This window comes from Rhinoderma darwinii, chromosome 8 (assembly GCF_050947455.1).
Source record: "Rhinoderma darwinii isolate aRhiDar2 chromosome 8, aRhiDar2.hap1, whole genome shotgun sequence".
Taxonomy (NCBI): Eukaryota; Metazoa; Chordata; class Amphibia; order Anura; family Rhinodermatidae; genus Rhinoderma; species Rhinoderma darwinii.
The window spans coordinates 66,842,343-66,986,521 of record NC_134694.1 but is presented as its reverse complement, the minus strand read 5'-3'; the positions used below and the strand labels follow the sequence as shown (position 1 = coordinate 66,986,521).

General features: G+C 43.1%; 2 protein-coding genes across 4 annotated transcripts in view; both read right to left on the bottom strand.

Moving 5' to 3' along the window:
- The window catches only part of RHOG (ras homolog family member G), a 9,169-nt gene extending 3,044 nt beyond the window's left edge, over window positions 1–6,125 (bottom strand). The window contains exons 1-2 of one of the 3 annotated variants that reach the window (XM_075835702.1): window positions 5,965–6,125; window positions 1–1,076 (exon numbers count right to left, since the gene is read on the bottom strand). The exon at window positions 1–1,076 is cut by the window's left edge and continues 3,044 nt beyond it. In XM_075835702.1, the coding sequence (XP_075691817.1) occupies window positions 481–1,056 (576 nt within the window). In that variant the 5' untranslated portion in view covers window positions 1,057–1,076; window positions 5,965–6,125 and the 3' untranslated portion in view covers window positions 1–480. Of the gene's footprint in view, window positions 1,077–5,939 lie in introns of all 3 variants that reach the window. The other 2 variants (XM_075835703.1, XM_075835701.1) reach the window with 2 other exon arrangements.
- A 28,990-nt stretch (window positions 6,126–35,115) lies between these two features.
- Window positions 35,116–121,752, bottom strand: LOC142658699 (uncharacterized). The gene is made up of 12 exons (XM_075834302.1): window positions 121,455–121,752; window positions 115,358–115,814; window positions 110,777–110,838; window positions 96,681–96,783; window positions 96,504–96,589; window positions 93,962–94,062; window positions 71,208–71,278; window positions 70,412–70,519; window positions 58,643–58,713; window positions 47,177–47,300; window positions 45,153–45,317; window positions 35,116–38,529 (listed from the first exon to the last, which is right to left on the bottom strand). Exons 2-12 carry the CDS (start codon window positions 115,754–115,756, stop codon window positions 36,076–36,078), a joined length of 3,744 nt encoding a protein of 1,247 aa, XP_075690417.1. The 5' UTR covers window positions 115,757–115,814; window positions 121,455–121,752; the 3' UTR covers window positions 35,116–36,075.
- Window positions 121,753–144,179: the final 22,427 nt, after the last annotated feature.

Here is a 144,179-nt window from a genome sequence, read left to right as displayed (position 1 = left end):
GTCACTCAGATCAAAGCAAAAAGGCCTAAGTACATGTCCATAAGCATAGCATTTCTTCAGAATAATTGCACAGTGAAGCTTAAGTAGTGGCGAAGTAAGAAGGAGTATAAAATAGGTTTCTTGTCAAAAAAAAAAAAGCTCAATTTTAATCTGTGTTGGCAATATAACGTGTAAGAAAAAAACCCAACAAGATTCCCCCATGATAGTCCAAAGTGCAATGCTGGCATGCGTAAGCGCTCAGAGAGATTTCTTGTTCCAAGTACATCATGACATATTGCGTTGCTCTGCACAAACCGCTGCCTCATCTGTGGTATATTCATTCATTCTTGGGAAAGCAATAAAGCGCGATCAATCTACTCCACACAACCCACATGATGAGCTGTTAGTGCAAGCTGAGGATAAAAGGAAAATCGCCCAAGTTACTGTGCTAAAAACCCAGATTTAACATTGAAACAGCATCTATATGGTCAGCATCCACCCCTATAGTAGGACACACTTCTTGGGATTCTTCTTTACCACAGGATTTAAAAAAGAACGAACAGCTTCTGCAAACACCTCTCGGACCCCCTCCTGGTGCAGGGCAGAGCATTCCAGATACTTCACAGCACCGATCTGTCTAGCAAGCGACGAGCCCTGCTGGGTTGTGGTGGGTGCAAGACTCTGCTCCTTTAATTTTTTAATAGTCTCTGCATCATTTCGAAGATCTCTTTTCGTACCCACGAGTAAAATTGGCACACTAGGACAGTGATGGGAAACCTCCGGGTGCCACTTGTGCCTTACGTTGGCATAAGAAGACGGACTGCCAATAGAGAAGCATATAATGAACACATTGGTCTGAGGATAAGACAGGGTGCGCAGGCGGTCATATTCTTCTTGACCAGCAGTGTCCCACAGGTTAAGGCTAACCGTTCTGCCATCCACCGTCATCTGGGCACTGTAATTGTCAAATACTGTGGGGATATACTCTTCTGGAAAGGCATTGGTGGTGTAACTGATAAGAAGGCATGTTTTTCCAACTGCTCCATCACCAACGACTACACACTTTATTGTCTGCATTCTTCATGAAGTCACACTACCTAATGAAAGAACAAAAAAAAAAAAAAGTATAGTCACATAACATGTACAGAACTAGACCACATGCAAATATGAACATTGGCTATAAGAGAAACAAATAAACATATGAGAGGAAATACCCCCGAACTAGTGATCAGTGGGGCCCCCCAGCGATCAAACACTTATCACCTGTCCTGTGGATAGCTGAGAAATAGTGATTGTGAGGGAAAAAAAACCCTTCAAAGCAAGCTATGTGTCAGCTGTTTCTGCCATAATCCGTTCCCGACTATTTCTACACGCTCTTAGGCCTAGTGCCCACTTCAGTCTTTTTCTTCAGGGTGCTAGCCGTTTTTCTGACAGCTAGCACACTTACCCATTCATTTCAATGGGACCATGCACACTTCAGTTTTTTTGACGGTCCGTTGCTCCGTTCCGACAAAAGTAGAGTATGTCCTACTTTGGTCCGAGATTCTGTGACCGTGAGGCCCATGCAAGTCAATGGGGCCGTCAAAACTGAAGGCATACGGAAGGCATCCGTGTGCGATGGAGCCGTTGCCTAGCAACAGCCGAGGCAGGCAGAAGTACATTACAGATATATTACACTAATCGGCAGCCACTTGTCTCTATCAATCACTGATAGAGAGAAGAGGCTGCTGATTAAAAATAAAATAAAAAGCAGTTCATACGTACCCGGTCGTTGTCTTGGTGACGAGTCCCTCTTCTTCCTCCAGTCCGACCTTCCTGTATGACGCGGCAGCCTGTGATTGGCTGCAGAGGCGGTCACGTGGGATGAAGCGTCATCCCTGGAGGCCGGCCTTCTGATGTCATCCATAATTGCGTGACCGCCACTGCAGCCTATGATTGGCCGCAGCGGTGACATGGGATAAAACGTCATCGCAGGAGGCCGGACAGGAGGACAATGCAGGGAGTTCTGGGTAAGTATGAACTGATTTTTTTATTTCATAAGTTGTATTTTGCGAGCGCCGAGCATTGTCATTCTTCAGCGCTAGTCACTGTCCAGGGTGCTGAAAGTTACCGCCGATCAGTGTAGCCCATTAACTCTTTCAGCACCCTGTACAGTGACTAGCGCTGAACAACCCTGCTCTTTCAGCACCCTGGACAGTACCATGCTCGGTGCTCGGAAACACGGAGTGCACACGGAAATCACATGGCCGCTAAAACGGGCTCACGGACCCGTCAAAAACGGCTGTGATAGAAGTGTGCACGAGGCCTTAACGGGGTTGTCTAGGCAGGAGGCGTTTTTTCATACATGCCAATCATACCTGCCCCCTTAGAAATCTTTATAATGCAGGTTATCAATATATTGCGTTTGCACTTTTCTTACGCGCAACCTTTTTGTGAACTGAACAGCACGTACTAGATGAGGCCGCACTAATACTTTATCTAAGTGAGACTAGGCGCTTCTTTACAGGTAGGACAGATTGGCTGGTACTAGGTTACAGAATGTAAACAACACATCCTCCTTTAGATTCCAGCAGACAGCAATGTTTGTTCCTGCTCACGGAATATAGAAATATCAACAAGGCCCCTGACAACCGTAGCCGATTTGTTGCAGATTTTCAGGCAGAAAATCCTCAGCGGAAGACTTTTGCTCATCCACGTGCTGCTGAACATTTTCCGCAATAAAATCAAATCGCAGAATGCTCGTTCTCTGCTGGATAAATAGGGGGGGGGGGGGGATCCGCACGTAACAAAAGTGGATTTTGGTGCGGAAACTCTGCTACATGTGTGGGTCCCCTTGTTCTAACGTCTGTACAATACTACCAGGTGTAGCTTCACTCATAGTCACATTCGTTAATTTACGCTACTATCCCACCACATTTCCGGTAAGAAGATTGGTGGTAAACAACGCCAGGTCAGACCATTCACCATGTTGAGTAATATAGGACACACTACACTAGTGTACTGGATGGGACCACTGCTAGGACAGACCGCCAGTATTAGAAAATCTTCTCCATTGATTTAGATTTATTAGTTACGAAAAAAAAAAAAAATTTTCTTCAAGGACCCATGGACTTTAATGGGCTTGTCTAGCACGATATTAAAATCAAACCAAACTAGTGCATGCTGCGATTTTCTCTGCACAGACCAAATTATGTAAATTGGTCCATTGACTTTAATGGGTCAGTGTTCAGTCCACGTGCTGTTCGTTCTATACTCGGGGATGTGACCAATGCCGGTCTGAATAGGGCCTTAGGAGAAGCAATTTAAATCTTGTGTGTAAACCATTGGACTGGGTTTTTTTGCGTTTTTGTATGTGCTTCTAAATTGCTTTGAAGAACACATTTTCATAAACGCATGCGTTTTACCACTATTTTGCGATAGTCAATAGTGTATGAAGAGAACCTGCGCCCTCCGAGAACACGTGGAACTATAACCCCCAGACTGTTCACAACTTTATAGTAATATCATATTCGTATATGTTAGTATAGGTGTACATATGGGCAATGTATAGGATTATGTATGTTAGTATAGGTGTAAATATAGTTAGGATTGTGTGTATGTATATATATATACACACATACATACACACACACACACACATGTACGTATAGAATATAAATAGGATTGTGAATATATGTGTGTCAGTATAGGTGTATATAGATACATATAGGTAATGTATAGGATTGCGTGTGTATGTTAGTATAAGTGTGTATATATACACAAATAGGTAATGTATAGGATTGTGTATGTATATGTATGTTAGTATAGGTGTTTATAGATACATATAGGTAACGTACAGGATTGTGTATGTTAGTATAAGTGTGTATACATATAGGTAATGTAAAGGATCGTGTAGTTTAGTATAGGTTATTTATACATACAGGTAATGTACAGGATTGTGTGTATATGTGTAAGTTAGCATAGGTGTATATATACATATAGGTAATGTTAGGATTGTGTTTATATGTGTATGTTAGTATAAGTGTGTGTATATACATATAGGTAATGTATAGGATCGTGTATGTTAGTATAGGTGTTTATATACAAATAGGTAATGTATAGGATTGTATAGATACATATAGGTAATGTATAGGATTGTGAATATACGTGTATGTTAGTATAGGTAATGTACAGGATTGTGTATATACGTGTATGTTAGTATATGTTTGTGTATACACATAGGTAATGTATAGGATTGTGTGTATGTTAGTATAAGTGTGTGTATATACAAATAGATAATGTATAGGATTATGTATGTTAGTATAGGTGTGTATACATACAGAATTGTATAATATATATGTGTGCGTGTTAGTATAGGTGTATATAGGTAATGTATAGGATTGTGTATATAGGTAATGTATAGGATTGTGTATATGTGTATGTTAGTATAGGTGTATATAGGTAATGTATATGTGTGCGTTAGTATAGGTGTATATAGGTAATGTATATGTGTGCGCTAGTATAGGCGTATATAGGTAATGTATATGTGTGCGCTAGTATAGGTGTATATAGGTAATGTATATGTGTGCGTTAGTATTGGTGTATATAGGTAATGTATATGTGTGCGCTAGTATAGGTGTATATAGGTAATGTATATGTGTTAGTATAGGTGTATATAGGTAATGTATATATGTATGTGTTAGTATAGGTGTATATAGGTAATGTATATGTGTTAGTATAGGTGTATATAGGTAATGTATATGTGTGTGTGTGTTAGTATAGGTGTATATAGGTAATGTATATGTGTGTGTGTTAGTATAGGTGTATATAGGTAATGTATGTGTGTGTGTTAGTATAGGTGTATATAGGTAATGTATGTGTGTGTGTGTTAGTATAGGTGTATATAGGTAATGTATGTGTGTGTGTTAGTATAGGTGTATATAGGTAATGTATGTGTTAGTATAGGTGTATATAGGTAATGTGTGTGTGCACGTGTGTTAGTATAGGTGTATATAGGCAATGTGTGTGTGTTAGTATAGGTGTATATAGGTAATGTGTGTGTGTGTGTGTGTGTGTGTGTGTGTGTGTGTGTGTGTGTGTGTGTGTGTGTTAGTATAGGTGTATATAGGTAATGTATGTGTGTGTTAGTATAGGTGTATATAGGTAATGTGTGTGTGTGTTAGTATAGGAGTATATAGGTAATGTGTGTGTGTGTGTGTTAGTATAGGTGTATATAGGTAATGTATGAGTGTGTGTGTGTGTGTGTGTGTGTGTGTGTGTGTATAGGTGTATATAGGTAATGTATGTGTGTGTGTGCGCGTCTTAGTATAGGTGTATATAGGTAATGTATGTGTGGGTGTGTGTGTGTGTGCGTGCGTGTTAGTATAGGTGTATATAGGTAATGTATGTGTGTTAGTATAGGTGTATATAGGTAATGTATGTGTGTTAGTATAGGTGTATATAGGTAATGTATGTGTGTGTGTGTGTTAGTATAGGTGTATATAGGTAATGTATATGTGTTAGTATAGGTAATGTATGTGTTAGTGTAGGTGTATATAGGTAATGTATGTGTTAGTGTAGGTGTATATAGGTAATGTATATGTGTGTTAGTATAGGTGTATATAGGTAATGTGTATGTTAGTATAGGTGTATATAGGTAATGTATGTGTATGTTAGTATAGATGTATATAGGTAATGTATATGTGTAAGTTAGTATAGGTGTATATATACATGGGAGTGTATATGGATCAGTCTTGTAGCTCCGCACATCAGGAAGTTTCCAGCTTTTCCTCCCTTGCTCCCCTCTATGGTTAGGACGATGGGGGCTGGGACTGGCAGGTCACCCCGGGAAAGTACCTGACACTCATCCCCTCTCAGCAGAGCCAGCACCTATCCACAGCTGATCCGCCCATTAGACACTCCCACCCTGGCACTAGGTGCCCCCAATACAACCAAGCTAGACACAGAAGCCACCGACTCACCCTAGAGACTTCCCTCAACACGCACCTCTTCTCCGAACAGTGTCTGATCGTAAGGGAACCGCACCTACCCCGGGGCCTCTCACCGTCTCCCGGGTACTTCCTGGTCTCACTCGCACCACTCCACTTCCTGTACCGGCCCTAGGCGGGTTCTAGAATCTTACATCCGGGGCCTTACACCGCGACACACCCGCCGCAGTGTAACCAGGGTAATGTAGTTCTATGAGCCCGCTGCATTCTGGGAGTAGCTTCATGATAGGATACAATACCCGAGGCGACCACTAATCGGCGCTGTGCGCCCAGAAATGTCAGCCTGTTCATACAGTCAGTATTTGATGAGAAGTATAGACCCAGATTCCGTTTCTAAATCCTTATCAAATCTGCTCACATCCGGCATTTAATGCAAATAAATGGGGTTCTTTATACCCCATTCACATACAGCTGAAAAATTTGCACGGAAAACCAACGTAGTAGCCTCATTGTCATTGAATCCACTTGTACATCCACGGCAGAAATCCTAGTATCAGCTTCTTATTTCTGCCACTGATTCTTTGTAAAATATACGTCAGGATTTGCCATGCAAATCCTGACTATGGCAAATCTTGACTTTGTGATCATAGCCGTTCATTTACATGAGTCGATTCTTTTTTCCCACAGTGATTCCAAAAATGACAAAGTGATTATAAGAATCACGAAAACAAAGACGACACATAAACACAGTCCCTTAGGCCTCATGCACACGACCGTAAGGGATTTTAATTTCCGCAAATACGGATCCGACGGCTACGAATACACATCCGTAGCCGTCAGCAATTGCGGAAGCGCCCATAGACTTCTATGGGTGAGTCTGTGCCGCAATTACGGACAAGAAAATAACGTTCTATATTTTGCGGATCATTTCTATGGCCCGGACACACATCCGTAAATATACGGAAAGGTGTCCGTGGCCAATAGAAATGGATAGATCCATAATGACGGATTCCCTAATTACGGATGAAAATTAAGGTCGTGAAAGGTTCTGTGAGTCTGATGTACGGGGCGCATTATTTCCCCAGACATATCCTGCTAAATGCAGGGTCAGACGTGATGTGAATACTGCCTTAGGCTCTGTTTGCATCTCGTTTTTTCATTATGTTCAGTGCATACTCCAGGAAAATCTCCTGACATATACATCAAATATATAGCCTAGATGTATGCTGCTGTATGCTATACAATTGCATACGTCACTCATAGACTCCCATTGTAAAAAAATAAATAAATACATACACCGCGATTTGTATTGAATAGCGTAGTTGTCCACAATTCTGTGAAAAAAATGTGAGCCTATGCACATACATCAAAAGGTAAATGTTAAGTCAATTGAAGCTCATGGATATGTTTGGTGTATGGCGCATACCCTACCAAAGAGAATAAGTCAACATACTCTTATATGGAACTTCCAACTATGGAGGTTGCTGAGGTAAAAATTACAACATCGTCCATGTGTTCTATTTCTTTCATTTTGTCATGGAAATCCAGTGACATGCAGTAATACATAGTCATATTACAGCCGGATGAGAACAGCCCTATTCTAGAAAATGTTTTACAATGGCTTTAGTTGATGTAATAAGTCAAGAGTGTAATGACACGTCAATCATGTATGTCTGGTTGCTGCTACCCTAGTCAATATGAAGTGGAATCGGGTTACAGCGCAGAGCAAGAACCACACGTACATTGCCACTTCGACCTTGAAGCCATTCGGAGTTCTCAATAAACCTATGAGCAAGGTCTTCCCTTAGGCCTGACTCACACGAGCGCTGCGCATCTCGGACATAAAAAACTACAGTTTTTCACATCCGAGGTGCCTCCGTGCTCAGCACTGCGGGACGTGATGTCACGCATCCCCCATAGTTGAGAGTCTATGGAGGGATGCGTAATGCGTGAAAAGATAGGACATCTATTTTCCCACGGACCCTTCACACGGTCCGTTGAAACAACAGCTGTGGGAACGGCCACATTCAATTACATAGGTCTTTCATAGCTGTTTCAACGGCTGTCCCATGGACGTTTAACACGTTCGTGTAAATAAGGCCTTACACTGAGTAAATGTCAATGCACATTTATCCTGCAAATTTAAAGTGGACCTCGTATCATCAAGTCGTTTGTAGGTCCAATATATCATTATAACAGTCATAGCTGTTTTTCTGATACAGAGCTCAAAATTCTCTGCATAGACATAGGTTTAAAAGATGACATGCTCCTTAACTACCTCTAGTGGCCTCTGCACTCTTAGGCCTCATGCACACGGCCGTGCCCGTAATCACTGCCCGTGATTGCGGGTCTGGCCAGCCGCCGATAGCCACCTGCATTATCGGCCTGTACTCCCATACAAAGTCCGTAAAAAGCAAAAGATAGGCTATGTCCTATCTTTTGCGGAGGCTTTCTATGGCCCAGACACCTTCCTGCAAATACACGTGAAGGTGTCCGTGGTCAATAGAAGTGAATTGGTCCATAATTGCGGCCTTAAGGTCCTTTTACACAGACCAATTTGGGCTATAAAAACGAGTGCCAATAAACGAGACAGCCGCAGAAGACAGAGAGTGCCGAGGGAGGTACGAGACCCGGCGGCGGGGACCGCTGGCAGATGCGGTGCCTGTCGGCTGCGTTACAATAGCAAACTGGATGAAATTGAACAAATCTCATCAACGTGCTGTGGAAAATTTCCGTGCAGGAATTGACCAGCGGTGTGGATTTTTTTTTGTTTTTAAACATCATTTTTATTCATTTTCACATTTTGTTTTAAACAGACAAAAAGATCACATAGAATATGCTCCATAGTTGAACAACACGCAAATTACAAAACAAAATAAAATAAAATCATGGCATATAACCAGGTTTGCATAGTATATGAAAAACAGTACTTCCCCCTACCCATGAGCACGACTTTGGCCAACAAAAGTAAACAGCGCATAGAATTAACCAGAGCTAATGAGAGCTAAAGATCTCCCTCCTGCAATCTCCTATCAAGACCGGAGTTGTAACCCCCCAGAGTGCCTGTCAGACGTTCCTTATGATAGCAGGCGGTATGCCTAAAAGGCGTAACAATCTCCGTCGCCTTGGCAGCTATGCATTGCGATTCAATAAAGATTCGCCACTTAGCAAACAGTTTCTCAGCTCCCACTTCTTTCCGTCTTTCCACCTCTACTCGTTCAAGACCTAATAACCGTTTCAATTGTAACACGATCATGTCAAGACCCGGGGTGTCAGTGTCCAGCCATCTACAGAGAAGACACATAAAAGGGAATGTGACGCTAGAAAAAAATGTATTTTTTTTTTAGTTAAACAATTAGTGTATAGGTGATTAAACATAGATTCTAATTTATAATATTTCCCAGTGCTGGTCACTAGATGGAGCAATTCCCAAAATTGCAGCATTGCATGTGGTAAAGCAACCACATTGCTTTATGCTGCAAAATTTGAGAAAAATCACTCGCTCTAGTAAGCTCTCAGAGTCCCACCCTCCTTTATCCTGGCTAGTGCCGGGAGAAACGAGGGGATTGAACGGTCAAACCTCCTACACTGTGTGTCGCCATTTTTTGAGCTAACACACAGTGTAGTAGGTTTACATACACTAGTAAACACACAGTAAAACACTTACATACACAGAAATAACTTACCTCCTCCAGCCGCCGCCGGTCCGTCCGCTCCGTCTGCTACCTCCCGCTCCAAGTGCACAAGTCCGGAAGCCGCGACCGGAAGTAGTAATCTTACTGTCCGGCCACGTCTTCCGGTCCACAGGAAAATGGCGCCGGACGTCGCACAGTTCAACTTGGACTGTGTGGGAGCGGCGCATGCGCCGTTCCCACACAGACGGCGTACAGCATAGTGGATGGAACGGGCCCCGTTCGCATTCACTATGGGACTGTATGTGCCGTATTCCATGTCTGTATGTGTCGTTAATCGACACATACAGAAATGGAAAAAAAAATGGCAGCCCCCATAGGGAAGAAAAAGTTCAGAAATAAAAAAAAGTAAAACACAAACACACAAATAAATATAAAAGCTTTTAATAAAACACTAAAATCAAACTGATGTAAAAATTTTTTTTTTCGTGACACTGTTCCTTTAATGCCACCAGTAAAGTTGTGTGTATCAAGGAGGGAGGAGATCTCGTCTCCCTACTGCCTTCCTCTTCTGGTGGTCGCGGCTGGTGGAGCAACAGTGAATGGGGCATCATAGGAAGTTTCGCCTTCCAATGATCAAAGATTTATTTGTGCACCATCAGCCAGTATCGTTTAGTATGAGCACAACTCCATACTCCATGCCAAAGATACGTCAATGGAGTGTTACACTTGGGGCAGGCAGTGATGCGATCGGGGAATGACGGAGAAGGTAAGATATCTTTGCCATATATTGCTGAATGCATTAACTTAAAGTAGGTTTCCCTCCAGCTCTCATTCAAGATGACCTTCCGTACCGTCTCCCAAACTTCCAATATGGTCTCCCCTATATCCGGATCCTGAGTCCACCTTCCCCAAGCTTTAAACATAGATCTGGGACATGGTCGGATAAAACAGTCCCCAAGTGCTCTATACAGCATCTAAATAGTCACCCTATGAGATGTTGGACGATGACCTCGTCCAGAGTATGTGTGGTGGCTTCTTTAGACAAATCCCTTAACCTAGATTTACAAAATGATTGCATTTGGAGAACTTGGAGAAAATTACCTTCTGAGGACCTTAGTTTGGCCATGATTTCAGATGCAGTAAGCCATCTCTTGTCTTCTACTTGTATAAGGTCACCTGCGCATTTAATCCCTGCTGCCTCCCAAGAGGTAAAAATACCACCTCTTTCTACTCCTGGCAAAAATTCCGGATGTCCCCATAAAGGCATATGTTTAGAAAGTAAGTGAGGCAGGCCAAAGAGTTTACGAACCGCTTTCCAAGCTAGGACTGTATCCCTCAAGATAATGGAGTTTTTCAGACGGTACGGAAGTGAAGCAACTTTACAATGCAATAAGGCTTTCAAATTCCAGGGTGAGTTATACGCCCCTTCCAGGTATAAGGACTAGATTCATGGAGCCACTCTACTACATGGCGAAAGAGACATATCACATTATAACCTACCTAGAATAAGCTTAGTGAGTGCAATGCGAGGACTCTTGCCTACCCATATGAATTTTGTAAATGCGGAATTCAATTTGGACACATCAACATGTTTAAGCAAAAGCGGGAGCGTTTGGAAGGAGTATAGATGTCTAGGAAAACTGATCATCTTGATCAGAGGGCATCTCCCCAACAGGGACAACGTTAGCTGTCGCCATCTCGTGAGTTCCGCCTGTATTTTTTGAAGGAAGGGTGGATAGTTAAGGCCGTACAGGGTTTCAGGTACCTTCCCTATCTTAATGACCAAATATGTAATACACTGCCTAGCCGGGTATATCCCACACCCCAAGGATTGCCAGAAGGTTCTAGGTAATGGTTGTCCTAATTCCAAAAGTTCACTTTCAGTGACATTGACTCTGTACCCCGAGCATTGCCCAAATTCATGTAAAAAACAAAAAACACTTAGTAAATGATCCTGAGGATTTGACAGAAAAAGTATGACATCATCAGCAAACAGGGCTATCTTAACTGCCGAAGACCCCACCTGAATACCTTTAAACAATGTGGACTCCTCTAAAAGCCTAGCCATAGGTTCCAATGCTAAATTAAATAATAGTTGCGACAAGGGGCAGCCCTGACGGGTCCCTTTATATAGTTGAAAGGGGGCTGAAAGAAACCCTGGGGTATGGATTCGAGCTTGGGGATTAGCATAGACACCCTTCAAAAAGATCCTAAAGGCTCCCTGGATATGCATCCTGTCAAGCACCATCCCCAGCCATTCCCACTGTATGTTATCGAAAGCCTTCTCTGCGTCCAACGCCAAGAGCGCCGGTCGGGCCCCTGGCTGGGGATCATGCCTAACCGCCTCTAACACCGTCAACACCTTTCGCAGATTTGCCACTGCTGCTCTACCCCTAACAAAGCCCACTTGGGATCTTCCCACCAGTGCAGGCAACTATAAAGCCAAGCGATTTGCTAAAATTTTGGAGAGTCATTTCTGGTCTTGGTCTATCAATGATATAGGGCGGTAGGACCCCGGGTCAAAAGGATCCTTCCCTTTTTTGGGCAACACCTTTATATGCGCTATTTTGGCCTCAGCGGGGAATAGGCCGGATCTAATTAAAGCGTTATAATTAGCCACCAAGATGGGGCTAACTTAATCTCTTAAGGACTTAAAAAATTCTCCCGTAACCCATCCGGTCCCGGGGCTTTCCCATTAGATAGGGTCCGTATGGTACCCGTAATTTCCTCCAATGTGACATCTGCGTTCAATACATCACACTGCTCCTGAGTGAGTCCAGGCAGGTTCACCTTCTCTAGGAATTCCTTACCTTTCTGTAAGTCAATTGGTGTGTCCGCATAAAGAGCTTGGTAATATGTGCGTAAAATGTTATTAATTGTTTTGGGATCCGAAGTACAACCTCCATTCTTATCATTAAGGGTTAATATGTGTAACAGTGTGTATCTACCCCGTGCCAGGCGCGCCAGCAATTTGCCCGCTTTATTGCCGAACCGAAAAAGATCAGCGTCAAATTGGGACCGGTACATATTTTCTCTTTTATCAAGCCACTGATCATATTGCAGCTTGGCTTCCCTCCACTTATCCCCCAGAGTCGTGGTCGCGGATTATAAAAATTCAGTATATGCACACCTCAATCCCTCGCTCGCCTTCTTATACACTTCAGTAGTCTTACATTTAAAGAGGCTCTGTCACCAGATTTTGCAACCCCTATCTCCTATTGCAGCAGATCGGCGCTGCAATGTAGATAAGAGTAACGTTTTGTTTTTTTTAAAAACGAGCATTTTTGGCCAAGTTATGACCATTTTTATTTTTATGCAAATGAGGCTTTCTTAAGTACAACTGGGCGTGTTTAACGTTATGTCCAAGTGGGCGTGTATTGTGTGTGTGTGTACATCTGGGCGTTTTTACTTCTTTTACTAGCTGGGCGTTGTGAATAGAAGTGGATGATGCTGACGAATCAGCATCATCCACTTCTCTTCGTTAACACCCAGCTTCTGGCAGTGCACAGGCACACAGCGTGTTCTCGAGAGATCACGCTGTGACGTCACTTCCTGCCCCAGGTCCTGCATCGTGTCGGACGAGCGAGGACACATCGGCACCAGGCGACAGAGGCTACAGTTGATTCTGCAGCAGCATGGGCGTTTGCAGGTAAGTCGATGTAGCCTCTGTTGCCTGGTGCCGATGTGTCCTCGCTCGTCCGACACGATGCAGGACCTGGGGCAGGAAGTGACGTCACAGCGTGATCTCTCGAGAACACGCTGTGTGTCTGTGCACTGCCAGAAGCTGGGTGTTAACGAAGAGAAGTGGATGATGCTGATTCGTCAGCATCATCCACTTCTATTCACAACGCCCAGCTAGTAAAAGAAGTAAAAACGCCCAGATGTACATACACAATACACGCCCACTTGGACTTAACTTTAAACACGCCCAGTTGTACTTAAGAAAGCCTCATTTGCATAAATATAAAAATGGTCATAACTTGGCCAAAAATGCTCGTTTTTAAAAAAAAAAAAACTTTACTCTTATCTACATTGCAGCGCCGATCTGCTGCAATAGGAGATAGGGGTTGCAAAATCTGGTGACAGAGCCTCTTTAAGGATAGACGTAAATTGCATAATCTTCCCTCGAATCACTGCTTTTGCGGTATTCCAATATAACGATGGGTCCGAACGATGCGCTTCATTATCCCCAACAAATTCTATCCACCAACCCCTTAGCTTCTGTAAGAAACCCTCATCCTTCGCCAGAAAGGAGGGGAATCTCCATATGAAGTCCGTCCCCTTAGCAACAGTATCGGCCAGTGTAATTGTAATCAGGCAGTTATCAGAGATAACTAGGTCCTCAATTGTCGTGTCTTGTAACCGACGGGATAATGTATCGCTCACCAGTAGGTAATCAATACGGGACCATGATTGATGGGTGTGCGAGTAATGTGTGAATTCCCTAGCATCAGGATGTAGACATCTCCAGGCGTCTGTGAGGGCAGTGTGTCCCAAAAGTTCTGGCAGGATCAAATCCCTATGCTGATGTGAAACGGATATTGAGCTCCTATCCTCACTAGGCAACATTACAGTATTGAGGTCTTATCCTAGCACTAACAACCTGTTAGTGTTATGACAGGAAGGAGGTGAAGGGAACAAGTGAGCCCTAATCTACCCACCGCCCTGTCCCTGCCTACTTGCAACGACCCACCCTAGGCGACGGGGTACAACTTGGTGGCGGTCCCTACGCTGACTAAGTGCAAGGGAATACAAACAGGGAACAAGCAAGGGAAGGGGCAGTAGCCCACGTAACACAGTGAGGAAACGGAGTGGTGAACGGGCCAGTCAGGATCAGGATGTAATGAAGTATACAAACGCAGAGCACGGAGCAGGAAGCAAGCCGGGGGCAGAGCGAAGCAGGATAAGCGGGAACTGAAGCAAGGCTGAAGCACGGCAGAAGCAGGCTGGAGCAAGGCAGCAGTGGGGCCAGGAAACCAAGAAGAATCACAAGCAATGAGGAAGAGAAAACGGCAGGTATAAATGGACAAGGGGCGGAGCTAACTCCGACTGACCAGGCCGCGATAGGCTCTCCCACTCCTGAGCCTGCCACCCTGATTGGTGGGAGCCGGTGTCAGTCTAAGAGGTCTGGCCTCAGGTGTGGACTGATTAATCCTGGGAGTATCCACAGACGTAGTGCCTGGCAGATCCTTTACAGTTACGTTCCTGTTGGAGTTGAGTTTCCAACTGACGGAAAAAACGGGCATTGGCAGCATTAGGACCATAAACATTGTAGATACTGAGAGTTTCCCCTGCATGTTCCACCACTAGAAGGATCCAACGGCCCTCATCGTCACACTCCTGGGCCACTACCGTAAAACAACATTTTTGTATATCAGTATCATGACTCCCGCCTTTCCGTCTCTAGCAGCCGAGCCAAAAATCGGACCCACCCATAATTTTTGCAAATATTTAAATTCTAGTTCAGCAAGGTGAGTCTCCTGTAAAAGGACTACATCCGGGTGTAGTCTTTTCAAGCGTCTCAAGTCTTTGGTCATTTTATGTGGGGATCTAAGCCCTTTGACGTTCCATGAAACTATTTTCATGTAATTGGACTATGCATATAGTGATCTAAGGTGCAAGAAAGCCGTGAGTGGTTCGGGAAGTTGGATCCATCTTTACAGAAAAGACATGCTTGAACATTAAATACATAACCAAAACCAGGCATAAAAAACAAAAACAGGCTCAAAATCAACAGACTTTGACAAAAAGAAAAAGAAAGAACGCCCTTGCTAAGGGTATACATAACCCTAGTACCCACTGGTGTAATGGACTTCACTCTTTTCTGGCGTGCAGAACATATCTCTCCCTCCCCCTCCTTCCCTGACCTGTAGAACAACATATATGTATATATATATATATATATATATATATATATATATATATAGCAGACCATTGGCCCCTTACAGTTGATATAAGACATTGTATCGTAAAGCAGACAATATAGAAGTAGATTATTTGAAAATATAAAAAGTGCATCTCTACAAGGTAATCCTGTAAAAGAAAAAGTCGACCCAGTGATAACCTGTAAAAGAGCTACCGGTTAACTGGCTTACGGCGTCTGCAGAAACTATCCCGTAGGATAAAATGGCCCTGTAGATCTTTCCATCTGGAGACGGAGACCGGATTCGATCTCTCGGCCGTCTCTGCGGTTTAGCAGAGTCCACTCTTTTCCTTGACCCTTCTCTACGGGCTCTTCCAGGTGTGGAAAGGAGAGCCTCCGACCAGGTCCGATCCAAGTCCGACAGACTCCGTCTGGTATCTCTTGACTTGCGACGTGGACTGTGTTCCGGACTGCGTTGCACGTCCTGTGGAGGGCGCCCCCTACATAAATCCGCGAGTGCTTCCTTGGCTTCACTCGCTGAGATAAACGCCTTGGTTTGTCCGTTCGCTTGAAACACCCGTAGATGGAGGGATATTGTAGATTAAAGCGTTGTTTAGCCTGGAATAAGGCAGTGCAGATCTTGCTAAAAGAGCGACGACGTTTCGCGAGCTCCATGGAATAGTCCTCGAAAAGCAGAACCCTCATTCCCGTAATCTCCAAGGGTCAAGATCTACGGCGGTATGCCTTCATGAGTGCTACCTTATCATTATAATCAAGCAACTTCAGTATGACTTATCTGGGACGTGGTGGTCTATTGGTATCAGATGACGGAAGATTTCTCGTGTCTGGCCCCACTCTGTGTGCCCTTTCCACCCGGCACGGGCGTTGTAAACCTAGGGCTGCTGGTAATGCCCTCTCACATAGGTGTTGTAAATCAGAAGGAACCATCGTCTCTTTCAGCCCCACAATTCTCAAATTACTCCTCCTGGATCGGTTTTCTAGATCCTCCACCTTCTCCCCCAACTGAGTAGTAGTAGACAACACCGCTTTAAGCGTAGTTTGCAAGCGCTCATTTTCATCCTCTAACAACGTTATACGCTGTTCTAATTCTCCTGTCCTGGAGGTGATTTGTGCCAGGTCCGCATGCATGCGGTTAAGGCTGGGTTCACACGAGCACATTACCGTCCGTAATGGACGGACGTATTTCGGCCGGAAGTCCCGGACCGAACTCAGTGCAGGGAGCCGGGCTCCTAGCATCATAGTTATGTACGATGCTAGGAGTCCCTGCCTCTCTGCAGGACAACTGTCCCATACTGTAATCATGTTATCTCCTTATTATAATATCCAGGAGAGCACTTATGGCATCACTTGATTGCTTATAGTCCTTCATAACCTATCCAGACTCAATTATAGCATAAATGTAGTGAACTACATTCATGACTATGTTAGATGCCTTCACATAAGGGTTGAAGGTCTGAAAGAAAGCTTGTGAAATCTTGTAAAAGTTCTCCCCCCAAATTAGGAAGTCCTTCATATGTTACTTTCTTGTTTACGTCTGGCTCAGAATATATATTCATATGAAAGTATCTGCTGATATAAAGTGCCTGGAGGAAGCCCTCACTAGATGTTCAATTTATTAGTGACATTAAAAGGGAGCTCATAATGAGCGCTCCAGTAATGGGCCTTTAATGGGTAGGCCATGTAAAAAGTGACTCTTTTGTTATCAGAGTCATGTCACAAACCATAGCTATTGGCTACTAATGAGTCTATATTATGGTTGAGTAATAAGTAATTAATGGCTGCAAGTTGGCCCCCATAAAAAGGGCCCTCTTTGACTTTAGGAAACGGCTCTGTCAGCACCCATGAGAAAGGCATCCTTCATAGCATTAGAGCGAAAGGCGCTGGAAGTCCCTTGCCAACATAGAATAGGATTCTGTATTTTTTACAAAAAAATATTTTGATGCAGGCAAACTGCCTGGTGCTAGCGAACAATCCTGTATCGTCATGCGTACAACATGGAAGAGGCATCTCCAATGCAGGCGCAATCAGAACCGAACCCCAGCATACCAATAAATATTAAATGATGTAACAAACATTACTAATTAAATGCGTTTTATCACCATATTAAATTAATGCAGATCTCTAGGATATGCCGTATCTTACTTATTGGTGGTGACTTCTAACTCATAAATAATAAACCTGGGGCCACAATTATGTAAAGCACCAACGCTCTTTTAGATTTTTCCTCTGCACAGCACCACTTTCCCCGACCCAGAGCTCAGACGTGCATTGATCTGTAAGTTATGGCATATGCTCGCTATATTCCATTACTTATATAGCACCGAATAGACATTGTAACACTGGTCCTCTTACTGCAGATGTATTATCTGGTTATTTCTATTATGAGTGCACTTTTTATAACTAGATATTAATAAAGAGAAATGCTGTTAAATCTCATTTGGCTGACATCTATCACATGACTGCTCCATAAATATGCGCACTCAATAGGGAGAGGGCAATAAGCCTAATATTATCAGAGAACTAAGGAAATAAAATCCAACCAGCCAAATCCTTCTTTTCTCCAACAGCAGGCGACAGGGGACTGTTGGGCTGACCCCCAAATACATTATATCATTGGCCAATCCCACTGAAATCAACAGACTTTAACCCCTTTAGGACACAGCCTGTTTTGGCCTTGTGGACACGGATGATTTTTTCAAATCTGACGTGTCACTTTATGTCGTAATAACTCCGGAACGCTTTTACCTATCCAAGCGATTCTGAGATTGTTTTCTCGTGACATATTGTACTTTATGTTAGTGAAAAAATTTGGTCGATAAATTCTATATTTATTTGTGAAGAACGTAAAATTTTAGCAAAAATTTGCAAAAATTAGCATTTTTCTAAATTTCAATGTATTTGCTTGTGAAACAGATGGTAATACCACACAAAATAGTTACTAGTTAACATCCCCCATATGTCTACTTTATGTTTGCATCATTTTTATTCACGTACTTTTATTTTTCTAGGACGTTACGAGGCTTAGAACTTTAGCAGCAATTTCTCATATTTTCAATAAAATTTCAAAAGGCTATTTTTTCAGGGACCAGTTCAGTTCTGAAGTGGCTTTGAGGGCCTTATATATTAGAAAGTCCCCATAAATCATCCCATTTTGAAAACTGCACCCCTCAAGGTATTCAAAACCACATTCAGAAAGTATTTTAACCCTTTAGGCGTTTCACAGGAATTAAGGCAAAGTAGAGGTGAAATTTACAAATTTCATTTTTTTTGCCGAAATTCATTTGTAATAAAAAAAAATCTGTAACACAGAAGGTTTTACCAGAGAAACGCAACTCAATATTTATTGCCCAGATTCTGCAGATTTTAGAAATATCCAACATGTGGCCCTAATGGACTGAAACACAGGCCTCAGAAGCAAAGGAGCACCTAGTGGATTTTGGGGCCTCCTTTTTTTAGGAATATATTTTAGGCACCATGTCAGGTTTGAGGAGGTCTTGTGGTACCTAAACAGTCGAAACCCCCCCAAAGTGACCCCATTTTGGAAACTACACCCCTCAAGGCATTTTTCTAGGGGTATAGTTAGCAAATTGACCCCACAGTTTTTTTGCAGAATTTAGTGGAATTAGTCTGTGAAGATGAAAATCACCTATTTTTCTGTGGAAACATAGAATTTTTTCATTTTTACAAGGAATAAAGGAGAAAAAGCCGCCCAACATTTGTAAAGCAATTTCTCCCGATTACGGCAATACCCCATATGTGGTCTTAAACTGATGTTTGGACCCACAGCAAGGCTCAGGAGGGAGGGAGCGCCTTTTGGATTTTGGAGCGCAGATTTTGCTGGATTGGTTTTCAGTGCCATGTCGGGTTTGCAACGCCCCGGAGGGACCAAAACAGTGGAAACCCCCCAAAAGTGACCCCATTTTGGAATCTACACCCCTCAAGGAATTTTTCTAGGGGTATAGTGAGCATTTTGGCCCCTCAGGATCTTTTTTAGAGCTAAGGTGACCAAAAAACAGCGATTTTGGCGCTTAAAATTCTTTATTTATTACAGTGTTCACCGTGCGCAATAAATTACGTTTTCATTTATTCTGCCGGTCGGTACGATTACGCCGATACCATATGTGTATAGTTTTTTTTAAGTTTTGCAGCGTTTGCACAATAAAATTAAGTTTCTATAAAATTATTTATTTTCTGAGACACCATATTCTGAGCCGTAACTTTTTTATTTTTTCGTCAAAAAAGCTGTGGGAGGTCTATTTTTTTGCGGGACAGGTTGTAGTTTTTATTGGTACCATTTTGGGGTAAATGCGACTTTTTGATCACTTTTTATTCTATATCTTGGGAGGGGTGGTGACCAAAAAATAGCGATGCTGACAGTTTTCCGTTTATTTTGTTTGCGGCGTTCACCGTGCGGAAAAATTAACATTATGGTTTCATAGTTTGGGTCGTTACGAACGCGGCGATACCAAATATGTGTACTTTTTTTTAACGTTTTCATTTTTTCCCTATAATAAATGACTTATTATAGGAAAACAAAACCTTTTATTTTTACACTTCTATAAAACATTTTTATGAACTTTTTTTACTTTTTACACTTTATATTTTTGTTTATTAACTTTTTTTTCACTTTTTACACTTTCATTTTTGACCTGCAGCTCTGATCGCTGCTAGAATACATTACACTACCTAGGTAGTGTAATGTATTCCAACTGTCAGTGTGACGTCACAGTCACTCTGACAGTTGGTCTACGAGGATCAGCAGAGGCTGATCCTCATAGGCTGACATACATGGCAGACTTGGGGGCCGTTGTCTGGCCCCCGGGTGCCATCACAAGCATCAGAAGCCCCCACGATTGCATGGGGGCTGCTGATGCGCTACAAACCCGCTACATGCGGAGATCGCAATCGAGCCCCGCATGTAACGGGTTAATTGCCGAAATCAGCGGCGATGAGCCGCTGATCGGCAACACTGGAGAGTGTCAGCTGTCGGGGACAGCTGATCTCCAAGTTCCCGATGCACACTGTCGCCGACGGTGTGCATCGGGAACGACACAGTGACTTCCTGTCACTCTGACAGGAAGCCTATCAGGACCAGCCGAAGGTTGGTCCTGATGGGCTTCCGTCCATGGCAGACCCGGAAGCCATTGTTTGGCTTCCGTTTGCCATATTAACTATCGGCAGACCCCGCGATTTCGGACGGGGGTCTGCCGATATGCTAGAAACCCCTAAAATTCGGCGATTGCACCCGATCGCCGAATTTAAGGGGTTAATTCGCCTAAATCAGCGGCAAAGGACCGCTGGCCGGCAAGAGGGGAGTGTCAGCTGTCGGCGACAGCTGACCTCCCGGTTCCCGGTGCACACTGTCGCCGACAGTGTGCACCGGGAAAAACTCAGTAACTGTACGTCCTCGTGCGGGAAGTAACCTCCCGCGAGGACGGACAGTTACGTCCTGGTGCGGATAGGGGTTAATCCCATTTGTATGGCCATCTATAGGAGCTGAAACATTGCTATGGCTTGTGTTCTATACATGATCTACAATTTACTCCATAGGATGCTACGCCATAAATCCACGTTTTAAAAAAAAATATATATATATATTTGATTTTTGAGGCCAGTCATGCTCATGCCTATGTCTCCACTACAGAGAATCGGTCCTAGAATAATTCTCAACTCCTGTTCCTATTTTCTATATTGACACATCGAAAAACTCAATAAAAATGTCTACAACATTCACGTTTGTGCTAGTTAAAGGGGTTTTCCCATGAGGAACATCCACAGGATATGTCATAAATGTCTTTGATGGGAAAACCCCTTTAAGAACTGTGAGAATTTAATCATACAGGAAGACAGTAGACCGTGGTCCCATTTACAGAAACACATAGCTCCATTCAACTCCATGTAAATTAGTGCATGATTATAGGTCCACCTAATAGCAAGACGGAGTTAGTCGTTAGATCACGCTAAAGAAACTTTAGTGAGACAGCTCGTTTTTCTCCTTTCCCAAGGAGCTAGTATGGGGATGAGTGCTCATTACTACAATCACTCGTCCCCATACATTTCTATCATGTCGGCAGCACGTCTCCCGTTAACACAGGGAGATGTGCTGCCAACAATGATAATATTTAAAGAGGACCTGTCAGTAGGTCCTACAAAGGCAGTCTCACCTAATAGCCGTTGTGTCTCTGAGTCCAGCGGTGTTGGTCTTGTACTTGTGTGTCCCCCCCCCCCCTTCGCTGAGCTATGGACCCCTCTATATTTAGCAATAAATATGGAAATGACTCGCTGGCTAGCCAGGTGGGCATGGCCGCCAGCGTTTCTCAGTGGGCGGAGCTACCACTGAACCTCTGATGCTGGTTAACGCAATATGGCATGACATATCAGTTTATATTGAATTTAGTAATAACAAAGTCAGTTATGGTATAAATGTCACAGTAAATTTGAGCATTATATAAGGAAGGGATTTTACTATATTTTGTAATATTATATTGTAATTATTAATAAAGGTGTATTCCAGCAGTTCATTCATTTATATTCTTATACCAAACTGGCCCGACATAATGTACTGCAACTGCTTGCAATACATATACATTGAAAAAAATAAAACAACCTCTTTTGATATTCAGAGCCTATGTGACTGGCAGTCCTGAGACAACTACCCTTACTCCTCATGCACACGACCGTGTGTGCCATCCGAGTCCCGTCAGTAATCCGAGGAAAGTTAGGTCATGTTCTATCTATCCTCGGATCGGAGACTTTGACCATTTTTCACGGACCCGATTCACCCGCTAAAGTGAATGGGTCCGTGAAGACTATAGGGTGCAACTCGGATGTCGTCAAAAATGGCCAGAGTGGCACAACGGTCATGTGCATGAGGCATAAGTCGTGCATGATCAGCTTACAGCATCTTAAGGACTGTTTATAGAAAATGGCAATATTTAGTCTGAAAGATCTGTCCGCTATAATACATTCTTATTGCTGCAGACAAAGAGGTTCCTGGAGAAATATGAAATATTCATGGACATAGGTCAGTTTAAGGTTGACAGACAATAACCATGCCGCCGCCTCCTAAAAAAGCAGGAGCCTTGTTATAGTGATTGATCGGGGTTAGATCCCCACTGATTGAACATTGATGGTATAAACTAGAGATATGCCATCAATGTTCTAAGTAGGAAAACTCCTTTAAATTCCCATAGAAGTATCCTCTAAGCATATATTACACCTATGAATGCAGCCCAAACAACAAGTACTTTTCATTAAGTGACTGCAGTTTTTCCATAGTGTTCTACTAACCAGAGCGAAAGGAATCTCCATCAATATAACATTTTCTTGTCAGAAATGTTGTACTTTTTTTTGGCAAAAACACTTTGACAAGAATACGAATTAATTTCTTTTACTGCAGGAGAAAAGGGGCTTTAAAAACCAAATATTGGACATAACATAAGGACACTTATTCATTAGACAATCAGACACATTTCATCCTGATGGAATTCTGAAGGTTCAGGTTGACATTGCAAACCTCTCAGCCTCAGAGGGAATTCTGTTTGTGATCATATTAAGTATTAAGCTCTTAGTATTGGAACAGGTTAGGATGTATTATATACCTTGGATGGTAAAGAGGGAGATAAGGGAGTCATTGAGCAAGTAATGGAGGAAGTGTATGCATGAAGGTTTTAAGATTATCCTGTAGTCTCTTGTGTGCACCTGGGCTATTTCATTTGTTTATTTCCAGACAAGTATGTGCCGCACTGCAAAAGGAAACAATCGACCCTGGAATTCTGTTTATATGGACAGGAAGATTTAACAGATAGCATAGAGGTGGATCTGTAATTTCCCACAAAAGTCCCTTAACCAAAGTCAACAGATAGGAAGGGGCTGCGTCGCTTCATACACAAGAAGTAGTAGAATAGAAAGCTATAAACTATACAGGCAGGTAACAATCAATAGCTGTTTACATAAAAAGAAGAAGTTACTGCAATTTGTAGAGAAATCTTCTCATATAAAGAATTTTTCTCAATATGTCTTTTTTGTCTCTAGGATGTCTTTCTGTTAAAAAGACAGACGCAACCACACTTGGTTGCTTTCACACAATATCAGCTATCACACCTTGGTTTACAAATTCACCGGCATAAAGAAACACATTTGTCAGCACTCAAGTCTGTCTCCCATAATAGAAAATCTCATTACCTGACCGTATGAACAGACCTTCATAGCAGGTTATAGGAAAAACTGAGCAAAGAGCATTGTACAAAATGAACACTACAACTGCAGGTTAGATCTGTGTACATCAAGACCAGGACAAAGGGTAGAAAGAAAGTGATAACATTTCCATCCCTAAAATTGTGAAAAAAAAACCAGATCAATCATCAATCCAAAAGCCTAGTCCATTACTGTCACACGGAATTGTAGAGATCCCATTCTTATGTTTTCAGACATGGCCCTAGCTTTCTACATGGCATTAAGTTGCAATATTTTGTTGGCTGATTTCTGTATTGCTTCTTTCATTTTCAAGACCTGCTTTATCTTACATGCCTGCATATAACGCTGCAAGCTCTGAGCTCAGTGGGCATTCACCGTGAAGTATGTGCTATCTTTCCCTTCCCTCTCAATGTTCTAGCCTGCATATTTACCGCTTTCCTCTCTTATATCAGCATGGCTATGCAAACTATGATTTTTGCGGGGAATTGCCACTCAGAAGTAATCTCGGGTAATATATCATGCTGTGTGTAAATAAAGGTGCCTTTATTTTAAAATATCACTGGTCGGAACCTAATGGCATTTCTATCAGGAAGATCCTCGCTGCTGGCACGTAGGCGTTTCCTCCCAGGCGGGCTAGGAGCTTCATCGCTGCCTAGCAATGGCTCTCTCTGCATCAACCTGGTGCTCATAGTACATGTCTACACAGGAGCTGTATACAGAAAACAGTAGGATACCTATAGTCAAGACTATTTCCTGTTGCTTACATAGGACCAACATATTCAGGAGTGCTGTACAAAATGTGGCACCATTCACATCAGTTTCTGACCCAATGGGGCTCACAATATAATTTTCCGATTTCAGACACATATCAGGGACAATTTAATATCAAGCCAATTAACCTATGAGTATGTTTTTTGCAATGTAGGAGAATGGTTAGAAGCACTGTGGTCTTTTAAGTACAAACAGATCACATTTAACATTGGTATTCAGCAAATTACTTAAGGTGACTACAAGACTAAATATTGCATCCTGTCATTAAAAAAATAAATAGATTACAATGCCCAAAAATAATACTATTCAAATTAGTAGGAATATTATTTGGCTTAGTGAAAAGTTACATCTCCTGGTATATGTATAAGTATATCAGGGGTGCACAAATTACTGTACCGGAGCTGATCAGTACATTCCAACATTCCAGAAGCTAGTTTGATTTTCTTCGTCAATAAAAACTTTAATAGAGCTCAATAAAAACAACACAAAAAGTTAGGTACAAAAGCTCTTCTCACTAAAATCCTTCAAACTCTGAAAAATCAGTTTAGAAATATGTTGCTTTTTAAATGACATTTTTAAAACACTCTAAAAGGAGTCTTAAAAAATCTTCAGATCTCCAACTAATGGTTAATGCACACAGCCGTATTACAGATCCTTAAAGGGGTTATCCGGGGACCAAAAATTGCATTGCAATAATATATTTATGTGAAACTAAGTAACTTACTAATATACTTTAATTAAAAATTCTGTGCTAAATGGTGCAGTTCAAACCTCATGAATTATTCAGGGAGTGCTGGAGCTTTTCTAATAGTGATGACGCTCCGACATGGCCCCACGTGACTGAGCTCTTGCTTCAGCTGATGCTCTGCCTGGCGACTCCACAACTTTTGCCCACGTCATTGGCACTGTCCATATATGGACAATGACGTCGGCAGCAGTACTAGAGTACCCGAGCAGAGAATCAGCTGCTGCTGTGCTCCGGGACTCCAGTACTGTTGCCGACGTCACTGTCCATATATGGACAGTGACGTGGGCAGAAGTCCTGGAGTCCCAGAGCAAAGCATCAGCTGAGGCGCGGCTCCAGGAGTCCAGCAGTGTTGCCGACGTCATTGTCCATATATGGACAGTGACGTGGGCAGAAGTTGTGGAATCCCCAGGCAGAGCATCAGCTGATGCTCTGCTCGGGGACCAGCGATAGGAAACCCCTGAACTGTCCAAATATGGATGTCGGGAGCAGTGCAGGAGTCCCGAGCAAAGCCCTAGCTGATGCTTGGCTCGGGACTCAAGCAATAGCCTTGCGGTCATGTTCACGAACAGCACATGAAGCTAGAGCTCAGTCAAGTGGGGCCGTGTCGGAGTGTCATTGTTATTAGAAAGCTCCAGCACTTCCTGAACAATTCATGAGGTTTGAACTGCACCATTTTGGCACAGAATTTTTAATTAAAGTATATTAGTAAGTTACTTAGTTTCACATATATATATTATTGCAATGCAGTTTTTGGTCCCCGGACAACCCCTTTTTATTTTTACTGCAGCTATAATACTTTGGTATACTTAGCATATCAAAGCATTACTGCCTGTCAGTGTAAAACTGGGGGCCTTTGTTAGGCCCCTGGCTGCCATGGGAACCCAACTGCTCCCCGCGATTTCTTTGCGGGGATGCAGATGGAGTGACAGAGGGTGCTCCCTCCCTCTGTCAAAGACATTAGATGCCGCTGTCGCTATCTTCGATTCCGGCAGTTGGGGCAGTAGCCTGGCTGTGTATAACAGCCGTGCTCCTGCCGCTGATCGCGTGGGTACAGTGGCAGTACCCATGCGATCAGAGGATGAATATATCCGTCCTTATGCAGGAACTAGCTCCTGCATAGGACGGATATATCCGTCCGTCATCGTAAAGAACTTAAATAATTTTACATTATCTCAAATTAATTTCAAGTTTTTCTTCTACTTTTATGGTCTGCGTCATCTTGAACTAGTAAGGCTCTGTTCACACTTGCATTGGGGCTTTACGTCTGTTTTTTTTTCCACATTTGCCGGTAAGAATAGCTCAGAATGTGTTGCTATTCTTCCTGGTAAAACAACGGAATCCTAGGCGGACCCCATTATAATTCAATGAAGTCTGCTGGGCACCATTTGCATTTAACTTATGACAGATTTGGCACAGTGTCATGGCTTTTATTATAAAGGGAAGCCATGACGCGAGTGCAAACATAGCCTAAAGTATTTTAATTTGGTTACTTTTACACAACTTATATTATATAACTTATTTTTTAAGCATTTAAAAGTAACAACATATGATGGACATGTAAAATGGACAGGGTCATCACAACTAGAATGGAAAAAAGACCAATACCCGTAAGACAGGGGATATTGTGAACATAATTTCTTGTGAGACTATATATAGAGCAGTTTTTTGATGAATATGTATGTTCTGTAAAGAGCAGAAGCAAAAACAACAGCGTATACATTTGTAAAACATTCTTATGGGAAGAGGCTTATTGTGTTATAGCTATACTATAAATAATAACCAGGAATACAAAATACAGTTTTTACATTTTGGGCTGATACAAGTCAGCACTAAATGTGCTCCATGTGTCGAAGTTCGATCCCCTAACCTGAATCTCAAGGACAATGGCTACAGAAAATGTGATTATTTACACACTTAGATCCAGAAAGATCTGTATGTGGATATGATGAATTCAGACAGATCAGTACTACACAGTGTGTCCATGTACACTTCTATGTGGATACACCTAAGTAAGCAAACATCTCCCTTCCGTGCACACACTGACGGATATAAATGCTCCTTTATATCGGGAATCATTGCCCTTTCAAAGTTAAGCACTATGCACGCACGCCATGCCATATGTGGAGTATGACCACCGCTGCTGAGAACTCCTGCCTTTCACACAACCTCCTGCTTGCCTCATATCCTTACAGCCCCCCACTTGCCCAACACTTTACTCCGCTGTATCACCCGCTTGTTTGCGGCCTGCCTGCCTGCGCCCGCCCACCTGCAGGTTAGAGCCTGTCTGCTGCCCTGCTTATTAGACTGGCTACAGTTTGTGTATCCCCTGCCAGGATCGCTGGTTTTGCTCGTTGAGGTCCGCAGAAAGGAGGGAGGGGGCCCTGCTGTTTCCTGATGCTCATACTGGTACCTGCATGCCAGTCTATTATCCATTGCTTTCAGCTGCCTGGAGGAAAGTGAGCAGCTTCATATGGGTGAGATCTTTCCACATTATATTTATGGTATTTAACCCTTGCCGTGATATAAATGCTATGGGTACTATTGACTCAGACCATGATCTGGATCTATACTGAGTGAAGTTTTTGATAGTATCCCTGGACTAGCTCCTGGTGTGGGATACATCGGTTTTTCTGTGTAAAGTACAACTGAATAGTTGGTGGGGATAGAAGTCGGTCTGGTGGTGAGGATGGTGAGAAAGAGGGAAGAGCCCGGGGCAGCGAAAGGAGATAAAACCGATACATTTCTGATTCCCTCTATTCAGTATTAATTAGGGACTTCAAGATTGAGTGGAGCAGGAAAGGTTAACCCTACTCACCAGGAGGGGCAAGAGGGCGCCTGTCGCGGCACTAAGACGAGTGACCCAATGTTAGTGGAAATAATCTCTGCGGTGAATAAAAGTAATAAGGCATGGCTAATAATATACCCCAGATTGGGGAAATTAAAAGCGATATCTCAATAATTCGAGACAAAATGAATAAAATGAGAGAACGTATCAAAGAGGCTGAGCATAGAATAATCGATGTGGAAGATAACTTGAATAAAGTAATGAGGGATTTGGAAGACACCAAAAAGGATAATTCTAAACTACAACAGAAAATGGTGGATATGGAAGATAGGAGCAGGGACGCAAATTGAGAATTAAGGGAGTCCCAGAGGAGATGGAAGATAAGGACTGCACGGCCTACATCCAAAAATGGGTAGTGGAGAAAGTGGGCAAAGAGGCGCTCATAGAGTGCCAGGCAAACGCAAGACCCCTGGGGAACATCCTCGGGCCATAATCTCCAAAATACATTGCTATAAAGATAAGGAAGTAATATTGAGAAAATTCAGAGAGATGCCTCTTCAGGAAATTAATGGATCTAAGGTAATGGTTTATTTTGACTACTCAGTGGCTACGCAGAAGCAACAAGAAACATTTTTTTAAGTGAAAAGGAGATTAAAAATGAAGAACATTGAATACTCAATGTTATATCCAGCTAAATTGCGGGTTGATTGTATATTTTTTTGAAATGACTTAAGGTCATCGGAAAGTTTAAAATGGTGAAAATCTAAAGGGACAGCATAAGGCAGGTTGTAGGACAGAAGTAGATTTGGGTGAGAGGAGGGGGGATGGAGATATATTATATAATACGGTATATTACATAACATAAAAGATATGATAAGGCTATCAGGGCTGAAAGAATAATATTAAGGAGTGGGTGTGGATGATGTACACCGTGCTATAAGGAGTTATATAAAAAAAAATCTAAGGGTATATGGAGTTAGGCTAGAGATTAGATTTGGAATTCATACGTTGAAGAGTTGGAGTGGAGGGCAACAAGAAAATGTTTTTTAGGCGTGCTTTGTGACATGATAGGTATAGTGACATATGACCTCTAGCTCAGGGGTTCATGTGTCAGTGTGTGGGGATTGGGGGACGGGTGGGTTATTTGGGTTGTGGGGTTAAGGTTTTTTTTTTTTCTCCAGTTACCTCCTTGCTTGGTCTTCCATTTTGGAAGATGTGGGGCCGTTATATAAGATATGAAAATTAGATGTTGAAAATCGTGGTATAGAATGTCAGGGGACTGAGTGATAGACTAAAAAGATATGCTGTCATGCGGGTGATGGGAGGATATTTGCCGGCAACCGTATGCCTGGTAGAGACACATTTAATAACATAAAAGGTTATGTTTTAGCCCGAGGGGGCGACATTTCAGTTCCACACTACTTACTCAGTGTATGCTAGAGGGGTTAGCGTGTTGGTAAACCAAAATTTCAGAGAATTGAGGTATGTATTGATCCATTGGGAAGATATATTTTCTTGTTATGTGTGCTAGAAGGTCAGTGTAGTCTCCTGGCATTCCTGTATATTCCACCTCCTTTCAATCCTGAAGAGCTGATACATTTGCATAAATTTTCTTTGGCTCATAAAGGCATTCCTATTTATGTATTTTGAGGAAAGGGATAGGTGGAGAATGGTGGAGCAGTCCCAAGGGAAACAATGTACTCCATTATTTAGATTAATGCAGGAGTTTGGATGGGAGGATGAGTGGCGTCATTTTCATCCAGAGAAACGAGAATATACTTTTCAGCTTGACCCATAATGTTTTTTCTAGAATTGGCATGTTGGTAGTAAATGAGGTCAGTATTTCAAGGGTACGTGGGGTCACTAGTACGTGTGGTCACTAGTGTTTTTGATCATGTACCGTTGGGGGTAGATTTGGAGTTTGGAGGAGGCATGAGAAAGCCAGAATTCAAATGTAATCCCTATTGATTGAAGCTGCTGGAAACTCATGATAAGATCAGGGAGGAGGTGGTGTTCTTTTTCGTGTGCAACTTTGGGTCAGCGGAAGTTTTGATAGTTTGGGATACAGCTAAAGTCTATATTTGTGGAATATTATTCAGAGAAATTTGTAGGCTTAAGAAGAAGTTTAGAGCAATAGAGGAAAGGTTGTAGAAGGAAAATAATTAGGCTGGAAGAGATTTTCTTCAAAATAAATCAGAAGAATATAAAGCTGTGTGGGTTAAATGAGTGGAAAGCCTGAAGCCTTATTTGTATGAGAAAGTACAAAATCAACATTTTTGGGGGGGGGGGGGGGGGTTAAACAGATATGACCAAGGGGGCAGACCAGGAAAGTTTCTAGCAAATGTTGTCAGTAATAATAAAGGGCATAAGCCAATTATGAGGATTAGGAATAGTAATGGAGAATATGTGAATGAGAGTGAGGAGATACTTGCAGTGTTCAAGATCTTATATGAACAATTGTATAGCTCGAGGGCAGAATATTCTGACCAGTTATTGGACGGGTATCTAGGTAAGGTGGGTACTCCAAAACTGTTGCCTATTCAGCAGCAAGGGTTGGATCGCCCAATTGAACTGGAAGAGGTAAGAAAGTTGATAAGAGATATGGCAAGTGATAAGGCTCCCGGGCCTGATGGGTTGACAATAGAGGTGTATGGGGAATATGAGGACGCTTTGGTGGAACAACTACATGGGATATTGATTCAGTTCTTAGCTAATGGTCAACTAACTGACTCTATGTACGAAGCTAGTATTGTGTTAATTTCAAAAGGGGATAGAGATCTACTGGATCCTGCATCGTATAGGTCTATTTCACTGATTAACTATGATGTTATGGTTCAGTCAAAAATACTGGCTAACAGACTTTCAAGGTTAATTGGAAAGCTGGTAGGGGAAGATCAATGTGGATTTATGCCTCAAGTCAACACAAGACAATATTGCAAGAGTCCATGCCAATATTCAGGTGGGTCAATTGAGCAGTCGTCACTCCATACTGTTTTTGGACCCTGTTTAAAGGAACAGTGTCATCACAAATTATTTTTTAATATGTTAAAGATGTTAGTGCTTTATTAAAAACGTTTATATTTATTTGTGTGTTTGTGTTTTACTTTTTCTTATTTTTACACTTTTTCTTCCTTATGGGGGCTGCCATTTTTTGTTCCATTTCTGTATGTGTCGATTAACGACACATACAGACATGGAATACGGCAGCCACAGTCCCATAGGGACTGCGAACGGCTCCCGTCCCATCCACTTCTGTGTACGGCGTCTGTGTGGGAACTGCGCATGCGCCGCTCCCACACATGCCAATTTGAAATTGGCGCCGTCCGGCGCCATTTTCCTGTGGACCGGAAGTCGCGGCCGGACAGTAATATTACTACTTCCGGTCGCGGCTTCCGGACTTGTGCACTTGGACCAGCGGCAGCAGACGGAGCGGACGGGCCGGAGGGAGCCGCGGCGGCAGGAGCAGGTAAGAGATTTCAATGTATGTTCGTGTTTGTGTGTGTTTACTACTGTATGTAAACCTACTACACTGTGTGTTAGCTCAAAAAATGGCGACACACAGTGTAGGAGGTTACACCGTTCAAACCCCTCGTTTATCCCGGCACTAGCCAGGATAAAGGAGGGGGGGATGCTGAGAGCTCACTAGAGCGAGGGCTTTTTACCCAATTTTGCAATGCTGCAATTTTGGGAATAGCTCCATCTAGTGACCAGCAATGGGAAATATTATAAATTAGAATTAATTTATAATATTTCCTGACTCGTGAAAAAAATAAAAAAAATTTGAACAATGTTTAATCACCTACACACTAAATGTTTAATTAAAAAAACAAAAACATGTTTTTCTGGCAACACATTCCCTTTAAGCGTTTGACAATGTCGAGTGGCGATACTTATGGGGAATGTTAAAGAAGTATGGTTTGGGGAAAAACTTTCTAAAGTGGGTGAAAGTGCTATATCTGGAACCCTGTGCCTGGGTATGCATAAATGGGAAATCGTCAGAATTTTTCAAATTGGGAAAGGGTACTAGACAGGGTTGTCCTCTTCCCCCCCCCCTACTCTTTGCTTTGGCTATTGACCTAATAGCAATTAAGATTAGGAAACTTAAGGGATTTCAAGTGAGGGGGAGAGAGGACAAAATAGCATTGTATGCTGACAACCTTCTCCTGTTTTTGGGGGACACGGAGGAGAGTTTAGGGACAGTGATAGAAGAAGTTAAAGAATTTGGGAGATTCTTGGGTTTGGAGATAAACTGGGGAAAATCGGTTTTACTTCCTCTTGATCGGAGTTTAAGTTTGGATACAGAAGAGCAAAAGGTAACACCAGGAGGTTCTTATAGATATTTGGGGGTGAATCTTTCAGCTGACCCCGGGTTGTATACGAATTTGAACGTCACCCCTCTGTTAGAAAAGATCAGAAGCAAAATTGGTATATGGAATAGACTTCCACTTTCAAAGGTAGACATAATTGGACTAATAAAGATGATATTGTTCCCTCAAATTATGTATGTTCTCAGCAACTCCCCAGTGTGGATGGGGTATAAAATATTAAAAAAAATAGATACTCAATGAGTTGATATGGAACAGGAAGAGGGTTCGTATCACGTTGAAAATCATGTCACTCCCAGAAGAGAAGGGGGGATTAGATACGGCATATTTGTTTCATTATTTTCTGGCTGCACATTTGTCTTTCCTAATTAAATGGAAAAATATAGATTTTCTGAATGCACAAGTTAAAGCACAGGATGGAGAGGCACAAAGTATTTTTGATGTTTTAGAAAGGAAGTCAAGTAAAATGGCTCCTAAAAATTCACTAATGGGATTATTGAGGAGGGTTTGGAATCATACCAAAAAGTTAGTTGGAGCGGAAGGACCCTTGGATACTACACAGATGTTTTTTAATGATTCTCTTCCAGAGGTGGTAAAAGTGCTGGATCCCCCGTATAGATAGTGTAGGGGTTAACAAAAATAGCACAATTTTGTGAGGAATGTGTATTTAAAAGGTAGGAGGTTTTAAAAAAATGAAAATAATACACATATTTGTATTTTGAGGTATTTACAGATGAAAAGTGCAGTGGTAGCCACAAAAAAGAAAGATAAATTAAAGATAATAGTTTCAAATACCATTTCACAAATAGTTGGTAGGCAAGGAAATATAAAGGGTCAAATTTCAAGAATTTATAAGATATTAAGTGGGGAGATGGCCAAAAAAAATGGTCATTTATACAAAAAAGAAGTGGGAAGAAATTATTGGATATAAAGAGGAGGGATATTGGGATAAAATATTTCAGCCGAGCAATAATTTTCTCAGAGCTGATGGACACAAGGTGACATAATGTTGATAAATCATCGTTTATATTATTCAGCACAGCTGTTATATAGGAATGGCTGTAGGGACCTGTAGTAGATGTTTAAGGGATGAGGGTGAATTGGAACAAGAATGGTGGGAATGTGACTCAGTCAGAAGATATTGGGATCAGGTTTTGGAGATAATACAAAAAGTCTATGATGTAGAGATAGTAGACAAAAATGAATTCGCCGTTTTCGGAGATATGATAAATACAACAATGAGTAATACGAAAAAAGGAGTTGTATATAAATTGGTATTTGCTGCCCTGATCATAGCAAGGGCTTGGTTATAAAAAAAAACAAACCTCAGATAAAGGAATGGTGTGAAGTGGGCAGTAATTTCTCAAGATATGAGAAATGTATAAATGAGTATAGGAAACAACATATAAGATTGGGTGAATACATTGAGGAATGGTTTTGGGGTACTATCTGATCCATACATTAGGCGGATCAGACTTTTACTATTAGAAGAAAAAAGTGGAATGGGGAGGATCATTTGTATCTTTTTTTTTTATGGGCTGGAAAATTTATGAAAGGGTGGGTTGGGGGGGGGGGGGGGGGTAAAAATGTGTCTTTGTTTGGTATTTTGTATAATGAAATGTGATATTTTTCAAATAAAAAAAAAAATATAGAGAATGTATGGACAAAACCGCCCCGGGTCTGTCCCATGCAAAAAGTTTCAATGGACATTATGATCTCATCATTTCTTAATAAAAAAACAATATATACTATTCTAATATAGCAAAGCTCAGTCCAAGCACTTCAGAAGAAGCACAAAGAATCGCAACTCAATAATGACCCCAGACACATGATTATAAAGAAGTTCCTTCAACTAAAAAAAGACCAAGGAGTTCTGCAACAGATGGTACGGACTTCACGTCATCAAGAATGTCTGGGGTTATCAGGAGAGACAGAAACAAGCAAAACAGCTGAAGTCTGCAGAACCGTTACTCATTTTTTAAGATGCTATTAAAAATCTGACTTCCTTGGAAAATTCCTCTAGAATAAACCTAAGAGAACTGGTGCAGTATTAAACATAAATGGTGGTCACATCACATATTGACTAAATGTATATGTTCAATGCTCCTTACCGTATTTTTAGGTTGCAAATGTAATGTTATTCGTATTCAATGGCTGTTAGAATAAATAGTTACTCAAGAAGATATATGGACTTCCTCAGTGCTCTCTGGTTTCCGTCCATAATTTTAGGTAGTTGACTGGATTCCAATGGTCATAGATAGATAATCATTATTGTTAGGTCTATGACACTACAATGAGATCTGATTGCTGGATTCTGATCAATTCAGATTTTTCTATTGATTAGAACAAGTATAAAACTTGTCCTGAAATCACTAATAAATCTTTTGATTGTTTAATTTAAAAGGGTTTTACAGCTTAAAAAATAAATAAAAATCTTGCCGCTGCTTATGGAATCTAACAATAAATATGCATGTACTCACCTTTTAAATCCCCTGATGTTCCAGCGCCAACAGTTCCGCGGTCTCCTGCCATTCTTAGTTTACACGTGTTGTGCCATAATGAATGCTGATCACTGCCACAGTGGTGGTGTTAGTATGTATGTTTTTTTTAAAGCTGGACAACCCCTTTATTCAGCTGATAGCCAAGATAAAAGACAAGCTGCAATTCACGTAAATTTTATTTTAACAGTGGGATCGATTTTATTCATGGAAGATCATTCCCAATTTTGCTAGATATGGGGAATTCACCACTTACTGACAGTAATTTTAGAAACACACAATTTTTGGGTTTTGAGCTTAGTGAGCAATGTAATGTCAGTATACAGGAAAATCAGATCATTATAATGAATTTTTTCTGTATCCTTCAACATCTATTTCTTATTAAAAGGTGAAACTTTATTAAAGAAAATTTGACAAACCTCATTAAGTGTAAAACATAGACTAAAACAATGCATTCCCCTCATAAATAAATTCTCAAGAAAGCCGCACGATACAGGAAAGTAAGTATTTCATTATTCTATATACAACAAATCAATCCTTTGTGTCATTATCCATACGCACACAATTCTAAAATCTAAATTCTCCTAAAACTTCAGCAAACCTTGGAATGTCTATTGCTATGCAAAAAGATTGTAGACAAAGGAGTGCTTAGTAAACATAGGCAAATACATTGGTGAAAGGTAAACATTGGTGCCACACAATAGCAATTTAGGTCTTGTTAGAAATAGTATATAAATATTGTACTACTCCTCACCCCGGCATGTAGGAGAAAATATACTCCCCTATTCAGAGATGGAAGAAATTGCCATTTCTATAATCCACAAAGTTCAAAAAAAAAATATCTTTCATGTGGAAACATCATTGTGAATAAATAATATTCCAAGGCCACATTGTAATTTGTCATATATTAAATAATTACACATTCAATGACATTGAATCATTTTAGAGAGTACCTTCTAGCACGGTCTTCGTACATGACCTGGTGTTGTGTTGCAGTGTTAGGTTGCTAAAGAGCAATGTAAAATCAGTATCTCTTCCTCTTAGTTAGTTCCTCATAATGGTGCTGTAGTATAAAGCGCGCTGGCAGTGTGAAGATGTCACAATTACTAAATGTACAGTAAATGTAGTCATGTACTGTATCGCTGCACCACTATATATAAGACAGTACTTCCCTAAAGTGTAACATTTCCCTTTCTATAGATTTATGCACATAATACGTCCTGCACCTATCTGTCCGTTGAACCTGGTGCGCTCACACCTGTTACTAATCTGTCACAATACTTCAGTACCCCATTATTGATATTTCATCATATTGGTCAGTCTGTTTTTACCTCCAGATTGGGTGGGTATCCATGTATGTATTTTTTGTACTCCGTGTAAGGGTTGTGTTCACCTCATAGTGTTTAATAACATGAATAGCTACTTTAGCCACCGAACTTGATTTCCTAGGTGACATTTGTGATGTCCAGGCCTCACCCTTGGGTGAAGAGGGTACGCAATGTTTAGAAGTTATAGAGGGGCTTTCAATGCTCTCAGATTTACCACAGTCATTATTATTTGCATGTGGAACCTTCTTCTCCTTGAAGGTGTCCATATTTTTGCTTGGGGTTGGTTTACTTGCTCCACCAGTAGATAGACTGAGTTTTTGTGGTATCTTGCTATCTTTTTGCACATGTCTAGCAGTGACAACAGGTTGTTTCATGGCACATGGAGTCCCTGATCCTGTGGCTAGATCTTTGGTTAAAAGAACTTTTCTGATCCCGAAGTCATTAGTTTTTGATTTCTTTGGGATGTTTTTTCCATTTCTCCCTAATAAAGAATTTCTGGTGGTATCTCCACTCTTGTGCTCCAAATTATTCCTGTTACTTCCTAAACTGTTTTCTGACATTAGTTCTGGTCTAACACTGTTTGCCTTTTCTGAGGTATTTTTTAATTCCCTTTTCCATTTAGAACAAGGGTTATGAGTTTCTTTCTGTATCAAAGTATGAATATTTTTAGTACCCTTTGAAAATGAATGATATTCTATATGCTGAAGACCTTTTGGGGTTTCATTTGGTGGGTCCACATTCTTCTCTTTTGGCAGTGGAATGTAATCATTTGTTTCTTTAGTTGTAATAGTTTGTTTAACTGACAATGGCTCCACAAGTTTTATCTTGGATATAAAGCATCCAGGCTGGGATCTCCGAAGTTTGGGAGCCTCAGACTTATTAACTGTTTGATTTTGATGGGCTGCATCAGATCTTGGAATTATTGATGGACTGGATAACTGGGAATTAGGCAGAGCTACTGAGTGTCTAGTACTCCGTACTGCAGATTTAGCTAATGTTTGTTTTACCGTTTTAGAAGTAACTTGGGTTAATGGTTTGGACGTCTTAGGTGCACTTGTAGAGTCGGACACAATGTCAAGTTCATTTGTTTGTTTGGAAGATGTAAGTCCGTGAAGGTCAGATGACTGCTCAGGGTTCTCTGGTTCATTATTTTTTAATATCTGTAAGCAATTATAATTTCTGAGTTTGTGTCCAGAAGTCTCTTCAAGCTCACCTACTCTCTGTGATTCACCTTGAGCTACTGTCCGCATGGAAGATTCAGAAGTACACTGCATAACTGATCTTGTATTGATTTCATGAACATGCGTGTCAAGTCCGACAAGACTTTTTAAACATGTAAAATTCTTAGGTGCAGAAAGGCAGAGCATCTGTCTGGGTAGATATGATTGACCTTGTGTTTGGGCGTCATGGTCATGTTTGTCCTTTTCTATTGATTGTATGGGGACTTCAGCTGTAAAACTGTCAGGTAGAGTTTTTGTTGCAGATTTTAATTGCGTAAGACAGTCATTATTAAACTGAGTTTGTGCCTGGCTGATATGGTCCAAACCAGAATGCACAGGTATTGGCTTTAGTATTACTTGGCTGGTGTATTTGGGTTCCAAATGGGATGATGATTCTTGGGGAGATGCGCTTGTACAAAGATGTGATGGGTTTATTTGGATTTCTTGTCCATCTAATGATTTGGATTGTTTTGATGGCTCAAGTATTAAATGGTCTACTAAATGATTGCCATGTAATTGCACTGAACTTTTTCCTAGGGAGTCCAATGATTTACTCAACACGTGAGACTCTTCAGCTGGTGGACATAATCTATCTTCATAACCTTTTATATCAAATTGCTGTAATGAATTATCAAGTGACTCTGATATATCTTGTAGTTGGTTCCTATGATGCAGTTTGTGCTGCTGGGCTTCTGAATATCTAGACCTATGGGGACTTAGTGGTTGATCAGAAGTGTGAAACCCATATGTCTCAGGAGACACCTGGAAAATCTCAGTTCTCTCCTTCGATAATAACAAACTGACTTTCTGAAAGTCAACTTTGGCTGCTGATTGGCAAGAAGTAATATTTTTTTCTTCAGGTAATTGATAAAATCTATTGTTGTTATCATTCTTTTGACTTTTATACTCCATTTGTTGCTTTAGAACACGCTCAGATACTTTCCTCATTTGGTCAGCACTCTCCTGGTCACAGTGTTCCTGGAAGTCCTCACTCTGGTCATTACAAGATCTGAAGGGCTTTCCATTGTTCCATCCTAAAGAACGCATTCTACACAGGCGTCTACCCAAAGGCCTACATGTGTTACGTAGATTCCGCTCTAATGTAAGTTCAAGTTCATCCTTTGACTGACTAGCTTCTAATGCACCACAAGTAGCCATTGAATGTCTTTTCTGTAAATGTTTTCTCTCCTGTTCTTTTAGTCTTTGATCTTCTTGTTCACGGTGTTTATTTTCCTAGATAAAAAGCATTTCAATCGTGAGTGATTACTATTATGAATGTATGATTTTACTAAATGAAAACGTACAGTCATTCACATACTAAGCTAAACTACAAATTGTGCTGTTACAATACTTCACAGGTGGTAAAGCTGGCCATACACTTGTCCATTGGCCCCCTATATGACCAGTGTTCAAACATTTTACACTATGGGGATGCTGGCTGTTAAAAGGGCATACACTTGCAGATTCTCACATACACAAGCGTACAGTATATCAAAAGGACGTAGAATTTAACACTTAATACTGTGTGCAGGCAATTCCTGCAGGGGCATAACTATAGAGAGTATATAGTAGTGGATGTTGGGTGAATAAAACCAAGTTTTTTTTTAGTGTTGCTTCGCTTCTTCTCATTATTGATGTACTATAGAGAGTGCAGATGCTGCAGTTTCACACAAGTGCTGGAGCCTGAGGGGGTCCAAAAGGACCATCTGCGCTGTAAAAGAGGAGACCTGTACTATAAATGATATGTGATAGTTGGTGGCTGTTATAGCGTTAGCATTAGGGCCCAGATGCTTCAAGCTATGCCTCCGAATAAATGCATGCTATTAATACAAACCATGAACATGGCTACTAAACATTCATCCATGAGCCCTGTTTATAAACTTCCCAGATTATATGCTACCATTGCATGTTTAAAAAAATCTCATGCTTCCTGTAACTATGAGAATGATATAATCTTTTTCACATGCGTGTTAAATGAGAGTAGTAGTATTACTGAACATATTATGATGAAGCAATCCCCAATGTCTACTGTGCTCATTTCTTTGAAGTGAGGGGAAGTGGTAGCCCAGTAGTTAGGCCTAATTCATTGAACGTGTTATATGTCCGTGTGACGGCCGTTAAAACAACGGCCGTCGCACGGACCTATGTAATTCAACGGGGCCGTTCACATGGCCGCTGTTTCAACGAACCATGTGAAGCGTCAGTGAGAAAATAGGACATGTCCGATTTTTTCACGCTTCACGCCTCCCTCTATAGACTCTAATCTATGGGGGATGCATGATAATGCGTAGAGCTCGGATGCACCTCGGACGTGAAAAACAGCGCAACGCTCGTGTGAATCCGGCCTTACTCTGCAGTTAACTCTTGCACCTATCCTGAATTTACTAATTTGCTTCCATAACATTTAAGATCTGATGTGCCTTCTATATTTAGTTGCACTGTGTATTTTACTATAAAGTCATCATGCCCCCATCTTCTGTTGGGGTACCCCTGTGATGATCTACCTTCAGCAACAAGTGTGGTTAAAGGGGTTTTTCTTCAAATATTTACCTTTGCATGAAAACCAATTGTGAATAATGAGTCTCTTTCCCAGCAAAAAAACTGATGCAGCAGCAAAGAGGTTGTGGCGCTTGACAGTGTTCCAGGATTCACTTTAATAACACTTTAATAACAATTAATTGGAAACATTACTTGCTATTAAGAGGCTTAAAACCATCCCAATATAGTACTTTTCTATATGTATTAGGCCTGATTTACACGAGCGTGTGCGTTTTGCGCGCGCAAAAAACGCTGCGTTTTGCGAGCGCAAAAGGCATTTGACAGCTCCGTGTGTCATACGTGTATGATGCGCGGCTGCGTGATTTTCGCGCAGCCGCCATCATAGAGATGAGGCTAGTCGACGCCCGTCACTGTCCAAGGTGCTGAAAGAGCTAACTGATCGGCAGTAACTCTTTCAGCACCCTCGACAGTGAGTTCCGATCACAATATACACCAACCTGTGAATCAAAAAAAGACGTTCATACTTACCATGAACTTCCTGCTTCCTCCAGTCCGGTCTCCCGGCCGTTGCCTTGGTGACGCGTCCCTCTCTTGTCATCCGGCCCCACCTCCCAGGATGACGCGGCAGTCCATGAGACCGCTGCAGCCTGTGATTGGCTGCAGGCTGTGCTTGGCCTGTGATTGGCTGCAGCTGTCACTTGGACTGAATTGTCATCCCGGGAGGTCGGACTGGAGGAAGAAGCCGGGAGTTTTATCGGTAAGTCAGAACTTCTTTTTTTTTTTACACGTTCATGTATATTGTGATCGGAAGTCACTGTCCATGGTGCTGAACCAGTTTAACTCTTTCAGCACCGTGGACAGTGACTGTCTCCTGCCGTCGCGTACCCGAACATTTTTTGCCGGGTTCGGTCAAAACTAGTTCGGCCGAACCCGGTGAAGTTCGGTGCGCTCATCTCTAATTTGACACTCCGTTTGGATGTTTGTAAACAGAAAAGCACGTGGTGCTTTTCTGTTTACATTCATCCTTTTGACAGCTCTTGCGCGAATCACGCAGTTCGCACGGAAGTGCTTCCGTGCGGCATGCGTGATTTTCACGCACCCATTGACTTCAATGGGTGCGTGATGCGCGAAAAACGCACGATTATAGAACATGTCATGAATTTTACGCAACGCACTCGCGCTGCGCAAAATTCACGCATCGTCTACACTGCCCCATAGACTAATATAGGTGCGTACGACACGCGTGAAAAGCACGCGCGTCGCACGCGCGTATATTACGCTCAAGTAAATGAGGCCTTAGTGTAGGGTTCCCAACAATTGTCAGTGTAAATAAGAGATAGCCACCTAGTTCAGGACAGGAGAGAGATATGTTCTGCTGCTGTGTTTAGCTCACAGAGATATATAAATACACTGCTCAGAGCACAGCTGTGTGAGCAGGACTAGGTCAGGTCATATTATCAGGCTGTAAATGTCTTGTCAAACTAATCTGATTAGCTTCTATGAAAAATTCTGGACTGGACCTGGTTAAGGTCTTATTCACATGAATACATCCTTGTGACAGCCGTTAAAACAACAGCTATCACACGGACCTATGCAATTCGTTTTTCCGTTGCGTGAAACTCATTGCAGGTCCTATTCTTGTGCGTTTTTTGCGGATCACACACCCATTGAAGTCAATGAGTGCGTGAAAACCACGGACAGCACACGGACGCATATCCGTGTGCTGTCCGTGATTCACGCAACAGTTTCTTGAAATGCAGAGAAAAAAAATAAAGAAAGAAATTAAAGAAATGTGCACCAACACTGACATCAACAACTGATGCCACACGGAACAAACACTGATGGCACATGGAATTGCAATGAATGAAAAACGTGTACTTTTTTTGCGGACGCAAAACGGAAACGCTCGTGTGAATCTAGCCTAAGGCTGTGGATGTGGTGTATCTCAAAAGAATTTGACACTGCCTCATAAAAGGTTGGTATATAAAATGAAAATGTTGGGACTGGGGGGAAATATGTGTAATTGGTTTAACAACTGGCTCAGTGATAGAAAGCAGATGGTAAAGTTTGTGTGGGACTTAATCGCTGCACAGCGTGATCTCGCGGGATCACGCTACTGCTGTCATTCATAGCGTGATCTCGCGAGATCAGGCTGTGCAGCGATTAAGTCCCACACAAACTTTACAGAAGTGTCGGGATTGTGAATAGACATCGCGTCCTGTCTGGAGGTGATGTCTATTCACTGTCAAGACACTTCAGTAAAGTTAATGTGGGTGTATGTGACGCTGTGCTGAGTACAAATGGACATGAATGGAGAGAAGTGTATGACGCTGATTGGTCACTGATTGGTCAGTGTCATACACTTCTCTTCACAACGCCCACTTGGTCAAAAGTTAAAAAACGCCCAGTTAGACATTAAGAAAGTAATTAGCATAAATCTAAAATTGTTCATAACTTGCTCAAAAATTATCGTTTTTCAAAATAAAAAACAGTGTTGTTATCTACATTACAGCACCAATCACATCATCTAGGAGATAAAGCACTTCAAATGAGGTGACAAAGCCTCTTTAACATTGGTTACGGAACGGCAGGGCGGCGGTGGAGAAGGTGGGCCCAAGTTTGGGTAACAGCCAAGGGCCTATGGTCGCAGTTACCAGTGGGGTTCCACAGGGGTCAGTATTGGGCCCTCTTCTCTTTAATATGTTTATTAACGACCTTGTAGAGGGTTTACAGAGCATAATTTCAGTGTTTGCAGATGATTCTAAACTCTGTAAAGTAATCAACACAGAGGAAGATAATGTAATACTACAGAGGGATTTGGGGAAGCTGGAGGTTTGGGCAAAGAAATCACAAATTAAATTTCATGTAGATAAATTAAGGTTATGCAATTCTGCAGAGGAAACATTTCTAAAATTTAGCATTAAATGGTAAAACGCTGGGTAAAACTGCTACTGAAAAAGATGCTCATGACAAAAACGTTGTTTGGCCTCTATACAAATCACTAGTCAGACCACATTTGGGATATTGTGTACAATTTTGGGCACCTGTATATAAGAAGGACATGGCTGAACTAGAACGGGTGCAAAGAAGGGCGACCACGGTAATTAAGGGAATGGGCGGATTTGCAGTACCAAGAAAGGTTACCAAACTTGGGGCTATACAATTTAGAAAAAAGACGGCTTAGGCGCGATCTAGTTACAATGTACAAATATAAATGGACAGTACAGAGATCTTTCTAATGATCTTTTTACACCTCGGCCTGTAACAAGGACAAGGGGGCATCCTCTACGTCTAGAGGAAAAAAGGTTTCACAATCATCACAGATGGGGATTCTTTACTGTGAAAGCAGTGAGACTATGGAACTCTCTGCCACAGGATGTTGTGGTGATTGACTCTGAACAAGTTCAAGAAGGGCCTTGATTTCTTTCTTAAAAAATATAATATTACAGGTTATGAGTACTAGATTCTGGAGATGGGACATTGATCCAGAGATTTATTCTAATTGCCATTTTTGGATTCGGGGAAGAATTTTTCCCCTAATAAGGAAATTGGCATCGTCCTGTACTCATGTTTTTTTTTTTGCCTTCCTCTGGATCAACATGGTAGGATTATAGGTTGGACCGGTGTCTTTTTTCAACCATATCAACTATGTCATTATGTAAACAATAACGTTTTGATTCACTGATGGCAACTGAAGGTGACATTTTACGTTAACACACCTGAATCCCATAGAAACTGGATGTATTTGTCATATATACGTACTTTATAGGGTAGTCTGCCTGTATTATATATATGGTTACCTAAGCACTAAACAGATAATTTCTATTGTTCAGAGATATTTGCTGTAATATCTTACTGCTGCTTATGTTTTTTTCCCTCCCTACCCCACCCCTTTTTTTCTGTACATCCGTTCCCACCTTTCTTCACAAAAACCTTAAAGTGTAGCTAAATGTTTGACAAACTTCTGACATGTCATAGTGACATGTCAGAAGTATGGATTGGCGGGGTCCGAGCACTGAGACCCCCACCAATCAATAGAACGAAGCAGCTGAAGTGCTCGTGTGAGCGCTTAGCCGCTTCGTGTCTGTTCGGCTTTTTCCAGAAAGCCGATGTATCGGAGTACGGGCTCATAGACTTTCTATTGAGTCCGTACACCGATACATTTATTTCCGGAAAAAGCCGAACAGACACGAAGCAGCTGAGCGCTCACACGGGCGCTTCAGCTGCTTCGTTCTAGAGATTTGGTGAGGTCTCAGTGCTCGGACCCCCACCAATCCAAACTTCTGACATGTCACTGTGATATTTGAGTCCACTCGATACACTGTGTTTTACAGCTGACACGCTGCTCTAATGGTAGGGAACAGCGATTGCAGGATATGTCATAATTGTCAGATAGCTGCAGGTCCCACCTCTGGAACCCGCACCTATCTCTAGAACGAGGCCCCTAAACCCCGTTCTAGCTTTTTGTGCTCACGCTGCCTCCCGGCCACTTACTGATTACATGGTCAGGAGTTATGGAAACATCGTAACTCGCTGAGATACGCTGTTTCTGTAACTAAATAAAAAAATATTAAAATATATATTAAAAAAAAAACCTTTTACCATTGTCCCCCAAGCACAATGTAAAAAATAATTTCAAAAAACTAAATTGGTATCACTGCATCCGTAAAAGTCTGAACTATTACAATATACCATTATTTAACTCGCACGATGAACGACGTAAAAAAGATATACTTAAAACACCAGAATCCTTGTTTTTTGGTCACATAAGCGCTAAAAAAAAAAAGAAATAAAAAGTGATCAAAAAATCGTATGTACCAAAAATGGTGCCAATAAAAACTACAGCTCGTCACGCAAAAAATAAGCCCTCACACCGCTCAAAGGATGAAAAAAATATAAAAAAGTTATGGCTCTTTGAATGTGGTGAAACAAAACAATTTTTTTTTTCTTTCTAAAAGTAGTAAAATATGAAGATTTTTTTCCTATTTTCAGTTATCTAAAACCTGGGTGTGTCTTATAGTCTGAAAAATACAGTATATTAGAATATTACATAGATTTACTTAATAAAATTATTCTGTATAAATTACAAAAAAGTGGACAACCCCTTTAATATATGAATAATACTAGTGCTTTAATGGTTTTAGGAATAAGTGTGTACAAGAAAAAAAAGATGGTCAGAATTAGTATTGACGGAATAAAAATAGATCGGTGGTGTATTAATAGAGTGCTATTTAGAACTTGATATAAAACCGGCCTGGCTCCCCTTCAGTAGTCATTTTACTGTCATCCATGATATTCACCATCCCTATCCGTGACATATTCGGAGTATATGCAGCTGTTGTTTTCCATTAACTCACCTTGATGGCAAGCTGAAATCTTTGACAAAAGCAGCTGAATACTTTGCAGCATTCCTCCAAGCGGAAAGTGTCTTCATCCTCACATAGAAATTCACGTAGACTCTGTCTGGAGACTTGCAAAGCATCAATTTCGTTCTGAACCTCTTGTAACTGATGATTAGCATACTAGGGAGCGAAACATTATTGTCAATTTCTATACTATCATAACCTTTATTTATACAGTCCCAACGTATTTCCCTGCACTTTACAATTATGGGAAGCAGGAAACGTACAAAAAGACTGATAATGAAAAGAAATGAACAAACAACGAGATTTATTTTTTTACACTGGCAAATATTTGTCTGTGTTCCAGCACCTTTAACTAGCGCCATTCGTCAGTACAGCTTGTTGATCGTCACACATTTGCTCCATTCAAACGGAACAATGACTGGGAGTATGGGGACAAACGATTGTTACTACGATCGTTCGTCCCCATACATTCGCACAGGGAGATGTGCTGTCGACAAGTGACTATTTTTATGGTTGAATAAAAAATCAGATCAGCCAACGAACTAGTATTTGCTTATTCATCGGCTGATCGCTGCCCTGGTACATAGGTCAATGACCGGGAACGAGCGTTCGTACGAATGTGCGCTCACCCTATCAATGGCCCATGTAAAAGGGCCTTTAGGCTTCATGCAAACTATTGTAATGTGGCTCTTTATAACCCACAAAATACGGCAACCAAAAAAGTCTATGGGGCCCTACTGTATCGTATCAGGCAGATGCACCATTTCGCAGCATAAGAACCCTATCTGTAAGAGCTCACATACGCTGTTAACATTTACTCTTGTACTTTTTTATATATATGGCTATATTTGTTTGCATCGTGTCAAACATCATGGACATGTGTAAATAGCTATTCATTTTTATCAACCCAAGTTTTATCAGTTTCACTAAAAGCCTAATATCCTGCAGCAATTGTCACTCCATATAGGCCTGCAATATGTTTTCTGAAGCTGCAGTGCTGTTTTTTCAATATGGAGCAGTGATCCTCTGGTCTTATCTGCTGTAAAAGTTAAAATGCTCAACACTGCCACCTTAAGGCACATTAACAAGAATCACAACATGATTAATGAGAAAACTTATGGCCTTGTCGCACACATTAGTCTAAAAAAAACTTGCGAACCTTGGAGGGCCTATGCCTTCCGAACTGCTTAAGCATCTTTTTGACAGTGCTATTGGCTGATCTACAGACACGGCCCCGGAGCGCCATCCCTTCCCTTTCCTGTTCATGTCTTCCTTATTTTCCTTTGTTAGTCCAAGCCTAACATCATTTGTTATTAATGTTGATCCTCCATCTATGGACCCTCCACCGACATCTTAGTCCCTGGACCCTGATTGCCCAACCAGGCTTAGTTTTATAGATATCACAAACTTTGATTTATTGTACTTCTTTTACTTGAAAAGTGACAATGTTAAACTTCTTTTACTGGAAATTCAATGAAAAATATTGTTTTAAAAAAAAATTTGCACTTTTACAAGTAACAATATTTTAATAAAACAATAAACAGTCATTACCCTGTGTTACTATTGTCTTTAAAGGAATTGTCCATGATTAGATAAACATGGCTGTTTTCCTCCAAAAACCGCACCACACCTCTCCCTGGGTTGTGTCTGGTACAGTAACTCAGCCCCATTGAAGTGAATAGAGCTGAGCTGCAATACGACACACAACCTATGGACAAATTTACAAAAAACATTTCTAATCTTGTTTATGCCCTTTCATGGTAAATATGATGTCCAGTTTCCATTTGTTACCTGGTAGAATAATGTAGCATTTTATGCTATGCTGCCTGGCAAAGAAAAATCTTTCCTGATGGAACAGAGGATAACTCAAACAAACGATGCCATTTGCCATCATAAAAATCCCATTTAAGTCAATGAGGCTATGAGTGCAGTGAACATAGTCGTACATGAAACCTCATATGAACCATTAGTTTCCCATATAAATCTTCTTGTCATAAGGATCATTATTAGTTTACCTCTAGAAACTCCTTCATCTGTTGTCTAAGCTCTTGTTGCTCTGGCACAACCAATGTCTGGTGAATTGAAGTTATTCGAGACTGTAGCCTGTAGAACTCCTCCAGCAAGCCATCTTCAGACAACCTAGGAGCAAAAACCAGACACATAAATATGCCAATGTGTCTGCATAATTACAGCTCAAAAATAACTTTAAAGCTCTTTCAACCTCTAAAAAAACACGAAGGCATCTGAGAATCAGAATCATAAAGAATGCTACTGCTCTGTTTAAAGAAATATTTTTATTGCATCTCACCAAGGATGAAAGACATATAAAGGATACAGACATTGATCATAGATTGCGATGAGGATGTCTAGGTAATGTCTGCTGCACTCAGATATTTTATTAGTTATAGAACCTGTTAGCAAGTCCACAGAAAATGTAGAATACATGAAATCTATAGGTAGCGCAGAGCATATTGTCTAAAGTTAGCCATACATTAGTTATCTTAGAGGGCTGTTCATGGTTGATCTGTGGAGGTTGTCTTCTTGGATGATAACGCCATAAATTAAAAACGACAACTCAACGATCGTCCTCTGCCCCGATCAATGGCCTGATCTGGGTTTCTATTGATGGGATGCACATCTGTCATTTAGCACTGCACCCCCCCAACAACCCAAAAAATGCAACATGGGAGAAAATGATCTAAATCAGCCTTTCAGCAGTTCAATATCCCTAGTGCAAGACCAGATTAAGAGAGTCTTGGAGACACTGCCCACCCTCTGACTCCTGATTCAGAATGGAAACTGGTCGTTACCTTACGAAGGAGACAAAACAGAGCACTAAAGTATAGTACAAAACTTGTAGGAACACTTTAAATGTCATGTGCTGGCTTTAAAGAGGCTCTGTCACCAGATTTTGCAACCCCTATCTGCTATTGCAGCAGATAGGCGCTGCAATGTAGATTACAGTAACGTTTTTATTTTTTAAAAACGAGCATTTTTGGCCAAGTTATGACCATTTTCGTATTTATGCAAATGAGGCTTGCAAAAGTACAACTGGGCGTGTTGAAAAGTAAAAGTACAACTGGGCGTGTATTATGTGCGTACATCGGGGCGTGTTTACTACTTTTACTAGCTGGGCTTTCTGACGAGAAGTATCATCCACTTCTCTTCAGAACGTCCAGCTTCTGGCAGTGCAGATCTGTGACGTCACTCACAGGTCCTGCATCGTGTCGGCACCAGAGGCTACAGTTGATTCTGCAGCAGCATCAGCGTTTGCAGGTAAGTAGCTACATCGACTTACCTCCAAACGCCGATGCTGCTGCAGAATCATCTGTAGCCTCTGGTGTCGATGTGTCCGACACGATGCAGGACCTGTGAGTGACGTCACAGATCTGCACTGCCAGAAGCTGGGCGTTGTGAAGAGAAGTGGATGATACTTCTATACATAACGCCCAGCTAGTAAAAGTAGTAAACACGCCCGATGTACGCACATAATACACGCCCAGTTGTACTTTTACTTTTCAACACGCCCAGTTGTACTTTTGCAAGCCTCATTTGCATAAATACGAAAATGGTCATAACTTGGCCAAAAATGCTCGTTTTTTTAAAATAAAAACGTTACTGTAATCTACATTGCAGCGCCGATCTGCTGCAATAGCAGATAGGGGCTGCAAAATCTGGTGACAGAGCCTCTTTAAGTGGTCAATTTTACTACTTAATTTAGGTTTATTCTGAGCTTCCAGACTAGGTGACACTACAGTGGCGTATAAGATGACATTACACGACAAAGCATAATATTCGCTCTATATCTAAAACATTCAGATCTTAGTTTAGTTAAACCTAATCCCCCAATATTATATTGAAGGGGTCCAGGAAGCTGCGATATATGGAGTTGTTTGGGGAGGTCCTCAAACTGTAAAGCTGATTCATAAGACCTGGTGCTTGCCTGTGGCAAAATACTGCCTCTGCTTGGTTAACAATTGACGGGGACCATCAGGTTTCTCCATCTTATAGGCAAGTACAAGCACAGCAAAGAGAGAAGACTCTACAATAGAGCTGCCTATATCTCAGCTGTCTGGATCCCCTTGAGTATGACATTGAGAAAATGGCACATTGGGTCTAACTGAAACCGGAATTTTCAATCAAACGTCATTGTTCGAAACTCTACCCAAGTTGCAATGAATCCAAGACTCCATTCAGCAAATACTATCAGGTACCAAAGCTTTATTGAATGCAAACTGTGGTGGTTCTTTTCATTCTTACTTTTTACTTTTACAATGTAGACACAAAGTTTAAGCAAGTTTGGCCTCTAAAAAAAATTGTTATACCTATTTCTGGAAAAGCTGGGTGGCAATAAATAATATGGCTGTCATTATGTCTCACACAGAAATTGTCTCCCAGCTTTCTCAGACTTATGAGAAGTAAATCTACCTAAGCAGCGATACTTTACACACCTAAAAGTAAGGAAAATCTGAATAGCAACCACTGTTAGAGTTGTAATGGCGCCGATATTGGTCAAGACCCAGATTTCCCAAAAGGAGATATAAAAGCTGAATAGAATTTTGAACAATTTGACATTAATAAAGACTGAAAGTCTTATATTTCTAGGTGATTTTCTCATCTTGTCTGCACATGTGTATTGCTCCATGTTTAGTATGAATTACAATTTAGAGCCATATGGTTTGAGCTGATGTGGGGAGGGGAGTGTAAGTTAAAAACGAAAACCATTCACTTAAGCTCCATACATATATATATATATGTATTTATTTTGGGTGACTTCAAACAGCATAAATAATAGCTTCCTATACATAACAAGAAAGCCCTTTACAGATAAATTATTCCATGATTTTTTAAACCTTGTAGACACATCTGTTATATGTGAAATAGAGACCGAGAAAGTGAACCGTGGAAACATAGCAACATATGTGGAAAGAAGTATGGGTAAAATCAGTCCTGATATTAGATTAGAAGGATGCAGGTTGGCTCATCTGAAACAGATCATGTGAATACAAGCGGGAGTTATGTCAATGTACGAGAGTTTCCTTAAAGGGTTTTTCCAAGCATATGAAAAACAACGAAAAGTACCTATATGTGTCTGAATAGTCACCAGATGATGCCACTGTGGCTCAGAAGTAGTATTTTGTATTTTCATTCCTTTGCCCGTATCTGTGCAGCACTATTGTTTTAATTTTGTTACGGCTAGTTGTAGACGGGATTACCATGTAAAGAATTACTGTTCCCATTAATTGTCTCCCATCTCACAGACATTGCCTATATTTACAGCTGTCTGTATGCCCCTCTACTAGAAGGTGTAAGGTAGTGCTGTAATTACTCATTGTCTGCTACTGAGAAACAGCTCTGCAAGATCTGCTTCCCAGCGTGTGAAACACGATTCCTCCAGATACAGAGAGAAAGGGGGAGAGCAGGGAGCAGTGGGAATAAGAGGCATGTTAAAGAGGCTCTGTCACCAGATTTTGCAACCCCTATCTGCTATTGCAGCAGATCGGAGCTGCAATGTAGATAAGAGTAACGTTTTTTTTTTTTTTTAAACGAGCATTTTTGGCCAAGTTATGAGCATTTTTATATTTATGTAAATGAGGCTTTCTAAAGTACAACTGGGCGTGTTTAAAGTAAAAGTACAACTGGGCGTGTATTGTGTTCGTTACATCGGGGCGTTTTTACTTCTTTTACTAGCTGGGCGTTGTGTATAGAAGTATCATCCACTTCTCTACACAACGCCCAGCTTCTGGCAGTGCAGACACACAGCGTGTTCTCGAGAGATCACGCTGTGACGTCACTTCCTGCCCCAAGTCCTGCATCGTGACGGACGAGCGAGGACACATCGGCACCAGAGGCTACAGTTGATTCTGCAGCAGCATCGGCGTTTGCAGGTAAGTAGCTACATCGACTTACCTGCAAACGCCGATGCTGCTGCAGAATCAAATGTAGCCTCTGGTGCCGATGTGTCCGACACGATGCAGGACCTGGGGCAGGAAGTGAGTGACGTCACAGCGTGATCTCTCGAGAACACGCTGTGTGTCTGCACTGCCAGAAGCTGGGCGTTCTGAAGAGAAGTGGATGATACTTCTATACACAACGCCCAGCTAGTAAAAGAAGTAAAAACGCCCCGATGTAACGAACACAATACACGCCCAGTTGTACTTTTACTTTAAACACGCCCAGTTGTACTTTAGAAAGCCTCATTTACATAAATATAAAAATGGTCATAACTTGGCCAAAAATGCTAGTTTAAAAAAAAAAAAAAAGTTACTCTTATCTCCATTGCAGCGCCGATCTGCTGCAATAGGAGATAGGGGTTGCAAAATCTGGTGACAGAGCCTCTTTAAGTATGATGTTCTGTACTATAATGAGGGGAGAGAGTGGAGATAACCACGTGTTCAGAGTAAGGAACTTTACACAAGCAGGTGATAAACACGCGGAGCATGGTCATGTGACTGCATGTAAGACTGGCTTATAGAGGCTTTTCAGCTACAGATATTACATTAGTAAGTGATAAATCGTGCTGCAGTTAAACCATCTGCATGCAATTTTTAAACACAGGAAACCCCATTTAAAGTGAATCTCCAGGCAAATTAAGAAAATCCAGTTTTTATGTAGAAGTAGAACAATATTCCATCCCTTATTTACCTGAGATCTGGTTGGGTGAATCTTCCCTTGTATATTATGGAAGTGTATTATTAGCTATACACTAAGGGTATGTGCACACACACTAATTACGTCCGTAAATGACGGACGTATTTCGGCCGCAAGTCCCGGACCGAACACAGTGCAGGGAGCCGGGCTCCTAGCATCATACTTATGTACGATGCTAGGAGTCCCTGCCTTGCTGCAGGACAACTGTCTCGTACTGTAATCATGTTTTCAGTACGAGACAGTTGTCTTGCAGCGAGGCAGGGACTCCTAGCATCGTACATAACTATGATGCTAGGAGCCCGGCTCCCTGCACTGTGTTCGGTCCGGGACTTGCGGCCGAAATATGTCCGTCAATTACGGACGTAATTAGTGTGTGTGCACATACCCTTAATATGCATCTATTACCTGATTTTCTTCCTTTACAAGTTGAAGCAGGCGCAGGAAATTTAGATTCCCAGTGGTAGTGATCTGCACATTACTGTCAGCAGAATATCACAACAGTGCCTCTGCTCTATACATTGACAAAACACAGGCTCTGTTAACAGTGGCTGTAATCTACTTATGGCACCAGGAGAAGTAGCCTCTGGGAATTTGCAGTCACTACACCTACTCTCCCCTATTACCTAAATCACTTGCTCGTAAAAGAAGCAATTTAGGTAAAACATATTGGAGTGTCAGACTGTACAGGGAAATGCCCCTTTGGGAAAGAAAATGTTAACACCCAGTTATCAGTTTATTCATACATTTCCTGGAGGAACGGTACCATGCAGAGTTCTAAGAAGAGGTGCTCCAGAATTTTTATTTTATGGGGATTGTAAATTTTGACTAAAACAGAAATGTCAGGAGAGCAGACAGGTCCTCTTAAAGAAAATGTGCCAAAAACGGCAACTCAGCTTACGCAGGCAGTTGCACTTTTTGCTGCAGTGTTTGTTTCTTCACGCTGCGGCCAGTTTTGACCTTCCTGATAGAGCCTAATTTTTCAAATCTGACGTGTCACTTTATGTGGTAATAACTTTGGAATGCTTTTACCTATCCAAGCGATTCTGAGATGGTATTCTTGTGACACATTGGACTTTATGTTAGTAGTAAAATTTGGTCATTCAGTATTTAATTGTGGAAAAACACCAAAATGTAGCAAAAAATTGCAAAATTAGCATTTTTAGAAATTTAAATGCATCTGCTTGTAAAAACAGATAGTAATACCACACAAAATAGTTACTGGTTAACATTTCCCATATGTTTACTGTAGATTGGAATAATTTTTTGAACATCCTTTTATTTTTCTAGGACGTTACAAGGCTTATAATTTTAGCAGCAATTTCTCACATTTTCAAGAAAATTTCAAAAGGCTATTTTTTCAGGGACCAGTTCAGTTCTGAAGTGGGTTTGAGGGGCGCATACTTTACAAACCCCCATAAATCACCCCATTTTAAAAACTGCAACCCTCAAAGTGTTTAAATCAGCATTTAGAAAGTTTCTTAACCCTTTAGGCGTTTCATAGGAATTGATGCACGGTGGAGGTGAAATTTACAAATTTCATTTTTTTTTTCAAGAAATTCATTGTTTTTTTGTAATTTTTTTATTTTGAATCAGAAATTCATTTTTAATAAAAAAAAATCTGTAATACAGATGGTTTTATGAGAGAAATACAACTAAAAATGTATTACCCAGATTCTGCCGTTTTTATAAATATCCCACATGCGGCCCTAGTGTGGTAATGGACTGAAGCACAGGCCTCAGAAGCACCTAATGGATTTTAGGGCCTTCTTTTTATTGGATTATATTTTAGGAACCATGTGAGGTTTGAAGAGGTCTTGTGGTACCAAAACAAAGGAAACACCCCCAAAAATACCCCATTTTGGAAACACACCACAAGGAATTTATCTAGCTGTGTTTCATAGATTTTATTAGAATTGGGCTGTGAAAATGAAAAATTACATTTTTCCAAATAAAACGTTGAATTTTTTAATTTCCTAAAGGAGAAAAAGCACCCCAACGTTTGTAAAACAATTTCTCCCAAGTACAGCATATGTAGTCATAAACGGCTGTTTGGACATATGGCGGGGCTCAGAAGGGAAGGAGTGCGATTTGACTTTTGGAGTACAACTTTAGCTGGAATGGTTTGCGGAGGCCATGTCGCATTTGCAAAGCCCCTAAAGGGCCAAAGCAATGGAAACCCCCCACAAGTGATCCCAGAAATGACTGGAAGTAGGCCGTGAAAATGAAAATCTATTTTTTCCCCTATAAAATGTAGGTTTAACAAATTTTATTATCAGTATCTATTTATTTTGAATTGTATTTCTGAACATAAGAGAACGAAGCGGACTGAAGGTTCTACTGTTTTTATAAAAATATTTTTTTTTTCTCTGATTCATACCTCTCTTTTCTTTATATATAATGTGATCATGTGTGGATTTTTACGATAATATAATGCTCGTATTTCTATATCAGAGATACTTTATGCTACGGTAGTGTAATGTCGGGGTAGGGAGACAGACAGGTGAGCCCTAATCTACCCACCACTCAGTCCCTGCCTACTTGCACGGCCCGTCCTAGGCGACGGCGTACAACTGGGCGACGGTCCCTACACTCAATAAGTGCACGACAGACAAACAGACAAGGGTACACAGAATCTAAGGGAAATGGGACAGTTGCCCACGGCAACACCGTGAGCAGCAAGAGTAGTGAACGAGCCAAGTCAAACCAGGAGTGTACGAGGTACCAAACGCAGAGCAGGAGAGTAGTCAGTAAAGCCAGGGTCAATTTGAAGCAGAGGTCAATAGTACTAGCAGGAACAGCAGAGCCAGGAAACCAGACAGAGTCACAGGCAAAAGGAAGAGCAGGAAATGAAGATATAAATAGACCGAGGGCGGGAGCTAGCTCCGTCTGGCCAGGCTGTGATAGGTTCTCCCACTCCTCAGCCTACCAGCCTGAGTGGTAGCAGATCGAGTCACTCTATGAGACCTATGAGCAGATGCAGACTGATTAACCACGGGCGTCGACACAGAAGCTGTGTCTGGCAGATCCTTTACAGGTAGATTGTCTATGTAAAGGATTTGCCAGACACAGCTTCTGTGTCGACGCCCGTGGGCAATCAGTCTGCACCTGCTCCTATGTCTGTGAGACTGACTCCATCTTCCACCACTCAGGATGGCAGGCTTAGGAGTGGGAGAGCCTATCACAGCCTGGCCAGATGGAGCTAGCTCCCGCCCACTGTCTATTTATACCTGCCTTTCCTGTTCCTCCTTTGCCTGTGATTCTATGCTTGTTTCCTGGCTTGCTGCTGCTTGTACTACTCACCCCCTGCTTGTTATTGACCTTGGCTTTCTGACCACTCTCCTGCTGAGCGTTTTGTACTTCGTTCTCAAATGGTTTGACTCGGCTCGTTCACTACTCTTGTTGCTCACGGTGTCTCCGTGGGCAGCTGCCCCGTTTCCCTAGCTTCTGTGTACCCTTGTCTGTTTGTCTGTCTTGCACTTACTGAGCGTAGGGACCGTCGCCCAGTTGTACCCCGTCGCTTAGGACCGGTCGTTGCAAGTAGGCAGGGACTGAGTGGCGGGTAGATTAGGGCTCACCTGTCTGTCTCCCTACCCTGTCATTACAGTCTAATTGTGTTCTATCTATATCACTGTTGGAATGGATCTGTCACCCATCCCGCCGACCCAACCTCAAACAAACCCCGGATCGCCGAAAACCAGACAGCATGCTGATTTTGATTTCTATTTTTAGTTTCTCAATTTATCTTTGCAAATGAGCTTTAGTAAATGTACCCTCCTTTGAAGATTTGCTCAATAAACAATGCTGTATTGCTTTCTTTGGGAACGGAATCTATATATCTAGTAGTTTTTTAATCCATAGTTTGTTTTCCTTCTAAGCATTCATAGATTTCTTATTTTCTCCATGAATGCTCCTATTTTTATATTCCATTATTTGAAGAGCTTATTATTGATTTCTTTATTAGTTTAAACGGAGTCCATTTTCTCGTTGAGTCCATTTGGGCTCAGAGATTCAAATTTAAAAATCCAAAAGGATTCACGCTTATTCAGGGTTGATATTCTATTATGTATTTTTGAATCTATCTGTTCGACTGGAGAAATGTTTATATTTTTAAAATTGGATTGGTGATTTTGTAGCAGATGCCTTGATAAGCTGTGTTTTAAAAATCCTTTTTTGGTGTTGAAATGATGACCATTGAGCCTACTTTGTGGCTTCTGTGTAGTTCTCCCTATGTACTGTAATCCACATTCACATTCGATCATGTATATTACCTTCCTGCATTTATGCTTTGACAGCATAAGCAGTTTTTTTTGTCACATCTGAAAATGCCTATAGGCTTCGGGAAAAGGGTAGAGGTGGGAATAGAAGTTCTAGCCCTTAAGTCTACTGGGTGCCAGTATGTTTTTAATCGTTCTCCCCCGGCGGAATGTAATACCCGGTTTAAGTGGAATAATCTTTTTCAGAATTGGGTCGCTCTGAAGGATACCCCAATGTTTGTTTAGAGAGCCTCGGATGGTGTTATGATCACGGTTATAAGTTGTTGAAAAATTGCTGGCGTAATCTTTAAGCGGGGCTTCTTTAATATGTTTTGACTGATCTTTTTCTATGAGACATATTTCTTGCGGAGTGGCTGCGTTTTTTTGATATGCATGTTTGATGAGGTTTAATGGGTAGCCTTTTTCTTTAAATCTTTCTTTAAGAATTGTTGATTGATCTCTGTAGATTTCTGTTGACAAACAATTTTTTCTGATTCTTCTGTATTGGCTGTGTGGGATATTTGTGGTCCATCTTTTATAGTGGGCACTATTAAAATTCAAGAAGCTATTTTTGTCCACATCTTTAAAATGAGTTTTTGTGGTGAATTTGTTATGTAAATGACTGATTTCCCAATCTAAAAATATAATGTTTTCTTTGGATATGTTCGGGGTGAATTGTATTCCCCATGTGTTATTATTTAAAATGTTTACAAAGCAATTACCTTCCTCACAGGTACCAGACGATATGAAGAGATCATCAATGTATCTACGGTAGTAAACTATGTTGTTTCCATACAAGTGATTGTTCTCTATATTTTGGGATTCAAGATGCCCCATAAGCAAATTTGAGTAGCTGGGGGCTACTCGTGTCCCCATTGCCGTACTTGTTTTTTGTTTGTATAGTTTGGAATTATATTTGAAAATGTTATGAGTAAGAATGAAATTTAAACCTTCCAGTAAAAATGCATTTTGCCTCTTTAATAGCGTGTCATTGTTTTCTAGAAAAAATTGGGTCATCAGGGTATAATTTACCTTCCAAATATAGAAGACTGTAGGCCTCTGATTAGACTTGTGGAGTCTTTGAGATAGCTAGCGATGTTACTTCCAGGTGCAGTTTGAAACTCTGTAGCGAGTGATGCAACAGAGGATAGACGATTCTTACGTGCCACATGCTTTAGCACTTGCCAGCTCCGCTATGTGAGTTTCCATGGTCTAGTGCTTTGTGTCCGAGCATTTGTTACTCCTAGACACTTCCATTTCACAATAGTAGCACTTACAGTTGACGGGGTAGATCTAGCAGATCAGAAATGTCACAAACAGCCTTATGACGATGGTGGCATCCTATGACGGTACCATGTTTAAAGTCACTGAGCTCTTCCGTATGACCCACACTACTACCAATGTTTGTCTATGAGGTTGCATTGCATGGCTGTGTGCTTGATTTTATGCACCTGTTTGCAATGGGTGTGGCTGAAACACATTGAACTCAATAATTAGAATGGGTGTCCTCATACTTTTAACAAAATAGTGTATATAGATTGAGTTCACTTACAGAATATTTGTTGCATATTTTCTGACATGGAATCTTATTTTTAAAATTCACCCCTACCAGAAGAATTTTACAGTGAATTGAATCTATTGAAATGCAAAGGGTGAATTCTAAGGTCAAATCCTTGGCAAATTTCACCATCTGGATTTTCAGGATAGTTTACTATCAGATTTTTTTAGGCTGTGTGTGCAATTAATGGAGCAGATTTTTGTAATCTGAGCTAGAATATCAATAAATGTAAAAAAAAGTAACAGATCGCTGCTTCCCCCTGGGGATAAAAAAAACATTAAAGGGATTATCTCATGTGAGAAGTATAATTTCAGATTGAAGGTCCCTATAAAACAAGATGACTATGGGTGAAGTATCAGTCTCACGGCAAAAAAACATAACAATAGAAGAGGACAAATGAAGTCAATGGGCATGGCTCTCATGTTTAGCTAATGCAATACAGCGATCTGCTTTAATTCGCAGAAAGGGATTCCCCTCTTTTAAATCAAAGGGGCAGATTTACTAACACTCTTAAATTTAGACAGTTTAGAATTAGACTAGATGCACCAAATTTATCACAGTGGCTCATGCTCATGCACTTCTTTCTAGCTTAGTACTCCCTCTTGGTGTTCTTACTTTAAACCACTTTTTTGCGCCAAAATGTTGGCACATATTAAGCCACGCCTCCTTTTCCTTTTCGGACGAGATGTAAAAAGTGTCTAAAACACCTTATAAATGTGACACACGACATGTGCACCAAAATTCTGTCTCAATTGATTCATAAATCTGACCCAATATGTACAACTGTGGCATAAAACAAGATGGCAAAAGATGGCATTAAAAACAGCAGGTGTGAATTCCGCCTAAAACAGATATCCAATTTACAATCCAACATAGAACTTCAAAAATATGTGACTAGATATACACATGGGTAGACGTTAGAGCAAACACATTAAATTTTCAAGAACATTTCTAAGAACAAATAAAATAAAATGTACGAGACTCTTTATAGACTCCGCATTGTACGGATTTTGACTTACTTGCTGGCCCTGTGAACATGCTGTAGTTTGTCTGCAAATGAAAGAAATCTTGGATCCTTTTTTTGGACTTCCTTTAAAAACAAAGAGAAAATTAGAAAGAAAATATTATCTGAAGCTAAAACCACAGCACAAACAATGCAAGAGGCCTGTAATGTAATATTATTCGTTTATGACGTACAGACTAATTCCTGTTTCTTACTAAGTTTCTCAGAAGAATATTTTCCCTCTAAAATAAAATACTATTACACTACATGGCCAAAAGTAAGTGGATACCTATTTTAATTAGTAGGTTTGGCTATTTCATCTCTACTTTTTGCGAACAGGTGTATAAATGCATATAGTCATGTAAGTGTAATAAACAAATATCAGCTTTATGCTTAATGCACATGGCCATATTACAGCTCTGTTTTGTACGGAGTCGTAATAGGGCACCCATGGAAGTGCAAGAGGCCTCTACTCTATGCCTCTGTATGTCTTCAATTTCATACTGAGTCTTAGGCCTTATTCACACGAACGTGTTCGCGTCGCACAGACCTATGTTAATGAATGGGGCCGTTCAGACTGTCAGTGAATTTCACGCAGCGAAAGGTGCGCTGCGTAAAACTCACGACATGTCCTATATTTGGCCGTGTTTCGCACAGCACACACCCATTGAAGTCAATGGGTGCTGCAGTAGGAAAATAAATGAATGAAAATAAATGAATGAAAAACATAAAACCAGAGTGTCATCATGATGCTGGCTGCGTGAAAATCACGCAGCCGTGCACCATATGCTGATGGCACACGGACCTTTTGCGCGCGCACAACGCAGCATTTTTTGCGTGCGCAAAACGGACATGTCCGTGTGAATAAGGCCTTACAGAGGGTTTTCTATGGGAATGTCCTATGTACGGAGCTTTTCAGCAATACTTCTAGTGGAGAATAGCTCCGCACATATTCCACCTGATAGAGCATTACATGTCAGCACACGTAGTATGGGGCTGCACAGGACTGTGAGCCGATCTACAGCCTCTATGCTGCGTTTATGAGGCCTTAGAATGGGTTAAACTGAAGACTTGAATTTGCCTGATAAAATGTGTTAGGGTATGTTCACACGATTAACAAAATGCGTCTGAAAATACGGAGCTGTTTTTTGAGCAACTCGCGTTTTTCGCTGCGGTTTTTTACAGCCATTTTTGGAGCTGTTTTTATTGGAGTCTATTAGAAAACGGCTCCAAAATGTCCCAAGAAGTGTCCTGCGCTTCTTTTGACGAGCTGTATTTTGACAGCGATGCGTAAAATGACAGCTTGTCTGCACAGAACATCGTAAGACCCATTGCAAGCAATGGGCAGATGTTGGAAGACGTATTGGAGCCGTCTTTTCAGGCGTAATTCGAGGCGTAAAACGCCTCCATTACGTCTGAAAAGAGGTCGTGTGCACATACCCTTATGGTAGCGCAGTCGCGCACAAGCCTCAGCTAACCATGTGCAATACCAAGATTTTCCTGCAGCACCCCGCCACTAGACTCTTTAGCCGTGGAAACATATTCTCTGTCATGTTTCACCACACGGCAATCTGGGTTTGGAGGGTGAACGTTTCCTGCCCAACTGTAAAGTTTGGTGGAGTAATAATAGTCTAGGACTGCTCTCTTTCTTTTGGGCTGGGTCTTGTACTTCCAATGGGGTGCACCTTAGTTACATTAAAAACAATTCTATGTAGCAGGGCTCACCAAGCGGGATAATTTCATTATATGACTCTTTATCTGAATGTCCTCCTAAAAACACAGCATGAACTGCCCAATGGCCATTTTGCATACAATGAAGAAGAGCAGACAGAGTGTGGGCTCTGTCTCATAGACTCCAATATACAGTATAGGACCTCACTCTTTCTCATTGCAGTATTGTAATGCTCACATGCACAAAGTTAAGACTCCTAAAATTAGTTTGGCGGGTTTGGTGTAGTAATAATGTGCCTGTGATGTACCTCACTCACCTCAAACCCATCAAACACTTTTGGGATGATTTAGAAATCTAGGCAGGACTTATTGCCCAGCATTGTGCTCACTCTTTCTAATGCTCTTGTGGCTGGATGGGTAAAGTCCTGCTGCCATTTTCCATTGTTTAGTAAAAATCCTACTCAAAAGAATGAAAGCTGTTACAGCAGAAAAGGTGAGATGAACCCAACACTAAATAGGTTTTCTCGCTTTTATAAAAATAAGGTAATTGCCGCAGACCCAGCTTCTATAACCACAGACCATCCGCTGTATTCGCCAGGGAAAGCCACGTCCGCCCATTCATGTAAATGTAACATTAAACAGCGTTTCTTCAAATGGATGGCTGTAGGCCAGGTCCACTCTTACAGAGCTGCTCTCCATTCTGGCTCATACGCACAAGGGTTGTCATTATGAGACAACCCCTTTAGGCCACGTTCACACGTGCCGGAATTGCTGCAGATTTTCTGTCTAGATTTTAGGTGAAACATCCACTGTGGAATACAGTGGCAGCAAGATGCATAAGATTTTAACAAATGTCATCCAAACCTGTGTAAAATTTCTGCGTAAAAATTGACCTGTGGTAATTGCATGTATTTTTCTTACAGTAGTACAAATCCGCAACAAATATAATTTGTTGCGGATTTTTTTGCGTATTACCCGTGGATCCGTAGCAAAATCCGCAGGTTTGACCAATTGGAAAATAAAAAATGTAAATAAAAAAAGACACTATACTCACCATCCCAATATTTTGACGGTCCCCTGGCAATGCTAGCTTGGAACCCTGCCAGTCTTTATTTCCTGCCCTCCAGTGATGACGTCATTGCTGGAGGCCAGGTACAGAGACTGGCGAGGGACCAGGCTATCGTTACCAAGAAAGCAGCAGAACATTTGAGCCTATCGACAGCGGCAAATCCGCAAGCAAATCTGCACAATTTGTTGCGCACATTTTCACAGCAAATCTGGTACGTGTGGACCTACCCTAAATGTTCATAGCTTTGGAATGAGATGTTCGACATCACATGTATGTGATGTTTGGGTGTTTACATACTATAGGTCAATATATGCACTTCAAAACGCATTAGTACTGCGGGCTAGGTCTAAATGGAAGACCGACCTCCCATATATGATCAAATAGGCAACTCCATTTAAGTATATCAAAACACAGAAAGAAGATAGCTTATAGCCAGGAATATATATCAACCGTACAAATTTTATTAACATATACAGACAGACATGCATATAAAAATATATGTATATAATACAATATAATGTAAGGACAAGACTCTAGTAAAAAGGTTCAAGGAGCAGATATCGGCATTATTGGTGTACAAGCTGGGTTGGCTGTATTGTCACAAAGACAAATCCTCTCAGGTATACTAAGGAAATCCCTCATATAGAAAGTAGTAGAGTTATATGAACTCAATAAAAAGTAACAGAGTTACATAGACTCCATTATTAGGTATAGCACACAAACAAGGGGATTCCAGTTATCTTAATCAGGTTATTTTCTTGAGAGGATACATTGGACAAAGGCTTACCCATAATTTGTTAGAGTTGCAGTCCGATAGGTGCTCCAGCACAAAAGCCCCAACGCGCGTTTCGCTATTATATTGCTTCCTCAGGGGGAAGCATCTTGTGTGCTATACCTAATAATGGAGTCTATGTAACTCTGTTACTTTTTATTGAGTTCATATAACTCTACTACTTTCTATGAGGGATTTCCTTAGTATACCTGAGAGGATTTGTCTTTGTGACAATACAGCCAACCCAGCTTGTACACCAATAATGCCGATATCTTCTCCTTGAACCTTTTTACTAGAGTCTTGTCCTTACATTATATTGTATTATATACATATATTTTTATATGCATGTCTGTCTGTATATGTTAATAAAATTTGTACGGTTGATATATATTCCTGGCTATAAGCTATCTTCTTTCTGTGTTTTGATATACTTAAATGGAGTTGCCTATTTGATCATATATGGGAGGTCGGTCTTCCATTTAGACCTAGCCCGCAGTACTAATGCGTTTTGAAGTGCATATATTGACCTATAGTATGTAAACACCCAAACATCACATACATGTGATGTCGAACATCTCATTCCAAAGCTATGAACATTTAGGGTAGGTCCACACGTACCAGATTTGCTGTGAAAATGTGCGCAACAAATTGTGCAGATTTGCTTGCGGATTTGCCGCTGTCGATAGGCATATGTATATATTGTATTATATACATATATTTTTATATGACTGTCTGTCTGTATATGTTAATAAAATTTGTATGTTTGATATATATTCCTGGCTATAAGCTCTCTTCTTTCTGTGTTTTGATATACTATAGGTCAAGTAGCAATGCTGAACACTTCTTAGTTTATATTGCCGTACAGGGTTCTACATAGAATGGCATCTTCGGTTACATAAAGGTCATTTTTGGGAATGTTATGTTCCAATGATTTGCTTATTTTGCTTGCTACAACGGCTAAATACTTGTATTGTATTCTAGTGAGACTGTTATCATCCTTTTTTATGTGTAATTAATGGTGTACTTAGATGTTTGCTACTGGGTTTGCTTCTATTTCTAGGTTTCCCCAGATTTTTGACCTCTATAGAAGATAACATTATTAAGATTCAATCAATGATATAATCATCTTACAAACCTCGGACACCTGAATCTCCATTCTCAGGGTATTTTTAGATGTTATGGTTCATACAATATCGACTTGGATATTGTATCATAGCAGGATGATTCTTGGCTAAAATACAAATAACTGGATCCTGCTTATAAATAGCTTCCCTTTGGAATCCCAAACCAATCCAAAAATAAAATTTTCCTTAGAATAAATGCTACCACTTTACGATAGTGCCCCCCATAGAATTGCATTTTACCACAATATTCAATACACTGCAACTGTCATGATGTATTTGACTTTAAGTTGATTTGATGCCATAGGTGGGACAACCTGAACCAGCAGGCAGGTCATCCCACCATGTGGCACGGTCATTTATTGTGGCAGGTCCCCTTTACAGGTAAGGGAAGTTGCTGTGTAACACAATAGCTCAGTTCAGACTGTTGTGTATAACTGCTGTAAATATTCATATATATAGCCAATTCAATCATTTATGATTTTTTAATGTTTTGTATGATATTTTTTTTTTGTATAAACTCTTTTTATTGAAAGTAGACATATATAACATTTTAATACATATTGTTTTACATGTTTTCTTGAGTTACATAGTACATTAACACTGTTTATCAGTGAGCCATCACATCTTATCATCTCATGCCAATTTACATACTATGTTCGCGTAAATAATGTGTTTCTTTTCATGACCAAGCTTGTGTCTACTAGTGTTCGGGACAAATAATGAACGGACATACATACATTAAAAGAAACAAAGAACATGTGAACCACTGTGATCATGTCTCAGATATAAACCGCAGATATCATTTGTTTATTTATTTACGGACCAGATTGCAATGTTAATAAGCAAATAAAGCTCTATTTCCTATCTTCTATCTATGTTTACTATTTGCCTCTTTGTGTCCTTTCATATTTCCAAACTTTATTTCTACAATTTGTCCCTATAATCTATCCAGGGCCGCCATATATTTAAGAAGGAACTTCTATTTTTGTTTTCCCACGCAGCTAATTCTTCCAACCTGCAGATCTGGTGTACTTTAATCAAAAGTTGCGCTCTAGTAGGAGGGAGTGTCTTTTTCCATTGAGCTGGGATCAGTAACTTTGCTGCAGATATTAAATAAGTGGGTAGATTTTTTGTTGAAGGCGAGAAATCTTTAATAGGTAACCAAAGCAACACTAATTCTTTCGTGAGGTTTATTGAGATCGAGCACACATCTCTGATTAAAGTTTCCACTTCTTTCCAAAAATCTTGAATTTTCGCACATAACCACCAAATATGTGACATATTACCTATTTCTTTATTACATCTCCAGCATGTGTTCACTGATAAGACTGATATACTGTGTAAGAATTCAGGTGTTCTGTACCACCGTGTGAGTATTTTATATGAATTTTCCTGTACTCTCATGCATCTCGAAAAACCGTGGGAGTGTCTCAGTATAATAGATCTCTCTTTTTCAGAGAATCTACAGTCAAATTCTTTCTCCCAAGCATACACAAAATTCGGAACATTATTTGTCATATTAGTTATTAGTTCTTTATATATTTTGGAAATAGATTTTTTGGGAGTTGTGGGGAACAGTATATAATTTTCTAACCAAGTCGGTTCTGATTTTCTCTCTTTTGCTAACGACTTCAACTTCTGACATGTGTGTGTAAAATCCAGTGTTTGTATATCATTGGGTTGCGGTATGTGTAATTCTCTGTGTAATTGCTTTAAAGATGGTAGCTCTGTTTGTTCGAAGAGCCTCGCTATTTTTATGGGGTGCAGCTGTGACCATGTCTCTGGAATCCGAGAGCAGTTTTTGTCGACTACACATGGTGCTATAGATAAAGGCATCAGAGTTGAGTACATATTCTCCTGTAGATGTAAGGCCGAGGAAGTTTGACATGTCTTAATTAGTCCCCTAGTCATGTCACTCTGAATCACTGTTCTGGGGGGTAATTGTGACTTTACCCACAAATAAGATACCATGTTATTACCTAAAGAATTTCTTTCTATATCAACATGTGGCAGAGATATATTTTTGTTTGTTAACTGTGTCCATCTCCCTAGTTGTATAGCTCTATAATAAGTATTTAGATCCGGGAATGACAACCCCCCTTCTCCTTTTTTCCTTATTAATTGTGCGTATGCAATTCTAGGGCGTTTTTTATTCCATAAGAACTCCATGAATAATCTTTTAAATCTAGAAAAGTAATACTTTGGTACATCAATGGGCAAGGATTGTAAAATGTAAAGAATTTGAGGTATGACAAAGGCTTTAATCAGGTTTTTCCTACCTAGCATTGTCATAAATGGTATTTTCAGTTTTGCCAAAAAATTTTTAATTTTGTAGTATATTGGATTATAATTTCTATCAAACAGCATGTTTGGGTTCGCTGTAATTTTTAAACCTAAATATTTTAGTTCAGACTTTGGCCATTTAAAGGGAGACTTTGTACTGACCGCTAGAAATAAATTATGTGGTAGTGATACATTAAGCGCTTCTGATTTGTCATAATTGATTTTAAAGTTAGATACTTGACCAAATTCTTCAAAGATCCGTAAAATGTTTGGAAGCGCTTCTAGGGGATTAGTTATATAAATTAGTAAATCGTCAGCAAAGGCAGCTGTTTTATGTTCAAAATTCCCTACTTGAAGTCCCTTAATTTTAGAAGTTTGTCTTATTTTTAATAATAAAGTTTCCATTACCAGTATGAACAAGGTAGGGGATAATGGACATCCTTGGCGTGTTCCATTTCCAATAGGGAAGGGGGCTGAAAAAACGCCATTCACTTGTATTCTTGCTGAGGGGTTCTTATATAAGGAGAAGATTGCATCAATAAATTGTTGCGGGAAGCCAAATTTGTGTAGAACCGCTTTTAAATAAGGCCAGTCGATCCGGTCAAATGCTTTTTCTGCATCCGTGCCGAGAAGCATTAGCGGAATTTTATGTTGTTTTGCATAGAACAAGGCTTGAATGGTTCTAGTAGTGTTGAACTTCCCTTCTCGTCCAGGCACAAATCCCACTTGTTCCACTCCTATCAGTTTGGCCAGAAAGAAACTTATTCTTGTCGCTAATATTTTTGCCCACCATTTTAAATCTGTATTTAACAGTGAGATGGGTCTATAATTACCGCATCTTTCCAGGTCCCTCCCCTCCTTAGGGATTATTGTGATATTTGCTGCTAATGTTTGCATTGGGAATTGCGTTCCTTTCAAAACATCATTACATACCGACATAAAATAAGGTAATAGGGTTTGTTTAAATTTTTTAAAGTAGATTATCGGGAGACCATCTGGTCCGGGACTTTTCCCATTTGGAATTGAGCTCAGGCATTTTTCTATTTCCTCTAAAGTGAATGGTGCAATTAACGAAGATTTTTCCTCTTCTGTTAAGGATGGGGTCTCAATTGATTTCAAAAAATTCCCTACCAAATTAGCCCTAGAATCTTCCTTATTTTGTTCACTTGTATCTAGGTTATATAGCCCTTCATAATATTTCCTGAATTCTTGAGCTATTTGGGCTGTCTTTGTGACTTTCTTATTTACGTTGTCTCGTATAGTTGATATAAATGTTTTCCTTCTCTGCTGTTTAATAAGATTTGACATCATTTTATTTCCCTTATCTCCGTGTGCATATGTTTTATATTTTAGTAGCTGCAGGGATTTCGCTGTTCTTACATTCAATATATTCTTCAATTTTTGTCTGAGGTTCTGTAGTTCTATCTGATTAGCTTTCAATTGCGATTTCTTATGTACTGCTTCTAAGTAGGAGATTTGGTTTAACACTTCGTTTATTAGTTGAGATCTCTGTTTCTTTACTCTCGAGCCCAAGGCTATTAATTCTCCTCTCACAAACGCCTTATGTGTCTCCCATAATACAGGTCTAGATATGAGAGGATCATCATTAAAAGCAAAGAATTCTTTCATTTTACTTTCAATTGAAGCTACATCTGTATTATTTTCTAATAGTGTGTCGTTTAATCTCCAATTCCACTCCCTGACAGGTAATTCTGTCAAAGTTATCTTAACAGAAATCGGGGCATGATCGGAGACCGTAATGTTCCCAATTGTGGAAGCACATATTTGGGGTAAATATTGTTTAGGTAGAAACAGATAATCTAAGCGATGGTACGAATCGTGTGGGTTAGAGTAGAAGGTGTAATCTCTCATAGATGGGTGTTGTAGTCTCCATACGTCTATTAATTGGAATTTGTTTAGCATGACTTTAAGACGTCTCAAGTTTCTATGGGCAACAGGTGAAACTTTGGAAGAGGAATCCATAAGCGGGTCTAAAGTCAGGTTAAAGTCTCCCCCTAATACTACTAGACCCTCGAAAAAGGGTTGCAATAAACGCATAATTTTCAGTAACCATTGCGCCTGTCTCACGTTCGGTGCATAGAGGTTTACTAACGTTACTTTCCTTCCGGAAATAGAACCTTTTATGAAGATATATCTACCTAATGGATCTACTTGTGAAGTTTCCAGGGTAAATGGTATAGTATTTCGTATTCCAATTGAAACGCCTCTAGAGGCCGCACTATGAGTGCAATGATACCATTTGTCATATGTTTTGGTATGGATTGCAGGGATCTTGTTTGTTTTAAAGTGTGTTTCCTGCAAGAAGACCAAATCGGCATCTTCCCGTCTCATTAAGTTGAATATTTGGCTTCTTTTTTGCGGGATATTCAATCCTTTAACATTAAAAGATACTATTTTGCACGAAGCCATCTATTTACCTCATTGCGAGACAGGCGCAGTATTATCCAAGCACGATCACAGTTCAAACTTAACAACTCATATACAAATACATTTTCAAACTCTTCTTCTATATCCTGCTCTCCTTGTCTAGTTGAGCTTAGTAATATGTCAAGATATAGAGTTAAACATATTTTAATGACCATATAGAGACAGAACTTCTCCCTGGTCACTGTTTGCCTCTCCTCACTAGAACAACAAGAAAGCAAGGAAAAACAGGAGGGGGGGGTAAGCATAGCGCCACCAGATATAAATTCCCCCTCCAGAATCTTTAGTAGCATATTAAACAATCTTTACGGTAAAGAACAGCTTCTCCTCTCTTTATGCTAAACTGAATGCAACATCTTTTTTCTACAGGGATATTTTAGTACAGCCATTTTACATTTTCTCATCCACTTATATTTATATAATGCCATGAAATAAAATGGCGTAATCTTGAAAAAGTATGGAAAGAGATAAAATGGGTGAGATATAGATAAAACATATTTTGACATCACTCACGCATCTTCTAATTTCACCGCTTCTGTAATAATGAGAAAATTATATTATCACAAAACGTCCTTCTGTCCAAGTCAAGTGTCTCGAGGTCTGAAATCGGACGTTTGTTGTTTCTTATTCCTTGGAGACTTCAATCTAGAGGCTCTCTGCCATTCCTCTTGTGTCGGTAGAACCGGAAAATTTGTATCCATCTGTGCCGGTAGCCAGGACGGGATGTCAATTGGTTGTATTTCCGTCTTCTCCCAGAATTTCGTCAAATCTTCTGGAGCTCGAATGGAGATTTGCCGTCCATCTTTTATGGTAGCTAACCCGAACGGATATAGCCATCTCACAGGTAATTTATTAGCTCTCAATTTATCCGTGACAGGTTTCAAAATTCTCCTCTTTGCAAGGGTACTAGGAGCAAGATCTTGAAAAAATAATAATTTGGATTCTTCGTACTGAAAGTCTCCTTTTTCTCTCGCTGCTTTCAACAAACATGCCGTATCCACAAAACTCAGCAGTCCACAAATTATATCTCTTGGAGGTTCATGCAGCGCAGGTTTTGGTCTCAGAGCTCTGTGTACACGCTCTATCACCATTGTAGCGGCTCTTTCTTGCCCCACTAGTTCCACAAAAATTTGATTCGTCACCTGTTGCAGCTCTTCTCCTGTTGTCAGTTCGGAAAGGCCTCTAATTCTTATATTCCGTCTTCTGCTACGATTTTCTTGATCCTCTATCATCAGGTGCGTATTATTAATGTGGAGTTGATGTGATGCAAGCGTCGTATTAATCGCAGCACTATGTTCCAAGATGGAGGACTGGGCCTCTTCCAACGCATCCACTCTGTGCCCAATTTGTCTGATGTCGTTTTTGATATCCGCTAATTCTTGCATTATCGGTGAGACCGCCTGTGTCAGGGCTTTCTTAAAATATGACCTCGACAAAGTATCTCTACTTCTTGCCGTATCCGAGTATGTTGTCGAGCTTTCTCCATCGGAGTCGTCATCTCCGGCTTCTTCTGCTTGGCACTCCAGCGCCATTTTTGCCGGGGCCGTGAGTTTTTTCCTCAGAAATTTATCCATTTCAGGTTGTTGTTTCCCCTGTTTTGCCAGACCAGGAGATTCTTTGTATTTATCTTTAGAGGTTCTCACCATTTTGTCGCTGTTTTATCGCTGTATACCGCTTAAAAGCTGTTGTTTCTGGAGGTGAAGTGAGGAGCCCTTAAGTTAAGCGTCCATCACAATGCGCGGTAACTCCGCCCCCTGTATGATATTTTTAAATTAAATTTACATTTTGGGGACTATGTTTCCTTACATCCATCCACAAAGCAGCCCAGGTGGACAGAGTATGTAGACAGAGATCAGTGTAAACAATGCATCTATATAGATTACTACCTGGACATGCAAAAACATAACAGTAAACAAACAAAATCCACCACCTGCAGCCATAGAACCTAGAGGTGGTCTTACACATAACTGTCAATGAACACTCGTTCAGCAACAGCTATTTCTCTCAACTCCACCATAAACATGCATGCTGGGAAGAGGGCGGAATAAGGCAATGCCAGACACCTCTAGCAGTGGCTTATCTCCTGCCTAAACTAAGGATTGGAGATGTTGAAATCCCAACATGCCAAATGCCTCTCCCCCCGACATCTCGGGAGGCAATCATACACATTAGATTGTGGGCCAATACCACCAAAAACGGTGGGTTCAGCTAAATTGTGTCTAATGTGTATGAGCACCTTAAGATCCACTTTCTAGAACTGCTTTAAGTCTGTAGAGAAAACTACAGCAATGTCCTCCAAGTGATTCCAGCTTTCTATGAAGTATTTCCAGAAATACTAAAATGCGTATCAATCAACGTAAGTATTCGTACTAGGTTAAGCCTAGCTTTCCTTTGTTCCGTTCACCACAATAATTCACATACCATCACTACGAAATGCAAGAGATTCATCCCAGGTTTGTTGGCTTTTGTGTCTGCAAGTTTGAGCAGAGATGACACACGAAAACCAGCTGCATTCCCAGCATAGCCACCCTGCAAAAACACAATGTGACACAATAAAGAAGAGCAACACAAGGTGCAATGGACTGTGAGAAAGACACCCCACAACTAACCATATCTAAATAAGAAAAGACAACATACTCAGTTAGCTCTGTTTAATAGCACAGGTTTATTCGAAGCTGTAAGGATTTCAGCATTTAGTCACATAGGTCACTATCCATGGGAGTTTACAATGTAATTGTCTCACGATAGGCCTAATGCCGTGTAGTAAAAGGGGCCGAGCTGTGGTACCAGACACAGCTCATGGACAAGAGTGGCGTTGTTTCTGTAAAAAAGACAGACCATTTTTTCTAATCTCATAGAACCTCTGTAATCTATTGATTTTCAGATATCTAGTCCATCTTGAGCATGAACTGGTCTAGTCTATGGGCAGTGTCTGGAATAAGTCTACAATAAGTGGTCAACGGGGTAATTTGTCAGACATCACAACACGTGTAGCTGTAAAACGAACCCTAAAAATAATAATCTAACATGCTGGAAAAAAGTGATGGGTGATGACTTCTGGCAGTAAGGCTGTGATCACACATTACAGTCAATATACAGCTTTTTGGTGCGAATTTGGCAAAAGAGATGATTTGGCTGTGACATGTAAACACAGTCTGAAGCCATGGGTGATCCTCACGTATGAAGGTTTACCCTGTGTATGGAGCGTGCAACTTACAGCGTTCATAAAGTTGCCAGCCTTCAGTACCAGCTTCAGGATAAAATGAAGTTCTGTACATTGCAGCAATTCTAGAAAAAATGCAAAAGTTAGAGATCATGTCATGATGTGATTTTTTTCTATGAATTCTAAACATTCTATATGTTTCAAGCGTGAAATCATAGAACCGCCTCAGAAATTCATATTTATTTCTACATCTCTAGAGGGGTCAGAAAATCGGATATTAGTTTGCATTGAGTTGGTAATCACATGGTATTTGTTTATCATAACCTGACAAACTTGAATTTGTGCCAAATATAAAAAGGTAATGGCAGATACAATGGAAATCTCAAAGAGGTTCTGCAGCAGCATATTATAAGCAATATTGTACCTCTTTGGAGGTCCATGACGTGTTCAAGGCCCCTGGTGATGGTGATGCACTGCATGTTAGTGTAGGAAGTTTCGCCAAGATCTTCTTTTAAAGATGCAAAGTCTGATGGGGAGTTTTTTCCGATCTGGGGGAGGCAAGGTACGGGGCTCGGCAAGGGAACCTACTTTGCTACACCCCACAGAGTGAAATCTAGCATAGATTTCCACTACAATTTAAGCCAGTTTTCTGGTGTAAATTATAATATGGTTGTTGGGCCACTGTGGCCACACCCCATTTGTGAGGCCATAGCCTTTTCATAAAAGTAGTGAGGGTGGCGCAAAAGAGCCCTTTTGCTAATTTTTTAAGCCAGAAGACTGGTGTAGAAAAGTTGATAAATTCCCCCAAAAGTCTGAAAGGTGCCTGAAAGTATTCAGTCACTGGTGGCATTCTGCTTTTACGCTCCTCAAAATTGAAATTGCAACACCAAGAATGGCAAGCCGTAAAGTTATGCAAATCGAGGAAGTAGTAGGTGTCACTAAAATCTGCAAATGATCACATTTTCAAGCACCTAGCTGCAACCTGTGGCATGTGAGAGGCTTATAAGACAGATTGATAGCAAAGTTTTTTAGCCACATGAAACCTCAAAAATCTGATCAAGTGGTGTGAGTTGATTATGCGATGCCTTCTGTTAGTCGACGTGCCAGTTATCGCCACTTGTCACAACCTGAGAGGGACAGAATACATGAACTGAGAGACCTTGTTTTATCACTCCAGCAGATTGCTACGCGCCTAGGCCGAGATGTCAGAACTGGTCCATGTTGCGTGTTCCGGAGGTTGGGAGAACAATAATGAATAGAAAGGACAGCAAGAGGTACACAGAGGCGAACCTCTGCACGGATGGATCATCTGATTAGAAGAATGGTGCGTAGTGATCCATTCTGCACTGCAAGTGAAATTGGACGTCACATCCCAAACGTAGGACGGTAACCAATGTGGACACAAACCATCAGAAGCCATTTGCACGATGTTGAGCTACGGGCCAGACGTACAGCTACAGGTGTTGCATTGACCACATGCTACCGTATGAAAAGGCTTTTATGGTCCACAGCAAGACGGCAATAGAGGCTGGAATGGAGGACTATCCTCTTTAGTGATGAGTCCCGATTTTGTCTCGGATGCAATAATAGCCTGATATTGGTCTGGAGACCACGTGGGCAACGCCATGAAGAGGCCTTCCCAGGGGAATGTCACACGTGTACTATTCCCTGGATTATGGTGTGGGGTGGCTTAATGTATTGTAGCGGGACAACTCTAATATTCATTTCAGCTACACTAACAGCTTGGCGTTACATTGATTTGGTCGTGGAACCAGTGGTACGGTCATTTCTCCAAAGTGTCCCAGAAGCCGTTCTTCAACAGGACAACACCAGGCCGCATGTTGCTCGTGTTACTGTGAGCAATCTGCATGGCCTAAACGTGCTACCATGGCCTGCAGCATCTCCGGACTTGTCTCCCCTTCGAGCACATCGGGGACTTCATTGGTCGGCTTTTGCAAAGGGAGCTGCCAGCAGCCAATCTTTTTGATTTGCGTGCCCAAGTGCAATCAGCGTGGCATAACATTCCTCAGAAAACCATTAATAACCTCATTGATAGCATGCCAAGGCGTGTAAGTGTGTGTATTTCTGCACGTAGCGCTCATACTCGATACTAAATAAATCAAGATGTTTGGAATATATTGTTTCCATTTTTTTTTATCATCTGCATATCATTAACATGTCTATCGATCCTGTGATTTCCACAATTCCAAAACTTTTCCTTCTTGGTGTTGCAATTTCAATGTTGAGGCGTGTATATGGCCAAAGAACTCTTAGTTTGAATTCACTTGTCGCGGATTTATTGCTAATTTTTTTGCAGATTTTGTAATGCAAAAGGTTGAGATCTGTGACAAATCCGCAACATGTAAACAAAGCCTTATACTGTTAGGACAGTTCCAGAAGCCTTCATGCGGCTGCAATAACCGGACTTCCCATGGTTCACCATGGAACCCTATTATAGAAATTGAAGTTCGGTACAGTAGATCCGTGGGAGGTCTGGCTTTTGCGGCCATGATACAGACACTTAAATGTGGCCACATTACAGCCACCTGAATCCAGCCTTGTAATGCAGTAGTAGACACCCATATACAATTCTCACTGTCTACACTCATATACATACTGTTTATTATGTTTGGAAAAAGATGGCAATTAGTTATCTAGCATCTATGTAAACTAAATTTAAAATGTAGCTAGAAAACCATATCCTCCCAGCTAAGCAGGTAAACAGCTAACTGACAGGATAATATGCCATATAAAATCGAATGCCAATGTTACAGGATAGCACAGGCAGGATATAAAAGAAAGGATTTTACCCGGGGGCATGTGGTATGAGTGGGATACTCCGTACTTGGTTGGTTGTGGCTGTGTAGGAGAATAGAGCCTCTTTGTAACTATGTAATTTCATTAAATAATCAAAGCAAAATATTCAAGAAGAAACTAACTCCCAAGGAATTCAATGGGCATGAAAAATGCTCTGAATGAAGTGAAAAGAGTAGGCAAAAAATGTGACTCGCAGTTTATTTATCAAAATGGTATTTTATGTTCTGACTCCAGAAGCACAAAGGCTTCGCTAAAGACCACTGTGTGGCAGACAATACACGGTGTAAAAACAATTGCTGGCAGGCTTTGCCTGTGTACCAGGGATGGGCAATCTCTGGCATCCTAGGTACCACAATGAAATGAAAATCTTTAGGGTATGTTCACACGTGTCGGATTATCTGCGGAAAACTCAGCAGTAAATCCAACCCAGATGCAGCAGGTAATTCCGGACAAAAATCTGCATTAAATCGTGTTTTATTTGGTGCAGGTTTTTGGCCAGATCTGCCGCTGTGAAGAAGAAAAGGTGAGAGTCAATTAAAACAAAAAAAAAGCCCACACTCACCTCTCCTGGCATTACCTTAGCGACACGTCACTGCTCTCTCGGATGGTCTGTGTTGAGTCGGCCTCCTGGGATTGTAATGTGTCTCATTTAACCGCTGCAGCAGTCACATGAAACGTCATCCCAGTAGGGAGGCAGCACTGAGACCAGACAGGGAGCAGTGAGGCATAGGTATAGAAACGCCAGGGGAGGTGGGTGTGGACTTTTTTTTATATTATACTGGATAGGTTTTTGGTTTTTTTTCTTTCCAACTTGCGATTTTTGCTGTTCAACAGTTGTTATTTGTTGCAGATTTTTACTTTCCCATTGAATGGGGAAAATTTGCAACAATCACACAGCCATTTGCAGCAAATCCATATGGAAAATCTGCAGCAAAATCGGCTGCTACGTGTGAACGTAGCCTTATAGTGTTAAATTATTTTATCTCTTTAGCACAAGTTTACATGACAGGTCCTCTTAAATTGGAATTAGTATGATAATCTAATAGAGCTATGCTATGGTCTATGCAATGACCCCTGGAGTGTCAAATGGGAGAAGTTAAAATGAAGCATAAGATATGAGAATATGTGGTGGCTTATATCCGTTCAGTGATCCCTTTTGACCAATCAGTTGTGTGGTGACAGATCACATGATAAACTTTGTGAACCTTCCTGCAGTATTAGAGCTTATTCACACGGCAGTCATAGAAGTTGTGGGGCCATACCGCACCTCTGTATGCCTCTTATTTCAATTTAAAGGCATTCTTACGTAGTACCATGGGTGCAGTGGCATAATTACCACTCTCACAACCATAGTGGATGCTACCGCACGTGCGGCATGAGGGGGCCTGTGCTGTCTACCGTCACGGCCCCCCCATGCCCGTTGGCGCCGCTAGCAGCAACCATGGCTGCTACAGCAGTAGCGATGCCACATTCAATAGTATCTGTGTCCTTAGGACGCAGATACTATTGAACGCTATGGCAGAGCAGGGAGGTATCTTCCTACTCTGCCATTTACTAGCCTACAGGCAGGGCCAGCATTAGGCGAGGGGACATACTGGGCAATTGCCCAGGGCCCCCTGCACGGGGCTGCTACGGGGTCCAAGGGGGCCCTCGCTGCCTGGCCCGTAACCCTCATGCCCGGTCGCATCGCTAGCACTGGAGGGGGCCGCTGTTCTAGCGACAGCCACATTCACTTGTATCCGTGTCCTCAGGACGCAGATACAAATGAATACTATAGGCTGCAGGCCACGTTAGGCCTGCAGCCTATAAGGCGCTTTGAAGACTCCCTACGCAGGCCGGCGTGATGATGTCACTGCATCACACTTTTTTTTGGGGTGGGGGCTATGTGGCAATATACACGGTGTGCATCACTATATACAAGGGGGGATTGCTGTGTAGCACTATATACAAGGAGGGATTGCTGTGAATCACTATACACAAGGGGGGCTGTGTGACACTATATACAAGGGAGGGGGTGCTGTGTGGCACTATATACAAGGTAGGGGCTGTGTGGCACTATAAACAACGGGGAGCTGTGTGGCACTATATACAGGGGGGGGGCTATGTGGCACTATACTAAGAGGGTCTGTGCGGCACTATATACAAGGGGCGGTGTAGCATTATGCTAAGGGAGGCTGTATATCACTTTAGAAGGGGAGGAGGGCTGGTGGCCCTATCTACAGGAGGCTGTGCACGGCGTTATCTACAGGGAGCTGTGTGTGGCGCTATCTACAGGGGGCTGTGTGTGCCGCAATCTACAGGGGTCTGTGTGTGGCGCTATCTACAGGGGGCTGTGGGGCACAATATACAAGGGAGGGGGTCCGTGTGGCACTATTTACAAGGGAGGGGGGGCTGTGTGGCACTATATACAAGGGGGTCTCTGTGACACTTTATACAAGAGGGGGGCTGTATGGCACTATCTACTAGGGCACTGTGTGGCACTATATATAAGGGGGGGCTGTGTGGCACTATATACAAGAGGGGGACTGTGTGGCACTATCTACTAAGGAGGGCTGTGTGGCACTATCTACTAGGGCGCTGTATGGCACTATATACAAGGGGGGAGGACTGTGGCTCTATCTACAGGGGGTTGTGTGTGGCGATACCTACAGGGGGACTGTGTGTGTCTCTAGAGGGGGGCTGTGTGTGTCTACAGGGGGGCTATGTGTGTCGCTATCTACAGGGGAGTTGTGTGTGACGCTATCTACAGCGGTATTATTACTGTGGTGGCACAAAGGGGGCACATCTATGGATGGGGCATTTTTATTGCGTTGAGCACTAAGGGATCATTATTATCATCTGGGGCACTGTGGATTACAAGTTTGTTTGGAGAATGGGGTATAGGTGGGGTGGGTGCTGGAAAAGCAAGAAACCAACAGGTCTGTGTGTCAAATTCTGCAGAGACTAGTCATGGCTGGAATAAGTCGTCACATTGGTCTGGGTCGGATCGAGAAAAAAAGGGAAAGTGAACGACTCTAATCAGAGAAAACATCACCTGTGAGTCACTAGATATAAATGTGGATAATATCGCCTGGACAAGAACGCTTACAAAATATTTTCATTTCATTACATCTTTAAAATGGGCTAATCAAGCCAATAATTCCTATATATACACCAGGCTAACCAGGTAGGTAGGACTAGATAAGGATGCCAATACACTTAGATTAAATTATTATGGAACTACTCCAAATATCTAGTTGAAACATATACATTTTGTCACTACCTGGACTAGATAGCAAAGTGTGCATTCACACTGAATAAAGATCTGATACCTAGCAGATTGTGCATGAACACTCAGTAGCGGAAATGCAACACCTATGACACAGTGTGCATTCACTGAAATGAGACACAGCACATACATTTCTTATGCATTAGCACCCATAAATAGCAGTGCAGCACCTAAAGCAGCAGTGTGCATTCACAATTACAAGGGACTGTACATTTAGACAAAAGTGTGCATTCACACTAGATACAGTGAAGGAAATAAGTATTTGATCCCTTGCTGATTTTGTAAGTTTGCCCACTGTCAAAGACATGAACAGTCTAGAATTTTTAGGCTAGGTTAATTTTACCAGTGAGAAATAGATTATATTTTAAAAAAAAAAGAAAATCACATAGTCAAAATTATATATATTTATTTGCATTGTGCACAGAGAAATAAGTATTTGATCCCCTACCAACCATTAAGAGTTCAGCCTCCTCCAGACCAGTTACACGCTCCAAATCAACTTGGTGCCTGCATTAAAGACAGCTGTCTTACATGGTCACCTGTATAAAAGACTCCTGTCCACAGACTCAATTAATCAGTCTGACTCTAACTTCTACAACATGGGCAAGACCAAAGAGCTTTCTAAGCATGTCAGGGACAAGATCATAGACCTGCACAAGGCTGGAATGGGCTACAAAACCATAAGTAAGACGCTGGGTGAGAAGGAGACAACTGTTGGTGCAATAGTAAGAAAATGGAAGACATACAAAATGACTGTCAATCGACATCGATCTGGGGCTCCATGCAAAATCTCACCTCGTGGGGTATCCTTGATCCTGAGGAAGGTGAGAGCTCAGCCGAAAACTACACGGGGGTAACTTGTTAATGATCTCAAGGGAGCTGGGACCACAGTCACCAAGAAAACCATTGGTAACACATTACGCCGTAATGGATTAAAATCCTGCAGTGCCCGCAAGGTCCCCCTGCTCAAGAAGGCACATGTACAGGCCCGTCTGAAGTTTGCAAATGAACATCTGGATGATTCTGAGAGTGATTGGGAGAAGGTGCTGTGGTCAGATGAGGCTAAAATTGAGCTCTTTGGCATTAACTCAACTCGCCATGTTTGGAGGAAGAGAAATGCTGCCTATGACCCAAAGAACACCGTCCCCACTGTCAAGCATGGAGGTGGAAACATTATGTTTTGGGGGTGTTTCTCTGCTAAGGGCACAGGACTACTTCACCGCATCAATGGAAGAATGGATGGAGCCATGTACCGTCAAATCCTGAGTGACAACCTCCTTCCCTCCACCAGGACATTAAAAACGACAATGACCCGAAACATACAGCCAAGGCAACAAAGGAGTGGCTCAAAAAGAAGCACATTAAGGTCATGGAGTGGCCTAGCCAGTCTCCAGACCTTAATCCCATCGAAAACTTATGAAGGGAGCTGAAGATCCGAGTTGCCAAGCGACAGCCTCGAAATCGTAATGATTTACAGATGATATGCAAAGAGAAGTGGGCCAAAATTCCATCTAACATGTGTGCAATCCTCATCATCAACTACAAAAAACGTCTGACTGCTGTGCTTGCAAACAAGGGTTTTGCCACCAAGTATTAAGTCTTGTTTGCCAAAGGGATCAAATACTTATTTCTCTGTGCACGATGCAAATAAATATATATATAATTTTGACTATGTCATTTTCTTTTTTTTTTTTTAAATATAATCTATCTCTCACTGGTAAAATTAACCTAGCCTAAAAATTCTAGACTGTTCATGTCTTTGACAGTGGGCAAACTTACAAAATCAGCACGGGATCAAATACTTATTTCCTTCACTGTAGATATGATATACTAAGTGTGCATTCACACTAATTAGCGAGACCTACGATACAGTGTGCATTATCGCTGAAATGAGCACCCGCACATACAGGTAGTGTGCATTCACACTCCTCGGTAGCAGCGTAACACCTATAGTAGTAGTGTGCATTCACAGCTGACGAATATTGTACACCCGATAACAAGTGTGCATTCACACTGAACAAAATTGAACGCCTAACGCGTTTCCACGTCCTTAGTTTACATAGAACGTTTCTTCAGAGCCATGTGTACTAAAACAGGGCAGATTAGCACATTAGTTTCTCGTGCAATATTGCCTGTCCGCCCTGTGTCTGCTAGAGCTTTTCTTCTAACAGCACGGTTCTGGTATCTTAGCGGTCAGATACTTTTGTATCACTTTTGTCTAAATGCACAGTCCCTTGTAATTGTGAATGCACACTACTGCTTTAGGTGCTGCACTGCTATTTATGGGTGCTAACGCATAAGAAATTTATGTGCTGTGTCTCATTTCAGTGTGAATGCACACTGTTTCGTAGGTGTTGCATTTCCGCTACTGAGTGTTCATGCACACTGCTAGGTATCAGATCTTTACTCGGTGTGAATGCACACTGTGCTATCTAGTCCACGTAGGGACAGAACTTATATGTTTCAACTAGATATTTGGAGTAGTTCCATAATAATTTAATCTAAGTGTATTGGCATCCTTATCTAGCCCTACCTACCAGGTTAGCCTGGTATCTATAGGAATTATTGGCTTGATTAGCCCATTTTAAAGATATAATAAAATTTAAATATTTTTTAAGCGTTCTTGTCCAGACGATATTATCTACTTTAAGTTGTGTGAACGCAAAAATTTAAACATTATACTTCTTTATCTACTTAGGTATAAATGTGCTGTAATCACTTGTATCATCTGCAGAGCTCCTGTGTATAACTGGCATCAACCACTACATGGTCACTATATTCTGGTAATATTGGTCTTTGTATATTGGTTTTTATTCAGTAACAGTATGGGGGTATTATTCAGTCACTATCTGGTTATGGTGTGGAGGTATTATTCAGTAACAGTATTCAGTCACTATGTGGTTATGGTGTGGCGGTATTATTCAGTAACAGTATTCAGTCAATATGTGGTTATGGTGTGGCAGTATTATTCAGTAAGAGTATGGAGGTATTATTCAGTCACTATGTGGTTATGGTGTGGCGGTATTATTCAGTAACAGTATTGGGGTATTATTCAGTAACAGTGTGGGGTTATGATTCAGTCACTATGTGGTTATGGTGTGGCAGTATTATTCAGTAACAGTATTGGGGTATTATTCAGTAACAGTGTGGGGGTATGATTCAGTCACTATGTGGTTATGGTGTGGCAGTATTATTCAGTAACAGTATTGGGGTATTATTCAGTAACAGTGTGGGGGTATGATTCAGTCACTATGTGGTTATGGTGTGGCAGTATTATTCAGTAACAGTATGGGGGTATTATTCAGTCACTACGTGGTTATGGTGTGGCGGTATTATTCAGTATCAGTATGGGGGTATTGTTCAGGCACTGTGGTTATGGTGTGGATGTTTTATTCAGTAACAGTATGGAGGTATTATTTAGTCACTATGTGGTTATGGTGTGGTGGTGTTATTCAGTAACAGCATGGGGGGTATTATTCAGTCACTATATAGTTATGGTGTGGCGGTATTATTTGGGGCTTATATTGTATGATTATTTGTAATATTGGTCTTATAATAATGAGTTGCGTTCAGTAACAGTATGCAGGTAATATTTCATCTGGTATGGTGGTATTATTTAATAACTGTATACAGATCTTTTTTTGTGTGAGAGTGGGGACGTATGCTTTGGGGCTTACAACACTTCTGAAGCAGATAAAGAAATGTAGTTTTTTAAATGTTTGCGTTCACATGACTCAAAGTAAAAGGTATCGCCTGGACAAGGGCCTTGTGCCACTGAAAGGGCGGCCTATTGTAGCAGGCATTGATAGTGTTACACAGAATGATAGCTTATATGTTGACCAGATTCTCCGTCCGTTTAGGTTGACCCTTCGGTCCTATGTCAAGAATACAATGGATGTTCTTAAACAATTAGAGGGTATACAGCTTGATGAGGATGTACTCTTGGGAAGTCTGGACGTGGAAGCCTTGTACAGTAGTATACCACATGACAAGGGATGTGACTCAGTGAGGTAATTCTTGAAAATGAGGGGTACTCAATTTACAAACCATAATGAGTTCGTCATGAGGTTGCTTCAATTTGTATTATGACGACATTTTTTCATGATCAATGGTACGTTTTTTCACCAGCTTAGAGGTGTGGCAATGGGAAGTCCCTGTGCCCCAACCTTTGCCAATCTCTATCTAGGCTGGTGGGAGAAAGAAATTGTCTTACAGGAAGCGATGGAAACTTGGACCTCAAGTGTGATCCTCTGGCTTAGATTCATTGACAATATTATCATATTATGGAATGGTTCACAAGCAAAGTTTAGAGAATTTATAGAGGTATTGAATGTCAATGACATTGGCCTCTTCTTCACCTCTGAAATACATTCGGATAAAATTGCATTTTTGGATTTGTCTATAAGCAAATCAGTGTCAGGAAGAGTTAAAACACATATCCATAGGAAACCAACAGTTACTAATACCTTACTAAGGTGGGATAGCTGCCACCCGAGACCACTCAAAAAGGGGATTCCGAAAGGGCAATATTTGCGAGCTCGCAGAAATTGCACCAATATGTCTGACTGTCAGAACGCAGCCTCCGATTTGAAAACGAGGTTTGGTCGAAGGGGATATCCAGATTGGGTTATTAAAAATGCATATCAACATGCCCTATCAGTGGATAGGGATGAGCTTCTCAATCCAAGGATGAGAGACTGGCGAGAACCGACCTTAGAATCATAGGCACCTATGATTCACAACATACACAAGTGAGAGAGGTCATTCAGACATTCTGGGGTATTTTTAAAGCTGACCCAGATATAGGGAGTCTTCTGAGTGATAGGCCAGCAATCACCTACCGTAAAGGATGTAATTTAAAAGATAAATTGGTTCAGAGTCATATGAAACCAGTCATTCGGTCAACCTGGATGCCTAATCCCCCCATTGGTACATATAGCTGTGGTACCTGTAAAGCATGTAGATCAATTCTAACAAGTAAATCTTATTGTAGTACCACATCAGGTCGTTCTTACAAGAATTATGATTTCATCAATTGTAAGACTCAAGGTGTCATATATTTGATGACATGCAGCTGCGGGATCCAATATGTGGGTAAAAACATTCATGAATTTCGCAGACGTATCAGAGATCACATCAATGACACGGCTGATACTCTGATCACACGCCATATTTGGGAATTTCATCAGGGTAACTCTGACCATTTAAAATTCCAGGGTATTGAATGGGTACGTCCTAATCCTAGAGGGGGTAACTGGGATAAACGTTTGCTTCAGCGAGAGGCAAGGCGGATATATCCGTTACAGACGGTTAAACCTGGAGGTATCAATGAAATGATCTCCTATACTTGTTTCTTATAAGGTGGAGCTGACAATTGGAGATGGTCCCATTGACTCATATATAGTTTTGTTTTCACTGTCAGGATTAACTGTCTTTTTATTACCTCTCATCGTTATCATTACAATTTGCTTCTCCTGTATATACGCCATTATTTGGAATTATAGCTGCTTGATGATTCCCATAGCTTTTTGACAGTAAGTGTCATTTAAAAATGCCCGGGGAGGAGTGATTTGGATAAGCTTGTGAATGGGCGGGGCATCTGATGACGTGGCGCGCTCTGATTGGGTGTTTTAGGTAATCGGCCAGCCTCCCAAAGGGCAGGGCTAAAAGCCTAAATAGTTGGCTTTCTGTTGCATCGCTGCGGTCAGATACCAGAACCGTGCTGTTAGGAGAAAAGCTCTAGCAGACACAGGGCGGAAAGACAATACTGCACAAAAAAAAACGCGTTAGTTCAGTGTGAATGCACACTCTTGTTATCAGGAGGACAATATTTATTTGGTGTGAATGCACACTATCAATATAGGTGTTACATTGAATTGAGGAGTGTGAATGCCACTACCTGCATGTGCTGATGCTCATCTCAGCGATAAAGTACTGTGTTGTAGATATTGCTGACTAGTGTGAATGCACACTTAATATACCCTATTTAGTTGGTGTGAATGCACACTTGGTATATTATATTCATCTAGTGTGAATGCACACGTTTGTTTAAATATACAGTCCCTTGCTAGTGTGAATGCATAATACTGCTTGAGGTGCTGCACTGTTTGTCATGGGTGTTTATGCACAAGGAATTTAGGTGCTGTGGCTCATTTCAGTGTGAATGCACACTGTGTGGCAGGTGCTGCGTTTTTATTCACACACACTTTGCTGCTAGGTATCAGATCTTTACTCGGTGTGAATTCACACTTTGCTATTTAGTCCAGGTAGGGACAGAATTTGGAGTAGATTCATTACAATTTAAACTAATATATTGGCACCCTTATCTAGTCTTACCTACCTGCTTAGCCTGGTATCTATAGAAATTATTGGTTTCAGTAGCCCAATTTAAAGAGTTAATAAAAATAAAAATATTTTTAAGCGTTACAACGCTTCTGGATGCGCTATAAATCAGCAATGCAGTTCTATGCACACCACCTTATGAATTGACTGCATTATAGATACAGTAAGAGTGTGTTCACATCAGCGTTTGGTTTCCGTCGACTGCGCTATTGTTGATTGTTCAGCTATGGTTTCCGTTTGGTTTCTGTTCATGGGTTCCCCTGATGGAAAGGTCTGACGGAAGCCATCAACGGTACCCTGACGCAGATGTGAACAGGCCCTAATTTAGCATTTGGGGCCCCACTTTTAACTTTGCCCAGGGCCACACTTTGTCTAAAACCGGCCCTGGCTACAGGCTATGTTCGGCCTGCAGCCTATCAGGAGAAGGGACGGGATCCCAGTGCAGGCTGGCGTGATGACATCACTGGATCACGCAGCCTACGAAAGGATCTCGTCGGCATTCATTCGCTCCGTTCATCGCAGGAACGGGGCCTAGGTGAGTATGACTTTTTTTGTTTTATTTGTTTGTTTGGGGGTCGCTATATGGCGCTATCTACAGGAGGGGGGTCACTGTATGGCGTTATCTACAGGAGGGGGGCTGTATGGCGCTATCTACAGGGGGATGTATGGCGTTATCTACAGGGGGGCTGTATGGCGCTATCCACGGGGGGATGTATGGCACCATCTAAAAGGGGGAGGAGGGGTCGCTATCTACAAGTGGGGTGTGACACTGTTTACAGGGGGGCTGTATAGCACTGTCTACAGGGGGGCTGTATGGCACAATCTACAGGGGGGCACTATCTACAGGGGACACTATCTACAAGGGGGGCTGTGTGTGGCATCGAGGGGAGGGGGCCCAGTCAAAAGTTTGCTATGGGGCCCAGTCTTTCCTAGTTCCTGAATGGGTGTAACTATAGTGGTAGCAGCCATGGCAGCTGCTATGGAGCCTATAGGTTGAGGGCGGCCACTCAAGTGAAAGAACGTTGTTCTCTTTTGTGGGGAACAACAAGTTGTTGGTCTTCTGCTATTTAGCACTATTACTGTATGTGGATTTTCTGATATGATATATATCCATACCTTTACATTTTGTTATTTATGCTGCTGTTACGGTTTCTTGTCACTAGGTGGTGGGGACCATCTCATTTTGTTATGGAGCCCTATGAATTCTAGTTAGGCCCCTGCGTAGTACAGAGTATTAGGGACAAACGCAGGGCTCTGCTGAAATAATATCCATTGTTTCAATAAACAACACTTATAGCCCATATTAATTTGCCATATTAGAGTAAAAAGAGAAAAAGATGGCGCTCCATAGCGTGGAACCTTAGTGGGTTTGAAGGAACATAAAATAAAGTTGAACTGCTCACCTGGTCAGGATGTGCTGTGCAGGCACAACTCTGTGAATAAGTGAATAGGCTGAAATGATGCACGCTCCTGGTTTCCCTGGTGCGGGATCCGTGAGTAACGGCCATAATTCAGATGCAAACAGTAGGAAGAAAAAACAGGGCGATTGTAGCGCTGCTTAACATCACAAACGGACTTCCAAGTAAAGATGGCGGTATTTATTGGGAAATAACGGACACGTTTCAGCTCCGAACCGGAGCCTTCATCAGGACCTGTTGAAGGCTCCGGTTCGGAGCTGAAACGCATCCGTTATTTCCCAATAAATACCGCCATCTTTACTTGGAAGCCTGAATGTGATGTTTAGCAGCGCTACAATCGCCCTGTTTTTTCTTCCTACTGTTTGTTTGCATATTAAAGAGGATCGTTGTTATGGCAGGAAGGAGGGGATAAGTGAGCCCTAATCTACCCACCGCCCTGTCCCTGCCTACTTGCAACGACCCGCCCTAGGAAAAGGGGTACAACTGGGCGGCGGTCCCTACGCTGACTAAGTGCAAGGGAATACAAACAGGGAACAAGCAAGGGAAGGGGCAGTAGCCCACGGAACACCTTGAGGGAACCAGAGTGGTCAACGAGCCAGTCAGAATCAGGATGTCACCAAGTATACGAACGCAGAGCAAGGAGCAGGAAGCAAGCCGGGGTCAGAGCGAAGCAGGATAAGCGGAAGCTGTAGCAAGGTTGAAGCAAGGCAGAAGCAGGCTGGAGCAAGGCTGTAGCAGGGCCAGGAAACCAGGAAGAATCACAAGCAATGAGGAAGAGAAAACGGCAGGTATAAATGGACAGGGGGCGGAGCTAACTCCGACTGACCAGGCCGCGATAGGCTCTCCCACTCCTGAGCCTGCCACCCTGATTGGTGGGAGCCGGAGTCAGTCTAAGAGGTCCGGCCTCAGGTGTCAATTGATTAATCCTGGGAGTATCCACAGACGTAGTGCCTGGCAGATCCTTTACAGTACCCCCCCTTTTATGAGGGGCCACCGGACCCTTACTAAGAGGACCTGGTTTAGTGGGGAAGAGAAGGTGGAACCTCCTGACCAATACCCCAGCGCGAACCTCTCGAGCAGGTACCCAAGTCCTCTCCTCCGGCCCGTATCCTCTCCAATGGACCAGGTACTGGAGGGAGCCCTGGATCATCCTACTGTCCACAATCTTGGCCACTTCGAATTCCACCCCCTCAGGGGTGAGAATGGGAACAGGGGTTTCCTCGAGGGGGACCAGGACGGGGAGCAGCGTTTAAGGAGGGAGGCATGAAAGACGTCGTGTATGCGAAAGGATGGGGGCAGCTCCAGATGGAAGGATACAGGGTTGAGGACTTCAATGACCTTATAAGGCCCAATAAATCGGGGAGCAAACTTCCTGGACGGGACCTTAAGGCGCAAGTTCCTAGACGACAACCACACCAGATCCCCGACGACAAACCGGGGGTTAGCAGAACGTCTTCTATCAGCCTGAATTTTTTGTACGCTCTGGGACGCTTCTAGGTTCTTCTGAACCTGGGCCCAGACTGTGCACAGTTCCCGATGAACGACCTCTACCTCGGGATTATTGGAACTACCAGGAGAAACGGAGGAGAACCGTGGATTAAACCCAAAATTACAGAAAAACGGGGAGACCCCTGACGAGTTACTGACCCGGTTATTCAGGGAAAATTCGGCGAGGGGAATGAATGAGACCCAATCAAATTGACAGTCAGAGATGAAACACCTTAAATATTGTTCCAGGGATTGATTAGTCCTCTCCGTTTGGCCATTAGTTTCGGGATGGAAGGCGGAGGAGAAGGACAGATCAATCTCCAGCTTTTTACAAAAGGCTCTCCAAAATAAAGAAACAAATTGTACCCCTCTGTCAGAAACGATATTGACTGGGACCCCATGGAGACGCAGAATGTGTTTAACAAACAAAGAAGCTAACGTCTTAGCGTTAGGTAGTTTCTTAAGGGGCACAAAGTGGCACTTCTTGCTGAAGCGGTCTACTACCACCCACACCACCGACTTGCCTTGAGATGGAGGCAAATCGGTGATAAAATCCATGGAGATATGGGTCCAAGGTCTCTGGGGAATGGGCAAAGAACGTAGTAAGCCCGCAGGTCGGGACCTAGGGGTCTTGGACCTAGCACAAACCTCACAAGCGGCGACGTAAGCCCTAACATCTTTAGGCAACCCAGGCCACCAATAGTTTCTGGTAATGAGGTGTTTGGTACCCAAGATGCCAGGATGACCAGATAGTGCGGAGTCATGGTTTTCCCTAAGTACCCTTAGCCGGTATTGCAGGGGGACAAACAGCTTGTCCACAGGGAGGTTCCCGGGAGCTGAACCTTGATCAGCCGCAATATCAGAGACTAAATCAGAATCAGTGGCAGAAACGATTATACCAGGGGGTAAAATACAAGCAGGATCCTTCTCAGAAGGAGGATTGGCCATGAAACTACGTGACAGTGCATCAGCCTTAATATTTTTGGACCCAGCCCTATAGGTAACCAAAAAGTTAAATCTGGTAAAAAATAGCGCCCATCGAGCTTGTCTCGGATTAAGCCTCCGGGCAGATTCTAGGAAAACCAGATTCTTGTGGTCAGTAAGGACCGTTACCTGGTGTCTGGCCCCCTCCAGGAAGTGACGCCACTCTTCAAAAGCCCATTTAATGGCTAAAAGTTCGCGGTTGCCAATATCATAGTTACTCTCCGTGGGCGAAAACTTCCTGGAGAAGTAGGCACAGGGGCGGAGATGGGTGAGGGACCTGGTACCCTGGGACAAGACAGCCCCCACTCCCACCTCGGACGCATCAACCTCCACGATAAATGGCTCCCTTTGGTTGGGCTGAACCAGCACAGGGGCCGAGATAAAGCACTTCTTGAGGGTCCCAAAAGCCTGGACGGCCTCAGGAGGCCAGTGGAGGACATCAGCACCCTTGCGAGTGAGGTCCGTAAGAGGCTTAGCGACGACAGAGAAGTTGGCAATAAATCTCGTGTAATAGTTAGCGAACCCCAAAAAACACTGTAGCGCCTTCAGGGAGGCAGGTTGGACCCATTCCGCCACAGCCTGAACCTTGGCAGGGTCCATGCGGAATTCATGAGGAGTGAGGATTTGACCCAAAAATAGTATCTCCTGTACCCCAAACACACATTTTTCGGTTTTCGCAAACAGATTATTTTCCCGGAGGACCTGGAGCACCTTCCTGACATGCTCCACGTGTGAGGACCAGTCCTTGGAAAACACCAGTATGTCATCAAGGTACACTACAAGAAAATTTCCCAGGTAATCTCTCAGAATTTCATTAATAAAATTCTGGAAGACAGCAGGGGCATTACACAACCCAAAGGGCATGACCAGGTATTCGAAATGACCTTCGGGCGTGTTGAATGCAGTCTTCCACTCATCCCCCTCTTTGATGCGGATAAGGTTATACGCCCCCCGTAGATCAAACTTAGAGAACCATTGGGCCCCCTGAACCTGATTAAAAATATCCGGAATCAAAGGAAGGGGATACTGGTTCCTTACAGTGACCTTATTCAAGTTACGATAGTCAATGCACGGCCTAAGACCACCATCCTTCTTCCCCACGAAGAAGAAGCCAGCACCTACAGGAGAAGTAGAGGGGCGAATGAAGCCCTTGGCCAGGCATTCTTGGATATATTCCCTCATGGCTTCACGTTCAGGACATGAAAGATTAAATATCCTACCCTTAGGAAGCTTAGCACCTGGTACCAAATCGATAGCGCAATCGTAATCTCTATGAGGGGGCAACACCTCGGAGGCCTCCTTAGAGAAAACATCAGCGAAGTCCTGAACAAACTCAGGTAGCGTGTTTACCTCCTCACGGGGAGAAATAGAGTTAACCGAAAGACATGACGTCAGGCATTCACTACCCCATTTGGTGAGATCCCCAGTATTCCAATCAAACGTGGGATTATGCAACTGCAACCAGGGAAGACCTAATACCAGATCGGACGATAATCCCTGCATCAACAGTACAGAGCACTGCTCCAAATGCATGGAGCCAACAAGGATTTAAAAAACAGGAGTATGCTGAGTAAAATAACCATTAGCAAGAGGAGTGGAGTCGATACCCACTACCGGGACAAGATTAGGCAAATCAATAAAAGGCATTTTTAGAGACATAGCAAATTCCACAGACATGATATTAGCAGATGAGCCTGAATCCATGAAGGCACTGCCGGTGGCAGACCGACCACCAAACGAGACCTGAAAGGGAAGCAAAATTTTATTGCGTTTCATATTAACGGGAAATACCTGTGCGCCCAAGTGACCTCCCCGATGATCACTTAGGCGCGGAAGTTTTCCGGCTGCTTATTCTTGCGCCTGGGACAGGTGTTCAGTTGATGCTTGTCATCCCCACAATAGAAGCAGAGACCATTCTTCCTGCGGAACTCTCTACGTTGTCGGGGGGACACGGAGGCCCCGAGTTGCATAGGTACCTCCGAGTCTTCCGTGGAAGAGCGAGGAGACGGGACCTCGGGGGGAATCGCAGGGAAGTCAGAGGGGAAAACACTGAAACGTTCAAGCTGTCGTTCCCTGAGACGTCGGTCAAGTCGTACTGCTAAGGCCATAACCTGGTCTAGGGAGTCAGAAGAGGGGTAGCTAACAAGCAGATCCTTCAGGGCGTTAGATAAGCCTAACCTAAACTGGCACCTTAGGGCAGGGTCATTCCACTGAGAAGATACGCACCACTTTCTAAAGTCAGAACAGTATTCCTCAACAGGTCTCCTACCCTGACGTAAGGTCACCAGCTGACTCTCGGCCAAGGCAGTCCTGTCAGTCTCGTCGTAAATGAGACCGAGGGCAGAGAAAAAACGATCAACGGAGGAAAGTTCAGGGGTGTCAGGAGCCAAGGAGAAGGCCCACTCTTGGGGCCCTTCCTGGAGTCGGGATATAATGATTCCCACCCGCTGGTTCTCGGAACCTGAGGAGTGAGGTTTTAGACGGAAGTAAAGTCTGCAACTCTCCCGAAAGGAGAGAAAAGTCTTACGGTCCCCTGAGAACCGGTCAGGTAACTTGAGGTCAGGTTCTAGAGGTGAGGCGAGGGGTACTACTATGGCAGCGTCAGGCTGGTTGACCCTCTGAGCCAGGGCCTGGACCTGTAGGGAGAGGCCCTGCATCTGCTGGGTCAGGGTCTCAAGGGGGTCCATGATAGAGTAGAAGAAAGGGTAGACTAGGTATGGGCTTGTGATTATGTTATGGCAGGAAGGAGGGGATAAGTGAGCCCTAATCTACCCACCGCCCTGTCCCTGCCTACTTGCAACGACCTGCCCTAGGCGACGGGGTACAACTGGGCGGCGATCCCTACGCTGACTAAGTGCAAGGGAATACAAACAGGGAACAAGCAAGGGAAGGGGCAGTAGCCCACGGAACACCGTGAGGGAACCAGAGTGGTCAACGAGCCAGTCAGAATCAGGATGTCACCAAGTATACGAACGCAGAGCAAGGAGCAGGAAGCAAGCCGGGGTCAGAGCGAAGCAGGATAAGCGGAAGCTGTAGCAAGGCTGAAGCAAGGCAGAAGCAGGCTGGAGCAAGGCTGTAGCAGGGCCAGGAAACCAGGAAGAATCACAAGCAATGAGGAAGAGAAAACGGCAGGTATAAATGGACAGGGGGCGGAGCTAACTCCGACTGACCAGGCCGCGATAGGCTCTCCCACTCCTGAGCCTGCCACCCTGATTGGTGGGAGCCCGAGTCAGTCTAAGAGGTCCGGCCTCAGGTGTCGATTGATTAATCCTGGGAGTATCCACAGACGTAGTGCCTGGCAGATCCTTTACAATCGTTATATCAATTTTGCTATTTTCAGTTAGTGTTTCACATTATAAATCTTTAGCAACTGCTAAACGCTGGGAAATACTACTTTAGTACTGATATTCTCCTCCCTGCTTTCACTTTTTAGAAAACGTCATAGAAATGGGATTTTATGACCATATTATACATCTGTGGAACTTCTAGCTGCACAGAGCTCTCATATAACATACCATGATAAACCGTACAATGACATAGAGATCACTAATCCTGATTCATTCTGCACTAATGTGTATGGCGATCAGGACCCTATTCTGTCTGAATCCTCTCCTGGCTGTTTACATCTGCGAAGTGACTACAAGGCAACCATGAAGCTGTGTTTGCCATATATGTCTTCTGATCGATGGCCAAGCACCTTCACTGCTTACTTTACTTGGTATTGTTTATCTTGTCAACAGCAAAGCTTTTTACTGGGCTCCATGTGGGAGATGTTTTCTGAACAAGAGAAACGTGCCAGTAAGGTTCTCCAACAGCACATTTATATGAGTTATGTCTCAGCAGACAACATGTTGTTTCAGGGGACACATAAAGGGGTTTCACACATTAAGAATGTCTTGGTAAAGCACAATGGACCCTGTGGTTTTTCTCTGAAACAGTACAGTGTTAGAATTGCAACACAACCACATTCACTTGAATTCTCTACACACTCCCTGGTTAGGAAAAAAAGCGGAAAGGGAAACAGTTGTACCAAACCCTGGAACGATCAGACACTGATCGCATATCTAATCAATCTGTTATTTATCCGGATCATGTGAAAACCTTTTTCATGCCGTTTTTTTTCATAAAAATTACAGGAACTATTCTACCGTCATTATGAAAAATGCCCCCCAAAAGCCGATTCAAAAACAGCAGCAACAATGCATCAAAAATACCCTGTGTGAACATACCCTTAAAGAAGGAGTAAGATATGGCATGTGGCTAGGAAATACCACAACCTACTGATTGATGGGAGGGGGGGGGTGGGTGGCAACACAGTCTCATTTAAGTAAATGTTGGGAGGTATAGGTTTCTTAAAACTCCTGAGTAATAAATCTGCTTAGTTATGCGGAGGAGACTGGCTGTTCATGAGTCTGGGTAAGGTAGGTCCCATGTGGAAACTTTAAAAATCACCGTTAACTGTTAGGGCATGACCACACGTGGCGGATTTCCTCCGCAACTGTCCGCATCAATGCCGCACAGAATCTGCGTTGCAGATTCTGCTGCGGATCTGCACAAAATGTGCAGAAAATTGATGCGGACTAGCTGCTGCGGACTGCGGGAAAAGTACTTCCCTTCTCCCTATCAGTGCAGGATAGAGAGAAGGGACAGCACTTTCCCTTGTGAAAGTAAACGATTTTCATACTTACCGGCCGTTGTCTTGGTGACGCGTCCCTCTTTCGGCATCCAGCCCGACCTCCCTGGATGACGCGCCAGTCCATGTGACCGCTGCAGCCTGTGCTTGGCCTGTGATTGGCTGCAGCCGTCACTTAGCCTGAAACGTCATCCTGGGAGGCCGGACTGGAGACAGAAGCAGGGAGTTCTCGGTAAGTATGAACTTCTATTTTTTTGACAGGTTGCTCTATATTGTGATCGGTAGTCACTGTCCCGGGTGCAGAAACAGTTACTGCCGTTCGCTTAACTCTTTCAGCACCCTGGACAGTGACTATTTACAGACGTCTCCTAGCAACGCTCCCGTCATTACGGGAGCCCCATTGACTTCCTCAGTCTGGCTGTAGACCTAGAAATACATAGGTCCAGCCAGAATGAAGAAATGTCAAGTTAAAAAAGCAAGACGCATCCGCAGCACACATAACATGTGCATGACAGCTGCGGACTTCATTGCGGAAATTAGAATCTCCATTGAAGTCAATGGAGAAATTCCGCCATGAGTCCGCCACTGCTCCGCAACAGACAGAGCATGCTGCGGACACCAAATTCCGCTCCGCAGCCTATGCTCCGCAGCGGAATTGTACGCATCGTCTAAACGAACACTGCTAAATTAAAGTGAAAGTCAATGGACAAACGGCTCCGCTGCGGATTAACGCTGCGGAGTGTCCGCAGCGGAATTTAAGTGAAATTCCGCCACGTGTGAACCCAGCCTTATCACCTTTCAAAAATAATGGACGGATAAAAGAGTTAGGGCATGCCCCCACGTGGCGGTTTTCCTCCGCAACTGTCCGCATCAATGCTGCACAGAATCTGCGTTGCAGATTCTGTGGCGGATCTGCCCAAAATGTGCAGTAAATTGATGCGGACTAGCTGCTGCGTATTGCGGTGAAAGTACTTCCCTTCTCTCTATCAGTGCAGGATAGAGAGAAGGGACAGCATTTTCCCTAGTGAAAGTAAAAGAATTTCATACTTACCGGCCATTGTCTTGGTGACTTGTCCCTCTTTCGGCATCCAGCCCGACCTCCCTGGATGACGCGGCAGTCCATGTGACCGTTGCAGCCTGTGATTGGCTGCAGCCGTCACTTAGACTGAAACGTCATCCTGGGAAGCCGGACTGGAGAAAGAAGCAGGGAGTTCTCGGTAAGTATGAACTTCTTTTTTTTTTACAGGTTGCTGTATATTGGGATCGGTAGTCACTGTCCAGGGTGCTGAAACAGTTACTGCCGATCGTTTAACTCTTTCAGCACCCTGGACGGTGACTATTTACTGACGTCGCCTAGAAACGCTCCCGTAATTACGGGTGCACACACATAGTCACCCGTAATTATGGGAGCCCCATTGACTTCCTCAGTCTGGCTGTAGACCTAGAAATACATAGGTCCAGCCAGAATGAAGAAATGTCATGTTAAAAAAGCAATGTGCATGACATCTGCGTACTTCATTGCGGAATTTAGAATCTCCATTGAAGTCAATGGAGAACTTCCGCAATGAGTCCGCAACCAGTCCGCCACTGGTCCGCAACATCCATTGTATGCTGCGGACACCAAATTCCGCACCGCAGCCTATGCTCCGCAGCGGAATTGTCTGCAACGTGCAAACGAACTCTACTAAAAAGAAGTGGAAGGCAATGGAGAAACGGGTCCGCTGCGGATTAACGCTGCGGAGTGTCCGCAGCGGAATTCCAGAGCAATTCCGCCACGTGGGGCTTTGCCCTTAGAACTAAAAAACACAGAAGAAGAGAGCATGTTTAATTTTTTATAATATTCATAAGTAGGACTCACCTTCTGCAGCTGTTGTCAGGTCTCTTGCTGCTGACAACTGAGATAGGACAGCCGGGTGGAAATCCTTCTTGAGTATAAGAGCTTCCAATCGCAAGCAGTAGCTAGAAGGGGTATGTATTAATAATATAGCAATTATTATTGTTGATGTAATAACATGGGGAATATATCATAAAATAGTAAGCGATGTAAACGGGGACATGTAACATCTGGCCACCATGTTATTTTATATGTACAATATTGCACTAGGAAGATATGTCCTGTGTGTACTCAGCTCAGGAAAAAAATTTAATTATGTTTTTGATGACAATTGAATGTTAGTGAAAAATAATAATAAACATGAATATATCACAAATAAATAAACTAAATAAAACTCATAAAATTCATATACAAAAGGGGTTGTTAGACAATATTATACTGGTACGGAGTTAACCCAATCAGGACCCCCACCTCCTTTATTCGCTAGTGCTGAGATTCACATCAAGCCCATTGCTTTGTACAGCCCCAATGTTTAAATGTTGGGGTCCCCTTCATGAAGTAAACATTTAGTGAAGATGAAGATTTGCTGGTGTCTCTGTTCACTCTTTTTGCCTTAATATCTGGACAGGAAGGGAGAGTGATATGTTGCTATGTGCATTTGCTGGAAGTGGAAGGAAAGGCCTTTCTAACTGGGCAGATACAAGTGAATATCAGCTAGAAATAATCTCTTGCAAGGAAAGTTATTCCAAAATATTCATCTATTGCTGTTAAATAAATTCAACAACTGCTAGTTTACAGTCCGTCTCACAACCCCCATGACCTTCCCCACCTATTCCCTTTCCTTCCTACAATTATTCTCAAGGGATTTTTAATAGCAGCTAAAAGGGAGAGTGGATTTTGATTGACAGTTTTTCCTCTATTAACGTTTGCTGCTTTTTTCAGTTTTATTAATGTTTAACATAAAGAAATAAATTCAGACAAATATCAGAATATAGAAACCTAAGACTCTGTGCAGTACACTCAGCACAGGACAAAGCTAGTTAATCCTATACAATAATGGTGAAGTGGAAGAAACTAAAAATAAGGGCTCATTCACATGGACTTATGGCTCTGTATAAGCTCCCAGTTGTAGATGATGCTAAATTCATAGAAATCTATGGGGCCATACGGTACCTCAATATGACTCTGATTTTATAGGGAAGCACATGGAGATTCATATGGAAAATTAAGGAATTCTCCATCAGATGCCTTGATATGATATATGTACCCCATGAAGAATAACTCCGTAATACAGTGCGGAATTGGGGGCACCTTTACAACGTATTGCCAGTGCCTCCATAGCAAGTATTTAAAGACATATTTTCTACATGTCTTTCGAAATTTAACACTAAAAAATATCTAAGGAATTGTCCTCACTTTTAATCTGAACCTCCCAATGTATTCAAGGATCAGTGCCAAGGTTGGGTCATTTCTGTCCATCAATCTGTATATCCCCAGCACATTGTCTCAGATGACGTCTCCTCCCTACATATCAACTTTAATTTCCCGTTTCTGCTCCTTTCCTGTGTTTCGTTCATGGATCATAGCTACACTTTTTAACTCTTGCTCAGCTTCACCTTACAGAACAATAGATCTTTAAGGACGTATCTTCAGTCCCTAGATTACTGTCTTTCTCTTAACCTTGGTCCTCACACATCCTGCCACTACATTTTTTACACATTTATACGTTTTGGAGACATAAAATGGAAATAAAGATGACTTGAAGGTAAAAATAGAAACATAAGCTTTATAGTATACAACCTATTAAACCCAATTTAATTATTGTCTCCATAAACATAAATATTTAATGCACTGATACATAGATAAGCTGATTTAAGAGGTGGAGTCAGAGTAAGGCACAGTAGGCAAGCGCCTATAGACGCCGCTGGAGGAAGGGAAATGTGATCCTAGCCTGCATGTTTATGGAATGATCTTATGGCCATTTGTACTTTCACCTCTGTCTCATGTCCAAGAGTACTTTAAAGGGTACCTACAATGATGATTGGACAAGACATGGAGAAACCTGAGTTCAAGGTAAGGGTATGTTCACACGCACTAATTACGGACGTAATTCGGGCGTTTTTGCCCCGAATTACGTCCGAAAATAGCGCCTCAATAGCGTTGACAAACATCTGCCCATTGAAAGCAATGGGCAGACGTTTGTCTGTTCACACGAGGCGTATATTTACGCGCCGCTGTCAAATGACGGCGCGTAAATAGACGCCCGCGTCAAAGAAGTGACCTGTCAATTCTTTGGCCGTAATTGGAGCCGTTATTCATTGACTCCAATGAATAGCAGCGCCAATTACGTCCGTAATGGATGCGGCGTTCAAGCGCCTGCACATGCCGTTACGGCTGAAATTATGGGGATGTTTTCAGGCAGAAACATCCCCGTAATTTCAGCGGTTACGGACGCTGTCGTGTGAACATACCCTAAGCTAGAACATTCTCTCTGTCCATCTCCAGTGCATGGCATTAAAGGACAATAATGTTTAGGGAATTTTGTTAAGAGGGCAGCATAACCTACCATGGAAGATCCAAGAGAAGTAACATGAACAGATCTGCTTCACTCAAACGCTGTCTGTCCCCCTGAAAAGATTTCAGACGTTGCACCTTGTGTGGAGAGAAGAGTTTAATAAGGGTTCACCATAAAACCAGAATCCCTCCTCACACTCCAGACTATACATGCAGAATGTTTCCTTACCTCTTCTGTGTCTGGCAGGTGCTTCAGAAGCTCATTTAATCTTTCTGACGTGTATATATCTCCTCTCCCCAGATTTATATCTTCAACTATCTCTGCCGCTGATCTACAAGGGAAGCTTATTGAGTTATTCATACATTGCCTGATTCCTCACTACTAATAATCTACTCCTTCTGAAACATATACAGATGCTGCTGTCAGTGTCTGACTATTACCTAGGCTGGATCAGGACATACAAAGTGAAATTATATCTTATTCTAATAGTGATAGTACTGCTGAAATTGGTGGCTACTTTACAGCAGCTGTAAATTGAGAAGCTCAGGCGAGTATCTCTAACATTCAGACACCTTGTGGCAAACATGAAAATTCAGTACGTCTTATTAGATTATGCATGCACAATTACAACTAAATGGAGAAAACCTTAAAAATATTCTGGTAAGAATATATTTACACCAAAAATTGTATAAAAATGTTGCAGATTCAAATTGTATTTTAACTTCAAGTAAACCCCAAATACAAAGCTTAAAGATATTTTCCAGTTTTAGCAAATAACACTTAATTATTGTATAATTGAAAGTTATGCAATTTTCGAATATACTATGTGTTATATTTTCCCACAATTTTCAAGATCTCTACTTGCAGCAATTCAACGGAAACCACAATTTCTTACTACCAGTGGGAGAATTTCTGTCCTTGTCAAGTGAAGATCACACAGATCATTGCAGTTACAGTACAATCATCAGAGCTGTGTCACCTATATGATTATCACATAACCAGGACAAGTTTTTTACCCTCTAGAAGAAAACAGTGAAGGTTACCAATACATGACATTGATACACAAAGTACCTTAGAAAATTGCATACATTTCATTGTAAAATTAATATGTTTTATTTTCTGATTATTTCAGAACTATAAATACTGTATATTATATATACATATATTTAAACACACACACACACACACACACACACACACACATATATATATATATACTGTATATTATATACACATATTTTATGAAAATTTCTATCAGTGTGTTTCAACTTTCAAATTAGTTTTTATTAAAAATTATTTTAACTTTTTGAGATACAGCTGCTTTGTATCCTGTATACAGAGCAGCTGTATCTAGGGCTGAAACCTGTATCTGTCAGGTCAGCGCCACTGACGGGTTCAGTATCAGCGGGTCCTGTGTAATCCACCTGTAATCGATCACATCTAAGTTATGAACTTAGATGTGATCAGTTACTGCTCGATCCAGCATGTCAGAGACGCACAGGACCCACTGACACTGAACCCGTCAGTCCCGCTGACCCGATGGGTACAGGATTCAGTGCTAGATACAGCTGGTCTGTATTCAGGATGCAAAGCAGCTGTATCTCAAAGAGTAGAAATAATTCTTAATAAAAAACAATAACAAAGTTGCACCAAACACACTGATACACATTTTTATATAAAAAAAAAATATGGCTTTCGAAGGTGTACATAACCTTTAAGTGAGAAACCACATTGAAGAACATTTCAGTGAGTATCCCCCATCCTGAAATGGATGGCAACAATGAACAGAAGATCACTTTAAACTGCACAGCAAATGTTAAGGTTAAGTGTCCCAAATATATAATTGGTATTTGCATTGCCTAAAATAACTATTAACAATTTTCCTAGGAATGTGGTAAAGCAGTATTACAGTGCCAACATTGCTGCTGGATGACATGACAGAGTAAAAGAATATCCAAGAAAAGAGATCAGCAGCACATCACAGTCCCGGAAAAACTCATGAGAGGCATTAAACAGGAGAAACTTTCAATCGGTACAGGCAGTGTCAAGTCGTAGCCAGTCCAACTCCAAATAGACACAAAGAAAATAGAGAGACCGCAGCACACACAGTTGTCAAGGTATCAAAAAAAGGTGTCTTTATTCCACCATAAATAGCGACGTTTCAACCCAAGTGAGGGTCTTTCTCAAGGGCTTGAGAAATACCCTCACTTGGGTCGAAACGTTGCTATTTATGGTTGAATAAAGACACCTTTTTTTGCTTGAGAAAGACCCTCACTTGGGTCGAAACGTCGCTATTTATGGTGGAATAAAGACACCTTTTTTTGATACCATGACAACTGTGTGTGCTGCGGTCTCTCTATTTTCTTTGAGAATAAAGGAATAGACAGCAGACCCTGTGTTACTGCTCATCCTTATACACGGTGCCAGAACTCCAAACGTTACTTGCTGATGATTTTCACATGTTTTTACATTTGACAGTGTGAAGTGTCAGCAAGATGCAGAAATTTGTGGTCTGACAGTGAACTGGATACATCTGAATCTGCACATTTTCTTTGCCCTCCTCATATGCCTGACATTGGTGTTTGGTGATGCCCAAAAGTAGCAATAAGTTTAAAGGGGTTTTCCAGTCTTAAAGGGGTACTCCAACTATCGAAAATTTCCACCTATTCACAGGACATTGAATGGAGGGGCGGGCCCAAGAATGTGCGCTGCTGCTCTATTCAAAGTCTATGGGGGTGATAGAAACAGTTGAGTACAGAACTCGGCTGTTTCCATCCGTCCCATAGACATTGAATCGAGCGACGGCGCTTCCTTGAATGCCGCTTCATTCAAGCTCCTCCTCGTTGCGGGGGTTGCAGTAAGTAGGAACGGGGGTTGGAACCTCTAGTCTCACGATTAGTGGGGTTCCCCCTAGGATGCCCTCACCGATCAGACAATTATCACCTATCCTATGGATAGGTGATATATGTTGATTCTGGGATTACCCCTTTAAGTAAATTAAGATTAATCACTGTATTATGAGCAGTTACGCAACTTTCTAATATACTTTATATTTAAATTATTCAACATTTTTAAGATCTCTACTTGTTTTCAATAATGAAAATATTGTTTTTTTTTACATTCAGAGGCTGAAAATTCATAATGATCATCTACTACTCATTGCTGATAGTTTGCTACAATGTATTAGTAAAGGCAATCCTGTGTGAGCTTAAAGGGGTATTCCCATCTTAGACATGTATGGCATAGCCACATTCAGCTGGCTACCGCTGTGCTACACTGTTTTCGTAACTCCCATATAAGTAAATGGGAGTTATAGAAACAGCGTATCACAGTGAGCTACACTGTTTCCGTGAGCCCGGGCACCTCTCCAACACAGTCTCTAACTGGATGTGGCGGCCAGCAGACTGCCAAACCAGGCGGGGGCGCCAGACCCACGTTCTCGAGATAGGTTATAAATATGGCATATGCCGTGGATAGGAATACCCCTTTAACACAACAACAGCCCAGATATTGGTCCTGCGCTGGATTCTAGGTTGATTGTTAACATCTACTAATATAGATAAGGGCTAACTCTTAGCAGGGAAAACAACTGGAGTTTTCAGTTTCTGTTCACTGTTTTGAAAATGGTCAGGAATTAAAACAAAGTAAACTAGAAAGATGCATAATATGCGCATTCACTTACAGATGGACAAACCCTTCATATAATAATAATATTTTTTTTTTTAAAAACCTGATGCTATTTATTGAAAAATCATCATGTTCGTTTGACCTAATGCTTGACCACATCCTAACTATTATTAGCCAAAATTTGGGTGCAGGTTTCAGACAACTGTTTCCTTCTATATACAATGGGAGAATATGATAATCTATCAGCAGGGCCAACATCTCTTATGTCAAAAGATGTAATCAAATAATTGGTGTCCGAATACAATGTCTGAACTGGACACGCACTATACAGCTGATCTATAGCCATGGTCAGTGTACAGCAGCAACACTTTATGTTAAGAACTGTGGATAAAAGACAGCTGAAGTACTGTGCTGCTATGTGAGACCAATTACCAAGGCTTATGTTAATACACTCATTGCCATTCACCAATACATACGATAGCCAGAAGAGAGGGTGCCCCACAGCAAGGATAAGATGGACCCCTCATTATGGTGTTGGGTTTTCCCACCCAGGACAGAAGGCCTGTTGTTTGTGTCTTCCTCTGCTCCCTTTCCTTGAGCCAATTCTCCACCCCAACTTTGCTAATAGGGCCAAGACCACACACAGTGTTTTGATGCAGTTTTTGGCTCCGTTTTTTTAAGCCAAACAAAGGAGTGGACACCAAAGAATAGTGATGCATCAGTCCTATCTATACACTTTTTCTTCCCTTTAGATCCACTTCTGGATTTGGTTCAAAAAACTGCATCAAAACTCTGTGTGTGATTTTTACCCTTATGCAGTTTCTTTGGAGAGGGGAGTCCTGCACAGGTTTTGGCCACCTAGTAGTAAAAGGGATGAGAGCAGTCAGGACTGGGCCCCATAGCTGCCCCAACATTTCATTGTATATTTGAATAATGGCTATTTTAGCTGCCTGTCATATTGCTCGGGGCTTCCTTATTCCTATTTTGATATATTGCGGTATGCTGTTATATTTTCTATTATACATATCTATAGTTTAAGCGACTATTTGCACATAGTTGCAAGCTCCATTATGTTTTTTCTAAGTTCTAGCACATGCACCTTGTATCGAGGGTCTAGTCTGCCAGAGGGTGCTCTCATTTTCCTAGATGACTCTCCCCCACTCAATATAGTGCGCCGGCCGGCTGTGATAAGCTGTTCTGCTCCGACACTTCAAATGATTGCTTATCTTTTTTAGACATGCGTGCCTTCGTATTTCCGGACTCTGCGTGCAACTGCCTCTCCAGCTTCTCATTCAACACATGAGGGTAAAATTTAACAAATTTCTATTATAATATACAATGCATTCAGAAAGTCTTCAGACGCTTTCAATTGTTTTACATTTTTTTGTGTTGAGGCCTTGTGCTAAAAAAAAACAAGCTTTCTCCATCATTCTGCACTCAATACCCCATAATGACAAAGTGAAAATAGAATGTTAGTAATCTTTGCTAATTTATTGAAAAGGAAAAACTAAAATCTTGGACTGACATAAGTATTCAGACCCTTTACTCAGTACTTAGTTGTAGCAACTTTGGCAGAGATAACAGCCTCCAGTCTTCTTTGGTATGATGCCACAAGGTTTGCACGCCTGGATTTGGGGATTTTCTGCCATTCTTCTCTGCAGATCCTCTCAAGCTCTGTCAGGTTGGATGGGGACAGTTGGTGGACAGCCATTTTCAAGTCTCTCTAGAGATGTTCGATTGGGTTCATCAAGTCAGGGCTCTGGCTGCGCCACTCGAGGACATTCACAGAGTTTTCCCTAAACCACTCCTGTGTTGTCCTGGCTGTGTGCTTAGTGTCATTGTCTTGTTGGAAGGTGAACCTTCGGCCCAGTCTGACGTCCAGAGCACTCTGGATCAGGTTTTCATTAAGAATATCTCTGTACTTTGCTCCATTCCTCTTTTCCCTCAACCCTGACCAGTTTCCCTGTTCCAGCAGCTGAAAGACACCCCTACAGCATGATCCTGCCACCACCATGCTTCACTGTAGGGATGGTATTGGGCAGGTGATGAGCAATACCGGGTTTCCTCCAGACATGATGCTTAGGGTATGTGCACACACAAAATCAAAAACGTCTGAAAATACGGAGCTATTTTCAAAGGAAAACAGCTCATGATTTTCATGCGTTTTTTTATTCAAAGTCGCGTTTTTTGCGGCCGTTACGGAGTCAATGAAAAACGGCTCTAAAAACGGCTCAAGAAGTGACATGCATTTCTTTTTCACGACCGTTTTCCAAAACGGCCACGTAAAAAAACGCCCCGTTGGAACAGAACGCTGTTTTTCCCATTGAAATCAATGGGCAAATGTTTGGAGGCATTCTACTTCCGATTTCTCGGGCGTTTTTTAGCCGTTTACGGCCTGAAAAACGGCCGAAAATAAGCCGTGTGAACATACTCTTGGAATTGTGGCAAAAAGTTAAATCCTAGGCCTTAGTAACACGAACATGTGCGTTTTGCGCGCGCAAAAAACGCTGCTGTTTTTGCGCGTTGCAGTTCCGTGTGTCATAAGTGTTTGCTGCGTGGCTGCGTGATTTTCACGCATATGCCATCCTTATGACAGGCGGTTTTGATGTTTAGAAAAAGAAATGAAGGAAGTGCTTTTATTTTTTCCTTCATTTCTTTATCTACTGTTGCGCAAACCACACGCGACACACGGAAGTGCTTCCATGTGCTGCGCGTGATTTTCACACACCCATTGACATCAATGGGTGCGTGATGCGTGAAAAACGCACAAGTATAGGATATGTCGTGAGTTTTACGCAGCGGACACACGCTGCGTGAAAATCACGGAATGTCTGAACGGCCCCATTGACTAACGTATCACGGACGTTAAACACGTTCGTGTGAATAAGGCCGTAGTTTCACCAGACCACAGATGTAAAGGATCTGCCAGGCACTTCTGTGTATACGCCCATGGGTAATCAGTCTGCACCTGGTTCTATGTCTCTGAGACTGACTCCATCTTCCACCACTCAGGATGGCAGGCTTAGGAGTGGGAGAGAATATCGCAGCCTGGCCAGACAGAGCTAGTTCCGCCCTCTGTCTATTTATACCTGCCTTTCCTGTTCCTCCTTTGCTTGTGATTCTTCTAGTGTGGTTTCCTGGCCTTGCTGCAGCTCCTAGCTATTTGACCTTGCTTCATACTGACCCCGGCTTTCTGACTACTCTCCTGCTCTGCGTTTGGTACCTCGTACATTCCTGGTTTGACTCGGCTCGTTCACCTCTCTTGTTGCTCACGGTGTTGCCGTGGGCAACTGCCCCATTTCCCTTTGCTTGTGTCCCCTTGTCCGTTTGTCTGTCGTGCACCTACTGAGCGTAGGGACCGTCACCCAGTTGTACCCCGTCGCCTAGGGCGGGTCGTTGCAAGTAGGCAGGGACTGAGTGGTGGGTAGATTAGGGCTCACTGTCTGTTTCCCTACCCCCCTGTCATTACATAATCACAAGCCCATATACCTAGGCTACCCTGGTCCCTCACTCTATTATGGACCCCCTTGAGACCCTGGCTCAGCAAATGCAGGGTCTCTCCCTACAGGTCCAGGCCCTGGCTCAGAGGGTCAACCAGCCTGACGCTGCCATGGTTGTACCTCTCACCTCACCTCTTGAACCCCACCTCAAGTTGCCTGACCGGTTTTCAGGGGACCGGAGGACTTTTCTCTCCTTTCGGGAGAGTTGTAAGCTCTACTTTCGCTTAAAGCCCCACTCCTCAGGTTCTGAGAGCCAGCGGGTGGGTTTAATTATGTCCCGGCTCCAGGAAGGGCCCCAAGAATGGGCCTTCTCCCTGGCCCCTGAACTTTCCTCCGTTGACCGTTTCTTTTCTGCTCTCGGACTCATTTATGACGAGACTGACAGGACTGCCTTTGCCGAGAGTCAGCTGGTGACCTTACGTCAGGGTAAGAGACCTGTGGAGGAGTATTGCTCTGACTTTAGGAAGTGGTGCGTAGCTTCTCGGTGGAATGACCCTGCCTTAAGGTGCCAGTTTAGGTTGGGTCTGTCGAACGCCCTGAAAGACCTGCTAGTTAGCTATCCCTGTTCTGACTCCTTAGACCAGATATATGGCTTTAGCGGTACGACTTGACCGACGTCTCAGGGAACTACAACTTGAACGGTTTTGTGTTTTCGCCTCTGACTCCCCCATGATGCCTCCCGAGGTCCCGTTGCCTCGCTCTTCCACGGAAGACTCGGAGATACCTATGCAACTCGGGGCCTCCGTGTCCCCCCGTCAACGTAGAGAGTTCCGCAGGAAGAATGGTCTCTGCTTCTATTGTGGGGATGACAAAAATTAAGTGAACACCTGTCCTAGGCGTAAGAATAAGCAGCCGGAAAACTTCCGCGCCTAAGTGATCATCGGGGAGGTCACTTGGGCGCACAGGTATTTCCCGTAAATATGAAACGTAATAAAATCTTGCTTCCTTTTCAGGTTTCTTTTGATGGTAGGTCTGCCACCGGAAGTGCCTTCGTAGATTCAGGGTCTTCTGCTAATATTATGTCTGTGGAATTTGCTATGTCTCTAGCTATGCCTTTGATTGATTTGCTTAAACCTGTCCCGGTAGTGGGTATCGACTCCACTCCCCTTGCTAATGGTTATTTTACTCAGCATACCCCTGATTTTGAACTCCTTGTTGGCTCCATGCATTTGGAGCAGTGCTCTGTACTGTTGATGCAGGGATTATCGTCCGATTTGGTTTTAGGCCTTCCCTGGTTGCAGTTGCATAATCTCACGTTTGACTGGAATACTGGGGAGCTTACCAAATGGGGTAATGAATGCTTGACGTCATGTTTTTCTGTTGATTCTATTTCTCCCCCTGAGGAGGTGAACACGCTACCTGAGTTTGTTCAGGACTTCGCCGATGTTTTCTCTAGGGAGGCCTCCGAAGTGTTTCCTCCTCATAGAGAATACGATTGCACTATCGATTTGGTACCAGGAGCTAAGCTCCCTAAGGGTAGGATATTTAACCTTTCTTGTCCCGAACGTGAAGCCATGAGAGAGTATATCCAGGAATGCCTGGCCAAGGGTTACATTCGCCCCTCTACTTCTCCGGTAGGTGCTGGCTTCTTCTTCGTAGGAAAGAAGGATGGTGGTCTTAGGCCATGCATTGACTAGCGTAACTTGAATAAGGATACTGTAAGGAACCAGTATCCCCTTCCTTTGATTCCTGATCTCTTTAATCAAGTCCAAGCGGCCCAATGGTTCTCTAAGTTTGATCTACGGGGGGCGTATAACCTTATCCGCATCAAAGAGGGGGATGAGTGGAAGACTGCGTTTAACACGCCCGAAGGTCATTTCGAATACCTCGTCATGCCCTTTGGGTTGTGTAATGCCCCCGCGGTCTTCCAGAATTTCATAAATGAGATTTTAAGAGATTACCTGGGGTTATTTCTTGTAGTGTACCTTGATGACATACTTTTGTTTTCCAAGGACCGGTCCTCCCACATTGAGCATGTCAGGAAGGTGCTCTAGGTCCTTCGGGAAAACAAACTGTTTGCTAAGACCGAAAAATGTGTGTTTGGGGTGCAAGATATACCATTTTTGGGTCAAATCCTCACTCCTCATGAATTCCGAAAGGACCCCGCCAAGGTCCAGGCTGTGGCGGAATGGGTCCAACCTGCCTCCCTGAAGGCGTTACAGTGTTTCTTGGGGTTCACTAATTATTACAGGAGATTTACTGCTAACTTCTCGGTCATCGCTAAGCCTCTTACGGACCTCACTCGCAAAGGTGCTGATCTCCTCCACTGGCCTCCTGAGGCTGTCCAGGCTTTTGAGGTCCTTAAGAAGTGCTTTATCTCGGCCCCGGTGCTGGTCCAGCCCAACCAAATGGAGCCATTTATCGTGGAGGTTGACGCATCCAAGGTGGGAGTGGGGGCTGTCTTGTCCCAGGCTACCAGGTCCCACACCCATCTCCGTCCCTGTGCCTACTTCTCCAGGAAGTTTTCGCCCACTGAGAGTAACTATGATATTGGCAACCGCGAACTCTTATAGGGCTGGGTCTAAAAATATTAAGGCCGATGCACCGTCGCGTAGCTTCATGGCCAGCCCTCCTTCGGAGGAAGATCCTGCTTGTATTTTGCCTCCTGGTATAGTCGTTTCTTCTGTTGATTCTGATTTAGTCTCTGAAATTGCGGCTGATCAAGGTTCAGCTCCCGGGAACCTTCCTGAGAACAAGCTGTTTGTTCCCCTGCAACTCCGGCTAAGGGTACTTAGGGAAAATCATGACTCCGCACTATCTGGTCATCCAGGCATCCTGGGTACCAAACACCTCATTGCCAGAAACTATTGGTGGCCTGGGTTGTCTAAAGACGTTAAGGCCTACGTCGCCGCTTGTGAGGTTTGTGCCAGGTCCAAGACTCCCAGGTCCCGACCAGCGGGCTTACTACGTTCTTTGCCCATTCCCCAGAGACCTTGGACCCATATCTCCATGGATTTTATCACCGATTTGCCTCCATCTCAAGGCAAGTCGGTGGTGTGGGTGGTAGTAGACCGCTTCAGTAAGATGTGCCACTTTGTGCCCCTCAAGAAACTACCCAATGCTAAGACGTTAGCTACCTTGTTTGTTAAACACATCCTGCGTCTCCATGGGGTCCCTGTCAATATTGTTTCGGACAGAGGGGTACAATTTGTTTCATTGTTTTGGAGAGCCTTCTGTAAAAAGTTGGAGATTGATCTGTCCTTCTCCTCTGCCTTCCATCCTGAAACTAATGGCCAAACTGAGAGGACTAATCAGTCTCTAGAACAATATTTAAGGTGTTTTATCTCTGACTGTCAATATGATTGGGTCTCATTCATTCCCCTCGCCGAATTTTCCCTTAATAACCGGGTCAGTAACTCGTCAGGTGTCTCCCCCTTTTTCTGTAATTTTGGGTTTAATCCACGGTTCTCTTCCGTTTCACCTGGTAGTTCCAACAATCCCGAGGTAGAGGTCGTTCATCGGGAACTGTGCACAGTCTAGGCCCAGGTTCAGAAGAACCTAGAGGCGTCCCAGAGTATACAAAAAACTCAGGCTCATAGAAGACGTTCTGCTAACCCCTTGTTTATGGTCGGGGATCTGGTGTGGTTATCATCTAAGGTCCCGTCCAAGAAGTTTGCTCCCCGGTTTATAGGGCCGTATAAGGTAATCGAAGTCCTCAATCCTGTCTCCTTCCGACTGGAGTTGCCCCCATCTTTTCGTATACACGACGTGTTTCATGCCTCCCTCCTTAAACGCTGCTCCCCGTCCTGGGCTCCCTCGAGGAAACCTCCTGTTCCCGTTCTCACCCCTGAGGGGGTGGAATTCGAGGTGGCCAAGATTGTGGACAGCAAGATGGTCCAAGGCTCCCTCCAGTACCTGGTCCATTGGAGAGAATACGGGCCTGAGGAGAGGACTTGGGTACCCGCCCGGGATGTTCACGCTGGGGTATTTGTCCGGAAGTTCCACCTTCGTTTCCCCAATAAACCAGGTCCACTTCGAAAGGGTCCGGTGGCCCCTCATAAAAGGGGGGGTACTGTAAAGGATCTGCCAGGCACTTCTGTGTATACGCCCATGGGTAATCAGTCTGCACCTGGTTCTATGTCTCTGAGACTGACTCCATCTTCCACCACTCAGGATGGCAGGCTTAGGAGTGGGAGAGCCTATCGCAGCCTGGCCAGACGGAGCTAGTTCCGCCCTCTGTCTATTTATACCTGCCTTTCCTGTTCCTCCTTTGCTTGTCATTCTTCTCGTGTGGTTTCCTGGCCCAGCTGCAGCTCCTAGCTATTTGACCTTGCTTCATACTGACCCAGGCTTTCTGACTACTCTCCTGCTCTGCGTTTGGTACCTCGTACATTCCTGGTTTGACTCGGCTCGTTCACCTCTCTTGTTGCTCACGGTGTTGCCGTGGGCAACTGCCCCATTTCCCTTTGCTTGTGTCCCCTTGTCCGTTTGTCTGTCGTGCACCTACTGAGCGTAGGGACCGTCGCCCAGTTGTACCCCGTCACCTAGGGCGGGTCGTTGCAAGTAGGCAGGGACTGAGTGGTGGGTAGATTAGGGCTCACTGTCTGTTTCCCTACCCCCCTGTCATTACAACAGAATCTTGTTTCTCACAGCCTGAGAGTCCTTTAGGTGCTTTTTTTTTTTTGCAAACTCCATGCAGGCTTTCATGTGTGTTTTACTCAGGGGAGGCTTCTTTCTGGCCACTCTGACATAAAGCCCAGATTGGTGGAGTGCTGCAGTGATAGATGACATTCTGAAAGTGTCTACCATCTGCACACAGGATCTTTGGAGCTCAGCCAGAGTGACCTTTGGGTACTTGGTCACTTCTCTTACCAAGGCCCTTCTCCCGCAATTACTTAGTTTGGTGGGGCGGCCAGCTCTAGGAAGAGTCCTGGTTGTTCCAAACTTCTTCCACTTAAGAATTATGGAGGCCACTGTGCTCTTGGGAATTTTCAGTACAGCAGAATTTTTTTTGTACCCTTCTCCAGATCTGTGCTTCCACATAATCCTGTCTCTGAGCTCTACAAGCAGTTAATTCCTCCTCATGGCTTGGTTTTTGCTCTGATATGCATTGTCAGCTATAAGACCTCATATGGACAGGGGTGTGTCTTTCTAAATCATGTCCAATCAAATGAATTTACAACAGGTGGACTCCAATCAAGGTGTAGAAATATTTCAAAGATGATCCAGAGATTTGAGAGGCCCCAGAGCTAAATTTCAAGTGTCATAGCAAAGGGTCTGAATACTTATGTCCATTAACCCCTTCCCGTCGTAAACAACTTTCAGATTTTAATTTAAGTTTTTTCCTCCCCACCTTCCAAAAGCCATAACGTCTTTATTTTTCCGTCGATATAGTACTTTGAGGGCTTGATTTTTGCGGGACGGAGCTGTAGTTTTTCGTAGCACCATTTACTTTGCCATATAATGTACTAGGAAACGGGCAAAAAATTATTTGTGGGGTAGAAAATGAAAAAAACAGGTTTTTTGTGCGCCGTTTTTACGGAATTTAAAACAACATGTTAACTTTATTCTGTGGGTCAATACGATTACGGCGATACCAAATATATATAGTTTTTTCTATATTTTACTACTTTTACAAGTAAAAACCTAAGTGTAAAAAAGAAAATTTATTTTGTGTCGCCAAATTCCGAGAGCCATAACTTTCTTATTTTTCAGTCGATTAAGTGGTATGAGAGCTTATTTTTTGCGGGATGAACTGTAGTTTTTAATAATACCATTTTGGGGTACATGCGATGGTTTGATTAATTTTTATTTCATTTTTTGTGGGAGATTAGGTGACCAAAAAGAGACATTCTGGCGTTTACAATTTTATTTTTTACGGCGTTCACCGTGCGGGTTAAATAATGACATATTGTAATAGTTCAGACTTTTACGGACGCGGCGATACCAATTATGTTTATTTATTTATTTACTATGCTCTAGGGGGGAAATGGGAAAAGGGTTTTTTTTTTAACTTTTATTTTTTTTTTTACACAAAAAAAAAACCTTTATTTAACTAATTTATACTTTTTTTATTAGTCCCCCTAGGGGACTTCAACCAGCGATCGTTAGATCGCTTGTACGATATACTGCAATACTAATGTATTGCAGTATATCGTAATTCTGACAGGCATCTATTAAGCCCTGCCGGAGGCCCCCATGCAGCCATAGCAACCATCGCCCCCCCACGATTGCTTTGCGGGTGGCGCGTTGAGCTATTGACCGCAGCATTTAATGAGTTAAACAAGCGGGTTCGCGCTCGAGCGTGATGCCGCTCGTTACTCTGAAGTGTCGGCCGACACCCACATCGTATGGAGCGGGTTCACTCCGTGAGCCCGCTCCATACTTCCCCTACCCGGTTATGACGTAACTGTATGTCATATGTCGGGAAGGGGTTAAAAATGTGAGTTTTCCATTTTTAATAAATTTGCAAAAATTTCTAAAATTCTGTTTTCACTTTGTCATTACGTGGTATTGAGTGCAAAATGATGGGGACAAAACGTGAATTTTTTTTCTTTTAGCACAAGGCCTCAACATAACAAAATGTAAAAAAAGTGAAAAGGTCTGAAGACTTGAATGAACTGTATATATAGCATCTTGTGCTTCATCTAGTACCAGAGGAAGCTGGTTTCTTATCAGCGATACTCGTGGGGCTCTTTTTTGCGGTGTTTGTTTTGGCCAGACTTTACTCTCATCATTATTATCCTTTTTTTCCCACTCTTCCAGTGACGTGTATTTTTGTATATATTAGTGATCTCCTTTTATGGGGTGTTTGTTTTGCATTGTATTATGCCTTTTGTATGATGCAATTGTCTGTATTGTTTGTAGTGTATGTGTGTATATATATATATATATATATATATATATATATATATATATATATAATTGTTGTGTATATTATATGTTAATAAAAAAAAAATAATTACTGTTTTTTGGGATAGTCGCTTTTCTGGTTGTTTTATAGTTCTCTTTTGATACGGGTTTTGCACCCCATTATAATTTTTTTTGCAGTGCCCGCTATTTTCCTATATTCTCCATAGCTGCCGCATGGTCTGCCTCTATGGTATGTACACCCTTGATGACAGCCCCTTCAGTGTGAATGAACATCTCCATTCCCAGTATCCTTTAGTAGACACAATTATTTTTCACATATAAAGTGTAGTATTCCTGAAAACATAATGAACTGGTTTCTCAGAGTTTGGAACCGTTTATTGTTACCTTTTGAACTGCTTCAGGAAGATGCCAATATTCATGCTTCTCCTCGAATCAAGCAAAAAGACCTGCAAAGTAAATGATTAAACATCAAAGAGATATCCCATACAAAGATGTCACACCTGCACAACCTGTCCTCATCCCGGCTTTTCATGCACCAGCCTGTCTCCAGTAGCTTCATGTACCAACCTGTTCCCTAAGAACTCCCATTTCATAACATCTTTTCAGGCCAAGAACAACATTGTATAGTATTGTACCATAAATCTCTGCTTCCTATAAGAGCATCAAAAACTTCCTTATCAAAAGAGAAGTTACAGCACTGTCCTTGAACAATAGAAAGAATAGGGAACTCTCTCTGTCTCTTCCTCGGATAACACGCCACCCGCACATTTCACACGGGATCCCTAGCACAGTCATGTTAAGTAACATGTCATTCTGTTCCAAGATAACTACCGGATAGACTTTTACATAAAACTATTTAAGAGAATTTCCACCTAAAATTGTCAAACAGAATTAAATGGGAAATGGGGCTAAGCTGCAGTGCCAGACAAAACCCATAGACAAGAGTGGCGCTGTTTCTGGAATAAAGCACCCATGTTTTTCTAATCTCATAGAGCCCCACTAAATCGGTACTGTCAGGACTCCCATGACACCCTATCTCAGAGCAGCATATAATATATACTAAACTCGGGGATATATCGTTTTTTTATGATTTGATTCAGAATTTTTATGTAAAAAGCTATTGAGTCCTGCTTGCCCCGCCTACACAATTCTGGAAAAGCTGTCAATCACTATGTGGGTGGGGCCAGAAGGACACACAGGCTTTTCCTATGAGTCTGGGCAGCATTTCAACAGCCTTTTGCATGAAAATAATAAACTAAATCTTAGACACCTATATATCTCCTAGCTCAGCATCTTACCCTCTTTCTCCTGTGCTACCCTATCTGAGGCCAGCACGTCAGAGCTGACAGAGTCGCTTTAAATTCCATAGTTGTCCTCTAGTGTGAATTTTATAATACGGTATTCAGCCATTTCAGTTATTCCTGTTTTTGGGTGACAACTTATATGGCTGCTATGAGAGCTCCTGCAGGGCTTCTTATCCAGCCTTGCTATTTCCATAAATGATAGATCTAATAATGTAGTAATATTGATGTAGAAGTTTCACTGCAAAATAACACAGATTTGCTACTTAGTCTAGGAAAGCTGTACTCCAACCCTTGTTCGAGCTGAAATAGTGTCGGATGTCACACAATTTTTCCTAGATATATCTAAAAAACTGAATATGATATTAAAATACTTCACACAAGAAGACAACTCAACTTATATTTACAGGGAAAATGTACTTATAATAAGGCTTGCAATGTTCCCAAACTAATGCCTCGGGAGACACGTGGTTAGCTTGACTCCTCCATGTGGCTCGCCAGCTGTTAGCTACAGATAATATTGTGCACTAGTGACACCAAGGAAGTCATAGCATTAATAGAACGTGCTGCCCGGGTCAAAACCATATCACCAAAAGTTAACACTTGGGTAAATAGACATATCAGTAGGCCATATATTTAAAAGGATTATTCACTTTCACTATTCAGTGTGGCTCAACACCATCTGTCATATATGAAAGTAACTTGCGACCTTCAAAAGGTTGGGGACACACAGGTCTTTGAAGCTCTGTACTACATGTCCCGCCGCGTGGTGCTCAATGTGGCATTGTATTAACAGTTCATACATAATGCTTCATACAGAATCCAACACAAAAAACCTTGGTATGACCCGGTAAGCCCTGTATTATGACACCGGACAACTTCAAGGTTGTACGGTGCCATAATGCGGTCATGCGTATGAGCCCTAATGTAAAGAAAAGTGTTACTAAATAAAATGTAAGAACCAAGCTTGAAAATGTATGCCAATTTTTTAGACATTAAGTTATATTTTTTAAACAGCAATTGATTTAACCGATTATGTTCATTGTAAAAATTGTAAATGATAACCAAGCTCGTAAACTGTATGGAGCATTGCTGAACTCTATACTGGCTATGCCTGCACTGCACCATACTGGCTATGTCTCAGAGCACACATCCTATTCTGCTTCATAATGAATGTACATAAAAATCAAAACAATAGCAAAATTGTTTGTAGACAGATGACGACAGGGTTCCTTTAAATAATGTGGTTAAAAGCAAGAATGATCTTACTTCAGCACGAAAATATGTTCTAAAAGTGGGCCATGGATGTGCCATGTGTGCCACAATGAAGCCTGTCATGAAATGTATCATTTAGTGTGCAGCCAAATGCATTTATAGGATTATGGTGGTTTATTTACTAAGACCTCTTGCAACATAATATAATTATAACTTAAGACCCTTGAACAAATTTACTGCAATTACTTTAGTCTCGATAATCCAGGAGGAGCATGCTTAGACAGCTTGTGGCTTCCAGCGGCTGCTGAATGATGTGTATGAGCGAGTACTCAGAGTGTGCAACTTACTCTAACATATAGATAGAAATGATGTATGTATTATATATGTGGTAGGCAACCTGATGATCGGCCTCATACAGATAGTATGATGGAATTATATCAGTCTACATAATTAATAAGGTTTTTCAGTTTAGGGACATCTGAGGGGATGTTCACACGGCGTAAACGCCCTGAAAAACGGCTGATAATACGGAAGCAGAACGGGTTCAATGGGAAATTTGGCATTTTGTTCCGACGGGGCATTTATTACGTGACCATTTGAAAAAACGGCACGTAAAAAACGCCCTGTAAAAAGAAGTGCATTTCACTTCTTGAGCCGTTTTTCATTGTGTCAATAGAAAAACAGCTCCAAAAACGTCCGTAAAAAAAACGCATCAAAAAACGCTTGATGCTTAAAAATTGGCTGAAAGTCAGAGGCTGTTTTCCCTTGAAACAGCTGTTTTTACTTTAGCGTGTGAACATAGCCTTACACTCAAAGGACTGTTTTTGGTCGCTCTAATGCAAGTGGACCACGTTACAGCTGCATGATACTTGTAGTTATAAGTCATAAGTAATGTCACAGTTGGAACAGAACATTGCAAAAGTTTTATAGCTTTTGGTATAATGTTATAATCTGGAGAAGCCATTGTTATGCTCAGTAGACCTCCTATACTGACATATTAGTACTTGTCTAGGCCACCGTAAAGGGGTTTTCCAACAAACGAATACGAACAGACGTGTCATTAAAGTCACATCTGTGGGGGTCCAACATCTGAGAGCCTATGTATCTAGAAAACTAGTGGGTACCATTCCCTGTTTCCAGTCGATAGGAGAACTCGCCTGCATCGACACTCTCCAATGAAATAAGTGTTAGGCTACAGAAACTTCTGAGCAAGAGATTTCCATAACTCCCTTACACACCCAAACCTACCCACAACCCTGATTTCAGTACGACACTCCCAGGACCCAAGACATCTATCCTGCCAGGAGCGATTTACAGCGTGTTTTGGTCCGTCATAAAAACGTAGCGGCTGTCAGCTGTTATCAGAGATTGAGGAAAAATCCCGAAGCTTCATGCGAAAAACTGAAGAAATTAAGCTTCTTGAAGTCCAGGAAGAACTGTAATGAGTCTGTGGGTGCAGAAGAATAGGGCTAAGTGAGTGCCACTGTTACCAGGGAGTGGACACAATCTCCCAGCTTCATCAATGCATGGACACCATCACAGAATCCACAGAAAGTGAAAGCTATCCCAGTGTGTCAGTGGGAAATCCCTCGTCATATTGTTACAGCCTTGTGTGTTTATGTGTCTATGAAAGTTATATAAGGCAACTTATATTTTAGGATTTTGTGTTCCTTAATTATACAGTCAGAATAGTAGGGGCAGGTGGGGCTAAGTATATCATGACAGCTGTCAAAGTCCACATCCTTTGGTCACCAAAAAGCGAGATGCTCTATATAGCATTGCCACCAGGAGTATGAGGTTGCTTTTTTTTACAAACCAGATGAAAATTTTCTAAAGCTTTGATGTGTTGTTCAGATACATTCGCTTTGGATAATCGTATTCACGGCATGTATGACATGTGCAGAAAATACAAGATGTGTTTAGGTCACATTTACACATCAAAATAGTGCAGAAAGATGGGCACTATTTTAGTATATTTTGATATAACTCTTACGTAGTTACATACCTCGGTTCAAAAAAGACATATGTCCATCAAGTATTTTAAATACCTATAAGTGCTTCATATGGGAAATGATGCAGAAAACATACACTTTTTAGATATCTAGAAACAAGAGGTTTGGTACCAAAAGCTCGAGTGTATATAACTGCATTATATATAGTACATAAATCCGAGATGCACTGGACATGCACAAGCAAAAGATTGATAGTAGATAGAAAGATAATAAATAGATATGACATAGCTAAGTAGATAGACAGACAGACAGATAGAGATTGACAGAGATAGAGGATAGACAGACAGATAGAGATAGATAGATAGATAGATAGATAGATAGATAGATAGATAGATAGATAGATAGATAGATAGATAGATAGATAGATAGATAGATAGATAGATAGATAGATAGATAGATAGATAGATATTAAGAAGTTGAGATATGGTTCCTGTTACCTTGTTCAAACAGGCATCTCCGATCGAAATTGATCTACGTCGATTACAAGGTTTTGGCAGGACGTCTTCTTCCTGCTTTCCAAATAATTCCTCCATCTTCCCTGTGTCAATCTGCAGTTCTCCCTGGAATGTTTCTGAGCTCCACAAACTAGTCCGACCCTTAACTTTCTCCAGTGGAATAGCCTCCCAGTTAAAGTTCCTCAATCGTGATCCACGCTTTGGGTTACATTTTTGAAAAATACCTATTGGGGAATCTGGGACGATAATGATTGGAGGGGGTGGGGGTGGGGGTGCAGGGATTTCCGGAACAGTGTATTTTTCCAAGTCACCGTACAGGACAGTAGTCCTGTCTTTATCTATGTCTTTGTCTATGGATCCCATATTCATGTTGATAATCATTGCATGGTACGTCCTGGCACTGTTCTTCTGTCCTCGAGGCTCAGATCAGGACTGGGACCTGCAGAATGGGAATAATAACCAGCAGATTCTCAGCAGAGGCTTCACATGGCTCATTGAGCATAGGCACGCGTGGGATCCCTGTGAACAGCTGTCAGAACAAGAGATAAACCACAGGAATTCCAGCATTGACAAAAGAAAATGCACTTACTTCAGATATAAATGATTTACCAAATGTCTACACCTGAGAGGTTAACTGAGTGTTGAATGGTAAAGTAACTGCGGTACCACCAACAAACACTCCATACATGTCATAGTAGGGCTGGGAGATTTTGTCAAAAAATAGAATCTAGATTTTTTTCAACCCTATGAGCGATTTTCAAATTGAATCTCGATTTTCTTATTAGGGTATGTTCACACGGCCTATTTTCGGCCGTTTTCCGAGTCGTAATCGGCCGAAAAACGGCCGAAAAATCAGAAGCAGAACGCCTCCAAACATCTGCCCATTGATTTCAATGGGAAAACGGCGTTCTGTTCCGACGGAGCGTTTTTCGGAGTGCAGGACGCTTTTTGGGACATTTTTGGAGACGTTTCCCATAGACTCTATTGAAAAAAGCTCAAAAAACGGCCGTAAAAAACGCAGCGAAAACCGCGAGTGGCACAAAAAACATCTGAAAATCAGGAGCTATTTTTTCTTGAAAACAGCTCCATATTTTGAGACGATTTTGACTCTGCGTGTGAACATACCCTTACTGTTAAACTGAAAAAAATACCAAGAGCTCATTTAATAAATGATTTTCTTTATATAAATAACTTTTTAACATATATTACTATAATAATTGTACGTAACTTCACAACTTTTAACCTCTGCAAATACTCAGAGGCAAATAATCAGAAATACTATTTGAAAAATGGATATCTAATTGATTATAATTTCTGTGTTCCCCGGCAGGGAAGAGGTTAACAGAATCTATAATCAATGATGTGCTGCGTGCACTAACATCCCCCTCTGCCCGTCACCACCTCAGCCGGTCTTCGACATTGCAGACGAGAGCAGCGTAAATTGCAGCAGGATCGGGCATCTAGCGTCGAGCGGGCACACTGGGGTGAAATTAACGGTCCGTGTGTCAGCTGGATTTCCCGGTCCGATCACGGTACATGTGAATGGGACTCTTGGCATCAGTCAAAAATGGCCATTAAAAACTGATCAGTTGTCAGAGTCTCTTGTCCATTTTGCATCAGTGTCTCCAAATGGATTTCCTTTGTAAGGGTTTATTTTGTCCCAATCCCCTGAAAACACCACAGTGCCCATGTAGATAGCGCTGCAATGTCCCCATAGATTGTGCTGCAATGTCCCCATAGATAGTGACCCAGTGCCCCCGTAGATAGTGGCACATGGCCCCCATATAGTGACACAGGGCCCCCATAGTGATACCGGGCCCCCATATAGTGGCACAGGGCCCCCATAGTAATACAGGGCCCCCACATAGTGACACAGTGCCACCCCCCATAAAGTGACACAGTGCCACCCCCCATATAGTGAGTGCCCCCATATAGTGACACAGTGCCACCCCCCGATATAGTGATAGTGCCTTCCCCCATATAGTGACACAGTGACACCCCCATATTGTGACACAGGGCCCCATATAGTGACACAGTGCCACCCCCTATATATTGACAGTGCCCCCCCCACATAGTGACACAGGGCCCACATATAGTGCCACACACCCTTGCAGATAAGCACTCCCTTGCAGATAGCACTCCCACCGCCCTGTAGATCACACCCTGCCTCCTTGTTTGCAGCACCACCCCCTCCCTTGTAGATCGCAACACCACCCCCACATGTAGATCGCATCCCCAGTTGTAGATCGCAGCCCCACATGTAGATTGCGCACCCCCCCTTGAAGATCGCAGCCCCACATGTAGATCGCACTCCCCTCCCCCTTGCAGATCGCAGCACCCCACCCCATCCTTCTTGTAGATAGCGGCCACTGTAGCTGCCACTAGCGGCTGCATCCCCAGCCAGAGGTTGCCGACACTTTTTTTCCATATGAAGATCTTCAGTGTATATTTGATCTCACTAGTGACTGATAACAGCACCCTACTTCCCTCATCCTTTACTGGTTCTAAATAACTATGTGTCTTCATGAGTTTTTAGCAGATACTCTTCCCTGTCACTACAGATCTGCAGTGTGGAATTATTCTCCAAACTGCTGAAGGGCTGTAAACATTTGAGAAAAGTTTGAATGCTTCAGCAAATGGTAACATGGATTCCGCAAAAGTTTCCACTAAAATCCTATTCTCTATAACTGACTATACGGTAGCATTTCAGATACCATAAGAACTCGTATCCTCTGCCCATAGCTGACAATTAAAAGTTACGTCCACCCTCGAAATGCATCTAAAATGATAAATGAAGCAACTTTGCAAATGGTTGTGAATAAAAAATTCCTATGGTTTTGTGTCGACAGCTCCTATCCTATACATCCTGATGCGTCTCCATGGTAACAGACTACAATCAAACCCTGTCTTGTCTGATCATGCAGCCATACTTTCTTCCATTTGTACCTTACCGAGTGCATGTTAGAAAAAGTAGGGAACAGATAGAAGGGAGTATGACTGCAAGATCGGGCTACACAGGGTTTGTTTGTAGTCTGTTACCATGGAGATGCATAGATCTGCATACGAGCTGTAGAATCAAAGTAATAGGAAATTTGTAATCAAGATTTGCAAAGTTGCTTCTTTTTTCATTTTCAATATAATTGGACTATACCCTAAAAATCATTATGTGGTATCTGTTCCTTTCTCATTTCCTACTTATAGTACTGCTGCTGTCCTATATTACATGATGCTTGTGGTAACCTCCACACATAAGGGCTTGCATTGCATTGCAAATGGTTAATCTGCGGCAGAAAGCCGCAGCAATTCCGCAACATAATACACATGGTGCAGATGTAAAAATCCACAGCATTCGTTGGAGTGTGTGCATATTTTTTCCACTCCATGTGTATGGGGTTTTTAAAACCCCATTCACATGTATTGTATTGTCATTTATCGCAGATTTTCGGTGTCCCCTTGCAGTCTCCCCTCAAGTTCACATGAATACTCAGCTATTCATATGGTCTTCAGATTGCTCCTATGTTCATGTACTAATAGGCAGGTATTTATGTATTATTGCGAAAAAGCTATCCTAAGTATTCACACAAGCCATAATTACAATAAATAGATAAAAGAAAATCTGTCAGCAGCAGCTAAAGTGCTTGCTGATTGTTTCCATGAATCAACAAACATTTGTTCTATACTGCAACGTAAAAATGACTAAAAAAAACACATATATATTACAAAGATGCTAGACTTTAGACTCAGAGAAAATGCGAGGTGGAGCTTCACTATTAATCCTTTCTTATCTTATATTAGTTTTATATTCCTATATATCCCAGACATGTTCTAATACAAACATAAAGTACATTTAAAGGCTATGGACACCTATAAGGTCTTTTTCTTTTGCTTTATTTTGTGAAAAAAATGAAAACGTATTATTAAAAGAAAATGCACCATTTCACTTCTGCAGCTTCTATGTATCACAGTACAAAGAAGTTACAGAACGCTGCTCTCAACCAAATCCGTCAGCTCACGGATGGATTAGCTCGTACATTTAAATTTCTGTCTTTAGGATAGCCTAAGATTGCTCCAAATTCTGTCTCTAGGGCAGCCAAAGTTGCGCCAAATTTAGTTAAAGGTGTGCGCCGCTTAATAAATGTGGCGCATTTTACTCCAACCCATTTCTGTTTTAGACTGGCATATTTTCCCCATATATATCTCTCCATGGTATATGGCTTATATGATTTCTTGCACTATAAGGGTATGTGCACACACACTAATTACGTCCGTAATTGACGGACGTATTTCGGCCGCAAGTACCGGACCGACCACAGTGCAGGGAGCCGGGCTCCTAGCATCATACTTATGTACGATGCTAGGAGTCCCTGCCTCTCCGTGGAACTACTGTCCCGTACTGAAAACACGATTACAGTACGGGACAGTTGTCCTGCAGAGAGGCAGGGACTCCTAGCATCGTACATAAGTATGATGCTAGGAGCCCGGCTCCCTGCACTGTGTTCGGTCCGGTACTTGCGACCGAAATACGTCCGTCAATTACGGACATAATTAGTGTGTGTGCACATACCCTTAGTGTTAGTTCTCAGAGGACGTTAGGTCAATGCATAGAACATAACATGAGGGTGACATATAGTCATAATTCAATAAGGCCAAAGATAGCATGTAGTTCAATAATGTGAATATGGTATAAGACTGTGATGTCAGAGCCGTTTTACTGCATATAACATCTGGTACTTACAACTTAGGACTCGTCTGAATATCAGGAACCTCCTGTTAGGGAGTCTATTGAATACTTTTTTAGTACTGTATGAGCTCAAAATAACTATAGCACATAACAGAAAACTATTGAATGGCGTTTATATAACCATTGAACTATGAAAACTTCTTCAACTTTCTAATATACTTTTTGTAGCAATACCTTACCATTTTCAAGATCTCTACTAGCTGTCAGTGACTTGCAGCATTTTGTTTATCTCTAAGGTCTGAAAACTCCTTATAGATATAATACATCTATAAGGTTTATATACAGTAAATAAAGTGTAACCGTTGTACAGTGAAAAGTTATGCCACTTACAGATATAACTTAAGATCTCTGCATGCTTTCAGTGAATTGAAATATTCTTGATTATATCTAAAGGCTGAGAACTCCTTATAGATATAATACAGCTGACATCTAAGTTTGCAATAATTGTATGCACCCTACAAAATCCTTGGTGAGGTAAAAACGCCTGGACTCATGCCTAAAACATTGTAGAATTCTGTCTGGCAGGACAGAGATTTGTGCTGCTGATGTATTTAGCTCATAGAGGATTAAAATAGGTTGCATACAACTGTAGAAAACTCTGAGCTGGAGGAAATATTAGGTTTATATCAGTTTTCACCCTTTGGGTGCAAAAAAGGAAGTTCCCATCTGCTGACAGCAATCAGAGGTCTTGAAAATTTTGAATGGTGGAACTGAATTGAAACACAAAGTACATTGGAAAGTTGTAGAACCGTTCATTATGCCAGGAATTGTACACATTATGGTTGATAATGACAATAGTTTATAGAAGTGATTGGATATTAGCAAAAAAAATCTGTAGAATTTGTAGAAAATGTTTGTAACCTGTTTTATAATGTTTATGAATGTAACTCGGAATCAATGTACTGATGAGCTATATACTAAAGATAGATAAATGACATGAGCACCCTGCTCGGGGACTGTCTAGAAATGAATCTGTATTATTGCAATGCATACTTTTATTTATGGGGCACTGGATACATATGGGGCACTGATCAGACATGGAGACTTTCTACTAAAAGGCATTCCGCGTAACGCAGCTTTACTAACACTGGACACTGAGAGTCCCTTCAAAAGTAGACAGAACTACTACCCCCCTCATGTCTGGCTTTCCTTCTCTCCATCTCAACTGTTCTGATTTCTATCAGGACTTGTTCTAGGTAATTTGGAGATGGGTAACTTTTACACACTAGAAATACTTCTGCTTTGTTGCAGCTATAACATAAGGCATGCTGAGACTTGTAGTTCCCCCAGAGACGCTTATATCTTAGATGTCAGGAGCCATCACCCCTGTATTGGTACCTGCCATGAGTCCTCCTGTGATGTGTTGAGGGGCTTTGTCCCCTGTTGTGTGTTCTTCACCGATCACATCTCTCCCGTGCTGGCAAGGTGATGTCTCGTCGTTCACTCTCCCAATTTCTCTGCCTTATAAGTCTATTTAGCTGTGGCTGCTGCGCATTCTCCCGCTGTCATTGCCCCCATGATCGCAGTCCACTGGTCACCTTCCCCGACGTCTTCACATTGAGCGGTTCAGGTGCAGACAATATCCCGGCGATAACTGCTCCGTCCACTGTCTCCAGGTCCCACAGTCCAGTGTCAGCCCGATCCTACCGCTGTTCCTCGCAAAGTAATAGGCGCATGCGCACCGGGCGGAAACGTTCTCCAACTTCTAGTGCTTCTCTCCACGTTATGTGAGTCCTGTCAGAGACCTCCATCATTACCTAATACAGAGCGGGAAATTAGGGCATTCCTATAGATATATATGTATAAGAACCCCAATAACACAAACTTCTAGTGCTTCTCTCCGCTGTATGTGAGTCCCCTGTCAGAGACCTCCATCATTATATAATACAGAGTGCGGACTGTGGGCATTCCTATAGATATATATGTATAAGAACCCCAATAACACAAACTTCTAGTGCTTCTCTCCGCTGTATGTGAGTCCTGTCAGAGACCTCAATTATTACATAATACAGAGCGGGGACTGAGGGCATTCCTATAGATATATACAGTGGCGGATTATAATATAGGCGTTTCGGGCGGCCGCCCGGGGCCCAAGCTTTTAGGGGGCCCATCGCAACCCGAAACGCACATCATTTTAAATCCGGTCGGACTCACTAATGGCCGTTCACAAGAAGCGTCGCTAATGGCCGTTGAGAGGGAGGGGCGGGCGGACTGCAGCAGAGGGCAGCGCAGTGCTGATGAGGAGGAGGGGGATGGATATCAATGTCTGGATAGGACTAGCAGACGTGCGTCTGCTAGTCGTGGTAGAACACGCCCCTCTGACGCTTCACGTACCGCCAGTGAGGAACAGACGAGAAGGGCGGTGGTCGAGCAACGAGGAGGTTAGTGTTCATGTTCGTCTCCATCTTAATTTACATCTAAGTGACTCCAGAGGACTCCATGAAGGGGGGAATAACCCCCCATCCCATCCCCCATAGAGCTCTCAGGATTTCAGTATTTATTATACAGCAGGGGGGGTTTGAGCGGTGTAACTCACTGCAGAGGACTCTATGGGGGGACAATAATTTCCCTCCATAGACACTCAGCAGTGAGTTACACGCTCAAATCTCCCTGCTGTATAATAAATACTGAAATACTGAGGGCTCTATGGGGGATGGGATGGGGGGGTTATTCCCCCCTTCATGGAGTCCTCTGGAGTCACTTAGATGGTTAGAACCCCCCTCCCCCATTCAGTATAATCCCCCCTTCTCATAGAGCCCTCACTAGTTACTAATATATTACAAGGGTAAGTCAAATTGTCTGACTTCTGGGGGCTGTATAGGGGGGTCTGAGCGACGGGCTCTATGGGGGGGGGGGCTACCCCCCCCCCACAGAGATGTCAGAATCAGACACTCAGACCTCCCTATAGAGCCCCCAGAAGTCAGACAAACTCACCTCCCCTTGCAATATAATCCCCCCATACAGCCCTCAGTTTTCCCATAAGAAAAATGTATGACATATCCACCATCCGTAAGTCCCATAAAACTGAATGATGGTTACGGAAGCAGTGTCTCTCGCCGACTCCCTCTGATCACTAAAACTAAGCGTCGGAAGCACTCGTGTGAGCGCTGAGCCACTTGGTTTCTGTTTCCGGAAAGCTGAGCAGCTTATGTACGGTCTCATAGAAAGTCAATGAGCCCGTACACCGCTACTTTGGCTTTCCGGAAAAAGCCAAACAGAAATGAATTGGCTCTTTGCTCACATGAGCGCTTCTGCCGCTTAGTCTCCGCACCCGGACCCCCACCCATCAAAAGTTCTGACATGTCACTATGACATGTTAGAAGTTTGTTAAAAATTGACTTACCCTTTAGGCCTCATTTACACGAGCGTGTGCGTTTTGCTCACGCAAAAACTGCGGCGTTTTCCGTGCGCAAAAGGCACTTAACGGCTCCATGTGTCATCAGTGTATGATGCGCGGCTGCGAGATTTTCGCGCAGCCGCCATCATTATGACTAGAGATGAGCGAACTTCTGAAAAGTTCGGTTCGGCTAGTTCGCCGAATTTCACGAAAAAGTTTGTTTCGGACCGAACCTGTAATTTCCGTGCGCCGAGCATGTTACTGTCCAGGGTGCTGATAGAGTTAATGGGCTGCACTAACTCTTTCAACAACCTTGACAGTACATGCTCGGCGCACGGAAAATACAATTTTAATGTAATAAAAAAAAATAAAAAATACGTTCATACTTACATTCCTCCTGTCCGGCCTCCAGCGGTGACGTGTCATCCATGTCGCCGCTGCAGCCAATCACAGGCTGTAGTGGCGGTCACGCACGTCAGGATGACGTCAGAAGGCCGGCCTGCAGGGATGACGCTTCATCCCACGTGACCGCCTCTGCAGCCAATCACAGGCTGCAGCGGCCTCTGCAACCAATCACAGGCTGCAGCGGCCTCTGCAACCAATCTCAGGCTGCAGCGGCCTCTGCAGCCAATCACAGGCTCCTCTCCTGAAATACTCTGTGCTGCCTTAAACTCTGTGGACAGGTCAGGATCCTGTTTCTTTTAAATGCTGCTGGGGAACCCGCTCGATCCATTATATAAGGCTGCGCTACAGTGCAGCATTTAAAAAAAAACAGGATCCTGACCTGTCCACAGAGTTTAAGGCAGCACAGAGTATTTCAGGAGATGAGCGTGCAGATTCAGTGCTGCTGTAAACTCTGCTCTTACCATTACGTAGCTCAGTCTGTTACCACTCCTCCACTCCTGTCCTCAATAACACCTTCAAATGATTGGCAAGTCACCACGTAATGGTAAGAGCAGAGTTCACAGCAGCACAGAGTATTTCAGGAGAGGAGCGTGCAGATTCTGTGCTGCTGTGAACTCTGTGTGAGGGGGGCCCAAGTTGTATCAACAGCCCAGGGCCCATGGTACACTTAATCCGCCACTGGATATATATGTATAAGAACCCCCAATAACACCAACTTCTAGTGCTTCTCTCCGCTGTATGTGAGTCCTGTCAGAGACCTCCATCATTATATAATACAGAGCGGGGACTGAGGGCATTCCTATAGATATATATGTATAAGAACCCCAATAACACAAACTTCTAGTGCTTCTCTCCGCTGTATGTGAGTCCTGTCAGAGACCTCCATCATTATATAATACAGAGCGGGGACTGAGGGCATTCCTATAGATATATATGTATAAGAACCCCAATAACACAAACTTCTAGTGCTTCTCTCCACTGTATGTGAGTCTTGACAGAGACCTCAATTATTATATCATACAGAGCGCAGACGGAGGGCATTCCTATATATATATATGTATAAGAACAGGGGCGTAACTAGGAAAGACTGGGCCCCATAGCAAACTTTTGACTGGGGCCCCCCCTCACCTGGTTGTCACACAACCCCCCCCCCCCTTGTAGATAGTGCCTTTTTTACAGCCCCCCCTGTAGATAATGCCATACGGCCCCCCTGTAGATATAACGCCATACAGCCCCCCTGTAGATAACGCCATACAGCCCCCTTTGTAGATATCTACAGAGGGGGCTGTATGGCGTTATCTACAGGGGGGCTGTATGGCATTATCTACAGGGGGGGCGCTGTATGGCGTTATCTACAGGGGGGCTGTATGGCGTTATCTACAGGGGGGCGCTGTATGGCGTTATCTACAGGGGGGCTGTATGGCGTTATCTACAGGGGGGACTGTATGGCGTTATCTACAGGGGGGACTGTATGCCGTTATCTACAGGGGGGACTGTATGGCGTTATCTACAGGGGGGACTGTATGGCGTTATCTACAGGGGGGACTGTATGGCGTTATCTACAGGGGGGACTGTATGGCATTATCTACAGGGGGCTGTATGGCGTTATCTACAGGGGGCTGTATGGCATTATCTACAGGGGGGGCTGTATGGCATTATCTACAGGGGGCTGTGTGGCATTATCTACAGGGGGGGGCTGTATGGCGTTATCTACAGGGGGGACTGTATGGCGTTATCTACAGGGGGGACTGTATGGCGTTATCTACAGGGGGGACTGTATGGCGTTATCTACAGGGGGGACTGTATGGCGTTATCTACAGGGGGGACTGTATGGCATTATCTACAGGGGGCTGTATGGCGTTATCTACAGGGGGCTGTATGGCATTATCTACAGGGGGGGCTGTATGGCATTATCTACAGGGGGCTGTGTGGCATTATCTACAGGGGGGGGCTGTATGGCGTTATCTACAGGGGGGACTGTATGGCGTTATCTACAGGGGGGACTGTATGGCGTTATCTACAGGGGGGACTGTATGGCGTTATCTACAGGGGGGACTGTATGGCATTATCTACAGGGGGCTGTATGGCGTTCCCTACAGGGGGGGCTGTATGGCGTTCCCTACAGGGGGGGCTGTATGGCGTTATCTACAGGGGGGCTGTATGGCGTTATCTACAGGGGGGACTGTATTGCGTTATCTACAGGGGGGACTGTATTGCGTTATCTACAGGGGGGACTGTATGGCGTTATCTACAGGGGGACTGTATGGCGTTATCTACAGGGGGGACTGTATGGCGTTATCTACAGGGGGGACTGTATGGCATTATCTACAGGGGGGCTGTATGGCGTTCCCTACAGGGGGGCTGTATGGCGTTCCCTACAGGGGGGGCTGTATGGCGTTATCTACAGGGGGACTGTATGGCATTATCTACAGGGGGAACTGTATGGCGTTATCTACAGGGGGACTGTATGGCGTTATCTACAGGGGGGCTGTATGGCGTTATCTACAGGGGGGCTGTATGGCGTTCCCTGCAGGGGGCGCTGTATGGCGTTACCTACAGGGGGACTGTATGGCGTTATCTACAGGGGGGACAGTATGGCGTTATCTACAGGGGGACAGTATGGCGTTATCTACAGGGGGACAGTATGGCGTTATCTACAGGGGGGCTGTATGGTGTTATCTACAGGGGGACTGTATGGCGTTATCTACAGGGAGGACTGTATGGCGTTATCTACAGGGGGGGACTGTATGGCGTTCTCTACAGGGTTGACTGTATGGCGTTCTCTACATACGGCCCCCCCCTGCAGGGAACGCCATACAGCCCACCCCCCTGCAGGGAACGCCATACAGCCCACCCCCCTGCAGGGAACGCCATACAGCCCCCCCCTGCAGGGAACGCCATACAGCCCCCCCCTGCAGGGAACGCCATACAGCCCCCCCTGCAGGGAACACCATACAGCCCCCCCCTGCAGGGAACGCCATACGGCCCCCCCCCCTGCAGGGAACGCCATACGGCCCCCCCTGCAGGGAACGCCATACAGCCCACCCCCCTGCAGGGAACGCCATACAGCCCCCCCTGCAGGGAACGCCATACAGCCCCCCCCTGCAGGGAACGCCATACAGCCCCCCCCTGCAGGGAACGCCATACAGCCCCCCCTGCAGGGAACGCCATACAGCCCCCCCTGCAGGGAACGCCATACAGCCCCCCCCTGCAGGGAACGCCATACAGCCCCCCCCTGCAGGGAACGCCATACAGCCCCCCCCCTGCAGGGAACGCCATACAGCCCCCCCCTGCAGGGAACGCCATACAGCCCCCCCTGCAGGGAACGCCATACAGCCCCCCCTGCAGGGAACGCCATACAGCCACTCCCTGCAGGGAACGCCATACAGCCCAACCCCCTGCAGGGAACGCCTTACAGCCCCCCCTGCAGGGAACGCCATACAGCCCGCCTCTGCATGGAACGCCATACAGCCCCCCCCCCTGTAGGGAACGCCATACGGCCCCCCCTGCAGGGAACGCCATACAGCCCACCCCCCTGCAGGGAACGCCATACAGCCCCCCCCTGCAGGGAACGCCACACAGCCCGCCTCTGCATGGAACGCCATACAGCCCCCCCTGTAGGGAACGCCATACAGCCCCCCCCTGCAGGGAAGGCCATACAGTGCCCCCCCTGTAAGGAACGCCATACAGCCCCCCCTGCAGGGAACGCCATACAGCCCCCCCTGCAGGGAACGCCATACAGCCCCCCCTGCAGGGAACGTCATACAGCCCACCCCCCTGCAGGGAACGCCATACAGCACCCCCCGTGTAGGGAACGCCATACAGCATCCCCAACCCCCCAAAAAAATGCGACCTACAGTGTGTCCTACAGATAACATGCATCCCCTATCCACAGGATAGGGGATACATGTATGATCGCTGGCATTGATAGGGAGAACGGGGGACTGAAAGTCCCCTGAAGTTCTCCATGACTCACCTCTGACTTCCGGCGTCTGTGTTGGCAGCTCAATAAAAATGAAAGGAGCGCTGGTCACGCATGCGCACAAGCGCGACCGGCGCTCCATTCATTTCTACGGAGATGCCAGCGATCACACATGTATCCCGTGTCCTGTGGATAGGGGATACATGTCTTTTGTTTAATTCCAGAGCGGGGAGATACCTCCCTGCTCTGCCGTAGTGTTCAGTGGCGTCGCGCTGTAGCAGCCATAGCGGAAGCTAGCGGAGCCTCCGGCCATGGTGGGGGCCCGTGCCGGCGGGCGACACGGGCCCCCTCATGCCGCGGGCCCCGTAGCAGCTGCTACGGCTGCTACGGCGGTAGTTACGCCACTGTATAAGAACCCCAATAACACAAACTTCTAGTGCTTCTCTCCACTGTATGTGAGTCCTGTCAGAGACCTCAATTATTACATAATACAGAGTGCGGACTGAGGGCATTCCTATAGATATATATGTATAAGAACCCCCAATAACATCAACTTCTAGTGCTTCTCTCCGCTGTATGTGAGTCCTGACAGAGACCTCAATTATTACATAATACAGAGCGGGGACTGAGGGCATTCCTATAGATATATATGTATAAGAACCCCAATAACACAAACTTCTAGTGCTTCTCTCCATTGTATGTGACTCCTGTCAGAGACCTCAATTATTATATCATACAGAGCGCGGACTGAGGGCATTCCTATATATATATATGTATAAGAACCCCCAATAACACCAACTTCTAGTGCTTCTCTCCGCTGTATGTGAGTCCTGTCAGAGACCTCAATTATTACATAATACAGAGTGCGGACTGAGGGCATTCCTATAGATATATATGTATAAGAACCCCCAATAACATCAACTTCTAGTGCTTCTCTCCGCTGTATGTGAGTCCTGACAGAGACCTCAATTATTACATAATACAGAGCGGGTAATGAGGGCATTCCTATAGATATATATGTATAAGAACCCCAATAACACCAACTTCTAGTGCTTCTCTCCGCTGTATGTGAGTCCTGACAGAGACCTCAATTATTACATAATACAGAGCGGGGACTGAGGGCATTCCTATAGATATATATGTATAAGAATCCCAATAACACAAACTTCTAGTGCTTCTCTCCATTGTATGTGACTCCTGTCAGAGACCTCAATTATTATATCATACAGAGCGCGGACTGAGGGCATTCCTATAGATATATATGTATAAGAACCCCCAATAACACCAACTTCTAGTGCTTCTCTCTGCTGTATGTGAGTCCTGTCAGAGACCTCAATTATTACATAATACAAAGCGCGGACTGAGGGCATTCCTATAGATATATATGTATAAGAACCCCAATAACACAAACTTCTAGTTCTTCTCTCCGCTGTATGTGAGTCCTGTCAGAGACCTCAATTATTACATAATACAAAGCGCGGACTGAGGGCATTCCTATAGATATATATGTATAAGAACCCCAATAACACAAACTTCTAGTGCTTCTCTCCGCTGTATGTGAGTCCTGTCAGAGACCTCAATTATTACATAATACAAAGCGCGGACTGAAGGCATTCATATATATATATATATATATATATATATATATATATATATATATATATATATATACACAGTGAAGGAAATAAGTATTTGATCCCTTGCTGATTTTGTAAGTTTGCCCACTGTCAAAGTCATGAACAGTCTAAAATTTTTAGGCTAGGTTAATTTTACCAGTGAGAGATAGATTATATTTTAAAAAAAAACAGAAAATCACATAGTCAAAATTATATATATTTATTTGCATTGTGCACAGAGAAATAAGTATTTGATCCCCTACCAACCATTAAGAGTTCAGCCTCCTCCAGACCAGTTACACGCTCCAAATCAACTTGGTGCCTTCATTAAAGACAGCTGTCTTAAATGGTCACCTGTATAAAAGACTCCTGTCCACAGACTCAATTAATTAGTCTGACTCTAACCTCTACAACATGGGCAAGACCAAAGAGCTTTCTAAGGATGTCAGGGACAAGATCATAGACCTGCACAAGGCTGGAATGGGCTACAAAACCATAAGTAAGACGCTGGGTGAGAAGGAGACAACTGTTGGTGCAATAGTAAGAAAATGGAAGACATACAAAATGACTGTCAATCGACATCGATCTGGGGCTCTATGCAAAATCTCACCTCTTGGGGTATCCTTGATCCTAAGGAAGGTGAGAGCTCAGCCGAAAACTACACGGGGGGAACTTGTTAATGATCTCAAGGCAGCTGGGACCACAGTCACCAAGAAAACCATTGGTAACACATTACGCCGTAATGGATTAAAATCCTGCAGTGCCCGCAAGGTCCCCCTGCTCAAGAAGGCACATGTACAGGCCCGTCTGAAGTTTGCAAATTAACATCTGGATGATTCTGAGAGTGATTGGGAGAAGGTGCTGTGGTCAGATGAGACTAAAATTTAGCTCTTTGGCATTAACTCAACTCGCCGTGTTTGGAGGAAGAGAAATGCTGCCTATGACACAAAGAACACCGTCCCCACTGTCAAGCATGGAGGTTTTGGGGGTGTTTCTCTGCTAAGGGCACAGGACTACTTCATCGCATCAATGGGAGAATGGATGGAGCCATGTACCGTCAAATCCTGAGTGACAACCTCCTTCCCTCTACCAGGACATTAAAAATGGCTCATGGCTGGGTCTTCCAGCACGACAATGACCCGAAACATACAGCCAAGGCAACAAAGGAGTGGCTCAAAAAGAAGCACATTAAGGTCATAGAGTGGCCTAGCCAGTCTCCAGACCTTAATCCCATCGAAAACTTATGGAGGGAGCTGAAGATCCGAGTTGCCAAGCGACAGCCTCAAAATCTTAACGATTTACAGATGATCTGCAAAGAGGAATGGGCCAAAACTCCATCTAACATGTGTGCAAACCTCATCATCAACTACAAAAAACGTCTGACTGCTGTGCTTGCCAATAAGGGTTTTGCCACCAAATATTAAGTCTTGTTTGCCAAAGGGATCAAATACTTATTTCTCTGTGCACAATGCAAATAAATATATATAATTTTGACAAATTGATTTTCAGTTTTTTTTTAAATATAATCTATCTCTCACTGGTAAAATTAACCTAGCCTAAAAATTCTAGACTGTTCATGTCTTTGATAGTGGGCAAACTTACAAAATCAGCAAGGGATCAAATGCTTATTTCCTTCACTGTATATTTATATATATATATATGTATAAGAGCCCCCAATAACATCAACTTCTTGGCTTGTTGCATTCTTTAAATTTCTTCCACATTCTATTCAGTTACATCTTTTTCGCCTTCTCTACTTTTTTTTTATTACTGTTACATTTATACATCATCATATACAGGTAGGCACAAATTTGCCATTCACGAGTTTGGGCCAGCTGGGTTACAACTCTTGATAGACATGTTGATATTTTTCAAAATAAATAGCTGAATAGAATTTCAGACTTACAGAAGATAATAACTCATGGACTTTATTCATTTTTTTTTTCATTTTTTTTCATTTTTGTTGTTACACATTTGTCCTGTAGGCTCTGTTCACACTAGCACCATGGCTTCTGTTAGTAGATTTGACCGATCAGTTTTGAAACGGATCCAAACAACTTATAATGAATCCATCAGGGTAGGGCCAAACGGAGCGGCTCTGACACGGTTACAATGCGGCTAACAACCGCGCCAGCACCATGTTCGGTGCAGCTGTCAAACAGCCCACGGGTAATCCGTCCCTTTATCTGCAAAATCGTGCGGCCATGAACTAATACACCCTTTATGGCCGAACGATTTTGTAAATTACAACAACTTACCCCCTATTCATTCTCTATGGCAGTGCCGGAAAAAGCTGAATACTGCACTCGGCTATCTCTGGCGCTCCCATAGAGAATGAATGGAGCGGCAGTGCGCATGCGCATGTCACGGGAATACCTCTTAACGAGGTATTTGTCAGCCGCTTCTACATAGTGCCAGCGCGGTTGTTGGCCGCGTTGCGACCGTGTCAGGGCCGCTCCGTGTGGACAAACCCTTAGGTTTAATTTTTTTGCCGTCAAGAATAGGGCAGCACATTACACTATTTATGCTGTCGAAAAGCGAAGGAAACCCAACGGAAGGAAGACTAGCCCTAATGTGAACTGAACCCTAAAATAGTTTTACATAACTATGCTGTGTATACAGTAATGTGCTATTGCTTAAACTAAAGCCGGCCATACACATAAGAGATAGCTGTTCTTTACTTAAATGACATGGGGTCAGCCCTATTTTTCATAACCGGCCAGCCAGTGCCCCCTGTAGATAGGGCCCCCCATAGAGCCCCCCTGTAAACAGGGCCCCCACATAGAGCCCCCTGTAGACAGTGCCCCACATAGAGCTCCCTGTAGACAGTGTCCCCTATGGAAGCTCCTGTAGATACTCCCCCCATAGAGCCTCTGTAGATAGTGCCCGCTGGTATATAGATCCCACCGTAGATAGTGCTCTACATAAATCCTGTAGATAGTGGCCTCATAGATCCCTCTGTAGATAGTAGCCCCTGTAGATAGCAGCCCACATACAGCCCCCTGTAGATAGTGCTCCACATATATCCCCCTGTAGATAGTGCCCCACATATAGCCCTCTGTAAATACTGCCTGTAAAGGGTTTGCCAGACACAGGTTCTGTGTCGACGCCCGGGTTAATCAGCCCTCATCAGCTCCAAGGTTTGCTAGAGTGACGCGATCTGTTACCACTCAGGCTTGCAAGCTGAGGAGAGGAAGAAGACGGACAAGACTGCCTTGGCCGAGAGTCAGCTGGTGACCTTACGGCAGGGTAAGAGACCCGTTGAGGAGTACTGTTCTGACTTTAGGAAGTGGTGTGTACCTTCTCGGTGGAATGACCCTGCCTTGAGGTGCTAGTTTAGATTGGGTCTGTCGAATGCCCTGAAAGACCTGTTAGTAAGCTATCCCTCCTCAGACTCTCTAGATCAGGCTATGGCTTTAGCGGTACGTCTTGACAAACATCTCAGGGAACGACGAATACAACGCTCTGGTGCCTTCACCTTTGGCTCCTCTATGATGGCTCCAGAGGTTCCGTTGCTTCGTTCTTCCACGGAGAACTCGGATGAACAGATGCAACTCGGGGCCTCCGTGTCTCCCCAACAACGTAGAGATTTCCGCAGGAGGAATGGTCTCTGCTTCTACTGTGGGGATGACAAGCATCAATTGAACTCCTGTCCCAGGCGCAAGAATAAGCAGCCGGAAAACTTCCGCGCCTAAGTGACCATTGGGGAGGTCGCTTGGGCGCACAGGTATTTCCCGTAAACATGAAGCCTAATAAAATCTTGCTTCCCTTTCAGGTTTCTTTTGATGGTAGGTCTGCCACCGGAAGTGCCTTCGTAGATTCAGGGTCTGCTGCTAATATTATGTCTGTGGAATTTGCTATGTCTCTAGCTATGCCACTAATTGATTTGCTTAAAACTGTCCCGGTAGTAGGTATTGACTCCACACCGCTTGCCAATGTTTATTTTATGCAGCATACCCCTGTTTTTGAACTCATTGTTGGCTCCATTCATTTAGAGCAGTGTTCTGTGTTAGTGATGCAGGGGTTATCGTCTGATTTGATTTTAGGCCTCCCTTGGTTGCAGACGCATAATCCCACTTTTGACTGGAATAATGGTGATCTTACTAAATGGGGTAATGAATGCATGACGTCATGTTTTTCTATTAATTTGGTTTCTCTCGTTGAGGAGGTGATCACTCTACCTGAGTTTATTCAGTACTTCGCTGATGTCTTTTCTAAAAGGGCCTCCGAAGAGTTACCTCCTCATAGAGAATACGATTGCGCAATCGATTTGGTACCAGGAGCTAAGCTCCCTTAGGGTAGGATATTTAATCTCTCTTGTCCCGAACGTGAGGCCATGAGAGAGTATATCCAGGAATGCCTGGCCAAGGGTTACATTCGCCTCTCTACTTCTCCTGTAGGTGCTGGCTTCTTCTTCGTAGGGAAGAAGGATGGTGGTCTTAGGCCGTGCATTGACTACCGAAACTTGAATAAGGTCACTGTAAGGAACCAGTACCCCCTTCCTTTGTTTCCTGATTTCTTCAATCAGGTTCAGGGGGCCCAATGGTTCTCTAAGTTTGATTTACGGGGGGCTTATAACCTTATCCGCATCAAAGAGGGGGATGAGTGGAAGACTGCGTTTAACACGCCCGATGGTCACTTCGAATACCTCGTCATGCCCTTTGGGTTGTGTAATGCTCCCGCGGTCTTCCAGAATTTTATAAATGAGATTTTAAGAGACTACCTGGGGGTATTTCTTGTAGTGTACCTTGATGACATACTTGTGTTTTCAAAGGACTGATCCTCCCACATTGAGCATGTCAGGAAGGTGCTCCAGGCCCTTCGGGAAAACAAACTGTTTGCTAAAACCGAAAAATGTGTGTTTGGGGTGCAGGAGATACCATTTTTGGGTCAAATCCTCACTCCTCATGAATTCCGCATGGGCCCTGCCAAGGTTCAGGCTGTGGCTGAATGAGTCCAACCTGCCTCCCTGAAGGCGTTACAGTGCTTCCTGGGGTTTGCTAATTATTACAGGAGATTTATTTTGATAACTTCTCGGTCATCGCTAAGCCTCTTACGGATCTTACTCGCAAAGGTGCTGATCTCCTCCACTGGCCTCACGAGGCGGTCCAGGCTTTTGAGATCCTTAAGAAGTGCTTTGTCTCTGCCCCAGTGCTGATTCTGCCTAATCAAATGGAGCCATTCATCGTGGAGGTTGACGCATCCGAGGTGGGAATGGGTGCTGTTTTGTCCCAGGGTACTAGGTCTCTCACCCATCTCCGTCCCTGTGCCTACTTCTCCAGGAAGTTCTCCACCGAGAGAAATTATGACGTTGGCAACCGCGAACTCCTAGCCATTAAATGGGCATTTGAAGAGTGGCGCCACTTCCTGGAGGTGGCTAGGCACCAGGTAACGGTCCTTACTGACCACAAGAATATGGTTTTCCTAGAATATGCCCGGAGGCTAAACCCGAGACAAGCTCGATGGGCGTTGTTTTTTACGAGATTCATCTTTGTGGTTACCTATAGGGCTGGGTCTAAAAATATTAAAGATGATGCTCTGTCGCGTAGCTTCATGGCTAGCCCTCCTCCTGAGGAGGACCCCGCTTGTATTTTGCCCCCAGGTATAATCATATCCTTCGTGGATTCAGACTTAGTCTCCGAAATTGCGGCTGATCAAGGTTCTGCTCCCGAGAACCTTCCTGAGAACAAGCTGTTTGTTCCCCTGCAATTCTGGCTAAGGTTGCTCAGGGAGAATCATGACTCCACACTATCTGGTCATCCAGGCATACTGGGTACCAAGCACCACATTTCTAGAACCTATTGGTGGCCTGGGTTGCTTAAAGACGTTAAGGCCTACGTCGCCGCTTGTGAAATTTGTGCTAAGTCTAAGACTCCCAGGTCCCCACCTGCAGGCTTACTATGTTCTTTGCCCATTCCCCAGAGACCTTGGACCCATATCTCCATGGATTTTATCACCGATCTACCTCCATCCCAAGGCAAGTCGGTGGTGTGGGTTGTAGTAAACGACTTCAGTAAGATGTGCCACTTTGTACCCCTCAAGAAACCACCCAATGCCAAGACGTTAGCTACCTTGTTTGTCAAACACATCCTGCGTCTCCATGGGGTCCCGGTCAATATTGTTTCTGACAGAGGGGTACAATTTGTTTCATTATTTTGGAGAGCTTTCTGTAAGAAGCTGGAGATTGATCTGTCCTTTTCCTCGGCCTTCCATCCTGAAACTAATGGCCACACTGAGAGGACTAATCAGTCTCTAGAACAATACTTAAGGTGCTTTATCTCAGACTGTCAAAATGATTGGGTCTCCTTCATTCCCCTTGCCGAATTTTCCCTTAATAACCGGGTCAGTAACTCGCCAGGCGTCTCCCCCTTCTTCTGTAATTTTGGGTTTAATCCACGGTTCTCCTCCGTTTCACCTGGTGGTTCCAACAATCCTGAGGTAGATGTCGTTCATCGGGAACTGTGCACAGTCTGTGCACAGTGCCCAGTCTGTGCACTGTGCACAGTCTGTGCACAGTGCCCAGTACCCCCTTCCTTTGTTTCCTGATTTCTTCAATCAGGTTCAGGGGGCCCAATGGTTCTCTAAGTTTGATTTACGGGGGGCTTATAACCTTATCCGCATCAAAGAGGGGGATGAGTGGAAGACTGCGTTTAACACGCCCGATGGTCACTTCGAATACCTCGTCATGCCCTTTGGGTTGTGTAATGCTCCCGCGGTCTTCCAGAATTTTATAAATGAGATTTTAAGAGACTACCTGGGGGTATTTCTTGTAGTGTACCTTGATGACATACTTGTGTTTTCAAAGGACTGATCCTCCCACATTGAGCATGTCAGGAAGGTGCTCCAGGCCCTTCGGGAAAACAAACTGTTTGCTAAAACCGAAAAATGTGTGTTTGGGGTGCAGGAGATACCATTTTTGGGTCAAATCCTCACTCCTCATGAATTCCGCATGGGCCCTGCCAAGGTACAGGCTGTGGCTGAATGAGTCCAACCTGCCTCCCTGAAGGCGTTACAGTGCTTCCTGGGGTTTGCTAATTATTACAGGAGATTTATTTTGATAACTTCTCGGTCATCGCTAAGACTCTTACGGATCTTACTCGCAAAGGTGCTGATCTCCACTGGCCTCACGAGGCGGTCCAGGCTTTTGAGATCCTTAAGAAGTGCTTTGTCTCTGCCCCAGTGCTGATTCTGCCTAATCAAATGGAGCCATTCATCGTGGAGGTTGACGCGTCCGAGGTGGGAATGGGTGCTGTTTTGTCCCAGGGTACTAGGTCTCTCACCCATCTCCGTCCCTGTGCCTACTTCTCCAGGAAGTTCTCCACCGAGAGAAATTATGACGTTGGCAACCGCGAACTCCTAGCCATTAAATGGGCATTTGAAGAGTGGCGCCACTTCCTGGAAGTGGCTAGGCACCAGGTAACTGTCCTTACTGACCACAAGAATCTGGTTTTCCTAGAATATGCCCGGAGGCTAAACCCGAGACAAGCTCGATGGGCGTTGTTTTTTACGAGATTCATCTTTGTGGTTACCTATAGGGCTGGGTCTAAAAATATTAAAGATGATGCTCTGTCGCGTAGCTTCATGGCTAGCCCTCCTCCTGAGGAGGACCCCGCTTGTATTTTGCCCCCAGGTATAATCATATCCTTCGTGGATTCAGACTTAGTCTCCGAAATTGCGGCTGATCAAGGTTCTGCTCCCGAGAACCTTCCTGAGAACAAGCTGTTTGTTCCCCTGCAATTCTGGCTAAGGTTGCTCAGGGAGAATCATGACTCCACACTATCTGGTCATCCAGGCATCCTGGGTACCAAGCACCACATTTCTAGAACCTATTGGTGGCCTGGGTTGCTTAAAGACGTTAAGGCCTACGTCGCCGCTTGTGAAATTTGTGCTAAGTCTAAGACTCCCAGGTCCCGACCTGCAGGCTTATTATGTTCTTTGCCCATTCCCCAGAGACCTTGGACCCATATCTCCATGGATTTTATCACCGATCTACCTCCATCCCAAGGCAAGTCGGTGGTGTGGGTTGTAGTAAACCACTTCAGTAAGATGTGCCACTTTGTACCCCTCAAGAAACCACCCAATGCCAAGACGTTAGCTACCTTGTTTGTCAAACACATCCTGCGTCTCCATGGGGTCCCGGTCAATATTGTTTCTGACAGAGGGGTACAATTTGTTTCATTATTTTGGAGAGCTTTCTGTAAGAAGCTGGAGATTGATCTGTCCTTTTCCTCGGCCTTCCATCCTGAAACTAATGGCCACACTGAGAGGACTAATCAGTCTCTAGAACAATACTTAAGGTGCTTTATCTCAGACTGTCAAAATGATTGGGTCTCCTTCATTCCCCTTGCCGAATTTTCCCTTAATAACCGGGTCAGTAACTCGTCAGGCGTCTCCCCCTTCTTCTGTAATTTTGGGTTTAATCCACGGTTCTCCTCCGTTTCACCTGGTGGTTCCAACAATCCTGACTTAGATGTCATTCATCGGGAACTGTGCACAGTCTGGGCCCACGTTCAGAAGAACCTTGAGGCGTCCCAGAGCATACAAAAGACTCAGGCAGATAGAAGACGTTCTGCTAACCTCTTGTTTGTGGTCGGGGATCTGGTGTGGCTGTCTTCAAAAAATTTGCGCCTTAAAGTCCCATCCAAAAAGTTTGCTCCCCGGTATATAGGGCCGTACAAGGTCATTGAAGTCCTTAACCCTGTCTCCTTCCGACTGGAGTTACCCCCGTCTTTTAGAATACACAACGTGTTTCATGCCTCCCTCCTGAAACGCTGCTCCCCGTACTTGGCTCCCTCGAGGAAACCTCCGGTCCCTGTTCTCACCCCTGAAGGGGTAGAATTCGAGGTGGCCAAGATTGTGGACAGCAGGATGGTCCAAGGCTCTCTCCAGTACCTGGTCCATTGGAGAGGATACGGGCTTGAGGAGAGGACTTGGGTACCCGCCCGGGATGTTCACGCTGCAGTATTGCTCAGGAGGTTCCATCTTCGGTTCCCCAATAAGTCCAGTGGCCCCTCATAAAAGGGGGGGTACTGTAAAGGATCTGCCAGACACAGCTTCTGTTTCGACACCCGTGGTTAGTCAGTCTGCACCTGCTCCTAAGTCTGATCGAGTGACCCCTCCTTCTACTAATCAGGCTGGGAGGCTGAGGAGTAGGAGAGCCTATCACAGCCTGGCCAGACGGAGCTAGCTCCCGCCCTCTGTCTATTTATACCTTCACTTCCTGCTCCTCCTTTGCCTGTGATTCTCATGTTTCCTGGCTCTGCTGCTGCTGCTTGAACTATTTATCCCTGCTTCATATTGACCCTGGCTTACTGACTACTATCCTGCTCTGCGTTTGGTACCTCGTACACTCCTGGTTTGACTCGGCTCGTTCACTTCTCTTGTTGCTCATGGTGTTGCCGTGGGCAACTGCCCCATTTCCCTTAGCTTCTGTGTACCCATGTCTGTTTGTCTGTCGTGCACTTATTGAGCGTAGGGACCGTCGCCCAGTTGTACGGCGTCGGCTAGGACGGGCCGTTGCAAGTAGGCAGGGACTCACCTGTCTGTCTCCCTTCCCCGTTATTACATCGCTGTTACTTACTTGACCCTAACTTGCCTGACTATTCTCCCGCTCTGATTTGCTACTACGTACTCCCCTGGTTTGATTCGGCTCGTTCACCACTGCCTGTTGCTCACGGTGTCTCCGTGGGTAACTGCCCCAACCCCCCCTTGCTTCTGTGTGCCCTTGTATTGTGTTGTCTGTCTTGCACTTACTGAGCATAGGGACCGTCGCCCAGTTTTACTCTGTCACTTAGGACGGGCCGTGCAAGTAGGCAGGGACTGAGTTGCGGGTAGATTAGGGCTCACATGTCCGTCTCCCTACCCTGATTCATTACAGTGCCCCAGATATAGCACCCCCTGTAGATAGTGGTCCACATATAGCCCCCATGTAGATTGTGCTCCACATATAGCCCCCATATATAGTCCCCCTGTAGATAGTGCTCCACATATAACCCTCACCCTCTGTAGATAGTGCTCCACATACAGCTGCCCCTGTAGATAGTGCTCCACATATAGCCCCTCACACTTTTAACAGAAAAAAAACCTGTTACATACTCACCTAAACCAGTTCCCGCGCAGTCCTCTTGCAATGCAGGCCTGCTCTCTTCTGCTGGGGCTGAACGAGCAAGCAGCGCAATAACTTTATGGCGCCGCTTGCGTCATCAAGAGGCGCTTAGTGGCAGGGCAAGTCAATCTGCCCTGTCAATCAGTGCCTATCAACGACGCAACCGGCGCGATGATGTCATCGTGCCATTTGCGTAGTTGAAAGGCGCTAATTGGCAGGGTGCCGTGCCCTGTCATTCGACGATGCAAGCGTCGCGATGCGTCATTGGATGTCATTCCGCCGCTCACGTAATTGAACATGCCTCGCCATTCAGTACTTATGCATGTAATTGTACCTGCGTCCTATAGACGCAGGTACAATTATAGTGCAGGAGTGAGTGGCTCATCTCGCCTCATAGACGGTACGGCCCTGGGTAATAATAAAGTTTAAAAAAAATACAAAGACTTCAAATTTTTTTTTAATTGAAATAAAAATAAACCACACAAACCTCGATAACCATTGTATTAAAAATAAAAAAAGCCGTCATCTATGTAGTCCTGGAATCCGACTTAGTCCAACAACTGAACCTGTTAAAAAAAAGCACAAACACAAAAAAAAACCATTAGTAACACATGTGGTAGGCTTAGATACAGGGCCCATGTGTGATACTGTCTGTTGGACCCTGTACAGTATAAGATTACTGTCTGCTGGGGCCCTGTATCTAAGCCTACTATGTGGCAGGCTTAGGTACAGGGCCCATCAGACAGGATTACACGTGGGCCATGTATCTATGCCTACCATGTGATAGGTCTAGATACAGGGCACAGCACACAGGATCAAACCATGTGCCCCAAAAGTCCAGCGCTAGCAACGCCACTGCATAGCTCTATTACCCATACCTTTTAATTATTACTTTATATGCTGCTGTTTCAGTTTCCTGCCACTAGGTGGTGGGGGCCCATCTCATTTTTGCTATGGGGCCCTATAAATTGTAGTTACACCCCTGGCTATAACCCCGAATTCCCAAAAACATGCACAACCGGATCAGCTGTGCAAGCATGTTTTTTTTTTTCAAGAGGGGGGGGATGCTGCACATCTTCTGAAGAGACAAAAAATTGGACATGTTAAAATAGGAGTTCACTGAGGACTGTCTTGTTCCCTACTTATTAGTTCTACAGACACAAGGTCAGTTCACCGGTGTAAAGTCGTGTTCACACATCGGAACTTCACGTGGATTTCGGCCCACAAAAAGAAGTGATGTCAATTTTAACGAGGTTTCCTCACAGAAACCATGTCAGGTAGCTGCATTGAATGGGGATAATCCATGTGTAGATCTGCAGCAGATGCGACTTAACATCCGCGGCAGAAATTTGAGTGTCAGCCTCAAATCTGCACCTGATTTTTGAGACAGAAAAATCCATTGTGTGCACATACCCTAAGAAATCCACCACAGATGACTTGATATCCATATTAATGACTTTTGTAGCGAGATATTGAGGTCTACAGCAACTGTATTTTTATATTTTGGTATGTGCTTTAAATTGGAAATATGAATTATAGAAAATCACACATATATCTATTGTGTCACTCCTCTTATTCTATTTAGATTGTAAGCTTGTATGTGCAGGGACGTCTCTCATTTTGTCCTATTGTTAGTTTGTTTCAATTATTTGTCATTATATCGGTTTATTAAGCTGGCCATACACTTTTCATGGCAGTCAGCCAGCCGATAATAAATAAAAGTGGGTCTGTCGATGGCTGCAGGAGATAAGCCAACCACTGTACAATACTAGACGGCAGCAAAATTGTTACATTTTAAAGTTAAAGGGGCTCTGTCAAATATTTATGCCGCCCTGTCTGAGTGCTGCATAAAGTAGTGACAAACATGCTGATTTCAGCAGTCTGTCACTTATTAGGTAAATTCCTGTAGTTTTGGAGAATTTACACGTTATACTTGCAGCATGCGTCCGGTGGTTCAGCGCTACGCTCAATATAAGATTTGAGCCAGGGGAGCAGTTGGGGCCGAGTTTAGGAATGTTCAAGGGGTAGGTGAATAGAGCCGGAGGGATTCTGCTTTTTCTCTAGTGTGCTGTAAGTCAGTACAGACAGGTTAATAATACAAGGTTGCAGAAATATAATGTTTAATGTTTAACGCCTTCCCGACATTTGACGTAACTCTACGTCATGGCTGGGAAGAGGAATTATGGAACAGGCTCACGGGCTATGTATGTTACAGCCGACACATCATTGTAACGGCTGGGATCGGAGAAAGCACCGATCTTGGATGCCGCTGTCAATAGCAGCCATGGCATCTAAGCCATTAGAAGGGTGGGAGGCCCAATCCTTCATTCCCATCTCCCCTCTCCGCTTTGTGATCGTGGGGTGCCGATGGTTGTTATGGCAGCCTGGGGGCCTAATGATGGCCCACAGGTCTGCCATCTTTGTCTACCAAAGTAAAACAATAAAGAAATTGTTATCGCTGTGTCCATAAAAATCCAAACTATTACTATATAACATTATTTATCCTGTACTGTGAACGACATAAAAAAATGCACATTTTTTTTATTACTCCACCTGTTCCCAAAAATATAAAAAATTATCAAAACATTGTATGCAGGGGTGTGGCTTGGACATGGCGCTGACCGGACGTGCTGCCTGAGAGCTCTGTTCCTGCACTTCCCTAACCCGATCATAAGCACATCAAAACGCAAAATTTCACTTACCAGGAAATCCAAGGCCACCACTGGGACTCCTTATCTTACGAGGCAGATGTCTTCAACCGGCTCCATTCAGCGATTCCTCACCGACGCTGCTGCTGGAACGTCTTCCAAGATGGCGCCGACGGAGGGGAGATGAGCTGGCACCGGGACTCTGCTTGCAGAGGAGATATCTTCGGCGGCAGTAGCTGCTGCATCAGGTACAGGCAGTACCCCCTCCTCGGCCTCTGGGTCACTGGGGCAGTTTCCTTCCCTGCTGGCGGGGGTAGAGATGTGCTCTTTTGGGGCTGTCATGGCGCTTCCTGCTCTGGACTGCTCACCACGTGGTCCTGGTCATGGAGCCCGGGTTTCTCCTTCTTCCTCCTCTTGTGTGCTGGGGTCTGCATTGCTGCCTACCACCTCTCCCAGGGCTCGGGATCCTCCTCCCTCTCCCCATAACGTTGGTGCTGCTGTTATTGGGGATGATTTACAGGACCTGAGACAACAGCTATCTGCATTGCCCACTAAACAGGACATGGAGCGTTATGTAAACCGTCTGGAGACGACCTATAAATCAGAGATACAATCTCTCATCACCAACCTCTCTCAATTGTCTGACCAAGTTCAGCGCATGGAAGGTGACATTTCAACTGTTACACAGCAGCAAGTTTCTCAAGCCGACCGGCTGGTTCAACACTCCCATCAGATTCATGCGCTTTTTAACCTGGCTGAGGATCATGAAAATCGGAATCGCCGTAACAATATTCGGCTTAGGGGCATCCCTGAGGACATCTCTCCGGGGCAACTCATACCCTGTTTAACTCCTTGCTGGAGTGCCCTGCTGATGACCTGCTGGAGCTGGATAGAGCTCACAGGACTCTCGGTCCTCGTAACCCGGATCCTGATAGGCCTAGAGATGTGCTATGCCGTGTCCATTTTTTCTCTCTCAAGGAGCAGATCATGAGGAAGGCCCGGGATAAAGGCGAAGTTTTGTTGAATGGGGTCAAGATTCAGCTTCTGTCTGATTTGTCCAGGATGACTTTGGACAAACGCTGAGTGCTGCGTCCTTTGCTGGATGTTCTGAGAGAACATGAGATCTCCTATTCCTGGGGTCACCCCTTTCAGGTGCAGGTTCGCCGGGATGGGGTGCTGTTGTGTGTTCGAGACCCAGGGGATGTTCCAGATTTCTACGAATTTGTGGACAAATGTGGCAGGTCTTTGGCACGGATACTGCATCCCCGCACACAAGCGTCATACATCCCTAAAATTACATCTTCCTCGGGCGGTGAGGTTCATGACCCGGTTGGCATTACTGATTTAGACAACATTACTTGGCCTTGTATAATCTCAAATGCCAATTTCATGATATGCAGCCTGATGCGTTACGGGATAAAATCGACCGTTATGTAGATGACACTGCGTTGCCATCTTTGGAGGATGGGGAGGCTTTGGGACTCGAGGAAGATTTTTTGGAATCGGAAGTGGAGCGTGCAATTGGAGACTCTCCCTTGGGCAAGAGTCCAGGACCTGATGGGTTTAATAATAAATAAACTGGCTCCTTTTTTGACGAAAGTCTTTAACTCTGTGTCTTCCTCCTGTCCCTTTGCGCCTCAGTCCCTCGAGGCTCACATTACCCTTCTACCAAAGCTGGGGAAGGATCCGACACCGTGCGCAAACTTCAGGCCCATATCGCTGATTAATGTAGATGTAAAGCTTTTCGCGAAGTTGCTTGCCTCTGGATGCTCCTTTGGCTGCCCATCTCGCTCGGGTTTTCCTGTTTAAGTGGCAATCTAAATCCTTAAAATACTTGGGGGTGCATATCCCCACACAACAGTCGGATTTGTTTGCCTTGAATTACACACCCATTCTGCAGCGTACCTTGAGGGAATTGGTGGCGTACGGCGGAAACCGCATTTCGTGGTTTGGGCGTATTAACGCGGTTAAAATGGACATATTGCCCAAATTCCTATACATCTTCCAGACCGTCCCTATTGTCGTACCAA

Coding starts and splice junctions, on each gene's coding strand:
- LOC142658699 (XM_075834302.1), bottom strand. CDS start 115,756: ATGATTATCAACATGAATATGGGATCCATAGACAAAGACATAGATAAA. Junction 96,784..110,776: donor TTCCTGAAGCAGTTCAAAAG/GTAACAATAAAC, acceptor CTTCCCTTGTAG/ATCAGCGGCAGAGATAGTTG. Junction 94,063..96,503: donor CTTCTCTTGGATCTTCCATG/GTAGGTTATGCT, acceptor TACCCCTTCTAG/CTACTGCTTGCGATTGGAAG.